General features: G+C 39.2%; 8 protein-coding genes across 15 annotated transcripts in view; 3 read left to right on the top strand and 5 right to left on the bottom strand.

Annotated features, from left to right (window-relative positions):
* Positions 1-2,820, bottom strand: part of slco1e1 (solute carrier organic anion transporter family, member 1E1) — a 7,790-nt gene extending 4,970 nt beyond the window's left edge. The window contains exons 1-8 of one of the 2 annotated variants that reach the window (XM_079454887.1): positions 2,757-2,820; positions 2,589-2,656; positions 1,315-1,434; positions 1,036-1,177; positions 565-697; positions 358-470; positions 133-279; positions 1-11 (exon numbers count right to left, since the gene is read on the bottom strand). The exon at positions 1-11 is cut by the window's left edge and continues 88 nt beyond it. In XM_079454887.1, the coding sequence (XP_079311013.1) occupies positions 1-11; positions 133-279; positions 358-470; positions 565-697; positions 1,036-1,177; positions 1,315-1,419 (651 nt within the window). In that variant the 5' untranslated portion in view covers positions 1,420-1,434; positions 2,589-2,656; positions 2,757-2,820. Of the gene's footprint in view, positions 12-132; positions 280-357; positions 471-564; positions 698-1,035; positions 1,178-1,314; positions 1,435-2,588 lie in introns of both variants that reach the window. The other variant, XM_079454888.1, reaches the window with a different exon arrangement.
* Positions 2,821-10,375: 7,555 nt separating this feature from the next.
* slco1d1 (solute carrier organic anion transporter family, member 1D1) lies at positions 10,376-21,175 on the bottom strand. Its single transcript, XM_079454889.1, has 15 exons — positions 20,950-21,175; positions 20,068-20,121; positions 18,881-19,022; positions 18,128-18,260; positions 17,488-17,612; positions 16,526-16,672; positions 16,071-16,169; positions 15,044-15,295; positions 14,803-14,967; positions 14,062-14,257; positions 13,810-13,975; positions 13,277-13,461; positions 12,174-12,238; positions 11,973-12,090; positions 10,376-11,726 (listed from the first exon to the last, which is right to left on the bottom strand). Exons 2-15 carry the CDS (start codon positions 20,113-20,115, stop codon positions 11,513-11,515), a joined length of 2,055 nt encoding a protein of 684 aa, XP_079311015.1. The 5' UTR covers positions 20,116-20,121; positions 20,950-21,175; the 3' UTR covers positions 10,376-11,512.
* A 1,133-nt stretch (positions 21,176-22,308) lies between these two features.
* Positions 22,309-28,813, bottom strand: LOC306892812 (intestinal mucin-like protein). Its single transcript, XM_079454119.1, has 13 exons — positions 28,581-28,813; positions 28,255-28,441; positions 27,875-28,082; positions 25,965-26,143; positions 25,450-25,519; positions 25,101-25,210; positions 24,849-24,880; positions 24,583-24,733; positions 24,446-24,483; positions 24,146-24,253; positions 23,981-24,020; positions 23,500-23,608; positions 22,309-22,880 (listed from the first exon to the last, which is right to left on the bottom strand). The coding sequence occupies exons 1-13, from the start codon at positions 28,755-28,757 to the stop codon at positions 22,718-22,720; spliced, it is 1,572 nt and encodes a 523-aa protein (XP_079310245.1). The 5' UTR covers positions 28,758-28,813; the 3' UTR covers positions 22,309-22,717.
* Positions 28,814-33,988: 5,175 nt separating this feature from the next.
* On the bottom strand, positions 33,989-41,743 carry LOC306893293 (mucin-19-like; the record flags this gene model as incomplete). Its single annotated transcript, XM_079455065.1, has 23 exons — positions 33,989-34,153; positions 34,304-34,546; positions 34,654-34,854; positions 35,417-35,515; positions 35,731-35,869; positions 36,126-36,280; positions 36,656-36,696; positions 36,886-37,011; positions 37,741-37,873; positions 37,964-38,058; positions 38,227-38,370; positions 38,492-38,623; positions 38,695-38,764; positions 39,082-39,159; positions 39,246-39,381; positions 39,463-39,583; positions 39,674-39,790; positions 39,864-40,056; positions 40,392-40,474; positions 40,560-40,623; positions 40,743-40,872; positions 41,070-41,295; positions 41,695-41,743. The coding sequence occupies 23 exons, from the start codon at positions 41,741-41,743 to the stop codon at positions 33,989-33,991; spliced, it is 2,940 nt and encodes a 979-aa protein (XP_079311191.1).
* A 6,130-nt stretch (positions 41,744-47,873) lies between these two features.
* slc2a13a (solute carrier family 2 member 13a) lies at positions 47,874-92,136 on the top strand. Its single transcript, XM_079454713.1, has 10 exons — positions 47,874-48,552; positions 56,522-56,681; positions 57,696-57,904; positions 75,401-75,509; positions 85,118-85,281; positions 85,531-85,651; positions 86,578-86,703; positions 89,021-89,139; positions 89,319-89,471; positions 90,194-92,136. Exons 1-10 carry the CDS (start codon positions 48,018-48,020, stop codon positions 90,418-90,420), a joined length of 1,923 nt encoding a protein of 640 aa, XP_079310839.1. The 5' UTR covers positions 47,874-48,017; the 3' UTR covers positions 90,421-92,136.
* A 3-nt stretch (positions 92,137-92,139) lies between these two features.
* On the bottom strand, positions 92,140-99,544 carry redic1 (regulator of DNA class I crossover intermediates 1). 3 transcript variants are annotated; one of them, XM_079454712.1, is made up of 9 exons: positions 99,280-99,544; positions 96,235-96,277; positions 95,991-96,132; positions 95,737-95,869; positions 95,589-95,655; positions 95,331-95,498; positions 93,213-93,335; positions 92,801-93,134; positions 92,140-92,434 (listed from the first exon to the last, which is right to left on the bottom strand). In XM_079454712.1, the coding sequence occupies exons 2-9, from the start codon at positions 96,265-96,267 to the stop codon at positions 92,376-92,378; spliced, it is 1,059 nt and encodes a 352-aa protein (XP_079310838.1). In that variant the 5' UTR covers positions 96,268-96,277; positions 99,280-99,544; the 3' UTR covers positions 92,140-92,375. The 3 variants fall into 3 exon arrangements, with proteins under 3 accessions (XP_079310838.1, XP_079310837.1, XP_079310836.1); XM_079454711.1 differs by lacking the exon at positions 99,280-99,544 and adding an exon at positions 96,354-96,758; XM_079454710.1 differs by lacking the exon at positions 99,280-99,544 and adding an exon at positions 96,354-96,758 and having other exon boundaries at positions 92,267-92,434; positions 92,801-93,335.
* On the top strand, positions 98,301-110,054 carry abcd2 (ATP-binding cassette, sub-family D (ALD), member 2). Its single transcript, XM_079454709.1, has 10 exons — positions 98,301-99,586; positions 99,966-100,146; positions 100,350-100,471; positions 104,086-104,251; positions 104,812-104,906; positions 106,072-106,217; positions 106,942-107,087; positions 108,039-108,123; positions 108,198-108,323; positions 108,689-110,054. The coding sequence occupies exons 1-10, from the start codon at positions 98,639-98,641 to the stop codon at positions 108,903-108,905; spliced, it is 2,232 nt and encodes a 743-aa protein (XP_079310835.1). The 5' UTR covers positions 98,301-98,638; the 3' UTR covers positions 108,906-110,054.
* Positions 110,055-110,728: 674 nt separating this feature from the next.
* Positions 110,729-143,425, top strand: LOC306893064 (kinesin-like protein KIF21A). 5 transcript variants are annotated; one of them, XM_079454554.1, is made up of 35 exons: positions 110,729-111,010; positions 121,389-121,611; positions 123,493-123,672; positions 124,038-124,187; positions 124,592-124,723; positions 125,423-125,590; positions 126,137-126,252; positions 126,333-126,528; positions 127,153-127,342; positions 127,475-127,538; positions 128,617-128,817; positions 129,533-129,580; positions 130,307-130,373; positions 131,022-131,127; positions 131,223-131,411; positions 131,661-131,860; positions 132,263-132,370; positions 132,460-132,528; positions 132,989-133,128; positions 133,272-133,416; positions 133,627-133,821; positions 133,896-133,997; positions 134,831-134,996; positions 135,092-135,112; positions 135,866-135,923; positions 136,281-136,335; positions 136,858-137,039; positions 137,154-137,276; positions 138,472-138,608; positions 138,830-139,004; positions 139,242-139,406; positions 139,723-139,840; positions 140,065-140,235; positions 142,132-142,331; positions 142,411-143,425. In XM_079454554.1, the coding sequence occupies exons 1-35, from the start codon at positions 110,967-110,969 to the stop codon at positions 142,466-142,468; spliced, it is 4,662 nt and encodes a 1,553-aa protein (XP_079310680.1). In that variant the 5' UTR covers positions 110,729-110,966; the 3' UTR covers positions 142,469-143,425. The 5 variants fall into 5 exon arrangements, with proteins under 5 accessions (XP_079310680.1, XP_079310683.1, XP_079310682.1 ...); XM_079454557.1 differs by lacking the exon at positions 129,533-129,580; XM_079454556.1 differs by lacking the exon at positions 135,092-135,112.
* The last annotated feature ends 754 nt before the right edge of the window (positions 143,426-144,179 follow it).

Here is a 144,179-nt window from a genome sequence, read left to right as displayed (position 1 = left end):
CTGAAGACAAGCTGTACATCAAGAAAATGTTTAATGTGATGTAGGGACGGTTTAAACCGTTTGACATTTTGGACGTCATAGGATCATTTGATAAAAAGAGCGAATATGCAAGAAATGGATGTAAACACTCACCAATGTAAAAGGCAGAATTTTCTGCTTTGGCGAAATCGTCAATGTAAGAGATGCCGAGAGGTGTGACTGGGGACTCTCCGATTCCTCTGAGAGCATTTCCCAAGAACACATAGATCCACATGCTTGACCCAGGGTCCTTTATACATTCTAGGGTTGAAATAGCCAACGTTCATGAACATGTTGCGCAAAATGTTTAGTTTTATTCTGCTTTAGTAAATCAGTTACCTGTTCCATTGTCATTTGAAGACGTGATGTAATCACTCTGAGACATGGGATTTTGACAAGAAGCTATACTTGTCTTATTGATAAAATCTTGTATTACTGTGTCATATTTGTACCTGTATGAGTCAAACGTGACAGAGTTAAATATTGTCATAAATTATACAGATTGTTCACTATAGAAACGATAACGTTTATGTGACAATTATGCACCGCCCCATGAAGAAATGTGGTAGTCCAGTAAGAGCTGATCCAATGGCCATAAGGAAGCAGGCAATCCCTATAAGCCGAGGTCTGTGCAGTGCCGCCCCAAAATGACTGACCAAGGCCATGAACAGCAAGTTACCTGCAGTGATAAATAAGAGAACAGTCGGTCAGTCACACCTATGAAGACAAACACACAAATTGTCAATTTATGTTGATAAAGCAACATTTCTAAGATATTGTCAATTAATATCCAGTCTTTGAAGTGAGTTGTTGGAGATTCAGTTTATTTAAGTGACGCGTTTCAGGGAGATATTGGTAAAGATTGAGATGGCTGAAAGCACACAGCTGTTTATTGTCTTTATTTTAAAAAAGCACAAGGTTTTGTTGTAAATTGGTGAAATAAGGTGATGCATTACCTCATGGTCCAAATCTCTACACAGTTGATTTACATACAGCCTTAAATGTATTAATACAAACCCATTTCGAAACCTCCATCGATGACGCCAACAACAGAACTGCCAAGATCAAATCTCCTCTCAATCTGTGTGATCGCACTCTTCATGTAGGCTCCACACAGAGTTTTGGAAAAGTAGGCAAAGGAAAGAGCAACGATGAAAATCTTGATAAAAAGTGAACAAGAAGGGGAACCAGCGAAAAAGGAGAATAGTGAATTGTAAATAGAAATAATGTCTTCCTCTTCGATCATAGAGGATGTTAAAATGAATAGCAAAAAATATTGCCAAATATATGGAATACCTTTAATTTGGAACAGCAGGGGTCCTTTGGGGTCTTTTTTTCTGGAATGCAAAGACCCTGGTGCATGGCCGTTTTACCACAGTCGTCTGCAGTTGGCTCTGCCATTTTCTAATGACAATCCTGTCAATAAATGTAAAAGCTTCTTTGACTTTTCTTCGATTTCTGGTCATTTTTTATGTTATTGTCTCTCTTTATTAATGGATGTTAAATAACTTTTTATACGTCCCTATAACAAAAGGTGATGCTTAGCAACATTATTAGGAACAGTTCCCCCCGAAATAAATGTATTCATAATCATTTATTTACTCTGTGTTGACTGTTTCTTTCGTGGAACACGAAATAAGATGTTTTGAGAAATGTGGTTTTATGTCCATATAATGTAAGTCAATTGGGGCCATTTGTAACAGAGGCAGGCGAGGTAGCGGATCCATATGCAGTGAGATTTATTAAACATAAAGACAAAGTACATGATAACAACAGAACAAAATAATCTAAAAGAATCCAACCGAAACACAGGGAAGAAGATCAAACATTCAACAACTCACACCAGACAAAGAACACCTGGGAGAAACAATTGACACGAAAAACTACAAAGGACTAAAAAACATGGCACAGGACGGGGAGTAACATAAAAGTCCAAAATAACAGGGGAACACAGAACAGATCGTGACACCACTGTTGTTAACAATTTTCAAAACACTTTTTGTGTTTTGCAGAAGGGCGAAAGTCACACGTTTTGAATAACACACCAATAAGTAAATAATAAAATGAACTTTAATGTCTTGGTAAACTAAACTCCCTTATAGAACCAATTACATCGGTCCCTACTTTAATGGTATACGGAGGAAAGAGCCACGCTTTACTATAACATGCATAACATACTCAAAATCTCCTTTTGTGTTTAGTTCGCTGTTGCACACAGAACATAAACTCTTAAAACAGTTGTTTTCGACCAGGGAGGTGCAGAGGAACTGCGACGGTTCCCCCGAACACCCACCTTTGGAACTCGATGGCGAACGCGCGGTGGAACTTGAAAGTGACGGAGGGCGATGTTCCATCCGAAGCTGCGCGCTTGAGCGACCATGCAAACTCATTGCAGGTCCTGCGAAGTGTTATTTAGGACTACGCACAAAAGCTTAATATCTACAAAGTAGCGCAAGTACGTCTCTCTCTCCCGATGAGTTCAGAGGCATGTATTTACATATATTCGTATTAAAAAAATAAATGTCAGATCAGTCAAGCAGTTCTAACTAAATGTGTTAAAACTGACCTACCTGAATTTCAAACTTTGCAGCAGGCAAAAATAAGCTTCGGTTTTACTGCCCCATCTTCACAATACTTGCTTAAGATGACAAAGCATTGTATGCGGAAAATAAGACAATAACACAAAATTTGCAAACAGAAGTTATACAGATACATACTGTCTTTAAAGAATAGCAAACCTTTTGAAACGGAAAGAGCCGTTCTGCCGTGTTTCATGTGTTACTTTGATAATCCTCTCAGATTAACCCTCCCCGTAGAAATGCCTGGAGACAGCTACACATCTAAGCGAGGTGAAAATAAATGTCTAGGGTTTCGAGAAAACAATGGGACCGAGAGAAGCGAATCGTGTCCCAAAGCGAGCTTCACCTGACACGGGACATTGGGAATATCCTACCCAATGGTCTTCTCTGCTTGGGTTTTACTCTCAAAGCCAGTCCACACAAAGGCAGCTCCGCATTTCTATTCCAGCAACGCTTCAGCTGAGAAGGACACCCACAGCCTGACACATGCTAGTGAAAGAGAATGTTTTTGTCCCAATAAAAGCTTTTATATACACGTTTTGATGTCAAAGTTGGTTATTATGTCATATATTAACCGCAGTTTTGGTAAATGTGTCAGGTCAGTTACCACAAACTTTGACTTTTGGACACAAAATGACAGTGAACTGTATAAATGAACTAATGGTGTCTAAAGTTGGTTTGATTGTAATTGTAAATTGTAATTATGCAGAATCGGCTGTTATTACTGAATTCTCGGACACAGCAGGTGACCCACACTGAGCCTGGTATGGGGAATGTCTTAATATATTTAACACAGCATGTGAGTTCTGACGACCATTTCTCCAAGCGGCTTTACCCCAACAGAACTGATGAGGATTAATATTGACCAACTGACACATTCTTGACCGTGAATTTCAGGAGAGATTTTCATCATTGACCCAAGATATTCTCGCAAAGATGAGTCATATTTACCCACCTTACGTTCAAGATACCACACATCCAACGGTGCATAATCGACATGGATTAAAATGAAGATTAAAAAGACTTAATTCGATTAACGGTCAACGAAGTTGAGCCACTTTTCCAACTGAAAGCGCCCACATAGCAGACGGACTCGGCCCGAATGTGGCCTCAGAGTGGCACTGCTGGCGCACAGCCGGCACTGGCATGCAACAGCCGAGTGTGGGCCATGTGCGGCAGTGATGGCACTGGATGCATGACGGCAGACAATAGTTGGGCCGAATGTGGATGGAGGTGTTGGGCCGATTGTTGATAGCAGGTCTGTGGCCCAGATCAGTCTAGCGACTGTAGGCCACATTTGACATTGTGTAATTCACAATTATTGCACAGTTACATTTATACATATTTTACAGTGTAAATTTTGACTATAGGTTACAGGCAGATTTGGTTAACCAGTTCTACTGAAATATCAAGTAAAACAGCACTCAACTTATCTGTCTATTCAAAGTGGCAGACTATTTTTTTAAGTAGCCTGGCCTTACAAAACCCTTGCACATGTTTTAGTCTATTTAATGCTAATTATGTTTGTAGGTTACATAGATCGTGGTTTTAATAGAAAAGTCTATTGGTTCATGATGGTATTTTAATGGAAACCTTAAGAATTTCTGTTATGGGGTACTATTGTTTTTCCAGCAGAGAATGAGCGTGCAGCAGTGTGTTAAGCTATATTTAAGGTTTTTGTAACAGAATAGGTTAATAATGTATCAGTGAAGTGAAATATTAATTTCATAATCAATTAATTCTAAAATGAGATAACAATATAAATAATGAGAAAACATTCAAATATGCTTTTTATTATGTTATCATATTTTATTCTACTTTTTAGTTTTATGGCTAAAATAAAAGGGTCAGCTGTGGCCTTGTGGTTAGAGCGTTGGACTTGTGATCAGAAGGTTTGAATCTCAGTGCCAGCAGGTCATGAGTGAAGTGTCCTTGAGCAAGGCACCTTACCCCTGATTGCTCTGCAGTAATGTGCCACTGTTAAAAAAAAGCTACTTGTAAGTCGTTTTGGATAAAAGCGTCTGATAAATGTAAATCTAATTTTGGAGCAAATATAGAAATGGCAAATATATAAGTATATTTGTGAAATAAACATAAAAATGAATAATAGACCCTCAAAAATATGTTTAATAACTTACATTTTTTACTTTGAATAACAAACATTGAACCAAAAAAATATGCTCACACAATGTAAACACAAACTGCAAGGTAAAAGGTCAACTGTTGTGTTGTGAAAGAAAAATAGAACAGGCAGCTCATGACCAAACCTTCAATTTACTGATACACATGTGTGACTTTTCAAATACAAACACCACAAACTGTCACAGGTGCTCGGTTTAGCTTAATGAAATGATAGTAGTCAGTCTTTCAGGGAACATCAAAGAGGTCAGTGTGCTGAACTGTAGGCCAACATCTGAGGTCTTGATATCTTCAGCTGGGTATCAGAGAAAAAAAAAGACCTGCAAGAAAAATCAAACAATTCGTTCTAAACACATTCTGAATCGGTTACAGTTATGTTTCCACGTGAGCCTGGTTCAACACGACCAATTACAATTAAAACTGTTCTCCTCTCTGAATTTTCAGCACTGTCCTATAACGGTGCTGAATCGTGCTAATGAATGCGCGGAGAGCCGTTATGGCTCAGTCTCTTGTTTTACCAAGGCAGCGCATGACACGTTTGTGTTTAAGTTCTTAAAATTTCTGTTATCAGTCCTGTGGTGGAAAATTAAACCATTTATGTACCGGCTGGTATGTATCGGCCCAGATTGGAACGATTAAGCAACAAGAACCATTCGGTGCGACGGTGGAAAAGTGCTCCGATAACACTTTACAATAAGGTGCTATTAGTTAACATTAGTAAATGCGTTAGCAAACATTAGCTAACAATGAACAATATAGTTTTTATACTTGTTGATGTTAGTTCATGTCAATACAGTTGTTCATGTTAGTTAATGGTGCATTAACTTATGTGAACAGTGACAATGTTTGATTTTAATAATGTATTAGTTAACGCTTAAATCAACATAAATTAATATTAATAAATGCTGTAGAAGTATTCTTCGTTGTTTGGTAATGCATTAACTAATTGTTCAAGAGGTCATTTAAGCCGGCGAAACGAATATTATTGTTTGCTTTAGATGTGCAATGTGTATACACGATTTAAGGTTAAAAAATGCAGTATTTTCCACAAACCCTGCATGGTTCTATCTCCACTTTGCTCCGCCTCTTTGAAACGCGCAGATATTTTAAATAGCTCATCACTCTGAAAAGTGAGGTGTGCTTTGATTGGCCAGTTCACTTGTGCGTATTGAATGGTCGAATACTGCAAGAGTGTGACAGAAACGTAACGACTCTTACCATATTCGGAACAACAGGTTCTGAAGCTGTTGTACCAGCGACGGTACAATGACATTTACAAGACCACCCACCTTACTTGCGTATAGATTTGAGCTGTTTTAGTCAAATCGTGTTACGAAGTGACGTAGATTCGCCGGGGTGTGGTTAAACGAGGCTTTCAGGCTGAGTTTCTAGATAAAATACAGATTTTGTTCCGACATTTACATTTTTGCAATTTTACGTGTCTAATACATGCATGGGCAACTTATAACACACTAAAGACAAAGAAAAATACGTATTTCCGCAAAATGACACCTTTATCAAATAGCACCTTATTGTAAAGTGTTACCAGTGCTTCTCATGTACTGAGGGGTGCTATTGGCAAGGGTTCCAGCTCTGACTGGGTCTCTGCTCCAGTGTGTTGGACGTGGCTTCCCTGCACCAGAACCCTCTGATAAAGGGGGATGTTCAGACACAACCTGTAACAATTAAAAATATGATTAGAACAATACTGTTTTATACATTCAATCACAGTCAGAAATCATGAGAGTTCAACAAAACTCAGAAATCATAAGAGTTCAACAAAACTCTGCAAAACACTGCCTGTGTTTATAACAGCCTGTTCATTTACAGTGAATATACAGTTAACATTCTCAAATGTTGTATTTACTAGTTTAATTAATGAACGCTTAAATAACTCTTTCAGATCTAGATATAACATACTGTTTACATCATTTGTATCTGTTCCATTTAAATTTGTTTTTATTTCATTGCAGACTCTTTGCTGCTTTTTAACAAATAAACGTTTTACTTACATTTATGTGCTCATGTGTTGTTCCAAGTTTCAGGTACAAACAAAAACCTGCCAAAATAGAGACAATGGTGAATAAGTATATGCTTCTCCCTTGCTTTAATTAAGTACGATTTGTAAGTACGAGAGCGCCTGGCCAGCGTACAGTGCACTTGCTTTTGGTTATAAACAACACTCATTTCATAACGCTTAACGTTAACAGCTTGTTTAGCAACAAGCGTTAGCGTTCTTGCTACAAACTGACCGAAATACCGTTAGCCTGTTGGAAACTAACAAGGATTGCCGTACAGGCCTTTTAAAAACAAGATCGTTCAATTGAGTCATTTTTTTCTATTTGCTGTAATACACCATCGCATCTACCTCGAGGAAAACAGTGGTGGTTTGGTCTTAAATTGTGTTTTACACTTTATCGATGCTGCATGTGGCCGTTTTAAACAACTAAAGACGTGTGCGATCATAACAATAAATTACAATATTATAATGCAAGAACGTTTTAAAACCCAAAACGGTATAAAACAACAAGTGGGTTCTTATTTTAAATTTGAATGTAATGAACTATGTAAACTCAAAACACATTGCTTACCTCAGACGATGGTTGATCGTTGGCGGTTGGCAATCAAATGCGCAGTCTCTGTGCCCGCGCAGAACTCCGACTCCTCCCACCAAGTCTGGATCAGTTCATCCATTGGCTGGTTAATTGTTTTGGCGCGGTTTACATGGTAACGACAGCTTCTCGCGTCATCTGATTGGTTGATGTGAGCTAGGTTCACGGGACAGTTTGGATTCGAAAGCTATATTCCCGCTCAGGATTCTTCTTCAACGGCTGTTTTTAGGTAAGTGTGGTTGGTGCTGTTGTTTTCAATTGTAACAATTGTCATAAATGAGCATTTCTATCAAATCATAACATAATCAGCCAGCATATGGGCATTTGTAACAACTGAATTCATTGATTTAATACGTTAAACCTTTGTTTTACTATATAGTTTGATAATGTATTACCAGTTTGTCGGGATTTTGTAGGCCCTATACAATTTAATCACGATAAATATTTATTTAAAAATGTATTCGCATGAAGGGACACATTCAATATTTTCTAAATGCACCTGATTATAAATATGTTTGTTAATTTAACAGCTCAATTGTCCGCAAGTTATATAAACGTGACACTATAATGTCCTTTATGTTTTAAGACAGCACGAATTTGGGACCCTTAAACACAACATTATTTTCTGGAATGGCTTAACTGTTAATGAAAATCAAGTACTGAGATAATGAGCTTTAAAGTTTGATTCCATCTCTATGACATGGGTTTATTTCGTCAATATTTAACATTTTCACAGAATGTTCTTTAAATTATGTAGGATTGTTTTATGTATAAAGGGTTAATAAAATATCTTTAGTTGAGTTAAAATATAGTTTAAAACACTCAATTTGCCGTCTATAATGATTTATAATAAAGAGTTGTTTTCTACAATTTCAAGGGAGATCAACCCTTTTTCATTTTTGAGCGGTATCTAAATATTAATGAAATATTAATATTGTTATGAATGTTAGTGACGATCTTTATTTTTCCCCTACAGAGGCGTGCTTGGCCTAGGCAAACTTCACAAAACTCCCCTGACGTAAAATTTAGGTATGGAGAACTGCCATTTTTTGGACCAATAAATATATAAAATTTATAACGTACATTTTAACAAAGAAAAAATGTTTATTCACAGATATCCATGTTGGCTTTGAAAGGCGGGACAGACACCAGAGACGCTGTGTGGAGAATGATGAGAGCACCGATCGCAAACTCTTTGGCCAAGAACTTGAATATGAGAGGGATTAATGGAAAGATGAGTTTTAAAAGCTTGCAGTTACGGTCCATAATTTTTGGTTAGTGTGCAGCATGAGTAGTGATCTGATTTATGTAATTAAAATTGCACATTAGAAAAACGAGGCTAAGCTTTTTTAAGGCTCATTGTCTATACATTTCAATAACCCTTTAAAATTGTTATTGTAAAACAACATGTGACCCTGCCTTTGAAGAAGTTGAACCCAGCAGAAGTTGTTTTCTACGTAAAATCATAACATAATGTACATAACATTATGTGAAAATATAATGTTGATACATTTAATATTGACTAAGGCCATGTCAAAGATCTAAATCATATTGAAATGAATGCCTGAAAACAAACTGATGCTCATTCTCTCAGAATTAGATTTCACAGAGGGGCACAAATTGTAATGGACATTTAAAATGTTAGTTGTCCATACTTTAAGGGTAACTCCACCCAAAAATTTAAATTATGTCTGAATTACTCACTCTCTAGTTGTTTCAAACATGTATAAATGTCTTTGTTCGGTTGAACACAAAAGAGAGATATTTTGGAATAATGTTAACAACCAACAGGTCTGAAGCATCATAGTGGGGAAAACATTTTAATCATTTTTTGGTTCTGTTGAACACAAAAGAAGATATTTCAACAGTTCTGTGGCACTTTTGACTACATTGACTACAAAATATCTCTCTGTGTGTTCAACCGAAAAAAGAAATGTATACATGCTTGGAACAACTAGAGGGTGATTAATACCTTTAATTTATTTCTTTAGATAAAATAATGCTGTTTATAGATGGTGTTCATTTTAGTTGTTATCTAAAAAGGTACATTAGGGATTGTGTAGGTATTTAAATAATACAAGTTGATGTGGTAAAAAAATGTCACACCTTTTATTGCGTGTACTTAATGTGCATTATCAGATATTTTATTTACACCATAGTTTCCACACTAAAAATTTTTTTTTGTATAACCATAACCTAATGGTACAGTGCAGGGATGAATGTTTGTATTTACTAATTATGTATGTCTTTCAGCTGCAGTGAGAAAAAAGATGCTCATATCCAGAGATGGTTTCAGCTTGCTCCGGATAGAGATGGAGGAAGAAGAGAACGGCTGAAGAGAAAGGAGACGATAAATAGCTGTGCCTCTCATTTAGAGCCTCAATAGCTTATGTACTTATGTACTTTCTCATTTCATGTGCACACATGCAGATATGTGTTATGTTGTTTATAAATTTTAATTTGGTCTCTCTTTGGTTTATAACGTTTTCATTTATTCTGTCTTTGGTTTAATTTTTCAAGTGTAAAGTTATTATTGTTCATTTCAAGTCTAAAAGTTTCCGTTTGACATAAAAATATATTTTTAAACAAATTTGTATTCAACACAATGAATGTGTTCACTTTAGATGTTAAATAAAAATGTTTATTAAAAAACATAATTCAGTTCTTGGAAGTTATTTGTTCACATGATTTTGGCCAATGTGGGCTGAGGTATGGCAAAATTGTGGGGTTTCTGGTTAAAGCTGGCATTGATCTGGTTTACTTTTGGCTATGATACGGCACCCAGAAATAAATCCTGCTCCGGCCCAGTTCAGGGCCACTTATGGCTTATTAATTGGCTGAGGCTCGGACCAGTTGCGGCCCATATCTGGTTGTGGTCTGTAATTTGGATCTGGGCCACCCTAGGGCCGTCATTCATTGTTGTATGTGGGCCGAGGGAAAAGGATTAGTGTGGGCTGGAGCTGGGCCAACACAAAATTGTTATGTGGGATTGCATGGTAAAAGCAATTTAACAACGACGAAATGATTAGTTTACGTTAATAACGTTATTTAAGACACTGTGTTACATGTACATTATTTACATAGACGTGAGACTTTATTCGACACAGAAAATGACAAACCAGTGCAATGTGTACAAAAAAGACAAAGCAAGACGATATATACGTAACCTGAATCTGTCGGGAGGATGAGTGAGGGTGAGTTGTCAGACAAACATTATTTTGATACATTTAGAAAAAAAGGTACAGGTGTGACATCACTATACATTACGTCCCTTTACTTGGGGTTACGGTTGTACGTCTCTGCGTCCAAATACGAACATTTACAGTACAGAAGACAAACCTAGCTTATTATTTGATTCACGATCATGTTAATAAATGTTACATTGCATTTTACCAACAGGTTCATCCTGTTCAATTTGATATATTCTGTAACATCCGCGCAAATTGTATGTACATGTTTTCAGAGAGGTAAAAAAATCACGGCTATGCGCAAGGTGAATATTGTAACAATACTTTCCGATGTACTTTTTACTTGATCCACAATGAAAACACAAAATAAGACTGTAGTCCGGCGTTTGCTGCATGAACACAAACACAAACAAAGACACACACGTGTGTAAACGCTTCTCAGTTTAGACACAGCGGCGCAGCGAATGCTATCCCATTTCGAAGGCTCTTTTAAATGCATCCTTCTTTCACTGGGTCATAGAACATCGTACAAATGGATTCAACAGAAGGCTCTGGTTTGTGAATGATGTTTTTAGGATGTTTTGTTTTGTTTGTATATTTGTTCTTTGTTTTGAATTTAGTAACACGTAAGTGCGAGAAATATATTTTGAGAGTTAAGAATTTCACAATAACCTGACACTATAATTACAATTCTATGTAACAATGGTCTGTAGAACTATACATCAAACTAAGACATGTTTTCTTTACACACAAACGTTGCATATAATATATGTTTTTTTCTATAATATAGGACTATTTGGTTTTGCTTGTATTGATACTTTGATACCTAAGACGTGAAATCTTAGTTCCTAGTCTTACACTAGGAACACATTAGTGAAGAAGTTTGCACGTCCACCATCTTAAATGCCTAATAATAAACAGACAAATGCATACAATTGGTCAAACTTGTCTTCCCAGATGTTTTGCAAGTGTAACTTCAGATAGTGGTCTCCTGGTCAGGATTTTCACTGCATTTGAGGCTAGCGGACGGGGCAGTTTCACCACCGTTGATGGCTGCAGCAGTGTCCTCCTGATTCAATTGGTTCTTTAGATCGAGTTTCTTTTGATAATGAGACAGTCTGTTGTACAGGACCCCCCAAAACAGGTAGGACAAAATGTACAGGCCATAAATAAGACCCAGGAAAGTATTTCTGTAGAACAAAAAATAGGAATACGTCTCATTAACCTTTTCTTTCATTTGCCCAAAATATTGTTGTTCTGTGTGATAGTCAATTATGACATAATGACTTCAAAAATCTAATTTCATAAATGCTTCCTAAAAGGCTTCCTTATGATGTAGGATCATAAGTCTTTTTCACAAGTAGAAAAGCGTTGGAGGGTGTTTTTGTCATAAGAGACATGTGTTTTCACAACCGCCCCAGTGTAATTTCACTGACCTGAAGGCAACCGAGTCATAAATGCGACACGCCCCTTGGCCTCCACATCGCTTTGAGCCCCATTTGAGACACGTCCGGTCAATCAGGGCTCCGAAATAAATGGGAGGAGGGATGCCACCTAGAAACATTTCTCATGTTAGCTTAACATTCTTCTGTTTTACAAGCTAGGGTTGAAAACAATTACAACACAAATCCTCTTACCCAAAGTCCGAACAATCAAAGTCTGTATACCAAGGGCCAAAGACTTTAGCTCTGGTTTTATTGATCTAAGAAAAAAAACAGGCATATTTATTTATTTTTATCATGATTATCTGTTCTGTTCCTAAAATTACATATTGGCATTTCCTGTTCTAAAAAATATGGTCCATTTATATTCTAACCCTAATTTTATATTTACACAAAGGAGCAGAAACGTGTGTGACACGTGACCTAGTATCTGGCGTGACTCACTCGTGCATATCGGCCTGGAAGAATTTTAGCCCAAGTACAGACCTTTAACTCGGAGCGAGTTTCTATTAGGATCAGGACTTTGACTTGGCCGGTCATTACATTCACATTAAGTTTACACTTTAATTTTTAAATAGAACAACTTATGTGCTTAAAGTCACCGTCCCACCTTTTCTTGAGATGCAGTTCCTGCCATTTTTTTAAAATGCTGAATTTATTTGATCATTTACGTTATTATATAAATGACCAAGCGTGGCCGTTGGGTCTTGTCTAGAACCGTGGTTCTTAAATGGGGGGCCCCAATGTAGAACCAGGGCGCAACAGATTTTGTGCCATTTTATGAAATATATAAATCGATTTTCACGCTATCGAGCATCAGAAAAATAAGACCGCCAAGAAAAAGAATTGATATTCCGACATTGTATAACTGAATATGTTTATCATTCAAATTCTAATTTTATGATTATTTGGCTTTATTTGCGGGGCACAAAGTGATGCACTTCACACAAAGGGGGCTTCCAACTAAAAAGATCGAGATGCTAAAGTATAACGGTCTGATTTTAGTTTTTATATTCTCATACACAATTCCCATAGATACGTTTGTGCTATTCCATAATTTTTGTATGAGCACACTGTTATATTTTTATATAAAAATAACAAGTGCAATAAAATGATATGTATAAAATCGAATGTCCGCCAAGTGGCGCCAAAGGCAAGTTCATCTCTTAGGGATAATGCTCTCTCTATATATGATGTAATATGCACATCAAACTTTTTTTGAAAGAATGTATCCATATATTTTGTACAGTATATATGTTATAGATATATGTAGTTGCACTGTTGTGTACATGCAATACCTGAGCAGAATAATGTAGCTTGGCGTGGCCCCGCAAGCAGAGACAAAGGCGCCTACAACTGTCACCGCCATGTAGATTTTAAACATGAAGTCACAGTCTGCCTTGCGAGGGCATTGGCCCAGCACTGCCGACATGTTTGTGTAGGTAATAGGCAATTCTCCAATACATGTGCAGTTGTGGAAAACCTGCAAAGAGTGAGATCAAAGAGAGTTGAGAGTTTTTCAAAGAAAAATAAACAATTAAAGGCTGAAGAATGCATGAAATCTTTAAGGTTTTTGGGGGGTTAAATTATGAAATACTATGAAACACTTTATATGGGTCAGATATTTCTATCATGGCACCTTTCCACGGTAACGTTCTTTGCATTGTGTCAGCATGAGCGGGAACATTTTTATAAAACACACAGAAATTTCTTTAAGTAGAATCAACTTTTCTTTTTGCTAAATACATAAAAAATGACCTTATGGTCAGTGTCATGTCTACACATATGGCATCACTTCAGCAATACCATCACCTGCACAAATCAGTCTTACCATGTTCTTGCCAAACCCGGTGGAGGTCTGGCACCCAGCGAGGCAGGGGGAGGCGTAGGTCATGCCATTGGAGGTGCAGATGGGATCCCAGTGCTTGAGAGAGCAGGAGCAACCGGTGTTACACTGAGAGATCAGAGAATTCTGCTGGTATGTCACCTGTGGAGTGCTGTCACAAATACGTCATCGCGTCCATTAAAGTTGCCAGAGAGTGATAAACACGTGGCATTTTGGTAAGATTTCTGATATAGTTACCCCTGATAAGACACGGTAAGTCCAGCCACTTGTGCGTTATCACACTGCAGGAAATATTGTACAAGCAGAGAACAAAACGCACAGACGGAGGCAGCAATGGCCATTTTCGCCGCACCAAAAACATTTATCTTGAACCTCTTCATTACAAACCCTCCTGTGATAATTCCCAAGGCAACAGCCGGTAGATTCATAATGCCTGGTAGGACAAAAGAGGATTTTTGACAGTTTAGGATTGATATTACAAGCCGATTTCTTAAGGTAGGGAACTACAAGGTGCTTCTTAGAAGTCTCCCAAAACATGGTAACAATGTCGACATTTTGAGATGGTCCCAACTGACCAATATATTTAATATAACGTTCATGTGTTTGGAAAATGTAGGCATGAATACATAATGAAAAGTGATATATTGGTTATGTTAAGAACACACATTTAGGTTTTTACACAGATAACGAGAGCAAGGCTACCTTTTCAGACAGAAAGGAATTGGAAATCACAGTAACGCTTTACAATAAGGTTGCATTTGTTAAGTATAGTAAATGCATCAACTAACATTAACCCTAACAATGGACGATATGTTTTTTTTACGTGAATTATTTCTTGTTAATGTATGTTGAAGTATTGTTTACCGTTATTTCATGTTAGCTAAGGCATTAATGAATTGTTAACTAATAGAACCCTATCCTAAAGTGTTACCGAAATCACTATTCAACAGACAGACACTAACATAAATGCAATCCCACCTATCAGAAAGATGGCTCTTGATGCCGATTGGCCGTAGATCTGCTCCATGAACTTTGGCTTAAACGTGATCATTCCGATAAAACCATTTACTTGCACAAAAGAGGTGCACATGAGAAGGATGTAAATGGAGTTGCTGAAGAGTATCTTCAATGACGGCAGGAAATCTAGAAAATATCAAGAACTTAGTCGACAGAATCACGAAAACATATACCGTATATCTCATAAAAAGAACTCAAATACCTTTAGCCAAATCCCGCATGGAGACCTCGGCTGGTTTGGAGGTCTGTTTGTTGTTGTCGGGAATGAAGGTGTCCTGCTCACCCTCCTGGGCGTTTGATTTCTTCTCCGCTTCACTCTCACCTTGCTTCGGAAGAGACTTGGGAAGGAACCAGAAGGGAATTCCAGCTAGAAGCATGACCGCACCAGTTATCAGAAACCCAAGCCACCAGGCGCCAACCCAACGGGAGTCTTTATAGTTGATAGTGATGGTATCTAAAGTCAAAATAAACACGGACACAGGGTTGACTCAAGTCAGTCTTAAAACTGTATGAATGTCACTGTTCAACGCAATAAATTACAAACCACATTTGGATTACGTCAAAGTAATCTTTTGTTGATGTACTGTATGTAAGTGTAGTTTATGACATCGTGGACATGTCTGACTACCATGACGCGTCACAATATGTGAGCATTTGAAACCGCACAAAACTTTTGTGTAATTGTGTCACTGAGGACTCTGTACGTCTTCCAGTTAGCAGTTACATAGACGGCGAGGTCATTTTTACCTAAGCTGAAAACGTGTCACACATGCTTTATCACAAAGCCCCGTCATTCATTAAACCACATAAAATCATGTTTTCAGCGACTGCAGATCTCATATGACAAGATCCATGGCTGCAGGCTTTTGGGAAAACAGAGGGTTATCACAGAGTTAACCTTCAAATGCAATTCGTACAAATGGCCTGGTAAATCGATGAGGCTCAAGGACCAATACTGAACTTTTGCACAATTTTGGTTAAGCAACTATGACAGGACAAATTTCCATGTATCAGATTTATGCAAGGAAACTTTATGTAAGGAACGTGAGATGTCGGTCATGTCGTCCATTTTAATTTCCACTGGAAAGTTCGAACTGTAAATAGAAACAACGAGAACTGCAAGCACTTTCAACCGTCTTCAATAAACGCCAGGAGTGCTCATATTGAGTATAAAAGCACCCGGATGCAAAAGCTTGAGGCTTTTGTAATAGTGCGATGAAAAGGTTTACCTGAATCCACGGATCCTATGTCCACATAAAGCTTGGCACAGAACGAACCCAGCATAAATCCAAACATGGGCCCTATAATTCCCACAGTCTGTATGCAAGCTGAAATAAAAAGTGAAAGACATTGAGAAATCACAGAAAACCTACCCATAACAAAAGAAAGGAACAAGTAAATGAATTGTATTTTCGATTAAAATTGCACACGGCTATGTGACCGATCGAATGCATTCACGTAAATGGAGGCAAATAGTAAACAAAAGCGTTTGATGATGTCATTTGATTCACAAGCTGTGCTTAAATATTCATGTCACCTCGATGGCCATTGCCGTGCGCTATATAATTATTATCCAAGATTATAAATGAATCTAAAGAAAGTCTTAAGGGGTTACAATGTAACTACCGGGATGTTCATAGGCAGAATTGCTGATGTAGTATTGGACGCACGTCATCAAACGTACCCAAGTAAAAAGCAGTGTTTTCCTCTTTTGAGAAGTCATCTAGGTAGGACAACCCAAGAGGCATGACAGGGGTCTCCCCGATCCCACGAAGCATGTTCCCGAGAAAGACATAGATCCACAAGGATGAGCCGGCTGCCTTCTCACACTCTGCAAGACAACAACACACATGAGTCTAGAGCAGACGAACGAAAGTAAATCTCCTTGCGAGACAAAACAAACGTATCGATTGCATTTACTGTAGGCTTTCCAGAGGAACGTGTTTCTCAAAGGAGAAGCCCGATTTAGTGTGCAATGCATTGTGGTTGGGAAAATCATATTACAAGCCAAACATTTTTCGATATTTGTTGTCGCAGCTTCAGTTTCCCAGGATTTCTAACGGCGATTTGCATGAGTGGTGAGAAAAATCATCTTTGCACATGTCAAACTGAGATTTATAAGCGTTGCAGTTTAGTCATTTTTAAAAGACAAAACTTAAATGACCATATGTATACTGTTACATGTTTTTTGGGGGATTATGAAAGAAATTATTGACTAAAATTCTGCAACTAAGCATTTTTTAAGGCAAGTAGTAATTTAAGATGTATTGTTTGTATTGTTTGTAATATAACAGATCCCCATCTTTCAATCTGGAATTTGCATATTTTTGAGTTTACTGTGGACAGGCTAAATGAACAATACAGAAACGCTCTAAAAGTAAATGCAAAAAAGTTTCTTTTGCTTCAAAACCTGTTAAATTGGAAAAAATCCTTTTAAATTCTTAGAAGATTTAAGCAATTTTTGTTAAGTACATTTGTAAAGTATCCATTTGAACGAATTGCTATACATCCAATGGATTTCATGACTTTAATGTTTTCATTGTCCAAAAAATAATACATCTTAATGGTGTAAAAATAAGTTTCATTTTCCTGTAGCATCTGTATTGTGGTATTATCAAAGGTCTGTCCCATCGTCACGTGTCTCACCTGCTTGTTTCTCTGCCATGGAAGATTCATCATCTTGAGTAAGGGTGCCATTGGCTAAGCAAGGTAGGGCGCTCTCTGTCCCGTTGGAGGAGGTGGAATGTGAAATAGTTGTCTCATATTCATACCTGTGAGCAACACAACGGTCATCTTATTTGTTAGTGAATTCTGAAATAAACGTACAAAACGCAGTGAAGGTATTGTTTATTGTTAGTTAATGTCAGCTAATCTATCTAGATACAACATTATTGTAAAGGGTTACCACGTATTTTTTTAATCATTTTCACAAAGGTCACAGTCATGGTGCGTTTCAGGCCCCATAGGCAATACAAATCTAAAAAAGAACCTCAAAGAGATCTCATTTATGCCTATTATATAATATCTACTGTCTACTGTCTTTATTTTGTGTTCTTTTCTGTATCCACATAAGAAAATACATTTAGATAACTGATAACTCCATTAGGCTATGATAGTAGATATTTTTCTCTGGGGCCTATATCTCTACCCCAGAATCTGATTGACACGAAAGAAGGTCTAAGACCACAGAGAATGTGGTCCGGGAACACATCCCACCCCCGAGTGGTCATTGAGTAGTATTTCAGAAAATGGCCGGGCATTGAAAAACATGTCAGCGTTAACTCACGGTCCTTGGAAGAAATGTGGCGTGGCCGTTATAAAGGATCCCACAGCCATGATTAAACATCCAATTCCTATAAGTCGAGGTCTGTGAAGCCTGGCACCGAAGTAACTGACAAAAGCTATCACAAGCAGATTCCCTGGAAAAAAAGTTGTAAAGAAATATATCAAAATGGACTTTGCCCCGGGAAGTATTTGGACCTAAAATGACATTGTAATGACTGTTGTTATTTGTAAACAAAACTCATTTAGAGGCGACAACATATCAAACCACATGCGTTGATTTGAAAGAAACCACATCGCTGCAAAACATGACATTCTTACTAAGCATTTTGTCTTTTTTTGTAAAAATATTGAATAGTAAGAAAAGTGACCGAAGATATTTACTTTGACCTTTTTTTTCTCAAGTACCTTATTCAAGTTTATTTTTCTCACCCCGTTGACAGATGTATTTGCTTGTTGTACCATAAACTTACTACATTCTCATATTTTTCTCCTTTAAAAAGAGATTAGACATCTTTGGTCACCTTTCTTGTCAAGAAAGTGCATCTTGAGTGAAGAATGTCTAGATGGCGGTACTACAAAACGAGACAAAAAGACTTTGTCAGAATGTCAAATTTTGCAGCGGAAACCTCGGAAGTATGAAACTGAAAATATACATCATATTGCATCATTCCTTTACGAAGATGTTGAAATACTTTGGGGGCTTTGTTCATATTCCTGTACGTTCGGGCCTTAAACAAGTTATTTGATTTCTTACCAATTTCAAAACTTCCATCAATGACCCCTATCAGAGAGCTGGGAATGTCAAAGCGTCTCTCGATCTGTGTGATGGAGCTCTTCATGTAGCTGCCCTGAAATGCTTTGGCAAAGAACACAAAGGACATGGCAAGCAGAAACATCTGAGGGGGACACACACAAAGCATTTTGTAGACCTTTTGAGCGACCAAAATCCATTCTTTAAATATCAATACTCAGCTACAAGTACATAGAAGATGCTGGCAGGACATTGTATTCAGTTACTATAGTGTTTGAGGTTGGTCAAAAGAGCCCAAATTGATTTATTTTCTATTTCGTATTATGTATGTTGCATTAATATGTGGTATGAATCATTTAAATAGTAACAGTAATAGCCTTAAACTAAAAAGTACCTTTGTTTTTCGGTGTGGCACCAAGGTTAGATTTAAGATGGCTGTGCCGTGGATTACCATATAAACAATACATTCTAATTGTAAGATTATGTGTTTATTAACATAACATGGTATCAAATTATTAATCTAACTACTATTATTGAACTAGCGAATCAACTTTAATAATATATAATAATCTACGCTATATAAGATGAACAATTACAGAGTTAAAGTTTATAGTCTGGGTCAGAAGTCACACATTTAGTTGGTTAAAGTTCAACTTTGACATCTGCCCAAACAGTGACCTCACAGAAGACCAAGAACAATGTTTAGTGTAGTATTGCTGCGAGTAAAGGTTTCCACAGTCTGTTTTACTTTCATAGCCTTTTTGGCTAAAACTAAGTTACGTTAGAACTTTTCTAAAACCGAATTTCAATTTTATTAGCCATTGTTGCCTTAAACCAATCGTAAAACAGTGTAACCGTTGCTTTAATTCAATTTGGGTAAATGGGATTAGTCAATTGCCCTGTCACATTAACAATGAACATGTTAAACCAATGTGTGACATTTACAAAGTGTTTACATACTGTTATTTGACACAATTGATCTGTTTTATCGTTCCGAGCTTCTATGAAAAATGTTGACTGAAATGTGCACTTTTAAATAAATGAAATGCACAACTTTCACCCCCGAATACCGTTGGGCTCCTGGAAACAAGATCTCATCAGGCAGAAAAGGTGGACATGATCTACAGATGGGATTAAATGTTAACAGCTCTTTGATCACGAAGGATCAACAGAAAGCATTGCAGCGTTACCTTTAGTTTGGAGCAGCATGGCTCCCGTGCCTTCTTTTCCACGCTCATGATGCCCTGGAACCAAAGAAAACAAAGGAAAGATGATTGAAAAGTGCAGAACGTCCCAACGTCAGGATCATGTCCAGCATCACACTATTGTCCAGCAAACTGCATTTTCACAGGTCCATTGTTCACGGGAATAAGAAAACATCATATGAGGGGAAAAGACCCCTGAGGGGGGAGCTGAGAGGGTTTCAGAAATTGCACCACATTTCCTGCGAGAGGAAGGGTGTTTAGAAAAGTTTTAGAATCGTGGACAAACATCATCAAACCAATCTAAACAATGAAATGTGCGGTAAGGGAATGTTTTTAACATGCTTTGATGATCTTTCAGAAGGAAAAGAGGTTTTAGGGAGAGCTGGGGCTAGTTGTCACATGGGAGGGATGTCACAAGAGCTGCATCCCAGTAGGTAAGAGGCACAAAAGGTAATTGCTTTAGGTTTAGTATGTTGGCTTCAAACACCAGTCAAAACAGTCAAATTCTATTTCATTTAAAGTCGAATTTTAACTTAGCAAAGTATTGTATAAGCAACCAAAGATTGTGGGTTTCAATCGCAAGGAAAGACACATACCAGTGCTGATAAAAATGTGCACCTCGAGTGCACTTCACTGTCAAATTCATAATGTATGTATTGTGTTTTACATGTAAATTATCTCTGCAAAAAATCTCTACGGTTTACAACATTTCTGTTTTGCTCAAGTCTACAATAGGCACTTCCCATTGTGACAACTCACCCCACAGTGTATGCATACGATGTCCTGTTTGTTAGAAACCAACCGATAAAAAAAGAATTTTAGACGACGAGATTCATACAGTGCAATATGAAGAGAGCTCAAATGTACCTGTGCTGTTGTCTGCTCCCGTCGGAATGGATGGAAGACGAAGGGACTTTGCTCACAGGTAATGCCCTATCATTCAATGTGATAACATCTCAACTAATCAGTAACCAAACAGTCATGACCATTCGCTGATCATGTCACAGATCATTTCTCTGCTGGGGATTCACAATGTTAAAGACGACACAACAGACAAATAAACATGCTCTAACACAGTGGCATAACAGTGTGTGCTTTGGACAAACAGAGACGAGCTCCACAGTGAAAGGTGGCTCGCGGGAGACCGTCGCTAAAAAAACAAAGTGCGGTTCATTGAACTGCGAGGGCTTTCAATGTAATGCCTTTACTGTGAATCACCTTTTACTCCAGTTCAAATACTCAAAATATACAATTGCGAAACAACTGGCATGTGCGATCCAGCATATGCGGTACAGATCTGATGCCTGGAATGTATCTTCGCAAGTAATCTTTCCTAAATGAACATTTCCAATAAAGTACTATTGAATTAATGCTACACAAAAATCCTACTTATAATCGTACAAATAATAATTATTCGTAAAACCATAATGTAATATTAATAATAAAATGAACAGATCTCTAAATAAAGCATAAGTTACTATTAACCTGTAATAAACTGATATTTGAAAGAATGATGAGATTTCACTTCTTTATATTTATATATATATATATATATATATTGAGTTAGTGAGCATTATAGCTGTTTGCACATAAACAACAAAAAAATAAGATATTTTCGTTCGCTTCTGAAGACGTTGGGACTACAGCAAACTTTTAACTGGGTTAGCGACATCATGAATCCCCAAATGCACATTGACCCTGCCCCCAGGAACACGGATAGGCTGATGGGCGGGACTTCTCAACACACGCTCTACTTGGTAGCCCAATCACAAAAGACCGGCTCAGCTTGACCAATCGGAGCATTTCAGAAGGAGGGACCACCTTGAACCAAGAACAGTCTGTTTTCTGAGAATGGACGTGATGGTGTGAAACACAGGTGAAATATGTCATATATAAAACTTTTTTTGTCGAATCGAAACACGAACGCACATTTTTTTACACAGGCAATAACTTCTGATAAAGGGAAAATTCGCAAAATAGGACCCCTTTAAAATAACAAATGTTCAGGATCCTGTTCTATGCAGTAGATCGCCAATTAAATGGCCTTATCTATGAAACTGCCCATGACCATTGCTTTGATTCTTGGCTCGATGAAAGCAAGATGTTCTGCGGAACGTTCCCAAATCCTACTGGGATATCACGATTCGTTAAGTTTGGTGCTATTTGTGAAAAAGGGTCACGCCACGTTCACGCTACAAACTAACTTTATGTTTAACCCATGTTGTTATGCTTCTCGTGTATCACGTCACTTTATTAAATGATTATTACGAATCCATAAAATGGATTACAGTAGGCTTAAAGGCATTAATACATGAAGTAAGGTTACATCACAGATTCGATTTTCAAACAAGGATACAGGATTGGCATGAAAAAAACGATTTTGGCACAATGGCTAACAAGCAATAAAGTTACTTTCTTTTAGCACAAAATGTTCAAAAGCACAACAGAAATGTAAATGACAAAAATGTGTTGATCGCTTAATAAGAAAGAAAAGAACAGAGAGAGCCAACTAAATTATACAACGCATCAGTAGGAATTTATGAATCATGCATTAACACTGAAACATAATCATTTAATCACATGTAACCTTAACATCTTTTTTGCATTTGCATATTTTCTCACACTCTGTGTCACATTACAATTCAGATGTGCATTCGCAGCCCATGACATGTCTGTATGTGAAGTGTGTGGGGGGTCCTCTGTTGCATGTCACTGTGATATTCCTCATCTCATAAGCGCTTTCCTTGCACCATTGGCACCTCTTTACAACCTGCAATGTCCCGTTGGATTGAACCCATCTGTAACACGACGTAAAGAAGGCCACATAACTAACAGCATTCGAGATAAGACACGGTTTGTATTTAGATTAAACTCAGGGAAAAGAACCCTCCTTAAAAAAACGAAATTCAATTTGTATAACGAAGATATTACGAAAAGCATTTCAGGTCAGACTTACATAAACGTACTCGGACGTTACATAAATGTGAGGCACGTTCTTAAATATATATACTGTATGTGTCATTTTGTCTTACACAGATTATATTGGTATGCACAAAAATGTGTGTAAATAAATACAAACATTTTAAAAGAAAAATGATTAGTCAGCAATGGGTTAATAAGATACATGATCATTTAAAACCTTTATACGAACATTTGAACATTTTTACCACTCGCGATGTTCTAACAATGACCCTATAGTGGCCAACGTGCTTTTTTCCAGAGAAACTATTTGGTGGTGCTGGCTCCAAATTTGACTTTAGTTTATCAGTTAAAGACATACGCGTGTATCAGATATACACCTTAATAGCCTGTAGCTAATGATGTGTCCAGGGGTCTCGTTTTGAGTTTTCCCGACCAGGCAAAGATGAATATGTATACGTTGCAGTGTAAATACAAATCTGATGAAAATCGACTTGCCTGTTTTGTGATTCGCATCGGCCTTCACAGCTGGGCAGCACGACCTCCCGCGTGCAGTTAGCAACTGTGACGTTCACATGGGTCAGTCTGGCAGCACATGTTGTGTTACCTATGACGCCCAGAAGAAAACCGCATGGACATGGTCTTATTTTATAGAGGCGATGTTCAAAATGAAGAACAGAAATCTGGACATTTGCTGGTTTTAAAAGCATGTGATGACCGGTTGTACCGGTTCCTGTACTGTATTTTTACCGTGTCACTTATTTAGTACGCTTTTCCAGGTCTTACTTAAAACCTAAAAACGAATCCTTTTAAACCACTTCTAAACAAATTACCTTAATATAATAAGTACTAAAGGGATAGGAATCTATATTAATAATGGCTTCACTGAAACGTCGCTGGTGTACAGTTGCGGTCATAAATACTGTAGATGTATCAATAGACCACCAACTAGAGAAATACAATTTCAGAATAAACTCACATGAATAGCAGCAATGATGCTTGTCCCATATGCGCAAGTCCTGGAAAACACACATGACGCATTACAATACTTTATATACATTAGCTGCTTATTATACGCAGCTGTATAAAGACTTCTGCATTGTTGTGTGATATAGATTTTCTTTGTCGTGCCGATCTGAGTTACCTCTGCACAGGTCTGCTGTGGACAAACAGCTCTCTCAATCTCCGTTCCTTTTTGGCTACAGCTGAAAGACTCACATGGACGCAGGGGGTCTGTCCAACGGTCACCCACCTAAACCCACAGAAAACACAAATCTTACAAATACCTCCACACTCCTGTTTAAACGTCTATGGAAGATCGGCTCGAATAATGTACAGTAGCTCGAATCTGATTGGACAAGAAGCATTCCTAGTGTGTTGATATTCAGAACGACGAAAGCCCTGTTGTGCGTAGCACATACTGTATGTGAATTATTTCCCTTACCTTGTAAGTGTATCCATTGTATTCGCAAGACTTCTCAACTGTAATATAGCAAAAGACGCTCAGAATCTACTTTGCGTCGGGATGATAAATAAATAAACTTTAAGAAGAAACTTTTAGATGTGAAGTTTAAACATTACCACAGATCAGATTGTTACAGCAGTCGGAAACAAGGCGGGAGTAGGAACTGCACACGGGAGGCTCTGTTGGAGGCTTGGGAAGGCACTCTTCGGTTTTGGTCTGGTTATTACATGTGCATATGTGACAGTTTGATTCCCATACGGCCCCAGGCTATTAAACAGAGAGAAGAAAGTACAGTAAATGAAAAGTCACATGTATGCATGCGTGTGCATTGGATTTGTGTCGGGACATCGAATGATTATGGCATGCCCTTTTGAAATCTTACCTGCATAGGCTTGCCGAATGGCCCTTTGCACTCTGAAAAAAAGGAGATTTAAATTGTCGACATTTGGAATATGAGATTGAGATCCTATTTGTGTATTGTCCCTGACATATTCGATACAAGTGTATTTCTTTTCTATACAGTTATAACCAACGATAATATACAAGCATAGTATTAGGCACAAGATAAGTGAAATAAGTTTTGTATTAGACCTATATGGCTGAATTTGGTGGGTAGGTAAAGGAAGTCACTCACTTGTGCATTCAGGTACACATATTTGCTTGTGTTTCTCAGCTTGAATCTGGCCGTCCGGACAAAAGCAGCCTGAACTCATGCCAACCAGTGATGTTGCGGGAACGGGAATACTGAGGAGACAGTGAAGCGATGAGCCCACATACATATGACCCTAGTCCCATTATTCTAAGCAAAAATCTGTTTTAAGAGCTGAAGGTAAAAGAATACCAACAGAACGACAGTTAGCACAGAAGTAACTCAATATTTCCGATTGAAAGGTGAAACACAACTTGTTTGCATGGTTTGCACTGTGGGAAATGTTGGAATAGGTTCTATATCTTGAATAGGTTGAATAGGAAAACATTCTCACCCGCCTTCACAGATGTACTTTGAAGACTGTCGACACTCATCATATATCATTCCTTCAGGACAGCTGACCGCTAAAACACAGTTAAATATTACTCAAAGAGAGCAACACTTTGAAAGTCTAGCGACTTCAAAAGATCTGGTCTTCTACCAGACTGCTACAAAAATCGAATAGAAGATACATTTTAGACAATCATCTTATCAGTTTGCGAAACACCCAAATACTCTAAAGGACTTCATTCACATTACACGAACAATTTCAGTGATAAACCATTGTAAGACTTAAATATAGCGACAGAGTGACGGGGTCAGTGGCATCTATAGTAAGATGCAACGGTACGTGGGTCAGGTGTCTCGTCATCCATTAAGTAGCAAGTGAAGTTTGGCCTTTGTTGTTTAATCTTTACTTTTTTAGTTGACAGGCAATTCAATGAAATGCTGATCAACAGGTCTAAACAGCCATCTTTGACTGTAGTTTTTGGCTGCACCAAAGACTTCTACACTGAAGGCTTCTCTTACCGCAAGTGCCATTGGTGAGATATCTCCAGTCAACACAAAAACCAATCTGCTTGCACGCTGATGCTGCGTACTCCAGAGAAGAACAGGCACCAACAATAGTTTTCGATGAACAATGGTCGAACCTGCAGTTCTGCTCAACCCTTACAAGGTCAATCCTTTTACTGCATTCTGCAAACACACTGCAAACAAGGTGCACAAGGTGCAATAATGATTTAACATCATTATAAGGAGAAGGCAAACAGACTACATGTACAAAAAGCAATTTTTGCAACTTTACCAGTCAAGCCAAAAATGAGCAGTGTAGTTGGTGGGTCAATGTTTATCTTATTCAAGTGAACTGTACCTTATGGTTTTTCTGGGGTTTAGGTTGAAGAGCGTATGAGCAATGAGAAGTTAATAGGTTTGGACATTTTATGGAAAGCTATTTACATACATCAACGTGTCTTCCCTGAAAATCAAACCCATGATAACAAGGTTGCTATTTGCAATGAACTTCCAATGAAGCCAAAGGGGCATTTGATCTACAGTAGATTTTTGACAATATAGCCCTAGAGATGCCCACTGACTTCCCTGGAGAGCAAACTTGGGAGCTGAATAAGACGATGCAAGACGTCGTTTATGCATTTTGGCCATTCTTTTACACAACAAGTAATTGAAAACAATAATCTTAGGGGCCGTTTACATGAGACCGTTTTCAATTGAAAGCGCAAAACAATTTATGCGACTTAGCTGTCCATTTACACGAAATTTGCTGCTCAATAGTTTGTTAACGCTAGATACTTCACCAGTGCTATAACCACCAGCGTAGACTAATGGTTTATCTACAGCAAAATCTTAAAACTCATTCACTGCAACGAAGCGATTTTGGATCAGACCCGGGAGGACGAGTAGATGGTGGGACAACTTTGTCGATGGCGTTGTTGACGAGCTTTAATGGAAGGAAAACTTTCGAATCTCCAAACTATTCGCCATCTTGTTTGTTTGTTTGTATATGTGCGCACACTTCTCTTCCATATAAATGAGGAGAAATGCAGCGCTCTGTATTGTATGTTCTCTAGAGCGACGGAAGTCCGCCTTCCAATAAACCATCAATCAATCGTCAGGAACTTTTTTCTTTACAAAGTGATGTTGCAAACTACTGGCGTTGCATGCGTAATACATCGTTTTAGTCATTTTTGCTGATCTGTGTAAATGTGGATGTTTTGATAATGTTGTCATATGTACGTGAAACTTTTCGAAAACCAAAAGAAAAACGCAGCTTTCCAGCTCAGTGGTAAGAGCATTGCGTTAACAATGCAAGGTTGTGGGTTCGATCCCAGGGGATTGCAAATACCAATGTAAAAATATTGGATTTTATGGATTTTTGCACTGATGACATCATAAGGAGCCTGCACCAGAGTACAGAAGTTAGCGCAATGTACGGTCCATATTCCACAATGTCTCGATCATAAATGAAGAAATGTTATCACGAGCCTTTTTATAACATTACCACCTAAAACAAAACTTATGAGAAAACTTGAAAATACATTAGCGTAACTAAAATGTCAGACACTATCTGGTTTATTTGATATATGTTTGACATGCATTGCATTTTTTTGTTTTCTGTGAGTCCCGTTCGTTTGCTAAGAGAAGGGCGTGGTTTATGACCTATACAGCAACCAGCCAGCAGGGGGCGATCAAATTGCTTTGGCAAAGTGTTCAGGACGCGTGCGATATGCCTGGTTTATTAAAGCAACTTAATTTATTCGTTTTTATTGCTCCGAAGGAGACTGTGTATGTGTGTATAAAATTGACATGACCAACTACTGGCCTACCGTGATTTTAGTCATTTTAAGTACATCGGTGTGAACTTGCGAAGGAAAAACTTTTCTGTTTAAGTACATTTGGAGAAACATGCAACAGTTGCTTACTTATGGTGAAGGAGGTCACATATTGGGGCGCTGCATGGAGGTTGAGGTTGCTTTGTTGTGGGAACTATACAAGGAACATTTCTCAGTGGAGATTTGCAGTAGGGTTTCGTGGGGTCTTCCACCACCCAGTCGTATGCAGTCTTATCACAGCAGCTATCATCTTCAACTGTGCCATTTCTGCGTATACACGACTGCCCACCACAAACACCTGCATTCAAAGCAAATGGAAAAACAGTGCCCAGAGTCAATCATACCCATAGCACAAAACATTTTGTCATTGACTTTATCGTTGGTTATTATTATTTGATCATTTAACTCAGTATATGGTAATCCTGCATCATTCATGCATGATATCTAATGCAGTCATTGCAATGACATACCACACTGTCCTTGAGTGTTGTTGAGAAAGTGCTCTCCTGCCAGGTTGATCAACAGAGTGTTAAATGGTGTAAGAGAAACATAAGAGCGAATAAGTTTGATGTAGACGTAGACTTTTGAACCACTGCTTTCAAACTTGAAGATGTCATTTTCATATGGTGGTTTAATATTCTCTTGATTCAAAGTAGACTGTAAAAATAAACATAAACAGATCAGAATCGATTTTTTCCCCAAATAATGGTGTATCCTGGAAATGTCCCCAATACACCACTTAATGTCATCATACTTCGAGAAAATACTTTTTCGTTCAGAAGTTCTTTAGGCTTACCTCCACAGCAAACTCTTCTGTAACCATAAGCGTGACCACGTCATTCCAGTACTTTAATGTGATGCCCTTGGAACAGGAAGCATTGATGTCTGGATCGCAAAAGTAGTTGTCTACAGTAATGCTTAAATTGTGAAGCAGTACGTTTTCCTCCACTAGAGTGTAGGTGCAGTTATCCATGAAGTCAAAAGCGACGTCTTGGAAGGAACTGTAGTGAGGGTCTCCATAAAGCTCACACTGGCCTGTGTAGTTAAACAACAGGAAGTGAAAAAAAGTTTTAGTTTGCATCAATGGCAAAAATATTGAATTTCAAATATATCAAAAACAGTTCAAGACATTGCCATATGCTAAGATGGTAGGCCCGATTAAACAACTTAAAGGCACAAGATGGCGCCGGTGAGCTTTTGGGACACCAGAGTATTTTCCGGTCATATAACACTGTACACTGTATGTTTTTAGACTTAAAAGAAGAAAGTAATGTATAAGCAATACGAAAAATCCTGTTTACATTGCTGAGCACTTCGTTAAGCCAAATCAAGTCGATACGACTGAAAAATTGTCTCGACTCGAGCGCTCCAAAAGCTCAATGGCGCCTTCTTGTGCAAACAGCCCTTTCACCCAAATATGAAAATTCTGCCATTTCAAGCCATTTTCATTTTAATATTAATTTATTAAAACACAAATTAAGATATTCTGAAGAAACTTGGTAACCGAACTGCGCCAGCACCCATTCGCTTCAATTGTATGGGACCCAAAACCAATGCAAGTAAATAGGTGCCGGTTAACAACAGGTTTGAAATGGCAAGAAGGTGAATAAATGAAAAGATTTTTCAAGTTTTGGGAAAACCATCATCTTAAGATACCTTCAAGAACCTTTATGTTCTATATTTTTGCCATAAACATCCCGAAAATCGCTCAGTTTTGAAAACGATCTATTGTATTAAATGCACCCATCGATATTTTCATTCGTTTTGTGTTTGTGTGTTCTATAGGAAGAAGATCATACAGACATGAGGCTGCATAAATTGTGAAGAAAATTCAGTGACTTGACCACACTTTGCAGTCATGAAATCAGGATGGCTGAAAACAGAGATCATAACATACAAGCGTGTTCATGATCGACCAAGGTACTTACAATCACACTGCCAGCTCTCACAGCAAGTGTCTTTATCCTTGACCAGACTCTTCTTGTCGCCAGGGCAATCGGTCCTGTCCACTAATGGTAGACAGGTAATGGGTTTTACCTCAATCACTCCAGCCTTACAGACTTTATCAGCACAATTCTCTCTCCATGCGGCACCGTTTGGCCAGCTTTGGTTCAGCAGCACATCTCGGCAGTCTGTTTTGAAAAAAGATTAAGCATAAAATACAGCGTAAGCGTTACACTACCGAAAGAAATACAACAAAATTCCTCTCCAGCTACTCGCAGACTCAACATTTCAAACTTACACAAACAGCTGTGCATCCCACTCTTAAAAATACAAGGTGATAAAAGGTTCTTCGCAGCGATGCCATAGAAACATTTTTTTGTTTCCACAAAGAACGAAAGTAAGTTCCTCTAAAAAACATATCTTTCCTACCTTTCTATAATCCGAAGAACCTTTTTCGCCACAAAGAACCTGAATGTTAAAGGTTCTTTATGAAAGCATTTAGACAAAAAAAGGTTCTTCTATGGCAGAGTGAAGCACTTTTATTTTGAAGTGTACAAACTAATATTTACGCCATTCTGTACCCACATAGAAACATGCACCCTCCTTGTTTGACCACTTTCGTTTCACTTTCAACTTTGTGACCATGCACGTTTACATTTTTGTTGGCTGGTTAGTGTGTATGACACCACATTCGATTTGTAAAGTACTGTATCATCCAGAAGATGGTTTAAAATATCAAGCTTTGATATCCTCCAACTAGAAATCATAATCTGAGGTTATTTGCCATCTTCGAGATATTTGAGATGAATAAATTTTTCCTGTTGGATAGAATTTTTTTTAGAAAACATTTTTGTTATTTGTTTTTTTAAGGCTGTTAAATGTCTTCACCCCCTGTATTGTTTGCAACTAAAGTGTTAAGCTTTCATTGGTTTATACAGTAAATACTCACCCTTTTGTTTTAAATACTTTCCCAATGTTTTCCCCAAATATTTTGGTTGTTTATTTAATTGATTTTTATACATTAATACCAGAGAGTGAGAGATAACACATGGTTGCTAATGCTGTAGATCTTGAAAAGGTTAAGCAAAGGAGGTTTGGGAAAGGTAGGGGCGCTGATACCTGGTGACATAGTCGTACTAATCTCTTGCCGTCTTGAAGTACCGCTGGAGATTGTAGGGCCTGTAATAACTATAAAATCTACAGGCAAAATGATAACAATTACATACTGTACATGGAACTTTATTATTTATTTATATGGTAACATTATTGTTATATACTAATGGGTAAACACATGAACACTGTAAAAATAAATCCGTAAAAAAATGAAATTTTCTATCAGCGGGAAGTGACATAAATATACCGTAAAATAACAGTCTTCCTGTAAAATTACAGGATAAAAGAATACGTAATTAATTGTAACGCCACCAGTTTTCCTTGAAAATGTTCTGACTTTTTCTGTAATTTTATAGTTTTGATAGTATTTAAAAAATAAACTGTCAGTCAAATTACACGCTTTCCAAGTTTTTCTGTAATATTGACAGTTTTGTACATACAAATTCTGTAATTACATGTTTGTTTTACAGTGTAAATTCCTAAAAATCTTAAAATATGTCACCTGAAAAAGTAAGTTTATACCTGTTGTGGTTACTGTTGACACTGGAGTGGTCGTAACTATTACAGTTGTTGGTTGAGTTGTGCTGTATTTCTTTGTAGTTGTGGAGGGTTCAGTAGATTTTTCTAAAGTTGTTGATTGTGTGATAGTTGTAGTTGGTGGTAACATGGTTGTGTATTTTTCTGTGGTAGCATTTGGTCGTTGAGTTGCGGTTGTGTGTTCCACTGTTGTTGGTTGTGTTGTGGTTGTGTATTTCATTGAAGTATAAGATGCTGTGGTCGGTGTTGGTGGTTGTGTTGTGTATTTTGTTGTGGTTGTTGGTTCTTCTGGAGTTGTAAACCATTCTGTTGTCTCCTCAGTTGCTGAGGTTGTGTGTTCTGTTGTGGTTTCAGAGGTTGGTGTTTGTGTAGTGGTTGTCTGTTTCATAGGAGTTGAATATGTTTTGGTTGTTATTACTGAGGTTGGTGTTTCTGTTGTAGTTGTTTGTTTTGCTGGAGTTGTATACAATTCTGTTGTATCCTCAGTTGTTGAAGTTGTGAATTCTGTTGTCCTCTCAGACGTTGGTGGTCGTGTTCTGGTTGTGTGGTCATTTGGAGTTGAATATGTTCTGGTTGTTATGACGGAGGTTGGTGTTTCTGTTGTAGTTGTTTGTTTTACTGGAGTTGTATACAACTCTGTTGTATCCTCAGTTGTTGAAGTTGTGAACTCAGTTGTCCCTTCAGAAGTTGGTGGTTGTGTTGTAGTTGTGTGTTCCTTTGGAGTTGAATGTGATTTAGTTGTAGTTTCTAAAGACGATGGTTCTGTTGTGGTTTGGTGTCCTTCTGGAGTTGTATACAATTGTGTTGTCCTCTCAGTTGTTGTGGTGGTGTATTTTGTCGTCTCAGGTGATATCGGTTGTGTTGTAGTTGTCTGTTCCAATGGAGTTGAATATGATTCAGTTGTAGTTTCTGCTGAAGTTGTATAGAATTCTGTTGTCCGTTCCATTGCTGTGGTTGTGGGTTTTGTTGTTCTCTCAGAGGTTGATGGTTGTGTTGTGGTTGTGTGTTTCAATGGAGTTGAATGTGATCCAGTTGTAGTTTCTGCTGGAGTTGTATACAATTGTGTTGTCCTCTCAGTTGTTGTGGTGGTGTATTTTGTCCTCTCAGGTGATATCGGTTGTGTTGTAGTTGTCTGTTCCAATGTAGTTGTATATGATTCAGTTGTAGTTTCTGCTGAAGTTGTATACAATTCTGTTGTCCGTTCCATTGCTGTGGTTGTGGGTTTTGTTGTTCTCTCAGAGGTTGGTGGTTGTGTTGTGGTTGTGTGTTTCAATGGAGTTGAATGCGATTCAGTTGTAGTTTCTCCTGAAGTTGTATACAATTCTGTTGTCCGTTCCATTGCTGTGGTTGTGGGTTTTGTTGTTCTCTCAGAGGTTGATGGTTGTGTTGTGGTTGTCTGTTCCAATGGAGTTGAATATGATTCAGTTGTAGTTTCTGCTGAAGTTGTATACAATTCTGTTGTCCGTTCCATTGCTGTGGTTGTGGGTTTTGTTGTTCTCTCAGAGGTTGGTGGTTGTGTTGTGGTTGTGTGTTTCAATGGAGTTGAATGTGATTCAGTTGTAGTTTCTGCTGAAGTTGTATACAATTCTGTTGTCCGTTCCATTGCTGTGGTTGTGGGTTTTGTTGTTCTCTCAGAGGTTGGTGGTTCTGTTGTGGTTGTCTGCTCTTCTGTGGTTGTATAAAGTTCTGTTGTCCTCTCAGTTGTGGTTGTGTATTCTGTTGTCCTCCCAGAGGTTAGCGGTTGTGTTGTGGTTGTGTGTTCTACTGGAGTTGTATATAATTGTGTTGTCCTCACTGGCGTATGTGTAATTATTTTATTTGATGGTGTCCTCCCAGTTGTTGGGGGTTGTGTTGTTTTGCTTGTAGGTGTATGTAACTGTGTTGTGCCCACAGTAGTAACTCGATTAGTTGTCAAAATTATGCTTGTAGGTGTTACTGTAGATGTTGGTGTGCAATGGATGTTTCCTTCGAGGCATTTGCTGGAAAAAATAATGGTAAGTAGTATTGTTGGATTTATTTTCAGCATCAAGAAAATGATCTACCCAGTGTCTTACCAGCACATATCTGGACTGCACACTTCCTCTTGAGGAGTCCACACTTTATTCATGGAGTTACAAGTGCAGTTGTCCAATGTGGAGCATCTACCCGTATTCTCATCATGATATGGTGACTCAGCAGGGCACCTTGGATAACAACCTGGCAAAAAAGGTAAAGCATCATTACATATGCAGATTAATATATTAAATAACAGTACAGTTTGGGCATTGGGCAATGAATGAAATACTTATTTAAAGTGGCCTTCAAAAATCCTTATATTACAGTACATGATTACAGCAACATTGAGGAAGGGGAAAAGAGAGAATTACCTTCAAGCTTTCCTGTAAAGTGGTTGTTAGTTCCGCAGGTCTTAACTTGACCGCAGGAATTGTAATGCCAGGTGTACTGGTCCTCTTCGTTGTAATAATCACAATAGACCGCTGTGGAGATACTAACATTATAATCACTTGGCTAACCCAGTAATATTTCTAGTACGCAAATACCAGGAAATAAACCTTCTGGAATTTCTCAAGTGTTTCTGCAATACGATACAATAATTAAAATACGAAGCAATTACGTACGACACAAATCCGGGGTTCTCCAGTTTATGCAGATGTCCTTTGCACTGCAGGCCTCTGCGTAAGCCGCAACAGCCGTACAGAAGCCGAGAAACTTTCCCTCAAACTCACAAGAGCACGACTCCATCACACAGGCCTGGTAGTAAGGTTCTGGATCCACCTATTGATCAAAGGAACGCCACAATTACCTTGAATGCAGGGGTAAACATTTTATATATAGAAATGTGTTTGTCAGTGACCCAATATTAACTACTGAACATTCACCCATACATTAGAAACTATTGTGCTAAATGAACACATTTCAATGTACCTTCAGGTGGCAAACGTTGAAGGTGTCAGATCTCAGAATCATGCAGCGTCTTTGGGCCCAGGCTGCACAGTAGGAGTGCCGCTCACAAGGAAACATTTCGGTAGTCACGTCCGAGCATGGCGGGGCTGCCGTCTTCCAGCTGTTGCCAAATTCCATGACACTGAAAACCTCAGAGGAGGTTCTTGCCAGAAGGTCGTTTGTCACCTTTCCATCAAAGTTCCCACAAAGACCAGACACTCTGCCCTTGTAAACAGATGAGAAAAAACGACTTGTTCTGTTGACGTTAGGGAAAATATGTCTAACCTCACAGTCATAGATTTTATATCAATCTTATAGAAATCTCTCCTTACTCTCCACTGAGACTCCAGCTGGATTGTGACCCTGGTGTGTTTGTCCCAGATCACGGTCAGGCCCCGTGTGGGTACTGAGATGATGATGTACAGACCCACAATGTGGATGGAGTACAAGGGCTCTGTCAGCATGCTCTTGGTCCCCCCTGACAGATATGTCTCGGTGACCTTCATGTCACTTAGCAGAAGAGACACTACACCCTGTCAAAGAGAAAAAAGCATGTTCTGCCTCATCTCTATAAGGTATCAAATAGGTCAAACAATTGCAACTGCTATAGAGACTGTGAGAATTGTCCTGAAAATGGTCAACACTTACAAATAAATACTGTGGTGGTACCACGGTACATAGTTCAGTATCAGATACATTGACAGATAACAATGATTGTTAAAGGTATACTCCACCGCAAAAGGTCAAGACGAGACATAGTCAACAAATACTGTGATCATATTATAAAGCTGTTTGAATGTTTCATAAGACTTACAGTAAATACCATATTTATCAGACAAAACAATAGATGATATCAACACATTATAAGGTTTATTAAGCCAGTAATAGATTTTGAATGCCTTAAATATATAATATATAATTCAATAACCACGTAGTCTTTATAGAAAATTGCCAACATTTTCCGTTTAAATAATACAATCATTTCTTTACCACTTGTCTTGGTTTCATACACAACGTTTGGAATTTGAAATACAAAGTGCAATAAACTGTATGTACATATATATATATATATAATATACAGAGATGATCGGTTACCCATAGCTCCACTTTGATGGTGCGAGAACACGTCAGCGACTCGTCGCAGCACGGAACACTCTCAGTTTGGATCGTAAACTGTCTGTCTCCACTAGCATCCTTACACACAGACAGATCAAAATGTGAAGGTTGAACAATGTCAGATTTTCGCCCAAAATTGCATTTAGCATTTGCAGAATTTACAAAAATACTTTGCATGAACTAAATGAACTATTGAGATAGCAAAGTAGGTTTTCATTCATGTATAATGTCTAAACTCCACTCAGCTACTTTTTAAAAAGCTCATTTGTTGCATACATGTAAGGACAACGCACCTTTAATAGTGTGTACTGACAGTGACCATCAAACCGGTACCATTTGGAGTCAAATGTGCGGTACTGCCCATTCCCAAAAACTTCACACACTCCTGAACATGGCTGGTCGATACAAGACCACTCACCTCCTCTACAGGTGCTGTGAGACATAAAATACAAGTTTTAAAAACTCGGGCAACCAGGATTTCACGGCCATAATAAACATTATGACCAAGAAGGGGGGAATGAAGGATCACGGGTGTGTATTTTCTGAAAGGTCTCTTTTTGGCCCAAGAGAGCAGACATGCATCTTTCCTTTGTTTCCAATCAATGAAGAAAATCATACTTGGAGTTCATGACACGACGGCTCTTTTTAAAAATGAGCCAAAGTAAGGATTCCAGAGTCCAAGTCTTACCATATTTTACAGTTTGTCTCCACACTCTGCCCAGTTTCGTACACCGTTCCACTGAATTCACAGGTGCAGTTCTCATGAGTCACACAAACACCATTATGATCCTCAAAAAAGCCTTCTGGGCAATAACAGCCACTGATACAGGTGACATCTTCATTCTGGGGACACAGGTTCACACTCTTTTGAAACTGTTCTAGACAGAAAAATACTGGACTACGCCAATGGTCATGCCCCCGTTTTGAACATAACAAAACAATGCTTACAATTGGCTTGGTCAAGCTTTCACAGGTTCTGTGAGCCGTGTTCACGGATATTTGAGAGCAATGCACACAAATCTTCCCCACTTGGCAATCTAGAAAAGAAGGATCGAATGCATATATTGCAATGCATAAGTAGTTTTCCATCTTCCATCCAAGATAAAAGAAACACCGAATCCATTGCATCTTGGATCTTAAAAATCCATATTTCATTTTTATACCTTTCAATATAAAATGGTCATATGACAACAATTTTTGAAAAGTAAATTTAGTTACCACACTCTTCAGGACATCGAAGTTTTCCATTTTCACACATGCTGGAACACAAATGAATATTGTCTGTACATTACTGGAACATAAAAGTGTCATTTCTTTTATTGATCTTTACCATTGGCGTCCACCAATAGCCACTGGACCTGGTGGTACGACACCCCCCGGGTGGTAACAGCTGCACAGGGGGCGAGGGTTGCAGGTGTGTCGGTTGCTGAGGTGAGTGTCTGGCGTACATCCACATCCCTCCACAGGGTCATCCACCACCTCACAGGAAAGATCAGGGCCCGAGAGGGAACGGCAGGTGTGGTTACAGGCCTGGGTGGCGTATCCGAATATCAGGTTGCCCTCACACAAAGCCGCTGAAACCCAAATAGTTGCGACATAACTTGTTTTCTGTCATGAGAGGTGAGAGTGCAAATGTGTGTGTGTTTGCTAAAGGGTTATGGTGCTTTTTGAAGACTCCTAATTTAAGCTTGAAACAAGCTGCCAACCATCCTTAAAGTCCCAGTGAAATCTGAGAATGCACTTCCGCACTGGAATGACTATCCATCTTAAATGCAAAAAATCAGACGGCTTGGGCGGAGCATCCGTTAACTCCTCCCCTTCAACTGTCAGTCTGCTGCCAGTTCTAAGAAATCTAAATTAATTTGAAGTAAAAAATGCAAGCCACGCCCACTAATTCTCCTTAGAAATGCGTCAAAATACGGAAGTAAAAACGATCACAACATCCGGTTCACAGAGACTTTAACCTAAAACGATTCTGATATTCCTCTTAAAGCATTGTCACTATGTTCCTTCAAAAACACATTACCAGAAATACTACGCCTGTTAACATTATCTCGGAACTCATTATTTATCACCCATGATGCAATTTTGTAACTTTTGTAATGGGACAGAAACGGTTCACATGATACACGCTTTAGAAACTGAGTGAAGCGAGTGGACCATTTGGGTGCTTCTAAGCTGTTGTTCATATGGTTCATAACACTTCATACATATACCGTACAATTGGCATACTGCTTTTAGATAAGTAGGCTTATTGGCGCAAGAACTTGCACACTATGGTAAGCATGGCTGTTGTGACTTACGGCAGTTTGTTGCCGATCTCCAGTCCTGAACAGTGATTCCTTGAGTCCCGCAGGCTTTGGCATAGTTGCTAAAAGAGACACATATACACTCCCGCAATGATGCTGAGCACTGACATGTTCTCTGTATGCAAGCCTGAGAAGAAACAAACATAGATTAATAACAAGAAAGCAAGAATACATTTTAAACGTCACAAATTTGTCTAGGGATATACAGTATCCTTGCCTTGACAAAAGATGAAACAGGTACATAGTCATGACACACAGCAAACACTCCATTGGGATCTGTCAGCTGGGCACAACTCTCTTCGGCAAATATCTCTGCAAATCCAAGAGAAAGAAAGAAAGTTAAAGGCCTGAAAGTCTAGTTTACCAGACAATTTTTTCTTCTTTAAAATGTAATCCACCTATTAAAATGAAATAGTTAAAATAAAGTAATTCTAAAACTCAAAAATAAATCCAGATTGTGAATATTCTATGGTAATTTACCATTGTCAGTGTTGATGCATCCAGGTATCGGGATACAACTATCCATTGACCAGGATTGCGCAAAAAGTTGAACCGAATTTTCTATGATACCACTGAACGTCGTAAAGTCGTCACTTGTGTCATTATTATGGGTTCCACAAAGTCCTACAACAAAAACATTTGATTTCATACCAACATTCCATATTGACCTCTATGCCTTATTCACTTTTGATGAAGACGTACGTTGACCTTAAGATTAGTTTACACGAAGATGTTTTGTGTGTACCTCTTGATGTTTCTGTTGCCGGCAAATACAGATATATTTGAATCTCTGGAGAAACCCGAACTTGCATTTTTAGGCCAAATGAAGTCTGAACTTGAATGAACATTGAAGACTGCCAGAAGACCGTGGCATGTTCTAAACAAATGCATACAAAGCAAATCAATTATGTGAAGCTTATACTGTGCGTTGCAATTTGGAAAACCTACCAGTGTGCGACAGGTCGCTGATTTCTATGTTGTTCAGTTGCACATTGTTTGCGGAGAAGGTATATCTTTCCTGGAAAGAAGACATCATTAGTCATTTTTGAGAAGAATATCTGGGTGGAATTAAAACTTTCGTGAAAATAATTTATTAACATTATTAACACCTGAAACTAAAAACCAATAAACGTATTTTAAAGATGTTTTCATGACAGCGGTCTTATAATGTTTAAGCGTGCATAGTAAATGTGTTTGTTATTTTAATAAAGTGTGAGATCTAGTTAAAAAATAATAGGTGCCCTAATAAAGACATCGATAATGACTCAATCGTACTATAAAGGTGTGCAAATGTGCCGCAAAAGGAAATAAATGCAAGGTTAAAAATCAACCAACCTGATTGATATTAAGATACGCCTTTTCTATGGCAACAGCTTGCCCAGAAAACTGAATGTTCAACGTCCAGTTAAGACCCTGAGTGAGAGCACCGAAAATGAATCATTTCACTATTTCAGGAGCATTTAATAAGATAACATGTAATAAAAATGATATTCAGTTACCCTTGCAGCCACATAGGTACATCTGTCTAGTAGAGAATAAGGTTTGCCATCGAATGTGGTTATTAACTGACCCTCGATGATGCACTTGGATGGACATGTGTTTGCAGAGCATACCCATTTGCTTCTCACACAAGTACTAGAGAGAAAAAACCGTTTATTTCGAGAGTGAGGTTGAGTAAATCCCCACGTTTTATACAATGTTGCACTTAGTTCTCACCATGTCTGGCACTTGGTGGTGCGATTCTGCCCCGGCGCGTATATTGTCTTGGCATGCACACATGGACAATCCTCCAACTTAATGGAATGGTAGGTGTCGACGCGATCATTCACAACCTTCCCTGAGAATTAACAAAATATAATATTATACACATATTATAAATCACTTTATTTCTACCTTTTGGTTTAAGTATTAGGTCTTTAGGACCAACCCTGAGGAGGCTGGCAGGTGCTGGTGTTTTCCCGGTGAGGCTGTGGATTGGTGCAAGTTGGTGGAAAAGCAGGACCCATTTCCATGTAGCGCAGGTCTCCAGGGCAAAGTGGTTGGGCTGAAAAAGGAATTCTTAGTATTTCGAACATGTTTGCGTAGATCAATATTTTGTAATAAACAATATTTCTTACAGCATGTGCTCGGTTTCCTCCATTTGGACCATAGATCACTGGAGTTTCCGCACATGATCGAAAGCTCTTTAAAGAATGAGCAGTTTGCTTCTTTATGCTGCGAGCCGTGCATGTTCTTAAAGCACAAGGTCTTGTACATGTTATGTTTAGTGGCGAGACATTCACGGGCATGGGACAAAACCTCTGTACAAATCTGAAAATAAATGAAAGAGTTTAGTAAATGCTAAATGTATTGAAAGTTCTTCAAATGTGGAAACGCTTAAATGAAGAATGTACTTCGTATGTTTCCGTATATTTAAAACATTTATAACAATTCAGGAGACCACAAGTGTGGATTTCGAGGCAGGTTCGATGCTTCTTTTGGGACCATTTGGGTCAGTACAAAGAAGAATATATGCAAATTAGCTGGCCAAATTGTGTCTGAAAATGTTCTCTGCATTTCTGCTTTATTTGACATTGCTAATCGACAGTTATTATAGAAAGCATTGGCATTTATATTTATATTTGTTCAGTGATGCAGAAACTCACTTTGTTTGTTGTTGCAACCGAATCTTGAGTCAGGCATTGCCCATCCGAGAGAACGTTGTCAGATATCAACCCCTGCATCGTTTCTGGTAAACATAAAAAACACATTTCAAGCATTGAGACTGTTTACACCGAACCGTGAAGTGGGTTTTGACGGCTGGTTTTCAATACCTGAACTGTTCTGGTGGCCGCAAAGTCCACTCATACCTTCTACTAAATCCTTGTCCAGTTTCACCTATAATAAACATAGATTATGTTCCTTCTAAATGTACGGCCACAAAAATGCATATACGGTATCGATAATGCATAAAGTAAAAGTATTGAACCAAACAAAACCATTGGTTGCCAGCTCACCCATAGAGAACTGATGCCATCCTTAATATCGTACCAGGTTACAGACAACGGCAAAACTTTGCTTTGGAGTCTGGTGTAGATTCCATAACGATAGACATGCTGATACGTATGGTCGTATGGAAGTGAAATTCTGAGAAAAAAATGTGTTTTTATTCGATTCAAATGTCGTCCACGTACAGGTATTTGCCTACACATTGCCAAATGTGCCCCATGGTGAGGTCAGGATGTGATTTTCTTAGTTAACCCTAAAAAACATTGCACACTTTCTTCTCCGTCGCACCGTTGAGAACATTACGTAAGATGCGAGTAGCCACACAAGTTTCATACCTGCTTCCCTCCACTGTAAGTGTGTTATTGTGCATAATGGTCACAACTTTATTCACAATAATCTCCACCCGGTTCATGAGGCCATTCTGGCCCCGCTGAACGATGATGTGACAGTCCACTCCGGCATGTGCGAAGTGTGTGAGAGTTATAGAACACGTAGACTTCAGGTGAAACACAGTTTTGTTGAAGGTCTCAAAGACTCCGCTGCCGTACGTCTTACACACATCTGTGAAAATTACCCCAAAATTTAAAAAAGTAGCGGGTCACAAAACAGGTAGCGGGTCAGTAAGATGAACAACTTTTAAATCAATAAAATTGAAATATTGGCATGGAGATTAAATCAAGCAGTGCCTTACTTTGAGAAAGCACCGAGTGGATATTGCCTGCAAAAAAAAAGAATTCATCTTGTGTAAAACATGTAATTTACATATTAAAATGAACCTTTAAGACTCCTACATGCAACAATTAAACCCAAACCTTTTAAATAATTGATATTTAATTACTTATACAAAATATTGTATTTTAAATCGTAATAGAATAAAAGTTGAATTCATACTAATGATTTCTTATAAAAACATATATTTATCAGTACTTTTATTTAAAATAAAGAGAGAAACATACTAACCCGAGAGTACTAGAACGAATCCTAAAAATATGGCCTTCGGAAGAGCCATGCCGACCAATTAATGTGCTCACGGGAGCACAAATGTATAAGGACTTCAGAATTTCATCTTCGCAGCCTTTTTATGATGAGACCCGTTTCGCTAATTTGAATAAAATGAGGAAATAGAGCCCGGATTAAACATTGACTATTCACATGAACAAAAAAGGGAGTTTGGTACACGCAAGTGAACAAAGAGCTTTCATTTAATCTTACTCCTGCGAAAGTAATGGAAATACCTTTATTTTAAGCTGCTTTGTTATTTACAGGTAAGAATCTCAGCCTCTTTTTAACGTTGTTCCTGGTTCCCCTGAACTCTGAGGTTCGATTTCAGGACCAGGAATGCTATAAGCTCATAGAGGGGAATATGATCTGAACAAGAAGCACGTAACTTTGTCACCGTTACATCAAGCTCGTGTTTTTCAGTGATTAAACTGGAATTTAAATGTATTCAGACCCTGGAAAAAGTCATATAAAATACACAGCCCTGCTCCTACCTGAAGTAGTGGCACACATTATGGTTTAAACAATGGTCCATTTATAATAAGTAAAATATTAAATCCTTCTCTTCCAGGATGAAGCCGAAACAACACATTCTTAAATATTTCAAGCACTAGAAAGATCCTCATTGCAACATGACCAATGAACTAAAACCGGGGTCAATATTAGAGAAATATTACCTAGAACGTGTCAAAGCCACAGGATGTTCTTTACCTTTTCTGCCCAGCCGAAAAAAAGGCATTATAGAACCCTGTCCATTGATGCGCAAGGCATTATTAAAATGATGGTTCGTAAGGTATTTGAATGGAAACCACTAGAATTTAAGTATGTAATGGTTTGTGATTTTTAGAAATCTAGAAATGGTATATCTCAAATAAACGACTTCACAGTGTTTCAACTATGGATCACAAATGTGCATTGAAAATTGCCAGCCGATAAAACCTGCGCTTTAGGGATTGTATACATATGCCGTGCATCTAAGGCTAAATGAAACTCTTAACAGGCAATATTTTATGAACATTTGTGGATTTAGCGGCTAAGACATATCTATCTAAACCAACGTACAGTGCATTGACTGTAAGATAGATTCAAGGGGTTGGACAAAATAATATGCGAGAAATATGTTCTTTAATAAGGTGTTGGACCACTCAAAGGATTCATACATTTACATTTAGTCATTTAGCAGACGCTTTTATCCAAAGCGAATTCAGGGAGCAATAAGCGACATACTCATACAAGTTTTGAATAGTAGAACATCTTGGAAAACATTGAAACACCAAACGCTCAAAGTGATAAGGTTACAGATGCTTCTGACTCCCATGACCAGGAAATTTCACATGTCACCTATTTCACCAGTTTCTTGTACCACTGCTGAGAACAATGTGTTCCGGCACAAGATTTTCTGAACTTGCAAATTGGAGAATATATAGTAACACACTATATATATTTTGGTTATATTGTTTTGTCCAATGTGTTTATCTAAACGCCATTGCTTGTAACATTAAATGATTAACAAAGACTTTCTAAATTAACAATTCAGTGGCTTTTAGAAGCTTTTAGGTTTCTGTTTATTTTCAGCAGGTGGCACGGTGTCTATTCTCCAAGACGTTGGCTTATCCAATGTAAAGTAACGTTTTTCCGAATCCACCATCAGTCTCTGATCATCCTATGTGTGGTCTGGCATATCGAATGTCTGGTGTTCTTCTCATGAACGTTGACGTCTGTTGTAAATTAACATTTGAATTAGCCTATGTGATTCTCTATCTTTCGATTGTTTCTTGTCAAACATCCTAACATTACTCTTACTTTTAACCATCAGACAGAAGCCCCAGCAACAGAAAATGTTGATTTAAGAATCCGTCTTGCAGTATTTACAAAGTACTGCTTTACAAACCATCTCGTGTAGATCTTTACTAAGTGAAATCAGGTGTCGGATGGGCCGATTCATTGTGAATTGCTGCACCTTTTCCAAAGAACTGTACATGGTAACAATGAGATTTGTTAACCCTTTTAATGCCTTAATACAATAATAATGATTCTTTTTAGACAAAAGCTAGATTAGCCACTGAACAAATGAAGATGTTGGATTGTTGAATGAAGTCTATTTCAGGACACCAACTTAAATGGCAGCGAAACATAACCGGGAACTCAATAAAATGCAACATCTGATCGATAAAATCCTCCTATGGGAACCAACTAGATGCAATACAAACTGAACTTAGTATTATCACACTTTGTGCATACATGAACAGAACTAAGGTCAGATCAGATAGACAGCTCATGGATATAGCCACAGCCATGTTGTACAGAATGAAATAGACTGGATTGACATTGAAATGTTGCGGGAAGATTTAAAATGCCAGCAAACCACTCACAGGTGTCAGATAACTTTAGTAAAGATGTTTTAGAAGCTCATTTTCTTTCCGGTTTTGTGCGAAGTTAAAAATCAACTTCATTAATAACCGTTGTTACAAAATTGCTCAGTAAAAGATGTCAGTACCGCTTCTGGGCAACGGTGTAGGATGTTCAGTGCTTATTTTGTAACCAACACTTTCATGTACAGTATGTCTAGAGAAATGGACCAAGTGTGAAAGTCTGGTGTAAACGTACTACAATTGGCCAAAACGAATATTTAAAGACAAAAGAAACTGGTCAGCCCTTGAATGCAGTCCGTTGTGTGTAAAACTGGACAACCATGTTGAGTACTCTGTGGCATGTGCTGCACTTTTTTGTTTCACCTCATTTATAATGTTTGAAAATGTGTCAAACATACAATGCTTATAACATAATAACAAACAACACGATAACACATTTGTAATATCCATATCTTAAATGCATGGTTTGCACGTGTGTACACTATGTTGGTGTGTAGCGGTTTGGCGTCAGGGCACGTCACAATGACGTTGAGTTCTACATTTGCCTCCGCTCTCATCACTGTTACCGAAGGCCCCTTTGGCAAAAATGTAATCAAACGTAACGTGTACATGCAATTTTTCTTCATTTATAATCGAATAATAATATTACATCTGCCAAAATGTATCAATGTTAATTGTTTCATTATGATAATTTAATTCTTATCTTATGTATTATAGTGTTATTTCACCCACAAATGAGATTGATTTCTGTCCAAATACAAAAATAAATCCGTGAAAAAACGGAAAAAGTACAGACATTGTACCGCAATTAATAACGGAAAACTCTGTTTTAATGGTATACCTATAGTAGAAAAGTGGACATTTTGTGTTTTTAATGGTATACCTACAATACAAAAGCGGACAATTTCACAAATTTAATGGTATATATCTTTAAAAAAAACTGAAAAATTACTTGCAAGCTTACCGACTTCCGACAAAATAAAAAAACATACTGTTAGAGGTCTTACTTAAGCAAACAACTTCATTGCAAATTGGCTTAAAGTTGAACTTTAGATGCATGTGTAAGGACAAGTGGGCAAATAACAAATACATTTCAATAAACCAAATTAACTGCAAGATAGAAAGAAAACTGGCAACATCTTCAACAGTCAACTTTGAGATGCCATGTAATTCCAGACCTAACCAGGACTGAACCACTGAAAAGGCATCCAAATGAAAAATTTTGAAACACTTAACCTTCAATCATTAGTCTGGTTTCTTCTTTCTCTCCATAACTGTCACCTATATGGCTGTAAAACAAAACATCACTAATAATACAAACTATCATTTAACCTACAACTGTGATTACTTGCATGTCAATGGTTCACAATGAAAGATTTTAATTTTTTGTCATTTCAAAACTGTATGAGTTTCCTTCTTCTGTAGAAGACGAAAGGAGATATTCTGAACAATGTTGGTAACAGAACAGTCTGAGTGGCAGGTGAATGGGTGCCACCACTGTTCGTTCACCAACGTTGTTCAGAATATCTTCCTTTGTCTTCTACAGAAGAAAGAAAGTCATACATGTACATTTATGCATTTGGCAGCCACTTTTATCCAAAGCGACTTGCATTGCATTAGGCTACACATTTGCTTCTAAGTATGTGTAATCCCTGGGTTCATACCCGTGACATTGGCATTGCTAGCGCCTTGCTCTTACCACTGAGCCACAAGGTGAGTAAATGATGGCAGAATTTTCATTGTTGGGTGAACATTGTTTAAGATTTTACTAAATAAAGTGTAGGTACTTTTGAGAACAATACTTGGAACAATATGGGTGGCAAAAGAGAAGCAGTGAAAACGTCGCTTAATTACCTTTATATCTTTCAAGAATTCTAAAAGTCATTCAGGTCTGACAGGGATCGAAGGAGTTTAGGTGTACTGTACTTCTTGGTGCCCACTTTCTGGATTTATTCCCACCAGGCTCCTGTTGTAAACACAATCAAAATGTATAACCTTACTTCGCTTGGAAAAAATGTATACAATTTAAAATGTAAGAGATGCAGAAAGTGTGTTTGAGTGTTAGAGATGCGTGTGTGCGTGTGTGAGAGAGAGAGTGTATAATATGCAGAAAGTGCTTGTGTGCGAGATTGTGCCGGTCTCAGAGCTTTCCTGTAGCTCAGTGGTTAGCGCATGGCATTAGCAATGCCAAGGTCATGGGTTCGATCCCAAGGGATTGCACATACTTAGAAGCAAATGTATAAGACAATGCAATGTAAGTCACTTTGGATAAAAGCGTCTGCCAAATTCATAAATGTAAATGTAGCCATTAAGTCTTCAATGCTGATCATATCTCTTCGGTCTTTTGGTAGTGGTCTCCTACCATAAGTAAGATAAGAAAGAAACATAATAAGCCAATAAAACATTTGAAATCATTATTTCGAGTACAATTGTTGGCAAGTAGCTGTCTAATAGACAGATTTCTTTCTGCTGCCATGTTGAAATCGAAAACGAGGCAGAGGTGGGAAGGAAACCGGAGGTTGGTTGAGAACTCCAGGTCGGTTGTGCAGTCTATCTGTGTTTCCGTTTTTTTACCAACCTCTGCCTCTCTTTCGATTTCAGCATGGCGGTGGCTTGAAATATATAAGCGGCAATACCATAACCTGTGGTTTTGGCATAAAAAACACACTCGCTCCCGCTTCGCGTCAATGTCTGATCATTCTGTCAGGATTTTTTTATAACCGTCTGGATGTATTTTAACCTTAGATGTGTTTATATTCCTCATATAGCATTACACGATGTCTACAATTCACATCAGTCCTATCAATATGCAAACAGAAACACAGACGAACAGATGTTACGTTTAAAATGGCGATAATTTGAAATGCACTATGATAACTGTCAACCAAACTATACAATATCACTAACTTACCTTTCAATGCGAGCTCTTGTTGGTTGTATTGTTCGGAGAAAAAAGTGATTTTATATTTCATTAAATAATGAACATACCTTTTACGCACAGCACGGAGCTGAAGGTAACCGATGTCTGTCACACATTGCAGATGGGACGTCACTTCCACCAAGCAGATTAAAAATACTGACAAATAATCTTTAACAAATAGCATATTCACTGATGAGGAGAAGGCAAAAACAAGTAAAAAACAATAAGTATTACAAATAATAACTCGTAGTTCAGTTTGTCCCTGAAAAAACATCTGTTCTTGTTAACAATATCCAACAAAATTCATTGTTTTACATTACATGGCCGGTCCGTAAAAATTATAATAAAGCAGTCATTTAACTGGAAATGTAAGCGATGCAGAAAGTGTAACCCACACGAAATAACGAACGTAAGTAATAAAGAGCGTTTAATGGCTTGAACCCGGCATTTAACGCTCTTTATTACTCGCGGCAAAAGTTCGTTATTTTCGTGTGAGTGACGGGATCTGACAAATATGTTCAACATTCGTGGAAGACGAGATTGACTCGAGTGCGCGAGTTTGCATTGACTTTGTATGTAATTCACTCGAGTAAAACGCTTAATTCGCATTTGGTGTGAACCCAGTGTAACGTCTGTGCACGGAATATGCGACTTGTTAGACTTGATTCGGTGCCGCAAGACCCGACAGGCGGATGACATCAAAGTACCGCGAGAGTTACGTCTAACGTCTTCAGGCGCAAAAAGCGTACATGCGTTATATAGTCTGTACACGGTGCGTCTAAAGAGATATTTGCCCGAACGGCTTTCCATACACCGTCTCATCCTTCAGACTTCAGACACCGAGCCGTGGGATAACTTATGAGGAGTCAACCTGTGCGGACCGCTTATAAAATCTCACCAACAACACCCGAAAAAACATCGAGTTGGACTCACTTTTCCTGTCGATCACCTTTGACTCCTTGTGGACATTTTATTCTTGCGGTTTTTCACTTATGTCCCGCAAATCTAGCGATGATGACTATAATCTACGTAGTATGAGCAACCTGATGGGCGAGAGGAGAAAGCGAGTAACGGATGATGGAGAACGGAGTCTCATCAAGGCTCCGTCCAGCGCCAGCATCAGCAGCACCGCGCACACACCCGCCGCGCCCACCGAGGACCAGGAGCGGGCGGCGCGCAAACAGTTCCAGCAGGATGAAACGCCGAGCTTCGTCTACGTCCTGGCCGTGTTCTCCGCGATCGGAGGCTTTTTGTTCGGCTATGACACGGGGGTGGTCTCCGGAGCGATGCTTTCGCTTAAGAGGGACATGAACATCACTGCCCTGTGGCAGGAGCTGCTCGTGTCCGGGACCGTGGCCGCGGCGGCGGTGTCCGCGCTGCTCGGGGGGTGTCTCAACGGGCTGTTCGGGCGGCGGGTGTGCATCCTTTTGGCCAGCTTCATCTTCTCCGTCGGGGGAATAGTGTTGGGATCCGCTCCGAATAAAGAAGCACTGCTGGTTGGACGGCTCGTAGTGGGAGTTGGGCTTGGTAAGTACCGTGAGATGCGCCTGGTCCACAAGTTTAGATTGCTTGTGACATCAGGAAAGTACAATTTTAAACTTCATCCAAAAATGAAAATTTTGTCATCATTTAGGCTACACAGAGAAAGATATTTGGATGAATGCTTTTAACCAGACAGATTTTGACCCCCCCCCCATTGACTACCATTGTATTTTTTCCTACAATGGGAGTCAGTGGGAGGCAAGATATGTTTGGTTACAAGCACTCTTCCAAATATATTTCTCTGTGTTCATCAGAACAAAGAAATCTGATACAGATTTGGATCTCGATGGTGAGTAAATGATGACATGATTTTCATTTTAGGGTGAAGTATAAATAAATCCAGTTATGGTGCTCAATTTTATTAACAATTAAACTCTCTTTATTGTCTCAAACATACTTTGAATCGAGATATTGATGTTTACATTGAGGAACATACTGTCCGGTGTCAAACGATTACAAATGGTGACTCCTGGAATGCATCTTATTGATTATATTATACTGATATTGATGATCTTATTGAATACACTGCCACAGTAAGATGCTTTAAAACGCTTTACGATAATGTTCACAATAGTTAACATGAACCAACATGCTTCCTTAGCACACCGTAAATAAAAATGTGAATTTTTGAGTTGTCTCGCTGATTGCTTTAACGTTAAGTTACGTTACGTATGATCATTTATGCAATGCTGTTTTTATCTTAGGTTATTTCACACCAATTCAACAGTTTCACAAGGATCTAACAAAGACATTTCTATGTATCATAGACTCTAATAAATACAAGTCTTTGCGACCTTTCCTTTAAACACTGTGAATTGTTATAGTGCTTTTATTCATTATGTTTAATATTAATTTAATTATACCGGACATGTCATTTGTTTAATATTAGAGCAGACTTACATTTTTAATTTGTAATTCTTTTGGAGAAATGTAAAATAATGACATACTTTGACATGAATGCATTTAACTATCTGTAGCATGTACAAAAGAGAAGTGGAAAAAGTATAGTACATATCTGTTTTCCCTAAAACATTTCATCAGAATTAACCGAGTAGATGGTTCAACACTTTTTTTGTGTCTAAATGTTAGTCAGCTCGATAATAGCCAAACTATCAGTAGTGTTAGACCTACTCTTTTAAATTGTCTTTACTCGCAGTCCCAAATAAAGCTTTTTATATGCTTTCTTTGCTGGGATTTATCGTATTTAACGAAAGTTTAATGTGATTTCATTATGCCTTATTCTAAAGGATTATAGGCAGACTTTACTTGAAAGAGTGTGTAGGCCGTAACGTGTGTATAAGATCACAGGCTTGGATAAGATTTCGTGCCTCATTGAAAATTCAGAACTATTTTCATCGAAGGCAATTACTGTAGATCAGAATCAAAAGGATTCACACGATTTGATTGGGTGGTAAGACAGAGCTCCGCTTGCTCCAAGTGGAATTTCTCATTAATGCTTGAACCACGAGGGCTTCCAAGAACGAGTCAAATGTCCCATGAGCGTTTTCAGAAAGCAATTTGGCTTATTGTGCAGGATGTCACGCCGTCATTAGGGAAGACAAGCTTTATATTGTCCGGTTTATGCGATCTTGGGAATCCCTTTTACCTTTCACCCAGGTTGGGCCACATAGCCACTTTAGCTGTTTTATAATATGTGCTGTGATATGCGATGATATTTATGTATGTTGTCTGAAATTTATTAGAGAAACTAGAATTTCACCAAAGTATAGATTTATTCTGTTCAATGCGTAATGCAGTTTTCGACGTTTGCGAGACGAAACGATCCCTGACATGCTCTCTAAGAAAACATTATGGCCATCCCTATTATCATTAAACTAACTGTATCTATTTATCTATATTCATCAGCTTTCGGATTTTAAACCGGGCAAACAATCAATGTACTTGTTTTTAGGCCTAGCCATTTAAGGACATCAAATATAAATGAGATTTTGATACCCACACAACATACAAGTACAACATTTTCTTCACAAATATCTTATAAATGCGTCTTCATTTCATTTTCACTTCATTTCAAGTACAATACTATTCACAGATTACCTCGTAACTTGCCTGTAATGTTACCTTCGCCTTTCCTTCAGAAAAAAGACAAAATGTCTGGTTCAAGCGGTCGAGCCCAATTATTTCGGAACTGACCTTTACGAGAACACCGTCTACGGCAAAACCGAGGTCAGTGGAACCCTAAAAGATGAATCCTATTTTTTCCAAGCCTATTATCCTGGTATCTATAGTCAGACAGTTCCCTCTAAAAGCCGAGTCAAGTCACAAACGCAGGGGTCAGACATTTAGGACGAAGTAAATTCCTCACCCTTCAGTCTGGGCACCGAGCTTTCTTCTAAATCCCAGATGGTGTTAACTAGCAGTTCAGTTGGCCTGATGACGTCTAAGCCAACGGTGTGATCTGAGAAGTTAAGCTGTCTCGACTGCTGTCTCCATGACTCCACAACCCTACTGCAGTGAAAGGCCATTAGAGGGTTGGCCTCTCGCGTCTCAGGGAACTCGGGTGGATGGGTTTTTGGCTTCAAGATACCGTCACTGATATTAAAGGACATCCACAGCCTTCATTCCCACTTTGTTTTTAGCGTGGAGTCTACCAGTAATGTATCTGTCCCCTGGATGCTGAAGAACAGTAAACCAAAGAAAAACCTCTTTGATATCGTCAATGGATATAAACAAGCTCACATCGTCTGCCTGACTGTTTCATTTTCTAGAGTTGAGCGTAAATATTGATGTTTAATATACTGTATTTCTCAGTCTTAAGACAGTGTATGTTGTGTCATTGAGAAGATACTTGATGCTCGTATTTGAAAGTGCCAAAATTTGGCTTAATTTTTATTGTGTTGTACATATTGACGCCGTCTGCAGTTGAATACATTTTTAGCAGACGCTTTTATCCAGCTGAACGCCATGCATCGCTGAATTTGAAATGATGTACTTAGCAACAGTGTCAACAGTTACTCAAGTGCATTGCACAAATTGCTTTGCTAATGGGAGGTACACAAAAAGCTAATGTTCACAAGAGAATGATTCATTAGAAATTCATTACAACAGTGCAGTGTTCGCTTTTTGAAAAACATAATAAGGAGAAAAACAAGTATTGTATGAAAGAGCAAAGCAAATAATTAACACTATATTCATAACATTTTTCATGATTCATATAAATAAACGGGTCAGAAGGGTGGAAAACAACAATAGTTAGCTGTACGATTTAAAATTTTTGCCAAATTCGTAAAAGTACTTTGAATGCACTGTAAAGTTACTTTTAAAAGAAAGCATGCACCAAATGCATAAACACGTAAATTGCGTTGAAACAATATGTGCCGGAAGTCCTTCACATGCATTAATAAGGAGTACTATTTATATTCCTGTTCCAAATTCATGTGAGTGAAGATAGTGCTTATGAAAATGTTGCCTATGTAGAAACTAAGCATGTTCTCTAGGTCATGGTTTTCAAACTGGGGGGCCCCAAGATGGATCCAGGGGGTCACGGATTTTGTGACATTTTATCAAATATAGACATTTATCAGCATTCAAACATCCGACAAATAAGATCCACCAACCAAAACAATAGATTTTCCAGCATTGTATAACTGAATATGTTTGTGGTTTAATTAGAATTATATGTTTAATATTATTAAAATAATCATATTTAACATAATAATTATTTATCAGGGGGGCCCAATGCACACTACGCAAAGGGGGCCCTGCAACATTTGTGAACCCATCAGCCTCCCTGTGTGAGATGCGGTTTTATTGCAAAAACACATAATCTGCTATTTTAAGCATTCAAAAAAAAGATGTTAAATGAACTGTATGCGTGCTTCAGACCCTTCGGTGCTTACGTAATAACAGGTGGCGTGTGTTTTCACCACATTACTGCAATCTGCTTCGAGCATGTCTCATTCAGATCGCCCTGCTGAAAAAATAACTTAAACAAGCTGGTTAGGCTGATCCGTTTTAGGGATTCTGGGAATTTTGTGACAACCTGCCTTACAAGCTAAACCAGCCAACCACAAGATGGTGAGGGTAGGAGACCATGTTAAATCAGCAAATCACGAAATTGTTTTTCTCCATAGTTTACGACCTGTTTATAACAACATATATATGTCTGGTAATTATATTATCCTCATAAACAACAACAAAAAAAGAAAATAATGCACAGCCTCCAAACAGCAATGTTGGATAAAGCATACGTATTCTATACGATAGAATATGTATACGTCACCCGTGTGAAGTCAAAGCGTAAATGAAACGCCAATAACAACTGTTGTCTCACGGTATTGAGCAACCTCCTTTCGAGGCAAGCAGTGAGGCGTTCCCATGGCAACAGGTACGGTGTCTGCCGGGCAACGAGAGCGACGGCAAGCGGTGAACTGGGGCTATTAATAGACTTTATAGGGAGCGGTGATGTCGTAGACCTTTTCAGATTAATGTGGCCGTGCACTTTTGGTTTGTCTTCTGTTATAAATATCGTGTAAACATTGATTCTGCCACATCACATTATAGGCTACTTATTGTATCTCCTTTCCCAATCCGAGTTATCAGGGAAACACATTTACGTATCCAAGTGGTTCCTGAAATCACTTGCTTTCTAAATTGTTTGCAATTGGTCAGGTGGTCCGTCCGTAGCATTGGGCTTTTCTTAAGCCCCATTTGATTGATGGGGAACATCGACAAACAAAGCATATTCACTACGCATGTGACATAGTCTTGTGTGTAGTTCTGTCGCTCTTTGAAAGCCCATATAGATAATGTCCTTCAGAGAACTCCTTCGGTGTAATAAACCTTTCAGTATTTGAGGATTTAATGTGTTGGTGACTCATTAAGCATTATTGGTAAACACTGTACACAAAATTATACACACACACACACAGACACAAGGAAACTAAACAAAAATAAATGGTTTATGTAGTCATTACTCCGCCATCCATTGTTTTCATAATTTGTCATCCCAAACCTCCCAAGACCTTTCTTCTTTTGTGAAATCTAAAAATATATTGAATATATGTTTAAAGTTCCCTGAGCTGAACAAAAGCTTTGTGATGAATAAAATTCACATTGTCATTTGTTAAAATATTTTTCTATGTCGTCTGAATCTTTGCTAATATTTGGTCCTAGACATGCCAGGTTGGACATAAATGATAAACGATTTCAACCGGTTTTATCACACAGGTTTTAAATTGGAAATATAATAATAATAATAATGTAATTACTGTAATGTTATTAATAATATGTGTAATAACACTGTTATAGACAAAGCCTTTCTTTTGTTGTACTGACGCTCATGAGGGCGAATGATGTAATGATGTTGTTCTGTGCTTACGTGTCCTTAGTATTCATTCTAACTCTATTTTCAAAGCAAAGGCTCTCTAATGACTAAATGTGAATAATTGCGTCGTAACTAACAGTGATAATATTGTTTTTGGTTATGTTCATGACTTCCACCACCCTTTTTATGTATGCCACATAAATATATGTTTTTATACTTACCTGGCAAACGCTCTTTTGATATGCAGTAACTCGTAAAGCAGAATCGACTAACATCGCAATGCTCTGTGTTGTTTTTCATTTGTAAGTCAAATGTAATGTTCTATGTTTACATTTGAAAGAACTTCATGCAGCCATCAGTAAACAACAGACTGCTCACCCGGAGGCTGCATTTATTGTTGCGGGAGATTTTAATCACTCAAACCTAAATTTCATCAGCATGTTTCCTGCCACACAAGAGGAAACAAAACTTTGGACCATGTCTACACAAACATGGCTAAAGCTTACACCGCAACCCCCCTCCCCCACCTGGGTCAATCTGATCACCTTTCTTTGTTCCTCACCCCAAGTACATTAATCTCATTAATCGTGTGATGCCATCAGTGAAGACCATCAAGGTGTGGCCTGAGGGGGCAGACTTTTCACTCCAGGAAAGGTTTCTACACACAGACTGGAGTATGTTTGCTTCTCAGGCCACCAGTGGCTCTCACACGGACATCAACAGTTACACCTCCTCTGTATTGGACTACATAAATTCCACCATTGATAGTGTCACAACCAAGAAGCAGATCACCACGTACCCTAATCAGAAGCCATGGATGAACAAGGAAGTGCGCCTCCTGTTGAAAGCACGTAACACTGCCTTCCGATCGGATGATGCACAGGCCTATAGTACTTCTAGGGCAAATCTGAAGAGGGGCATCAAAAAGGCCAAGCACTGCTATAAGCTGAAGCTAGAGGAGCATTTTTCAAATTCTGACCCTCGACGCCTGTGGCAGGGCTTCCAGGCCATCAGTGATTACAAACCCAACCACTCCACCCCCATAGCCACAGATGCCGTCTTCCTGAACGAGCTTAATGACTTTTATGCTCGCTTTGAGAGAGACAATAAGGAAACAGCTACCAAGCTCACACCCTCTGCTGACCACCCAATCATCACACTTAACTCCACTGATGTTCACAATGCACTAAGTCGGATCAACGCGCGCAAGGCTGCTGGCCCAGATGGCATCCCTGGTCGCGTACTCCGGGCATGTTCAGAGCAGCTCGGTGGGGTCTTCACGGACATCTTCAACCTGTCCCTCGCCCAAGCAGTGGTTCCAGAATTTTTTAAATCCACCTCCATTGTGCCCATCCCAAAACATTCTAACCCGACGTGCCTGAACGACTACTGCCCTGTAGCACTCACACCCATTGTCATGAAGTGCTTTGAGCGGCTGGTCCTGGCACACCTAAAGGACTCTCTACCACCCACACTGGACCCATACCAATTTGCCTATCGCAACAATAGGAGCACAGATGATGCAGTGTCCATGGCGCTGCACTCCGTGCTCACACATCTGGACAATAAGGACACTTATGCACGCATGCTGTTTGTAGACTTCAGCTCTGCTTTCAATACCCTCATCCCTTCCAAGCTCCTTAACACCTCCAAGACAAAGGAGATCATCATGGACTTCAGGCAGGCAAAAGGAGGCACACACGACCCCATCCACAACAATGGGATGGCTGTTGAACGTGTTTCCAGTTTTAAGTTCCTGGGGACTCATATTTCGAAGGACCTGTCCTGGACCACCAACACCTCATGCCTGGTCAAGAAGGCTCACCAGCGTCTCTTCTTTCTGAGGACATTGAAGAAGAACCAACTATCTTCAACTATCCTGGTGAACTTCTATCGCTGCTCGATAGAGATCATCCTGACCAACTGTGTCACAGTCTGGTACGGGATCTGTTCTGTTGCTGAGCGCAAGGCACTGCAGCGGGTGGTGAAAACAGCCCAGCGCATCACAGGGACTACACTTTCTGCCATTGAGGACATCCAGAAGAAACGCTGTCTGCGTCGAGCTCGCAGCATTCTCAAGGACTCCTCTCACCCAGCTCATAGACTGTCCTGCCTTCCGGTAGGCGCTTCCGGCATCAGTACTTCATGTATCTGCTCTACCGGACTGTTTACACACACACAGCATCATTCGCACTCTATACTGCTCACTTGCACACCAGGAATATTTAACTGAATGCTCATTTGCACTAATGGACCACTTCCATAACTGCACTAACCTATCTACTGCACTGTAATTCTATTAAATGCATCTACTCATCTATTGCACTGTAACTTCAATAACTGCATTAACTAATCTACTGCTCTGTAATCTTATCAACTGCATTAACTCATCTTCTGGACTGCAACCTATTAACTGCATTAACTCGTATACTGCACCGTAACTTTAATAACTGCATTAATTTCAACAACTGCATTAACTCACCTATTGCACTGCAACTTTATTAGCCAATGTCAATAATTTATGCATACCTAAGTCACTTGCACTATTTTAGTCAAAATTATAAACCTAAACTACATTTCGTTACACTGTACTTGTATATGTGTAATGACAATAAAGTTGAATCTAATCTAATCTAATCTAATGAATGAATGAATTCATCTGTTCAGGTATAGCCTCTATGACTGTTCCTGTGTACATCGCTGAAACATCCCCACCTCATCTTAGAGGACGACTGGTCACAATCAACACATTGTTCATCACAGCGGGCCAGTTCGTAGCCAGCCTTATAGACGGGGCCTTCAGCTACATGCATCATGGGGGCTGGAGGTATGTTCTACAGCTTCGCTGTCAACCCATAGGTGTTTATCAGGTTAGCACACAAAGTGTTTACACTGAGCACAGATTTTTAACGTCAGTGTTTCTTGAGACAGTAAGTAGATTAGGCATCCATGGCTATGATTATATATACAGCACAGTATTGTTTTCTGAGTTGTTTCTGTGCAATACAGCTTAAAGTATTTGTGTCTTTTACTTTTAACAAACACAATTTATGTTTAAAGATCATTAAAGTTCAACGGTCAAAATACGGTAGCACTGCGTCAATACAGTACATCATTGGTTTTCCACAAAATGTCACACAAAAACAAAGGATCTTACATGGAAACTATATTGCGTCGACCTAGTGCCATCTGAAATTTGTTATTTGTTCAGATTTTAAATAACCGTCCAATGCCAAGCTGTCTTCGGCTAAATGGAACTGGATGTTGAATGGATGAATCATACAATAAAAGATCCACTCTGTGGATTTGTCTACCTCAGTTTGATGCGAATGTCAACCCGACTGGAAGGAATCAGGCAGATCCTGTCTGCCGGCTGGCACGGAAAACCTTCAGAACAATACACAATAAACCAGACCAGCTGCCGAATATTGCCGTTCAACATATGGGAAAGAAAATCTAAAAAAGATCTACGGATGGGTTCTGTAATTGTTTTAAAACTAAATTAATTTTGAATTTTTTTGTCTTAAATCCTCGTCTTCAGTTTAAAGTAATTTGTTTTTATATAAACATTTAATAGAAGATGCAACCATGAAGATAAAGAAAAAATGATTGTTGAAATCATTTTTAAAGCAATTTTATCTTATAAATCTTATAAAAGATTAAATACTGAGAATCAATCGAAATCCATTTGTATTTGCTAATGTAGTTTTAGTTATATTTATAGACATCGATCTATAAACTTCCCTTTACTCGGGTAATTAGATGTGTAAACTGGTGCAATTGAATCTTTCAGCATTCAAAGAACAGTTTGAGATTAAAAAAGATTTTTTCATCTGTGTAGGTACATGTTGGGTCTGTCCGTGGTTCCCGCTATGATGCAGTTCCTAGGCTTTCTATTCTTACCGGAGAGCCCTCGCTGGCTCATCCAAAGGGGTCTTACCCAGAAGGCTAGGCGTGTGCTGAGCCAGATCCGAGGTAACCAGAACATAGACGAGGAGTATGATACCATCAAAAGCAGCATTGAAGAGGAGTTAAAGGACTGTGGAGAAGGTGAGAAAACAGTCTTTCACACTCAAGTAGCATGTACAAAAACATACACAGTTCACTGGTTTCATCAAATTATGGAAAGTGGTTGTTTGCAGTCTTGCAAGAACAACGCGACCAGATTACTTCTGAAGGACAGAATAGCAAAGCGAAAACCATACAGTAATCAGAAGTAGTAGCGGGGTGTTTTGCCAGATTCTGGTCCAAGGTGTTCTAAGTGTTTTGTACAAACACTGACGTCGTAAGGTGCTGTAAGGCATTTTGCCCATTCAGTCCTTTCACCAGGGGGCCCCCTCTCCCCTTATGGGTTGTGGACTCTCTCTCTCCCTTTATTACTTGGACCACCATTTTTCTCTACATTTCCCATGCCCGGACTCATCTACCATCCTTGCATTCACCTGTGTCTTGTTAATCTTGTTATCTTGTGTGTGTATATATACGATGCCCCGTGTTTCTTGTGTCAGTTGTTTATATTGTAATGTGTTTGCTGTTCACTGCCTTTGTTTTTATGGATGTTCTTTTTTTATTAAAACTGTTGCAATTGGATCCTACTAGACCCCCCTCATCATTACAGAATAACAGACCTACGAATAGATCCAGCAGAAGTATGGCCAGCAGGAGCTCGCCTGCTAATGTTGCGCCATGGCTGCCGCTCCCTAGAGGGTCATACCCATGACTTTTTGAACCTCTCTCATTATCTTCTACCGGTGCAGTCTTAATGATCCTCTAAAAACTCAGCTGGCCAGTTATGATCCTCAAGGGAGCTTTAAAATTTGGTGGAGCATGCCTTGTTACTGTGTGGTTCCCCCTTCGCCGTGGGAGAAGTCGATGAGGATGAGCACGTTCCCAAGATGGCCACCAGCCATGAGCCCGTTCCCAAGATGACCACCAGACCAGAGACTCCAGTCATTGTGGCCTCCATGTCATCCGGCCCTGCCTGCCACGCCCAGGCTTCCAACTCAGCCTGCACTTCCATGGCCACCATGCCAAGGCCCCCTTGCCCCTTATGGACTATGGACTCTCTCACTCCCCTCATCACTTGGACTGCCATCTACATTTCCCATAACACTTTGCACAGACTCCTCTACCATCATTCCATTCACCTGTGTATAATCTTGTGTGTGTATATATAGTGCCTGTGTTTCTTGTGTCAGTTGTCTGTAATTGTTTATATTGTAATGTGTTCGTTGTGCCTTGTTCTCTGCCTTTGTTTTCATGGATTTTTTTTATATTAAAAACTCTGGCATTTGGACAGGACCCCCCCATCATTACACATGTCCCATTTAGGTTAGGGGGAGGTGGTGGGGAAGCTGAAAAGACACTGGTTATAACCCACAAAACATGTTAAATTAATAGCAAAATTGAGAAGAAACATGTACACTGTCGGTATAAATGTGAAAAAAATGGAAAACAATCTTTCAACTAGTTCACATACATAATGGCACAAGGCTCAGTGCCTACTTTGAAGCAACCTTAACAAAAAAAATGGTTGCTTTGAGCAGCAAAATGATACATAGCACAATGACACCTCTCTCCCCCCAGGTTACAATTAGACTGGCCTAAATAACTTTTGCCAGCCTCACTAACAGAAAAACCCTACCAACTGTAGGGGTGACAAAATCTCTCAATGAACATATACCATTTATACAATAAAATCAATGAAGAAAATTATTCTAATGACATGTCCCATTATTGGTTGTTCAACTCTTTAAACAGCTTTGACAACAATTGATCACAACCTCATGCCTAAAGTTATATTACTTGGCCCCACATTGCAATATGGTATGACCCACAAGAACAAATAAGGACAACTTATCCCGCCCTCTCTTAACAGGAGGTACCAGTACAGGAAGTGGTAACTATGCCACGTGGTATGTAATATGACTAATTCACATAAACAATATGCTACAAAATAAATACAAATAAATCACATATAATCTCCAACTGGTCTCTGTGGTTTTTAATATTGCTTATAGGAACTATTGATTATATAAAATAGTCAGACATTAATCACTGACATGTGCACCTATCAGTGAACAACATACTTTATGTTAGCAGATGTACATTGGCTAGATTCTCATTTAATATAACAGCACAGTACCCTAATTCTTACCGAAACACAAATCAAAGAATAAACTATAAATCACAGAAACCAATAATAGCTAACATTCCAATAAATATTTAAGACTGCAAACAATAATGGCAAACCACCCTTCTGTTCGAATGGAAGCCCTTACTTCTCATAAAATTATGAGACCATTTTAATGGAATTTATTGTTTATTTGACATGAAATATAATGATTGGAACTAAATCTTGATAAACAGTTCAAGAGATTTCAGTCTCTTCACATTCAAATGTTATGAACTGTGTAGGAGAACCCAATTGCAGGCAGCGAAACGGGGATGAAGGGGTTAACAAATAGACTTTAATATATACAAAACCGAAAACAAAAGCCCACAATGGGGTAAAAGAACATACAAGAACCGAAGGAGGACTTAAACAGACTAGAACTAACACTCACAAAGACTAACTAATACAAAACACTAAGACTAGACTTGACTTACTATAGAAGGATTAATGGTACAAGGCAACAAGAACGGCATACAAGTACAGCAAGGTAACACGTACAACGAACCAGCACAAGACAATAGACAAGAGGGCATTAAATAGGGAGACTAACAAAGGAGATAACAATGGGCAGGTGTGGGTAATGTGACACAGGAGGAAAGCAATACTAGGAACGAGAGGGGCGGGGCCAAATGACGAGACAGGAGAGAACGCATATTATGCCCTGATTGACAATAATATGTTTCTCTCCACATAAAACACATGGGTCTGTCATGATTCTGCCCCTAGACCAGAAAATCAAGACAAGAGCAGGCAGAATCATGACATTCAAATGCATAACTACTACTTTTATAACTACTGCCTACATCACCGGTGCCAAAGGCAAGTTGGGGCTGTTTTCAGAGGCAAGTTGGGCTCAACACTGGGCTGTTGTTTTGTGTTAAGTTCCAACGTAATATTTCTGTTTCACGTACACGCAACAGAGTTGTCAAAACCATCTGCGTTTACATGGATCCGGGAAAGCGTCATAGCATCATGCAATGCCAGGATGTTGCACTGTAAACTAACAATACGTTCCTGTGCACAGATGCATACCCTATTTTAATCGAAGAAGTGCTTTTAATACACTTTGTCGGCATGTACTGTATGTGTGTTTATAGTTGTAGCGGGGCAGTAGATCTACTTTTTGCTGGAGAAATGGTCATAAGTATGTTATGCGGCACAAACATGAAACTGTGAAACAGAAAACCATAAAAGATTTAACGCTTAAAATATAAACGTCTCTCACAGAGTCACAGTTTGAGCAATGCCAATGCAATGTGAAGGCAAGTGGACCTTGAAAAGTGATTTGGTTATGCTATTCTATCAGTCATTTGGGGGGGGGTTCTGTACAGGGTTTCAGACTAGTCCTAGACTACAGTAAATGTTAGAGCTGTCTAAACTGAAAACAACTTGCATTGACATATCATAAAATACGCCATTGTTTTGTCTCAAAATGCACAAAAGAGTGTTTTTTGTAAAAATTTCCTAATGTAACTAAGGCCTAGTCCCGATATAAAATAATCCCTGAGCGGGAAACCACCCCATTATAGTGCATAAGAAAATGCCATGTTGCATTTTTATTCGACACAGTCAGAGTACCGCTGTTTATGTCAATGGAAATAGAATATGAAAATTATAAAGAAAAGACGTGCATGCATATCATGGCTGGGACCACAACTCATATGAATTTGCTTGTAAGGATCAAGTGTAACAGAAGATAAATTAGTGGCTATTTAATGGCACAGTGGGGCAATTGAATACTATGTTTTGTTGAACAGCATGTTACATTCTGATTCATTCAAATGAATGTAATCCAGCTGTAGGTGGAAGCAATTGCTGACCGTAGTACGCTGCAAACCCCCAACCAGCCCTTATAAAATCTCGTTCACAAATCACATGTCAAACACATTCTAACACACCTGAGTCTTAAGAACAGTGGTGGCCAATCTGTTTCATTTGTTGTAATTTCTAGTTTTTTGAATGCAATTTTTTCTGACTTTTGTGGGATTTGATTGTTTTTCCCACCTATGTAAAACATATGAGATTTATCCTATATATTTTATTTAACGAATCTATATGTATATTTGTGTTATATTACCTAGATTTAGCATTCATTTAGCTTTTAATTCGTGACCCAGTCAAAACAGATGTCGGCCCCAGCCATGTCATTGTGGATCAGCCATAAACCAATTGCCCTTGGGCATCATAAAAATGACAACTTTGACACAATAGACAAAACAAAGCCATGCTCACCTCTCAAATGTGCAAGGTCATTAGTTATGCGTTTCATGTCCTTGAATGGCATTGACTATTGCCAGAGGCACAATGATGAGCAGGGTTCAATCCCATGTATGCAAATGAGTTGTGATACTAGGACTACCAATGGGAGTACAGACAGTAACGCTAATGCTATCCAACCCAGTGCCTCGGAGATAACGTATTTTTCCTTATGCAAGTGAATTGTCCTGTGGAGTGGGAACTAGGGATTTCCTAAGCAAATTGTCACGGATCTCGGGGAGAGATCTCAGGGGAGAACCCAAATGCAGGCAGACACAGGGATGAAGGGGTTAATAAGGACTTTGATAAATAATAAAACAGGAACAAAACAAAAACCCATGAGGGGGTAACAAAACAGAGTACACAATAAACTGAGGACTAACACTTGACAAGAACTTCGACTACAAAAAACACCTAGACTAACAGAACACTGTTATTATAGTCTAGTCAGTGTCAGTGTCAGTCACTCCACGACATGGCATTAAGCAAAGCGCATGAACCAAGTACAACAAACCAGTGTTTCATTCACAAGAATTCATGGGGGGAACACAAGAGTCCAGGGGGGGAAGTCCAAATGGGGTTGGGACAGGGAGGGGCAGTTTTAGTCCCTGGACACGCTCGAGAGCGTGGGGTCCAGGGGGACTTAGCAGGGGTACCCTGGCCGGGCAGGACTTGACGCCGGCTGGAAGACCGGCAGGGCAGGACTTGGGGCCACCGGACTTGGCGGGACCACCGGACTCCGAGCCGCCCTCCGTTGCCTCTTCTTCTTAAGCCGAGCCACCCGCCTGGTGGCCGGCTGAAGGAACGACGTGAATGGGGCGGGCGGCTCGGGATTGGAGGCCTCGGACGAGTACCCCCAGGATTCCCGTCTCCCCCGCTTGCCAGTGAGACTGGGCGGTTGTGGAGAGACTGCAGAGGTTGGAGAGTGGTGCGTGGCGATGCCCACAACCCCGATCTGCAGAGGACCACACTCAGGTATCGCAACCAGCGGCGATGAGTCAAAGGTGTTCAATGAGGTCGCGGACTCCGAACAAGCTGTGGCAGTTAGCCACATGGCGTCGAAGTCCAACGGCCTCATTGCTCTCATCTCCGAGCGAGAGAGTGGCTCTCTGAGACCGGTGTTGAACAGCACCGCCAGCTCCCTCTCCCCGAAATAGACAAGTTCAGCAATGTCTAGGAATCTCTCCACATACTCATCCACAGTCTCACTTCCCTGGCGAAGGCTGCAGAGGCGATGGGCCAGCCTTGTGCGGTCAGTGTCCATGCTGCCTGCTGGGTTCAGATTTGGCTGGTTTGTTCTGTCACGGATCTCGGGGAGAGATCTCAGGGGAGAACCCAAATGCAGGCAGACACAGGGATGAAGGGGTTAACAAGGACTTTAATAAATAATAAAACAGGAACAAAACAAAAACCCACGAGGGGGTAACAAAACAGAGTACACAATAAACTGAGGACTAACACTTGACAAGAACTTCGACTACAAAAAACACCTAGACTAACCGAACACTGACACTGACACTGACACTGACACTGACACTGACACTGACACTGACACTGACACTGACACTGACACTGACACTGACACTGACACTGACACTGACACGACTATAATAACAGTCACTCCATGAAATGGCATTAAGCATAACGCATGAACCAAGTACAACAAACCAGCACAAGACAATAGACAAGAGGGCATTAAATAGGGAGACTAACAAAGGAGATAATGATGGGCAGGTGTGGGTAATGCGACACAGAAGGAAAGCTATACTAGAGAGGAGGGGGTGGGGCCAAATGACGAGACAGGAGAGAACGCATATTATGTCCTGATTGACCATAATATGTTCCTCTCCACATAAAACACGTGGGTCTGTCATGATTCTGCCCATAGACCAGAAAATCAAGACAAGAGAAGGCAGAATCATGACACAATTATTCGAAGATCTTGAGTAAACGCTTGGATGTACTTGCTGTGTTATTGCTAAACCAGAATTAAGTAATGAAAATGAAAAGTATAGATATTTGTAGATGTTTGTACATAGTTAACAAATGGTTTGGTTGTTTGGTATAAACCTTTTTTGTTGTCTTGTTGTTTAGAGGCTTTTGAAAAAATGGAAATTGTCTGTTTGCAAAAACCTTTTTCCTTAAATCATTTTGTCATGAAGGGAGTCTGGAATCAGTTTTAAAAAGCTTTATAATTAAAATCAAAACAGCGCACAGTTCTTTGTGACCCCGACTAGCGGTAGATAAAACGCATGGGGAAAACTCAAACCATCGTAGACTCATTCCGAGAGAACTTGACGCATGGGGGAAAGGATAATCCAAGGGGAGAGGACTTGACCTGTAGTAGACTAACTCTCCGATATGTTGAGATGTCACCAGCAGGAGATCCGGAGCGCCAAAGGGGAACTAGCCAGTGGGGAGAACTATAGCAAAGGTTAGGGGGACTGGGGAGTAGTGATGAGACTTGGGGGAGAGGGGATCACAAAACTAGGAATAGGAAAGGGCTAAGAAGAATGAAATACCGAAACTAAATTACGAACAAGGCTAGGACTACTGGCAGGCAGGGCACTGCAGGGTAGGGCAACAAGACTTGGGAGGCGGTGTAGGAGAAAATGGTCTGAGACAGTACAAGAGAAACACAGGGAATATAAAGGGAAGGCAATCAGAATAGCCACTAGGAACAGAAGAGGAGAGAGCGAAGACAATGACCATGAACAGGTGAAAATCAGAACACAAAAGAGGAACAGGAGAGGAGAAAGTGAAGACAATGACCAAACCCAGGTGTGAAGAATGAAACAATGATGAGATGATTAACAAGGTAGCGAGAGGGCGGGGTCACACCACAATGACAAGAAAGCACATGGCAGGCTGTCAACCAGGCCATGTGGTCGCACATCAGCACAAGGAAAGAACCAAGACACACCTTGGTCTATATTTTTAAGCAAGTTTCTTTCCGCCTTTTTAAATGTTAAAACTAATAAGAGTTATTTTGACAAACAATTTATGAAAAAGATGTTTGAAAACATATTGCAGCCAAGCTAGACTCCCGCAGTTGTGATAATGATCTAGATGAATTATTTAATAGTCAAATGCATTCGCTTGATTTTTGTTCCAGACAAATAATTTTCTGAGATTGATGTTAATTCTATTGTAATATAAGCTACACATAGGTATCTCCATGTGCTGTAATCATGCCTTGTTGCCCTGCTGTGCATACTGCGCTGTTCTGGTTTAGCTCATCATTTTGTTTGTTTTGAATGGATGTGGAACACCACGGCACTAATAGAAAAGGATAGGATAGATTCGTAGAGGATCAGATGTAATGAGAAATCGTCTGTGAAAATGAGGTGACACTGTTAAACATGCCATCTGTGATTGCGCCGACTGCGACAACTACACTTAAACATCCCACATAGACAGATAAAATGGGAATTACAGGTTTTCTTTGGTTTAAGAATAAACTATTCTGATATGGGGATATAGAGTATGATACCCCATAAGCCTTGCAGTTCCATATATCCCAAACTTGGGTCGTGCAAAATTCGGTTGTCGGCATCTTAATAGTATGTTGTTATATGGTTAAATGTCCTGAGGGCATTACTTGAAGGTTTACACAGTATGTGGTTGCACACCAGTAGGGCCGTCCCTAGACCGATAGACCCTTTTACCGGGGCATGTACGCGAACGGATGACGACATCCGACTGAGATACTGTAGGCTATAAAACATGACGAAACTAAAGTGCGTTTTGTACTTTAATCTTGTTCTGACTCGATCATCAATAGCCCCTGTAGATGGACAGCAGAATTTGTTCGTGCAAAGCAGGGAAATAGAAACTGATAATGCGTTTGAGGGAGGCGAGACTTTAAACTACTGTACATCCCCGGCAAGTCAGGTCTCAGACATTAGAGAAAAATGTCTGAGGAAAACCTTTGTCAAGTCTGTATAATTGCATTGTTGCTCTGAAAAACATGTCCTGTGTCCTTCAGAAAAAAAAGTAAGTTAATGAATAAAAGATCTGCATCCACTGAATAGGTTTTGATATACTGTATGTTTTCATTTGTTTCATTTCATCTGTTTTTATCAACAAAGTGACAACAAGAGTGTTGAGATGTGTGGTTTGTTTGGAACAGTTCAGTTGAGTTTTGTGTTGTGTTGTGTTGTGTTCCCACATTTCAAAACTCATGATATTAAGCTTGAGTTCCAACACCCACATTATCGTGTTTCATTTGAATGACTCTTATATTTCACGCCTAATGGTCAAAAACACTTTGATCTTTTTTAAATATAGAAAAAAATATTTCTGGTCCCATGTTGTGTAAATGCATAACACATTTATTTCATGAATGCGTCTTTGTTTTGTTATATCACAGTGATTGTACCCTAGGGCAAAAAACAACATTATCCTTTGATGAAAGCCTAATGTTAGAAGATTGTCGCTCTGGCTTTTAGTAATTGTATATTAATGAGACCAAATAACACAATGTACTGTAATCGTGCTTTTAGTAGGTCTGTGATGTTTGTCCGTCGTCCAATGTCCCTTCAACATGCTTAACTTTATATTAATATGCTCCCAGTTAAAATATGATTAGTCTACTGCCTGTGGCTGGCCGCTGTATTACTTTTTTTTGTTGCGTCTTTTGCTTGGATAATCTTTTAGTTTACGTTTCTCAAACGGGCATTCGCAATTACTGTATGACATATAAACACACACTCTGTCTTTGGCTTGCGCAGTGCCGGCCCGAGCCTCTTGGGGGCCCTAAGCAGAATTTGATTTGGGGGCCCCCCTCCCACCACGCGGAGTCACCATTTGCTTGAAGATTATTGACATAAATGTCATGCTATAATGTAACATTATAAATTTATATAGTGAGGTTATGTATTAATACAAAATAAATAATACAAAATCGATACTTAAATAAAATACTTTACTCTTAAACTTCTGAATACAAACTGTCACAAAACATGAGATAAATAATTTGCAATCTTAAAAATAAAACAAAAATAGACAAACATTAATATAATCAAAAATAGAATGTGTTGTGTTCATGAGAAATGTGCAATATTACTATTTGTGTATACTGTTTGTAAATAGTAACGCTTGCTGTTGTCACGTGATGAGACGTGACTTACGTACGTAATGACGCACGAAAGAAGAAGAAAGTTGAGTAAAGAAAGTTACGGATTCACTACTCTCGTGTTGCCTGGATTATTCTTAAATCATCTTTACAATACCACAGAATGTTACAAAAAAATTGATACTTAAATAATGAAAGCAAACATAAGAACAGCAAGCGGTTCAACAATGACAATTGTACAACAACGACCTCAAAATCGCATAACTGCAGCCTATAAATATGAGGATAGGCCTGCTACAACACTCGCCACCATATTAATAAAATTGAAGTCTATTTTCATCACAGAAGTCTCCCCACGGTATAGGTATATTTTCTAACGTTCACTTCAACACACACAGCAATGCTAGCTGGCATCGCTTTCACCGAGAAGGTTAAGTTCCCCTTCGGCTGTTTTCACCAACTTAAACTGATATATATATATATATAATCAATACGTGAACTACACCGAGATAAATGTATATTAATAATGCGAGACATTTTACTTTTGATGGCGGGGACGTTTACGTTAGCTCTGGTGATGGCTTATAAAAGATCATGGTACCTGAAGTGACGTGAGCAAACTTTGTGCTACCGCTAATCTTGCTCATTTTTCTCATTTTCTGTCCTTTTCTTCTTTCTCTTTTCGGCACCAGAGGATACATCCTTTTTTGTTACATGGCTTACCATTTATTACAGTGACGCACACTTGCGCACCGGCGCTAATTGTCAACACACGCGAGATGTCTATTGCGCATGACTCAAACGCTAGCAGACACAGCAGCAGTTGTCGGGAAATCTGAATTTTCTTGTCTTGAATTATTCATTTATTTATTCATTCATATTCATTCGTTCATTCATTTATATCCCTTGTTTAAGTTATTTAATTGTAAAAATAAATAAATAAAATAAACGATTGAGGGGCCCCCTGGTGGTCAGGGGGCCCCAAGCAGCCGCTTAGTTCGCTTATGCCTCGGGCCGGCCCTGGGCTTGCGAATACTGTCGCATTGATAATATCTTGCCAGATAAATTCCTCATTGCTAATTCTGTCATTTTGGTGACATTTGTGATTTATGATATTGCAAAGCTGAAAAACCCTCTCGAACAACGTCTTGCAAATCTTGAGTAATTCGATTTCTTTTTCAAATAAAGATCTAGGGATTACCTTGCCTATATTAGATTTATTCACGAAGAGTTTACGTATGATAGCTGATGTCGTCATTGGAAACTAAACACTGAATATTACTGAATGCTGAATGTAGATAAACTTACATTTAGAGAAAATACTGAAGTATTCTTCTGGAAAATAGATGTATAGACCATTTATCGTTTAAATTAACGTTATTTAACGTGAATATGTTTTCTTAAAAATGATGCTTGATGTCGTGTTGATTAGTTATTACAGTGTAGCTAATGCTCAACATTAATACTTAATTAATTATAATAATTAACAATAATCGTTCTAATATGTATAACTGTGATTTGTGAAATTGGGTACGGCATGACAATACACTGCACTCATTGAAGACTATACTGTTTGGTGGTCCTGCTTCATCATATCTCTCTTTAAAGAGAGAACGAAGCTTTATTCCCCTGCAGAATCCTTCTCAATATTCATTGAATATAAAATGAAAGTCAGAATACAGCAGTAGCTCCATTATAATCCAGGGTGCTGTTGGCTAACCTTTAAGATTTTTACCCAAAAAACATTGCTTCTACATAATTACAAAGGAAAGTGTTTTCAGGGCTTTGGGGATTTTTTGTGATGTAATCAGTACTATGCAAGAAGAATCTAGATTCTGTACAGATGAGGTTTTATGATGAGGAAGATAATGAATAATTGAAATGAAAGTAGCCAGTCTCCACGTGTGGTCAGGAGCAAAGGTTCTTTGTACTACGACATGTACACTTAAAGAGATCAGGCTTATGAGCAAATGAAGCGAGCTACGAGCAGTGCGTTGAAGATACGTCCCTCTGAATATATATAAATTTCATTTAACATCTTTCGGTTCGTCAAGAGAATTTTGAAGAAAGTGCACGTTGAATGTCTTCTAGTTCATTGGAGAAACGCTGAAGTGACAACACCTGGAAACCTGCAAATACATAAAAAATTACGGACGTAGTATTGAGAGGCCAAGTTCCTTATTCACAGACATTATATCTGAATGTATTCATTTGTAGACATTAGACTTGTTCGACTTCATGCTGCGTCGCAAGAACCGACAGGCGGACGACGTCACTTTACCGCGAGAGTGATTCAAAAGCGCATGGGGCAGTCGGCTTTCGACTCTCTCTCGCGGTAATGTGATGTCATCCACTTGTCGGTTCCTGAAGCGCCACATGAAGTCGAACGATATTAACTTCACCACCCATGTGACATCATCAGCTATATTACTGACCCAACGTAGTTACATTGTTATTTGGTAAACGTACCCCTGGGTTTTTGTGATGTAGGGACTTTTTGGCGGCTTGAATGATTTTGACATCGAGATCAAGAAATGCACTCCTTTGGTCGGTGCATTCAAAATTGAACTGATTGAGACATAGCCTATATCTAAAGGTGGATTAGTCAAAACATGATTTCGGACTTATCTCAGCCCTTGGTATTTTTCAGTATTGTAGTGAACAAATTGCATGTGAACTAAACCGCTAGAACTGACCCACAAACTAGGTCTACTTTTCTAGTTTAACTCTTTCCTCTTTCTGTTGGAAGCTTTTTACCACCACAGGATGCCATTCCCAAACAATATGCTTTTGTTCAGTGCATCGGGGATACCTTCGCCCTTCATACCAGCTAAATGTCACTGTCCATCAGGGAACATATAGTTCCCTCCTTTCAAAAGGAAAAGCAGCATAACCTTAAATGACAAAACCTGTGACTTGTCTGAATGATAAATATTTTAGGAATAACTGCTTGTTCACATTAGGAACGTAATTTCATTTTCCGAACTAGTCTCAAACCTGACATAGACATTTGACACATTGTAATGTGGTTGCAAATTCCATTTAGGCTAATGTACCCTAGCAGGTTGACTATAAATGGTGAAGACTTAAGGGTTGATCAGACAGAATGCGTTTTTTGATGTAAGACGCAACTCTTTTGAATTGTTTTCAGTTGTCAGGAACGTTTTGCGCGCTGCTTATGAGCGCCGGGCACCTCGCGTTTTGCCGCCTGCTGCGCCTCCCTTTTAGGCGGAGCACTCAGAGCACCTTGAGTTAAAAAAAGCGCCTGACGTCAGAAAAACGCCTGACGTCATGAATCATTTTTCCTACTGTCCAATCGAATGAAAGGAGGGTCCGATGTGGTTACTGAACTTTTCAGTTGCTTGAAACGGAGACTGCAATGATGGAGGAGAAACTTGTATTGGCTGACGAGGGTTTACCGAACAAGGTCAGAGGAAGAGCAAGCACTCTCTGCTTCTACCTTTTAAAAGTTTCTGATATGACAGTCAACAGCAACTTGAGCACCTGCGCTGTAATCCTTGACGGACAGGACAGCTGTTTCGATGGTTACCTAGCAATATAAAAACCTGCACCTTTCGAACATGAAAAGCGCGTTCTATATGATCGCCACCTGATACACAACTTATACACAGGTGTCATGTACTCTTTACAAGCATGAACAAGAACAACACTTTTCATATAAACCTATCCAAACTCAGAAAATCACAAGGTGGAAAGTAAAACATCCTCAAAATAGACGAAGAGGGAATTAAACGAGACACGGATGAACATAATTGGTAGCTATGGAAACTAATCATAACACAATACGTAACTAAGGAAACTGATGAGGAACTTATCAAGGTAATATTTGACTAAAGGACAGGAAACACAAGAGTGACCAGACAGACTCCAAACGTTCCAAATGCGATATTTCGCCCTTCGTAGTGAAAACAATCATGGTCGCCATGTTGAAAGGTCGTTCCGGCTCATAACTGGCCACTTCAAAGGGCCTTTTAGAATGAAGGATTTCGAGGATAAACTCTTAGGCAGTCATGGCATAATGGTTAGAGAGTCGGACTCGTGACCAGAAAGTTGCCAGTTCGATCCTCAGGGCCGGCAGGTAACGACTGAGGTGCCCTTGAGCAAGGCACCTTACCCCTACTTGCTCACTGGGCACTGCAGTGATAGCTGCCCACTGCTCGGGGTGTACGTGTGTTCACTACTCTCTGGATGGGTTAAATGCAGAGGTCACATTTCAGGTATGGTTCACCATAACTGACAAATAGGTCACTTTTTTTTTTAATAGACACTTTGCGCCCCCGTGAGTCTGCATTACGACCGAGCCTCCTTATGTGCACGGGATAATGATGCAGAAGGTAACTTCAAGAAATTTTCTTACAGCCTTCAACCCTTCGAAGGTCTCACACCGCATGGGGATGAGCCCTTTGGAATGGAACACAGGGAGGGAATTGAAATAAACTAACAATACTAAACTTCCTTAGTCATTTCTTAGACTGTCCGTTCAGACCTTTGCATTGGTAATATTAGTAAAGTTATGTGCTTGTTGGTCTAGTGTCTGTCCTTGGAGATGTTCCACCTTTTAGCACTGTCATGTTTGCGCCATCAAGTATGGTTAGTTAGCCCATGTTATATTAATAGCCTTTATCAAAAGTGAATTCACGAATTAAAATGTTTGGATTAACTAACTTGCTAACATACAATATCTTCTAAAACTCTCCTTTGCGAGATTTCTGGTTCTCATAAGTAATATCTGAGGAGACTCAAGCTAAAGTTTATTTTGCTTATAGCGTTCAGCACGTCTACATGTCAAGTCAACTTTATTTATATAACACTTTTTACAATTTTCATTGTTGTACGTGAAACATGTTGACTATGTACAACTAAAAGCAAAAAAGTAAACACACACTGAAAACAGACATGCACACAGGATCATACACACCCACATAAGACTCGCATAGAGCACAAAATACACACGCAAGCACACACACCCACACAGCATGGTTATCACAGAGAAGCACACAAAATAAAGGAGGGAGAAACACAGGTCAAATATTATACGGGCTATAAATTCCTATGTGTAATAATAATAAATTAACCAGAATGTTACATTTTGAAGTTATATTAATAAATACAAACACTTTCAATCGTAAAGCTGATGTCTACAACCCCACCCCGGTCAGGCAAACGGTGTAAAACAGTATGCAAACAGTGAAACATGCAGAAATGTATTCATTTTGTTTTTGCGTAGTCACTCGATTAAAACAATAAATCCTGGTTGTGGGTTTAATGTGGCTTTTTAGATCAATAGATCTGAAAGGTGCTTAAATTATTGTATTTCACAAACGTATAATCATCTCCTGAATAATAAACCGCATGCATGCACCCTGAGGTAGTCCACCACCAATGTCTACAGCATCTCTTCTTCAGAATGTATCGTAATCGCATCCTTATACAACCTGTAACCCACATGCAACACTTTGAACAAGATAAAGGAATGAAAGCTCTTCTCATTTGAATTGCATTCTTTTCTGCATATCATTTCAGGACATGATAATGAGGACTGTGTGTAGACTTTTAAAAGAGCCTGGCTGAGGTCTAAGAAACAAAGCTTGTAGACTAGGAGATGAGAGAAAGTGCGAGAGAAAGCTAGAGCGAGACCGTACTCTCGTCTCCTGGGTACGTCTGGCATCCTAGCAACCATTTCCCCAGGGCACTCTCTGAAAACTACCCAGCTGCCAGGGCAAATCTTTGTAGCTGGTTTGGTGAACTTAACCGGGATGCCTGGCAACCAGTTCACCTGATTCTTGGTCAGAAGCACATGAAAGAGACATCGGCTTGACTAAAGGCGATTTTTTCATTGTTTCTTGGTTGACACGGTGTTTATTAAAACCAGAACTTGCGTTCTTTGCTCATCCATTAGAGTGAATCAGAAGTGGTCAGTCAAGTTGTAAGTAACTTGTAGTCCAATTAATGTGGGCACATAAATGATTATAGATTTATGAATGATGTGGCTGGCAGCCTTCTTGTGGCTCCAGAGTAGTTGGCACATTGATCGGTCTGCCATCTTTGAATCGATTAAGATATATGGGAGCGATTTTGTCACCTGTTCTTTGGCAACACCATTATTTGTGGATTTATTTACTTGGTCAGCTGGTAGTTGTCTAATGTCTATACTGTATGCTTTGGCGTTTGCCGTTGAAAGATCCTAAATACGGTTTGGGAATCACTTTGCAGTGCCTTTTCAGTTAGCACAATAATGTAGCAAAGGTTAGTAGTAGATCAGCAATAAATATGGTAAATGTCCAGTTAAACAGGTTCAAACAGTAGATAGACGTTATATAGCCTTGCAGGTAAGTCAATTTTGCTAAGCTAAAGTATAATGAGAGCATGCAATAAGATATCCATTCTGTTCCAATATGTTGAAGCTCCTTCTAGCTATTTTTGAATACACATACAAACGTGAATGACCCATACAAATGAGTCCAATAATCCGTAAATCAGCCTAAGGCTTCCCTAAAACAGGTTCTCCAGCAACCTATCATTATTCTACAGCTTTTTTCAACATCCCTAGACAGGAACAACATTTTCGGCTCAAAGGGAAATAGTATTCTCATTAAATAAAATGGTTCATGCTGGTAAGCTATCCTCAGAGTTAACCACCACTTTAGTTCTACCATTTTACCGCTTCAGTTAATTTGTCTACTTTTGACATAAGTAAAGAGAAAAGGTTATCTCGCCAAGTGGTTTCCATGGAGATCAAGATTTAAAGCAATCAAAGCCAATTTAAATATGGCATAAAGTGCTCGATTCCAGGCCTACTTTAAATACACTTTAACCATTTTGTGCGTTTTTATGAATACATACATACATACTGTAATAGTAGAAGAAACCATCATAACGTTGTTGTAAACGTAGGTTGTTTGCGATCGTGTTTTTTACGAATGTTGGTTTATGTTGATTCAAGGGTGTTCTGGCTAGATGCTTACTGGCACAAATCATAATATTCCACCCACATGCCTCCATTTTATGTCTCAATTTCATTATTGGGGTAGGCCAGATGGCCTTGTCATGTTGTATCTATTACAATATTCACAACTACTACACTACTCACTCAAAGACACAAAGTTGTTCCTTGGAAGAGCCAAATCTGCCATTGATTACTGTTTGTGGGATATTTGTATAGATAGAATGGTTACTTCTCATGATCACTACTTCCATAAAAAATCCTCAGTACTGGAAACGATGTTTCTCCTATTACGTTAGTTACCGTGCTGTGATTCGATTAAAAGGACACACAGATTGCAGAAAGATTGCAGGTCTGAGTGGATGATCTCAACACCAAATTAGACTTGTTAAATGCAGTTCATAATCAGAATTTGGAGCAGTTATCAAATCTGCCAATGTCTCAGAGGAATAATCACTTTTCATAAAAATGCAATAAGTTTCTTTCGCAATCCAAGGCGTTTCCCAATTGGAGGCTAGTTTCAAAAAACTGTTTACGTAACCAAAGCCATCGATGATTGTGCAGTCTAATATATTTCTCATGAGCAAAAACAGAAACCCTCTCAGCACCAAGCAACCGTTCCCCTACATGTACGGATATAAGTCAAATAAGTCGTACATGCTGTAGTCCAATTCTATGTTGAGTGATAACATTCCACATTAAAGCCATACCGAATTATGTCTAATCGTAGAAGTAATAGAAATAGGTTAAGAACCTGCTGCTTTCAATTTGTTTAAAGGAAAATGCCTTGACATTGACGTACACTACTGGTGCACATGGGGCCTTTCCGATTTTGCCAATTGACAGTTCTCTGGTCAGCATCATTGTGGAAGTTTACAGTTAATGTAATGGTGGACCTGAAAACATCTCTCACTTTGCATAATGTCACTTTTGCTCTTTTTAGATAACCTAATACATAAAGTTTGACATAAATCTTGCTGATGTTTGTATTTATACTGGTGACTGTGATGGCGAGTGTGAGTCACTCGTTTATAAGGAAACTGGTTGTTTTGACGTTTGTTTTTGTGCTTACAGAGGGCCCGGTGATCTGGCGCATGTTGACCTACCCTCCGGCGCGTCGCGCTCTCATCGTGGGCTGCGGACTCCAGATGTTCCAACAGCTCTCCGGCATCAACACAGTCATGTAAGTCTCATTTAATCAAACTCAAGTAATTTTGGAAACGCAATTCCACAGGGCCAGTTGAATGAATGCTTCCTGATTTGAAGTAGGGTGAATTCAGATAGATTGGGACTTTAAGATGAGTCAAACACAGTCCCAATCATTTGGACTTCACCCTACTTTATATCTATATCTGAAGAGGCCACATTCTACACTTCTGCATCTTAAGTTTACTTTAACCTAGGTTTACCTACAATGTACTCTTTCAATACTACAGTACTAAGGCAGCATCTTAATTGAAATTTAACGTCAAAGATTATTTGAAATAAAAATCAAAAACTTATTTTAAATAAAGCTATTGTTTTCCTTTGTTTTCATGTTCCACAGTCTCCGTGATGCTTATATGTAAACAGACTTGCCAAGGTACCCATGAAATCAAAACGCGGAAGGCTTTCATAGACCTCAAAGCAAATCCAAATCCAAAGCTAAGTCCATTCACTTGGTGGCCATGTTTGCAACACCTCCGGGCGTCATAGCAAGACAAAAGGCAGATATTCCTAAAAATGCTGGCAAAATCATATTTACGATTCAATTAATAATGTTCCACAACTTTCTTAAATCCCTTTTTTTTTCGAGCAGCCATATTGAGCCTTGCATCCATCCCCATTCATTGTAAGGTCAGTGGTGCATCTTGTTAATACCTATTATCTTTGATATCTATAACGCTAACTACGCCAAGGTCGTGGGTTCGATGTCAGGGGGTTGCACATACTTAGAAAGAAATGTATAGGATAATGCTATCAATTCAGTTACTATGACAACGAATTGATGTAGGGAATGGTGCAACCATGGCAGTTTGACAAGTGTGAATGTGTTCGGTTGTGAAATGACGCAAGTAACAGCCACGTCAACCAATTTTTGTGTGAGAGATTTGTGTCTCTGATTTAAAATGTAGTCATTATTTATTCACTTTTACTGATGTACTTGTAATTCTTATTTTAGGCAACCTTTATAAATACTCTATTGCTGCTATAGTGCGGTTTTCCTTCTATGATGATTCTTCTGTTTGCTTCTTATGAGATGAACTAATTTTCAAGCATCGTAAACAATCTCGGAATGTGTGATGTTGCTAAGCAACCCCTCATGAGAAAATGAGGAGTGTTTATAGGAAGGAGAGGGGGAAATTGTGTGCGTGTGGACTTTTTTCTCAGCTGTCATTTTGGAAGATTACAGGTCTTGACAGATGGGTCCTGAAATGACATTCTTGATCCATCAAACACCTTCAGTTTAATCATTGTGTCTTTGTCAGTCCATCTATTCAGAGTAAGTGTAGACAGAGATCGTGGCAGCTAAAATTGACAGATACGCACAGACGCACATACTCAGAAACGCCAGAAAACCAGTACCAGTATCCCAATGGGGAGTACGATATTTATGCACAACTCTCTACTTCTCAGGCATAACAGCTCTGTCAGATGTCAATCCCCTGTACACAGAAAAGCTTGTCATTTAACATGTGGTCTGTCAAGCTCAACCTCTAGAAGAAGTATTATACAGTTAATGCTGCAAATACATTTTGTTGAGTTCTAAATATTGATTTGGTTCGGACATGCATGAACACAACTCTGAATCAAGCCGGTTTGTTTTGTTTTCTGGCATTGAGAAAGGACACATGTGACCTTTTTTAGTAAAAATACTGTATGTCTCTTCCATTATTAGTGTGTGGGCTTCCTTTTGCATAAATTATTTTGGTGTATATATGTATATTGGATAAATTATCTTGTTTTTCCAAAATTGGACAACGTTTTCCTTGTTTAGTGCCTTAACAACTCAAATGCTCTGTGAAGGATCAATGATTAAAAAGGTTGCTGTGTACCTTTGGAACAACATTATAGATGTGCAATATCATAAAGAATTAAATGCAGTCGTGGGGTAGCCAAATGTAACAGCCAGGTATCTGGTGGTTTGAGAGCGGATGAAATGAGTCCTCCCATTAAGATATACAAGATATACAAGATATACAAGAAAGGGATGATGGACCAAATAAAATAATATAGGTTTGTCAATATTTAATAAAAAAAATGGTACTGGGTACTAAGTACCAGGTATCTTAGTATGTGCATTGAAATGTAATCAGTATAACACTGGTGTTCCTATCACTGGAAAGAATGTCACCAAGTGTAACATGCACAGTAGAGGACCAAGAACAGTGCCCTGTGGTATACCCCGAGTAAGATGACTTGTCAAAGATTCACTTATAAAAGCAGTGCCTGAGATGTCTATAGAAAGTATGTGTATATGGCTAGTGCATGTATGTATGGAAATATGAGATGACAGAGTTGAATGCAGCGCTGTTTTTGAATTAGGATGGTGAAACAGCCAGAGTCATCACATAGGAGAGGTTTGTTCGGTAATTCTCAGTGATGCGGTTTCAGTGCTGTGGTTTGTGCAGAAACCAGACTGAATAGGATAAAACAGATTGTTAGATAACATGTACTTCCATAAGAATGTAATTGAAAGGCAGATTCAGGAGATATTAATCAAATTAATCAAAGCCAGCTAATCAAATATGACATAATAACGGAAATGGCAGATAAACAGTAATTTGAAACACGAGTTGCAGAGCTCATTAAAGCCAGAAATATGGTAAACAGGGAGGTGAATAAGCTTACAGGCGGTAAACAACAAGACAATATTGCAACATTGGAATGTGTGTCACTAGCTACTATAAATACTAATGTCTTCCAGGGCCGTTTTAATTGTTCCCAATTGCAACACGTAGCATTAATGAGATGAAGAAAAGGGATGTGGAAACTTTTTACAGCATTTCAACTTTGTACAGTTTAGTATCATTATACCAAAATATTCGACTGAAGAATGCAGTGAGTGACATAAAGCTTCATAGTAAATATTCATACGGAAAATTGTCATTTGATTGTCAAGGCTCTTCTGCGTCTTAATACATGGACAAGACAAGGACAATAGATTTCCCTTATCAGTGATAAGCAGCTGGATGCGAGGCCCGTGTAGGCTGAAATACTGGCCATGGTGCCGGTGTAATTAGGTTGCGCTAATGCTGCCTTCTAATCAGACACCGACAAGTCTGCTTTCCTGCAAACTGCTTCCTCTCCACTCACCTCATCCCCAACAAAACCATTATTTATATGCCTCAATTACTAATGAATGCTTTACGTACATGTTTTTTATTTTATTACAAAAGTGTTTCAACAAGTCACAAGGACTGTGAAGTGTTTGTGTGAATGTTGGAAGAGCGGTCTGGGCATCCTGTACAGTGTGTGTGCGTGGGTGGGTGAAACTGAGTCTCATCTGTGGCTGGATCAAATGATTAATCCCTGTTTCCAAAACAGGCCCAACAATCCGGAATCACTGTTTTTTAATGAAGACGGATGCTCATTTGAGTCATTAGTGAACACTACCGATCAGTTTGAGTTAGAAAGTGCCGGCCTGTTTCTGCTCCCGCTAGCATGCTGTGTCTTTTTATTAGGTTTGTGGTATGGACGGTGCTGGCAACACCAGTCTTCGGCTCTCCGTGGTTTTCACGATCAGCATGGAGTCGTGTGTGATTCATGTTTATCAGCCGCCAATCGGACCACAATCTGTTGGCCATCTGATGCATATTGCAAACAAAAATGGTTTTCCGAATACATCAAACTCTGATCTCCGTTTGGGGCATTCGAAAGGTTTGCAGGTTGAAGTGCAAAATCTATAAACGGTTCAATCACTTTTGTAAATATCATTTTATTATCTTCATCGTCTTATTAAAATATGACCTGCCATTTAGTTTGAAGTTAACGAAAAATGATATTCACTGTTTACTTCCGCAATCTTTTGCAATACATTCACCAAAATGATGTTGCGTTTCTATGAATATGTATATATTATTAGTATCTGACTTCCAATGTAACAAAACATATGGTCATACATCCAACAAAACAAGTAAAATGTCATCAAATCAGATCGACGGAAAATAGTCTAATACACTTTTTTTTTTAAAGTTAAGTATATTAGATGAAAACGTGTTTTCCAGATATTAAGTAAACAGATGAGACACTTTTGAAATGATATGTTCGTACAAATACGTGCTCTTTTTTACCAAATATTCGCAAGGTACTTTGGCGGACATGGCAGGGGTAATTGTAGCTGGATTATAACAAACATAATTCAATGTCAATGTCTTGAAAAATCATTCAAGTGCACTGAAACATCTGCGCCCTAAATAGTTCCACAATGCAATGCAAAAAAAAAATCTTCTCTTATCACGTCACATTATATGAAGCCTCTCACTTTAAGCAAACGCGGCAGGAGTATTGAAATAACACATTTTATGGCATAAACACCCATCGCAAGACAACATACATTCGTCTCTGCCTTAGTGCTAAATCCACAGCACCCTCCCCGCTCCCAACCTGTTGTCCATGATGTCCCTTCACTCCCGTTACATAACAGAGCTTATCATTGAGATGGATGGTGACTGAGTTTTAGCCAAACACACCACGATCTGTTATTCAATGAGTCAAGCTGCACGCTAAATCGCAGAAGGGCTTATTTTAGGGCTACTTCATGGGAGACAAAGATCCACCAAAAAGGAGGATCTCTCATACATTTGTAAGCCAGGGAAAGGAGAAAAGTGCGACCAGTTATAATAGACTTTTTCTGAAGATGAATAATCTAGGTTCAGGTTTCAGTCATCCTAATGCTTCTTCTGATACCTCACTGGATGCAATAAAACAAACGGCTGTTAAACCAACGTTTTGTCTCGGCGGAGTGTGGCGGCAATATGACCTTTTAGAAAACCTCATAACTTAAATATCAGCGTGAGGTGTGTGTACCTCTGTCTAGAGTGAACGAGGCCGTCTGTCGGCCAGCGGGAGTCTCTTACAAGAGAACATTGTGTCTGGTATACATCTGTGTGCGCTTTTATATCGCCAAAGTTGGAGGTTTTATTTCATCCTCGGGACACTGTGGACTTCTTAGAAAACGGATTTGAATTACTCAAAGGGATAGAAATGTTGTCATTTGTTTTCATCACAAAGTTGTTTCAAACGTGTACACGTTTCATTGAACACTTCCTTCTGTAGTCCTCATACCGTACTGTGTCTTTTTGGACCGGGTTGAATTTTGTAAGTTTTTATGCTAATTGTTTCATAGGACAACACTCTCAATAGATCAAAGAATATAATGCTTGTTATGGTATTCTGCAGGTACAATACAAGTTTTAAGCTGTCTGGCCTGTGGCTTCACATCTAGTCTAGACTTTCACCGCACCACTTTTTATCTCATCCAAAAATCCAATTATGCCCTCTAACCATATCGGAACCCCTCCGCCATCCTTCTCCGAACAACTGGCATCTCTGTTGTATATTAGAGTCCCATTGAGAAGCCTTGGGGTTATTTTGCCATGCAGGGTTATGTCTAAAGACTCTTCAAACAGTCTCTATTTTCAGATGGGGTACGTCTCACAGCTTGTCATAAATCCAGGACTTTTGCCATTTCACACTCATACCTGTTTTTGAGTTTTTCATGATCAGAAAGAGTTTATTCAACGTAGGCAGGTGGGCTGCGCAGATAACACATAGCCGTGAATTTTGAAGGTCAGCGTGTTCTGCTTTTCAAAGAGGAAAAAAACAACTTGCTGATGAAAAAACTTATATAAGCTATAAAAGTAAAGACAGAAGTTTCTATTTTGGTTGACCGGACAAGACAGCCGCGAAATTAATTGATCACGATTCTTCAAGTTATCAAGTTGACTTTTGAGATATCTGTAATGTATTCATTGTCACAGTTGAAAGGAACTTGTTTTTTATTTGTCTAATTTCTCACCAACAGGGTTATTAATGATTAACTAACAATCAAATAATTGTAATTTAATTGATTACATTTGCCTTTATAAAAATACCAATTTCCGTTCGTTTCAAAGCGAGAGTACAATTATAGATAAGTGAACAGCACAGAGTAAACCAGCTGTATTTTTAGTTTGAAACAGTATTGAATGATGCTCTGACTTACCAACTTATGAGGAGAATATATATATATATATACGTATATATAAGTAAAACATTATAGTTCATGTTTGTTTCACTATGTTTACTAGACTACTAGCTTTAGCATAGAAAATTAAATGATAAAACTTTAAAAAAGCCTGGATTCATTCAGTATTTTTCCTAATACATAGTTCTAAACATACAGTAGGCTTAGAACCTAATGATGTTGTCAATCATCATTAAGAACGAATACAAGTGGCAGTTTCCATGCCGCCCCCGTGTCAATTCTTCAGGCATCCCTCCCCCTCCCCATGTCCACCTGCTTTGCTCTTATTCTGTCTCTGTGCAGTTCTATTACGGGGGAGGCTTAAGTGTGGAGCTTGAGCCTGAACTGATATTTGGTGTAAGATGATATTCAAAACAAAATGACTTCGATCGGATCGATGTGATCTGAACATCCCTAGTTTATTTTATTCGTCAGCAAAATATCCTGGTTAATTCACAGTTAGATCAGTTCATGTTTGACATGTCCAGTGTCGACTCACTGACTCATTCAGCAAATTGCGCAATCCATCAAATCCCACAGTTTATGTCTATTTGCTCATATTGCAGCATTTGAAGGAGTTGAGTTGTTCCAAAGCACCACTGTCTTTAAAAAAAATATATATATACATTTCCAGTGTAGGTCATTTGTCTACAGTCCAAATATATCTCTGACCAACTGCTTGAAGCACAGTATTACATAAAAATAAAAATGTCATGCAATCATGGGGGATGGAACGACACTTCTAATTTGACCCTATAGTAAGTACTCATCAGTGTCTTCTTCTCTTGTCCTGACCTTCTGTGACACCTATTACCACGAGCGATACCTCCCACCTCTGTCATTATGCTATATTTCGATTAATTCTCTCCTTCTTTTTTATATCTCCTTGTGGCCACTATATGAGATTTTTGAAGGAGTAAGGACCCTTGTTGAGAATGACATTTTCATCAGACTTCAAACCTCAGGAATAAAGTGAGAAGGCATTAAGAGATTAATCCAAGGCACATTTTAACATATACGCAAGGGATTACTGGAGGAGAACATGACGTTTTTTTGATAGGCCTGGTATCACAGATCCAGGGGATAAGGCGATGGGTTCAATTTGCTAATGAAAGCAGAAACTAGTGAAATAGCTTAAAAGTGGTCCTATCTTCTATTTTAAATAAGGGGTAAATAAAATGTTCACCGACTCGCAGCTGAGACCTGTGTTGGCGGAACATCTACATTTAATTCCCAGCCTATGCTCAAACCATTATGACAGGAGGTTGTTTGTCCCTTTCCCCAAATATGCCCATAAGAGTTTGAATTGGTGCATCTACCGGCAGCAGGCGAAGCTATTAACCTACTGCTGTCATGAAAGCATTCTCACATCCATAACGCAACTTACAGTATTCCTCATAAACGGACACATTCAAATAAAAAAATGAAGTAACTATTTTCATGTTCTATAAAGAGGCATCCCGTCTCCATTCATTGGGTATTATTGCTTCGGGATTGTGGATTTTATTTCACAGAAATCTTACAAAGTGTGTCGTCTCCCAAAAACGCGTCTGTTTTTTGTCACATCCATGTTTATTTTCCTTTTTTAAATAGATCATTTTTTAAAAGACTGACATTATTTGATGTTTAGACTATATCAACAAGGGTTTAGTCAAATATAAACAGATGTTTCAATATATTCGTAACAAACTCATTCTATGAGCATTCTTATGTCACGTCCACAACGCAAAATGTCATGTCCATAACGTTGAAATTGCCGAGCCTACCTCGGTCGCATGTCGCCACCCTTGTGCGTATGCGTGAGGATTTTTCGCAAGATAACACACATACGTGCGCGAACATGGATTTCTGCGTGAAAGTACGGCACGAGTTTGTGTTTTCGGACTGGTTAAAATGGCGATTGCGTCGCTTTAACAAACGAGAGTTAGGTTACTACGCTGCACATAGATACATTTTTGTCGCTATTGTCAATGTAAATTATTACACTGACAAATAAACAAAATTGTTCAAACTGTAGTTAGAAATTTACAGCACAGCAGATTTATACTGGGACCGTGTCTGCACCGGACGTGACAGACGCGAATTGTCGTGTTGCGTCGATCCAGTATGGACACATTTTTTGCGCTCTATTGTCTTGTGCTGTGTCGTAGACACGTATGTATAATAGACACGGTGTGGGGCACGTGCCCCAGTAAAAGGGGTATAGCTACGCCCCTGGTCTATTAGTATCACATATGGAAAAGTATCGTAAACTATTTCTTTGAGAACCATGTTTATCTGGCAGTTTGCATGAGCACAAATGCTGTCTGTTTGAGAACTATTAAACTTTGTCTTTGGTTTTGGTTTGTTTTCAGACTTGAAATAAACAAAAACGGTACACTTTTCACACTATTTTCCCCCCAAAATTCTAGAAATGTCTGTAGCACGGGGATGAAGCGATGACGGGTGACTTCGTCTGGAACTTGGTTCGTCAGGACAGTAAAAGTCATAAAAGACATTTACATTTAGGCATTTGGCAGACGCTTTTATCCAAAGCGACATATATAGCATTATCCTATACATTTATACATAGGTGTCTGCAATCCCCTGGGACCTTGCATTGTTAAAGTAATGCTCTTACCACTGAGCTCGTTTTTAGTAACTGTTATATCAAACTGTTGTTTTGAGCTCAGTGTTATGCCAACACCTTATTATTTCTGCGTACGACTAACAATAACGAAATGTATAAATATGTGCAAATATCTTTTTGTGAGTACCGTCAATGGTAAAAAATATGTGATTTTCATATTCAGCATGTTACACAACAAGAAACGGTAAATTGTTGTATTGCGTATCGGGTTTTGACAGGTTAGCATGGTTCAGTTAAAGGAAATGCCCAAAATTTGATAGACACAACAAAAGAGTGGCATGATAGACACTACCACTGCTATGCCTATTTCACATTTGTTCATGAGACTCACCGTTTTGCCATAAGGTGTGTTGGAGTGCAAGAAGCTACGCTCCAGAGATCGATCAGCGTATGACAGAGTATCATGAGGGCGACCCGACAGCACTGCTCTCGAATCACTCTTGATACTTGGATAGATTGCTTTGTCGATGGATCTGTGCAGCGCAGCATGAAGTCGAGCACGTGTGTGATTTATACGGCAGTAAAAGAGAAACCGAGGATAATGTGGCACAATAAAGAGGGACATTACGGTGCTTAAATTTGTGAAATTCAATGGATTTAAAGAAACGTTTGCAATCATATAAGTTCACAACTGAACAAAATACATTTGTTCGGGACATTTCAATGCAAAACTATATGTATTTATATATATCACTGATCACTGTGACACAGCATAGGATCACGTGATCGTGTATCAACTCATTTTTATCGATGCACAATAAACAAAAATAAAATAGCACGCAGTATAGAATTTTCCCGTAGCACTTTGGATGCAATGGGACAAACGTTTCCCGATATGTAAATATTTGTTAGTAAAACAAACATCTCATTAAAATCTGAACGGTAGATTAAAAGCAGATGTTCTTAAACCCATATAACATGAATATTCAACTGATCTCCCTCCCTTTATCTGTAGGTATTATAGCGCAACTATTCTGCAGATGTCCGGAGTTCGAGATGACAAGTTGGCCATCTGGCTTGTGACTGTGACAGCGTTCACCAATTTCCTGTTTACCTTGCTGGGCGTTTGGTTGGTTGAGCGGGTGGGCAGACGCAGGCTTACTTTGGGGAGCATCTCTGGTAAGATATCGGCATACCCAAATAAACAAATGCGATACATATGTTATATGCTACCTCTACCTGATCCAAACCGTCCTTGTCCTGAAAACACACCTTTCTGTTAAAATCTACTTGAATCTACACTTGAGAACAAACAAGTGTTTGTACAATGCAATACAGTTTCCTGAGACACACTTAACTGTGCGACGCTGTTATATGTACTGCTATGTTTTGTAATATATCATGCAATATGCACTTTTTTACGTATAGGCACTGTTTTTAGTCTTTGCATCCTGGCTATCGGTTTCCTCCTGTCAGCCCAGCATTCTCCACCCGTCACACAACATCTGACAGACCCCACAACCCCCAACTCCAGCTGCACAGCTCATCTGTGAGTATGCATTAATGCACATTGTTATCTTCTACAGCTAGATCCCCGTCGCAAAAAAAGATATCAGGATACAGAAAATAAACAAGTGGTGACTTGTCGATAAGATTTGCTCTTATTTGATCGGCGCAAATCAGTCCAAAGAAGAAAGTTTCTTTGTCATCTTCCCTAACAGAGTAATAACGGGGCTGAAAACAATGTTAACCGAAAGATTCACATTGTACATGAACATACTGTTTTACGGTCAGTAATATATAAAAAAAATGGTTTTTTTTATACGAACACATATATTTTATGTATCGAGTTATTATGTCAACCACTCACTCAACAAACGGATCAAGCGAGGAAACGTCCTGACGCTCTGAAGGTTGTTAACACTGTTAGTCTCCCTCTGTCACCCATATACGTAAGCTAGTTTTTTTTTGAAACCGTTAAACCATATGCATAGCAATGTTTCATAGAATAATGTAAATAAAATGATATTTAGGCTATGTAAAGCCCTATATAACGGCTTAGAACTCGGCTCAGCCAATCATAATCTAGCACCAGAACAGACCGTTTTATAATAATAATGTTTATGGCGCTATGAGGTAGACAATGCAGAGAACCAACTTAATGCAAATGACTATGAAATTGTACCACATCTATATGTAAATTAACTTTGTTATCATTGGCCGGTGCTACACAATGTTGTTCATTAGGACTAACTAATTAAACACTAATAAGTGTTTATAGGTAAAGTCGACACCCATCATAATGAGGCTGTGGTTTGGATGTTGAGGTATTTATTGAGCATCTGTTTCAATAAATGGTCTGGAATTGAGGTTGTGAATGTTAGATTATCTCTAAAAAATTATGTTTTAAGGTCCGCCCATTCGCGTAAGAACTTTTAACGAATTGTCAGCATTTTCTGGCAACGTGTGTTTCAGGTCATGCGAACCCTGTATGTTGGATCCTAGCTGTGGTTACTGTTATCAGGAAAACAGCACTGCTGTGTTCGCCTCCTCCTGTGTGCCAGTCAATCCGGCCTCGACTGAGAGAGCAGCGTGGGGCAGGTGAGTCACCACTGATGCAAAGACCACCTTATTTAGGGGGTTTTATTAGTTTTATACAGGTCCGTAGCCAGCCAGTTGAAAGGGGAGGTTCTTTTTTTTTCAAAAAGTGGACCTTTTTGCAGTTTTCTCCTTTTGTATTTAATTATGAGGTTCAAATACTTCATTTTGGTGACCTTTTATGCACTAATTTCTGCTGGATTAGCTTGTCTTCTGGTATCTTAACCAGCACGCTTTTGGTTGCACCTAAAATATTTATTGCATTGTTGTCAAATTGCTTCCTCATGTAACACTTTTGTCAGTCCATACACAGTTCATAAGTTTAAAGACCACACTAACAACAGAATAGATTTAATGAACTTTGCTGAAATATTAATAATAATTCTTCTCATCATCATTTCTTGACTCTCTGTCAATGCCTCTCTGCTATGTTTTATTATTATAACGCTACGTTTATATGTCTATTATATTGTAGACCAGGGTTTCCCAAACTTTTTTCTGCAAGGGCCACATAATTCTCCCTGTCTTTAATGGGGGGCCGGGTCGGTTTGTAACAGAAAATTACATGGGCCGAAGGTACTTCTTGAATTTGTCACGAAACAGGTGAGAGAAGAACCCAAGCACAGGCAGCAATAAGGGGTAACACGGATTTTAATACAGTAAAACAGAAAACCCACGCGGTGGTAAAATCCAGGGGATAACAAAGACAGCAAAAAAACAGGAACGAAAAACTCACGGAGGGTAACAGAACAGGGTGCTAACGCTGGGACACAGCGTAGGGACAAATCCTCAATAGAGCAGTTACACAGCGCAAACAGTTACCATGAGGTACGAGAAACAAACGAGCACAGTACAGAGAATACAAGGGAATTAAATAGGGAGACGAACAAAGGAGATAACGATGGGCAGGTGTGGGTAATGCGACACAGGAGGATTGCTATACTAGAAACGAGAGGGGCGGGGCCAAATGACGAGACAGGAGAGAACGCATATTATGTCCTAATTGACAATATGTTTCTCTCCACATAAAACACGTGGGTCTGTCATGATTCTGCCTTTAGACCAGAAAATCAAGACAAGAGAAGGCAGAATCATGACAGAATTATTGTGGAGATTTAATTATGATTTGAAATGTATTTATTATGCCTCCTAATGGTATAATAGTTTATTAATAGTTAATAGTTTAGTGCTACTCAAATTCAAAACATATTTTCATATGCATATTAATTAACCTTTCTCTTTCCCAACCACTTGGCCATTTTGTCGTCTCTTTGAAATGTCCCGATGGTTCGCGTGTCAGTTCTATCGCAATGGTACGTTATGAATTTAACAAATTATTAGGCTATGTGAGTAACTTCGAGAAATTTGGGTCTGAAAGCCAATATTCTGACAATATCCCTACTAGAGCAAGCTCCTGATTGGTTAACGCTGCGCGAATTTTCGCCAAAGTTCAGATTTTTCAACTCGCGCGAATCACGCGAACGCTCAATTCGCGTCATTCGCGCCATTCGCGCAAATCGCGCCGCAAGTAGGTCATCGCATCTTTGCATTGCCTTAACATGTAAATCACTCGCGCTTAACGCTGCATTCGCGTTTGGTGTGAACACACTATAAGGCATTGTTCAGAGGGTCGGTTCCAATCTGTGGGCGGGCCACATTCATATACTATATATATATATATATAACCCCTCCCCCCGCATCATTCAGAGGCGATGCTTCTTCACGTTGCTTTGAGAAGTGTATTGCGAGAACTCTCTCTGTCTGCGCACGCACACACACGCGTCCTGCAATAATAATCATATTTATTTGAAACAGCAACCCAGAAATTTGTCACAAGCATTGATTAAAACAATGATGACAATAATCACATAAAAATATGTAAGTCACTTTGGATAAAAGCGTCTGCCAAATGACTTAATGTAAATGAAAAAAAACCCGACTTAAATTCTGGACCTTTGGCGCAGTGAGGGGGGGTTCGTTCGAACCACCCGAACCCCCCCTGCCTACGGGCTTGTTATACTACAAATCCAAATGACTGAAAATAGCATCGTTCAGATTGAATTCATCGGCGGGCTGTTAAAGGGACAGTTTATCCAAAACTCTTATTTTCTTTTTAAAACGATTCACTCTACACTAAAGTGAACAGGGATGGACAAGAACACACAAGGCGATGCAAAATCTTGATGTCTACCGCACGGTACCCTTGAACGGACAAAGTGCTTTACAGATCGCGATTCGTTTTCTTTAGCCATCACACAAAGCCACATAAAATTGTCATAGCAACTTAAATTCACCCCCACTACTTTATTTCGTCCAACAGGTGCTCTAACTCAACACATGCTGTGGACAGTGGCATATGGGCTTATAACTTTTGTCCGACCTCTTACTCGTGGGTCGTGCTACTGGGACTGGTGCTCTATATTGCATTCTTCGCACCGGGTAAGATGGTCAAGTCACTGGGTCAAACTTTGGTATAAATGTCAAGTGCTACGTCATTTCCGTTAACAATGGACCTGAGAATTGAATACTTTTTAGTTTAGCCATAATGCTTTATTTACACGTTAAGGTCCAGCAACAGATGCCAACTTGCAAACAATGTTTTTGGTACCTCCTGACAGGAATGGGACCAATGCCCTGGACAGTCAATTCTGAGATTTACCCTCTGTGGGCCAGAAGCACGGGCAATGCTTGTTCAGCCGGGGTGAACTGGACCTTTAATGTACTGGTGTCTCTGACGTTCCTCCACATGGCCCGGTATCTGACTTACTACGGTAATGCTTTAATTAGTGGAGCGACATCAACCATGAACATGACCTTTATGTCAGCTGATACCGTATTTGATCTCACAACTTCAAGAGTATGTACTATGCATGAAGGTGTTTTAGAACTAATTATGTCTCTGTGACGCGGTATTATTTTCCCCTTAAGGTCAACACAAAATGGCCTGTGGATGTCACGACTGAACAGCTCTATTGGATAATGTTAACAGACAACCATGGGCTATTTATACCTAAAGCGATATCCAAAAATAAAACTCTGTCATCATTTACTCGAGACTCGCCCTATTGTCTTTTCAAACCTGCATGACTTTCTTTCTTCCGCAGAACACAGAAGAAGGTATTTTGAAGAATGTTGTTATTCGGCCCCCATACGCTTGCATTGGTTTTGTGTCCACAAAGTAGAAGTGCATGGGTCCAGTGCTGTTCGGTTACCAACTTTCTTCACAATATGTTCTTTTGTGTTCTGCGAAGGAAAGAAAGGTTTGAAGAGTAAATAATGACAGAATTTCAATTTTTGGGTGAACTATCACTTTAAGGTCAGCTACTCACTTCTGTAGGATTGAATGAACTCCCAGTAAATATATAATGCTGGCATTTTTCTCATTAAATATCCTTTTACCTGGAAACAAAGGGTGATGGATTACTTAATCTATATAATAACATATCTTACCATTTCGCATGTATTTACACTTCTTTTCTCCGCTGTTTTTCAGGTGCCTTTTTCCTCTATTCGAGTTTGGCCCTGATTGGTTTCTTTTTTATTTACGGCTGTCTCCCCGAGACTAAGGGCCGACGGCTAGAGGAGATCGAGTCGTTGTTTGAGAACCAGCTGTGCTCGTGCGGTATCTCAGATTCCGACGAGGATCGGCAGGTGGAATACATCAGGGTTAAAGGGTCAAACTACCACCTATCGGACAACGATGCATCAGACGTTGAATGACGGGCGGAAGTGGATAAGAAGGTATCGATTGAACAGCCTCACTTAACCCTGATGTCGAGTCCGCCCACTGTACCGGTCAGGTTGAGTCTCTCTCATCCGGACGCCCATCGCGATGGCAAGAACAGGGTTGCAGAGCACACATAAACAAATACACACAGTGCCAGGCCAGTTGTTATAACGTTGTCGGTGTTTTTGCGCTGTACCTGGCACATTGCTCTAGTGTTAGATGAATACCCTCTGCTTTTTCATTTTAAGTGACATATATCAGTAATATGCAGAAGGATATTGCTTGTTTTATTTAAAAAATCGCATTCTTGATCCTATTGCTTAACACATTATCCCCTGATCATCAACAACAACAACAACAATACGATAACAGAAAAGGTCCTCATTCAAATATTTGCAAATATTGAAACTTGGAAGAATTGTAGCATACCACGTTGCTTGTTTGTAATATGTGATCCGTCTGATTCAAAGTCTTTTATTTTGTAATTTAAGACTTATAACCTTTATAACTCGTTGGACCTGCATAAGCTGTATAGTAGGATCCACTAAAAAGTCTTATGTAGCTTTCTGCAGTTTCCTGTGATAGTGTTGTGTGGCCTTACAACATATTTATACACCTCTTGGTTCAATCGTTTTTGGATTCATTTTCAAGGTTTATGATTTTTTTATTTGAATTTGTCTTCCTTATAGCCTAGTGTACAAAAGCCATCGCATTGGTCTTGTCCATATAGGACAACTGTTTTGACAAGTACTATAATATCCGATGTTCTGGTGTGCATCTATGTGAGTATCCAAATAGAGAAAAACGTATCAACACGTGCCAAACTGAAAATCTCTGTGTTGTGGCTTTAGCTTTATCAAAACCAAGTTGATAGCTATCGTGCAAACGTATGGATTGAAGGTTTCAGTCTGTTCGGTGATACGCAATTGTGCACATTATAGTATTTGTGTATTGTGAGTTTTGTTGTGTTGTCATTTAATATTCTTTATCGGAAGAATTGTTAGAAAGAAGCACAAATCAACAATTATATCTGTTCGGGTTTTAGAGAAATAATTCACACAAAAATGAAAATTCTGCCAATATCTACACACTGTGCATTCGGGTCATTCTAAACCTGTAGGACTTTGTTTCATCGTTGTAACACAAAACCAGGTATTTAATCCGAGCATCAGTAACATTTTTCTGCCGAATTGGATCTTAAAGTTCATAGCACTTACGAGATCCGGGCAGTACCTTTGTTTGACTGTCACACATAAGTAAAAAACAGGTTATGAGTGACGTAATGTGTAAATGATAATAGAATTTTCTTGTTTTGTGGTGAAATATTCCTGGAATTTAACCAAACCTCCAAAACAAAAGGTTTTTGTTCAACTAGGTCAAAGAAAAGTGAATAAGTTCCTGAATGTCTTTGATGTCATTTACAGGTTTATTAAGGCCTTTTCATATGTAGCAGATGTATTTGAACTTTTGAATGTATTTGGGAGGTGGTCCAACATGGACGGCCCTTCGTCGCTACCAACACATCTAATGTTTTGAAATGTAAATGCAGTGTTTTTACCATTGATAAAAACTAGTGAGGAGAACTGTTGTGTTTGATAACTGTTGCTGTAAATGTTGGCTAGATTTATATTCTATAAAACTAAATATATAAACTTTGAAAACTTGAATATGTACTTGGAGATAATAATAAAGAAATACAAATACCTGACATTGCTTTCCTACGATTCAGTTTTTAATCCAACGTTTATTGAACAAAGCGAACACAAAGAAGAAACAAAATCAGCTTTTAGTTCTTGTGGTCTCTTCCAAGTGTTTAATCCTTTTTTCATTTAGCTCTAATGTCAGCAAATTCTTTCTCAGTTTCCCCGGAGACACAATTCGCAGCTTTCTCCGCTTTCACAGATTCTCCTGCACCCTTGACAGGGTTTCGTGTCACACTTTCCACCCGTTAGTCTTCGCACCTCTCTATATTTACTCTGCATTCCATCAGCTGCCCTACTTTCAGTTCTGGAGTAAACAAAGGATGTAAAAATGTGTCTGATCAGACGCCAACGTATTAACATTTTAGATAACAAAAGCAATTCGCAATTATTTTTTATTTATTTCTTGCCCCTCATGTTGCAAAGTAAACTGTACAGTGACAAGGGCCCAAAATACATCAAATAAATGAAAGTATATATTAATATATAATAAAATGAAATGATATCAGTATTATAAATAGACTGAAATTCATTAAAAGCTCCTTTGATGTAGTAAATGTTTTCCTTGACTCTATGAGGGTGAGAAAATAATAACAGAATTTCATTTCATTCCACTCATTTTCGTTGAGAAATCAAATATGGTTTCATAATAGATAAGTTACTGTATGTATACCTAAGCCTTTGCGTAAGGGATGTCTCAGTATTGGTGTTTTTTTCATGCTGGTCTGTCGGTGAGATTTGCGTGAAGATAACCCTTTTGCCAGTTTTGGTTGTGTCTTGGCCTGCACTTTTGCTGCTGATGCACCTGCCGGCACTTCGTTGAAATGAACAGACTGCCGCCTAGTGGTGTGGACGCCGGTTGAGTTGATGGAGTCTGTATGAACAAGCGAGCACTGCACTGAAGCATCACAGCAGGAAATGTGGGAAACAGCTGCCGTTTGCGTCCCCGCATCCTGCATTATTGGGGCATCTTCCTCCGCATTCCCATCATGTGTTTGTTTTTTAATCTGCAGATGAGAAAGAAGAAATGTGTCTTGTATTTCTGTATCTTGTACCTCGTTTTGAAAACCCCAGTTAGATTTCACCTTTTGCTTGCAGGGTGATGCTTGCGAAGGTGCTGATGTTGAATCGTTCACTGATAGGAAACGGTGGTTTTTGATGAGAGCATCTTGGGTGTGTAGGACTTGTTCATTTGAACAGGCATATTCCTGCGACAAAATAAAAGAATCTTATAAGGGATAGTTCACCGTTATCATTTACTCGCTCTCTTGTCATTTCAGACCTGTATGGCTTTCTTGCGCAGATTACAGAAGAAGACATTATTCAGAATGGTCAATGCACAAAGCAATGAAAGTCATAGAGTCAATGGACACCGACGTTTTTCCGCTACCAACATTCTTCAAAATATCTTCTTTTGTGTTCTGCGGAAGAAAGTAAGTCACGTACAAGTTTTAAATGACAAGAGGGCGAGTAAATGATGGCAGAAACTATTCGTTTTACGTATGACCAAAAGGAGGCAGCATATACCAACGCAGGAATGCGATGGAGAAAAAGGTGAGACATTTTATCACACAGGAAAATCAGTACGGATGCGTTGTCACTCCAGAATTGTGCCTTTAAACGTTTTTGGATACATTTTGGTACCATTTTGAACACTTTTGTTAGGGCATAGAGCGAGAAAGCCTTTGGACAGGAATTATCAATGCACCCAAGTGGAACTTTTTACAATTTTAAAGTATAATAACATTCGTATAAATATATAGTAATGCTATGAAATATTTCATTTGATTGGAAACGTTTTGATCTGTTTCTGATGGTATTGACAAACAGAGATCATTTTCTCAGTTTTTCATACATTTAATAAAGTATATTTAACCTGTATATCGTTTTGTAGTGGGTTATAATGAAACGTCATAGTTTAAAATATCATCGTGTCAAGAAACGATTCAACCTTCCAAACTAAATGTTCTTTATACCCGTGTTAGGAAGTGTCCATTGCAGTCCGTGTTTTGTGATCCATCACTGTTTCTTGAAAGAAAACGACAATACAATCACAATACGACGAGCTTCAAAAAACATCTATTTACAATAAATCAAAGCACTGACTTTATTCTCATGGAGGAAGAAAGTGACGTTTCCAAAAAGATGTTCTCAGCGTGAGGACTTTCTATTAGCAATAAAAGTGGAAAACTTAGTAAGGAGTTCATTAACTGAACGGATTGCTTGTGATGAGCCTTATCTCGACCTTTATGATCTCTGTCACTGAAATCGATAAACAGTGGCTCCTCCTGTTGTTCGCTGCTCTTTAAGGGGCTGGTTGGATACAAAACCGAGTGTGTCGACTCATCTGCTGCGCCTGTGCTGTTTCAGGTGATAATAACAATGTTATGCACAGGTCAGTAGTTCAAATATACGGAGATATCGACGGCCTATAGCATGCCTAATCTCTTTTATTGCTGGACATTGGAATATGATAATAACGGTTCACCCACTTTGGTAATGTGATTCCAAACTGAGTTTCAGCCACTGGGCTGTTCTGCAAGACATGTGCTTCCTTTGCTACATCTGTCCATGGATTAACTGGTTTTATCCGCTGAGAGAATGGCACAAACTGAATGAAACAACATTTCCAGTCAGTGGTTTCGGTAAAAATCGGATTATGTATAAAGTAACCTTGAAATAACCTAATGCGGTATGTACAGACAACAGTTATACCCACATCATGTGATGGAACTTTCTTACATAATTCGTTAAACCACTTTAAACGTTATACTCGTTATCATGGAGACATAAAAGTTGAACAAACGAACTTGGCCTTCCTTACATTCTAATGACGTCATGTGCACAATATTCTCAATAACTGTTTCTAAATGTTTATATTATTTGTTCAAAACATAGTAACTTTCTGTGACATGATTTCGACCAGCATGCCAATGCACAACTCGCTGCCGAATGCGAGGGTGTTGTGGATGGCGGACAGGGTGTTGCTCATGCTTACAGGCCCGAAAAGAGCCGTTTCAAATCTCTGTAAAATGGGTCCCTAAATATGGGCCTTTTTTCATTATACGTCTAGAGGATTCTAGTTCAGGTATGATCGTGCCTCCTTAAAAAGCTTTATGATCCATTTCTCTGGCACAAATGCGCCGTTATTTTGTTTACTTTTTAAAATATGTCACAAGTTTAAAGCCGAGTTAACAGCGTACCTTTATACCGTCGGGGTTCTCCTGAGATGGCAAGGATGAAGACGCATGTGATGCAGGTCTGGACTGAACACTAAACGGATCTGGCAGGGAGCTTGCGGTGTTCAGGATGTGAGGTTGGTTTTCCAAGCCGCTTACGTCAGAGAGGTTCGATTCAAGCAAGGGTGAAAGCTAAAGCAAGAGCGGAATAAAAAGATGTAATATAACGCTCGGAGATCGCTCAACTAAATACGGCACATTTGAAGCATTGGTCAAACTTACCGGCTTAAACTTGAATTCTTTAGCAATCTGATGTTTTCTGACTTTGAAGCCAGTTGTATCAACAGCACTGTCAAAAGCAAGACCCGTGATTTACCATTCATAATGGACTTAGCAGGAAGCAAACATGTAGATGGAATAACACGCTTACGTCATCATATACTGTGGCTGACTCGTAACCAGGTTCAGTTCGGACGGAGAACACGGGCTCATGGGTAACTCGAAGGGCTCATCGAATGCTTTCTTGGACTTTTTCGCATTAAAGAAATTCATTTTAGGTTTGCCTGAAAGTCAAAGTGTAACACACGACCTTAACATGTATTAAACGATGTTTTAAGGCTATTGAAGATGAATGAACATGTTAACACTTGTGTATTTAGCGTAAATGTAGAGATGCTGAGGTACCCGTGTGAGTTTTCTTTGATGCTATCTGATTGACAATGAATAATGTCAGCAGGTCCATATTTCCAGTGTTGTTTCCATCGGGTGATGCCTGCGGGTCAACATGTTTGCACTTTGCCTTCATCCTTTGTTTTTGAAAGAACGCCTAGAAGTTAAAAAGAGAAATCAGACAGACAGAATAACACACATGTACACGTTACCCGTACAATTCAACTCATTTACAACATTTGGAGACTGAACACACTACCCTTTGTTTCATGGTGTCTTCTTTGTTCTTCATAAACCTGCTCCTGTAACTTAAGAATATCGGTTTGTGTAATGAAGTCTGTTTATAATGCGTTTTAAGTTATCTTGTGCGTTACTCACCGCGATCCTCCGACCCAGTTCATGTTGCGCAGTCTGAGGCGATTTAAATAAAACGACGCGTTTTCCTTCTCTACAGAAACTAAATGACAGCGCAACAGTGTATTTGGTAAGGAGAACGGCGGAAATAAACGAGAAATGGGAATATTAACCGAAAGTAATTACTACATATTAATACGCATTCGTACAGACAACAACAAGCAGCTATAGGATACAGGCGGCTAAAGTCTGCGCGAGGTTGCAACGTCACAAACGATTTATTTAACTTGTTAAATTAAATAATAAGAAAACATTCATTGTCGTGGCCAAAAAAAGCCTATTGTTTTATATTAAACTATATTTATCTATTCATTTTGTGATCTGATCCTTACACGGTTACCTGACTAAACAATTATTCATTTTAATATTAGATTAGATTAGATTCAACTTTATTGTCATTACACATATACAAGTACACGTACAGTGAACGAAATGTAGTTTAGGTCTAACCAGAAGTGCAGTTAGCAAGTGCAGGATATACAGTTAGAATAAATACAGAATGATATTATACAGTGGGCATCGACTATGAAAATACTATACAGTAGGTATGTTCTACGAAAATATGACAGTATGTACAATGAACAATATATACAGATGACTATATACTATGAACATTAATGTACAGGTGGCTATGAACAGATAATTAACAATAATGCAAGTGACTTAAGTGTTCATAAATTATAGACATTAGCTATTAAAGTAGCAGTGCAATAGATGAGTTAATGCAGTTGTTGAAGTTACAGTGCAGTGCATGAGTTATGCAGCTATTAAAGGTACGGTGCAGTATATGAGTTAATGCAGTTAATAAGGTTACAGTGCAGTAGATGAGTTAATGCAGTTAATAGAGTTACAGTGCAGTAGATGAGTTAATGCAGTTGTTGAAGTTACAGTACAGTGCATGAGTTATGCAGCTATTAAAGGTACGGTGCAGTAGATGAGTTAATGCAGTTAATAAGGTTACAGTGCAGTAGATGAGTTAATGCAGTTAATAAGGTTACAGTGCAGTAGATGAGTTAATGCAGTTAATAAGGTTACAGTGCAGTAGATGAGTTAATGCAGTTAATAGAGTTACAGTGCAGTACATGAGTTAATGCAGTTGTTGAAGTTACAGTACAGTGCATGAGTTATGCAGCTATTAAAGGTACGGTGCAGTATATGAGTTAATGCAGTTAATAGAGTTACAGTGCAGTATATGAGTTAATGCAGTTGTTGAAGTTACAGTGCAGTGCATGAGTTATGCAGCTATTAAAGGTACGGTGCAGTATATGAGTTAATGCAGTTAATAAGGTTACAGTGCAGTAGATGAGTTAATGCAGTTAATAAGGTTACAGTGCAGTAGATGAGTTAATGCAGTTAATAAGGTTACAGTGCAGTAGATGAGTTAATGCAGTTAATAGAGTTACAGTGCAGTATATGAGTTAATGCAGTTAATAGAGTTACAGTGCAGTATATGAGTTAATGCAGTTGTTGAAGTTACAGTGCAGTGCATGAGTTATGCAGCTATTAAAGGTACGGTGCAGTATATGAGTTAATGCAGTTAATAAGGTTACAGTGCAGTAGATGAGTAGAAGCAGTTAATAAGGTTACAGTGCAGTAGATGAGTTAATGCAGTTAATGGGAGGGAGGGGGAGAGAGAGAGAGGGGTAGGTAGGGATGGATGGATGGATGGATGGATAGGTAGGTAGGTAGGTAGGTAGGTATGTTTAAGTTATGCCATTAAAACAGCGACATCTGCTGACGGACACAACGCTTCGTTGTCACATGAACATGTCACCTGAAGATAATGAGGAAATTACGTCGCTAACTTTGCCAAGTGCATTCCATACATAACGGCATGTTAATGCCCTGTTCACTCCAAAGTCTAAACTCCAAGGGCTCTTCCCTTCAAAGGGAGTAGGCCATAGGAACGATGACTTCATTTGGAATTTTCCCCGTGACAGCTCGCGACGGTTCGGTACGGACACGCGGACCGTTACAACCCGCAATCGATCGCTAGATAGATAAATACGCTATAAACGCCTCAAGTGCAGCGACCAATCAGCAGAGCATACGACGGGGGCGTGGCGGCCTGTGAGGAGGAAACCCGGACTGACGGAAACGCAGCTAGCGAGCGGCGCTGTTTCAATTTCACAAAGCCATGAAGTTTTCTGTTCACGTCGCCTTCTTGATGCATCGAATGACCTTATGGAACTAGTCCGGGATACACTAAAGATCGCAAAACATCCGTTTTTCAAACGCCAGGACAAAAAATGAGCATCATCCTCCATGCGACATCTAAAGTAAGATGGAATCGGAGCACTGCGGCGAAACGAGCGGTGTTCCTGGCGGCCGCTGCGTACGGGGCGAAGACGCTTTACCCCATCATCTGCAAACACATACATCGACGCAAAACACAAAACAACAAGCCGCCCGCGGACCCGCAAGAAAATGGATCGATATCCTCAACGCGCAAATCGGCACCGGAGACTATTTCGGGTCTGAATAAATCGCCCGGCGTCAATGCGGAATTCTTCAAGCAGGTTCTCGAGCTGGTTAAAATCGTATTTCCGAGGTTCTTAACCAAGGAACTGGCTTTGCTCTGTTTGCATTCACTGGCTCTGGTTTCAAGGACGTTTCTGTCTATTTACGTGGCCGGTTTGGATGGCAAAATAGTGAAAACGATCGTAGAGAAGCAGCCGCGGAGCTTCGCCATCAAACTCATGAAATGGCTCCTGATCGCCATCCCGGCGACGTTCGTGAACAGCGCGATCCGTTATCTGGAGTGCAAGCTCGCACTTGCTTTCCGCACGCGTCTTGTCGATCACGCCTATAAAACATACTTCGCCGACCAGACCTACTATAGGGTCAGTAACATGGACGGGAGACTGGCGAACCCCGACCAGTCGCTCACCGAAGATGTGATGATGTTCTCGCAGTCCCTCGCGCATCTGTACTCCAACCTCACCAAACCGATCCTGGATGTGGTCCTCACTTCGTATACGTTGATACAGACTGCGAGATCCCGCGGGGCGAACGCGACCGGACCGACCGTTCTGGCCGGTCTCGTGGTGTTCGTGACGGCGAAGGTTCTGCGTGCCTGCTCGCCGAGGTTCGGTAAGCTGGTGGCGGAAGAGGCGCACAGGAAGGGATACCTGCGGTATGTGCACTCCAGGATTATAGCCAACGCAGAAGAGATTGCCTTTTATAGGGGACACAAGGTGAGCATTCGACCATAACAACCATAGGTGTTTCTGGAGCTCAATTGACGTATAGATATGATCATACAAATGATATCCAAAGAATCATAGCAGATAGGTTATCTTTCTACGGATGATATTTATGGGGTGGATACCTATACGTTGTTAATAGATTTATGTATACTTTAAATATGACGTGATTGTGCAAAGGTTGCAGACCCTAACATATATGCAAGAAATAGAAAATTGTTTACTATCGACAATATGGGGCGCGCAAGATAGATAGATTTCATTTTAAATTCAGTCGAACCTGTCCGTGTTCCTGCCGATAACAAGGCATTTGCTGTTTGAATGATCGGCCTCCTTTGGCTCCCGTCATGCATCATTTTGTCCGTGGCAGGTGGAGATGAGGCAGCTGCAGAAATGTTACAGCGCCCTGGCAGAGCAGATGAATCTCATCCTGTCCAAACGTCTGTGGTACATCATGGTCGAACAGTTTCTCATGAAGTACGTCTGGAGTGGATGTGGTCTGGTCATGGTCGCTGTGCCCATTATCACCGCCACCGGCTTCGCCGACAACGGTACGGTAATTCTGTATGCCATCTCATAAAGATAATTCACGTACTTCAGATGGCTCTAAAGCTGCCAGGTCTCTGATAAACGTCATTCTTTTATCGATTGTCGGACGGATGGGTATTTCAAATGACAATTCAAGTACCGGCATTCCTGCACTATTCCGCAATTTGCTCACGACGTGTTGTTTCATATCTGTGTGTTTCTAAAGAGCTGGCTGATGGTCAGACACAAGTGTTGGTGAGCGAGAGAACGGAGGCCTTCACAACTGCACGCAATCTGCTGGCTTCAGGAGCCGATGCCATTGAAAGGATTATGTGCTCTTATAAAGAGGTAAAAGGCACATTCCTCTTTTTTTGGAAAATGCATGATCATCATTTGTTATAGTCCGATTCTGATTAATCTTCGTTATGGTTGTTCTTGATATGATCACCGCTGAACATTAGAATATGAAGAAATATGTATAACACCATAATATACATTATATAACATTATATCATATGTGTAACAAAGACCCAGAGGTCTTTGGATAAGGCTGTAGTGTTTGCTTGTACTTGTAAAAGAGCTGAATCGTGGATGCATGCGTCACATCACCCCGGGAACTAAAATCGTGAAGGATGTGATGTCACAGCCCACTGCGCAAAGACACGTCTAAACGAAGTCTTTTGTACGTCATTTTTGCACGTCCAATTTAGGTTGCCCGCAGGTGCGGACTGTGACGCCAGATGACGTCTTTTTTTCAACGTCTACTGAACGTCCAGTATTGACGTACACAGGACCTCTATATATGGTCTAGATATAGTCCAAATGTGGTTGTTGTGGGGGGTTTTTCAACATAAAATTCAAACTTATTTTAGAGGCATAAACGAAGCTACAGTAAGTTAACTGGTACAAGAAACAGGTCCTCCACCTTCTTGAAACATATGACTAGTCATACACAGAGGTTTACAAAAAAAAAACAATTCAATCACCACTCATTTATTTTAATCTTTATTTAACTGGGACTGATAAAGACGCCTTTAAAAAGACGTCCGTTTTAAGACTATATTTGGTCGAGGTAAAGTCGTGGTATTTTTTAGACTTGAATTAAGCATAAATTCATTATTTCATCATACATTATTATCATTTTAAAGTAAGACAACTGACAAAAAAGTAAGCAACAACAAAACATTTATTATTATTACATACAAATAATTGTAAATCGATTATAAACCAAAATAAATACAACCACCAGATCATCAGGGGCATGTTTAAGGTCTCACACGGCTTTGGTTATCGTGTGTTCGGCGGCCTTGCTGTCCCACAGACTGCATCTGTAATGACAAAGATACACTTGTGTTGTTTTCACTGCATAAAAGTAATTAGAGAAGAAATGTCTTTATCCTCTGTTTCAGGTAAAAGTAAGCTGCGACTTCCGTCAACTCACAATATAAGCTGTTTGGTTACTTTCCTGTTTTGTTATTTTGTGGAACACAGTCTCGTATTTTAAATAAATAGAGAAATTGAAACAATTAATGCCGTTTTGACTTCACTATCTTCTGCATCTTTTAGGCATAAATAAACTGGGGAGCAGCAGTGTTAGTGTCGATTTTTAGTTAGGCTAATTAAACCATGCGAAACAGACTGAGAAAAATGCAGGATTAGTTCACCACTTGAAAATCACTGAAAAATAGAGAAGAGAGTTTATTTCTTAATTAATTTGTACTATTATTATTACTTTTGTACATAATATGTTATTTGTTTAGTTGTGGGCTCATGTTTTAGAATGAATTTAAATATTCATTGTGTATTCATGTGTGCGCGCGATGGTCAGTCACCATGGTCACAGACCCTAGCTTCGCCGTCTCGGCATGCGCGCAAGAACTTTTTAATATTATATATTTTTTATTTTGGGATATTTTATTGTACATTTATACGATTACACATTGTGATATACTACCAAATGACCGAAAAAGTAAACGCATTAAAAAATGAATCTGCGCTGCAGCTCCACGAGTTCATGAAACTACGTCATTGCGCATTGCATTTTGGGAAGATTCCGCCATGAATTCTACGTATACTAGCAGTACACAATAAGAATAACAACGGGACTTACAAAGATCAGATGTTAAGTTCCATACAGAGAACATATTAAAGATAAATAACATTTGCGGTACTTATAGCAAATATTAAAGCAATCCAACGATACGCAAATAAATTAGCTGGTGATATAGTGGACATTAACTTGCCATCGCTTTGTTTAAATATATCTTTATATTTATGTAACATTATCTGTTACAATATGTGTAAAAACATTGTAAGCAACAAATCGACCTTTTAAAAAGATAAAACGATTCCGCGTCTACTTTTGGTCTAAATTTGGACCCAATTTAGACGGAGCAAAAAACGAAAAAAAAATTTGACATCCATTGACAAAAAAATAGCAATTTTGACGTCGATTTTTGGGCTTAACTTGCGCCAAATTTAGACGGACCAAAAAAAGACCACATTTTGACGTCGATATTTGGGCTAAAAGACGGCATGGACGGGCCGACTTGATTTAGCCCCAAAAAAGACGTCAAAATTACGTCTGGTGCTGGGTGGGAGATTAGTGACAGCTAGCAATCTTTGCATAGGCTAGTGATCAATGTTGGTATCAGACTCACTTCCTTTTGACTGAGCCTGTTGGGCAACTTAATCCACCATCTGATGAACAGAGACACCATGCAGCAGATGTAGTATGACATACAGGATGATATGGAGTAAATACTGTAAATGGGCTGAACTACTTTATGACATGCTCAGAGGTTGCTTGGGCATTTGTAGATGGTTGCAATGTGGTTTCTATGTGGTTGCTAGGGTGCTGCTCTGCATGGAATGAAGGTGGTTTAATGGTTCAAAATAGGTCACACCATGTCTCTTCTGGTTCTTCCTTCAATATAGGGTGGCGAGCAGGGCGGGACGAGAGCAGTGAGGGAACGGCACGAGACCGGTTCACGCGCAGCTGATGCCTGTAATCACTTACGTCACCGGCCTCGTGCCGTTACCTCACGGCTCTCGTCCCGCCCAGCTCGCCACAATAAATCCATGGGATTTTTCTGTCTGTTTTATCGAGTGAGCACTCCTCTCCTCTGCAAGTCAGTTTCAAATGCAATTCATGACAAGTCATTTGCCAAATCATTAAGATGAAACCCTTATGGTTGAACTCTTCAGCCAGAGTTGGAACAACATGGGACAGTTGCAACATGGCTTATTCCTCCGGTCAGGAGCGAGCTAGAGAGATGATGCTCATACTGCATATGCTCAGTTAGCCCCTTCCTCCTTCTGGAAAAATGTAGACATTTGTGACCTCTCCTTTTAGCCAAACCAAATTTAAATATGAAAAATTGAAATGCTCAGATCTTACCGTCTAATTATTTTGTGTGAACCATTTACATGATTGTATTTATATACATTTATACAGTCTCCCCTAATAGTAATCCTAGACTTGGTAAACATCATTGAACATTTTCTATTTTTAACATTGCAAAGCAAATTAGAAAAACTAACAAAATGCAGATCTCATACTTAATAGATCATTCTGTAACAGTGTTAGTCTTTTTCTGTTGACCCCATTGAGTTCCCAAAGTCTCTTGCTGAGCCTCTTGGGATGTGGTGTGTCTGCTTAAACAAAGAAAAACACTTGGTTAACAGTGCCTAACACACGCTTTGAATCAGATTAGGAATTCTGACCCATGCAGAAGAAAGGATTGATATGGTTAACGTCAAACAGGGGGTTTGTCATTGGTTGATTAGCATTTTTGATGCAGGCTCCTAGTTTCAAGATGTAGAATCTTCAGGTTACATGTTTACATAAGTACTCCACATGCTTGGCTGGCCACTGACCTTGAATCTAAAAGCAAGCTATGTTATCTGATTCTAGATCTTGTTTTTGGGTCATACCAACCTTTAATGTTTTCTTTGTATAGGTCACAGAGTTGGCAGGTTACACAGCACGGGTACACAACATGTTCCTGGTGTTCGATGAAGTCCAGAGAGGAATATACAAACGTTCATCTGCTGCCACGACTGCGGGGGAGATCATAAGCGGAAACCAACCTGAGATGCACATCGATGGTCCTTTGGAGATCAAAGGTATTGGAAATGTAGACTGCTTTGTGCACACTGTCTTATTCACATACCTTAGACGATATATAAGTATAGCCCATTAAGACACATTCTTACATTCTTCGGCTCCAAACCCAAATCGGCTAACAATCTTTTCAAATACTGTATATTTTACCAAATGGTTTTGGTACTCTTTTTCTCAAAGAGAGGAGAAAGGAAGCTGATGAGCTTTACAATTAACAATAAAGTACCATGTCGGTCATCTGTATAATTTGTACGCTATTCCAGGATGGTTAGATGTGTTACAGAAGGTGTGAGATCAATGACCATCAGTACCAAGAAATGCGACAACCAATGAAAACTGAGAAAGATAGTATTTTTGAGAACCACAGATAAGACCATTTTCAGTAAATACCACGAAATTGTGGACATTATAAAGTTCACAAAAGTTCAAAGCTCACAAGAAAATGCATGCAATGACCTATTGGCCACAATACTAGTTTAGTGTGACATAATACAGTGTTCATAAAATATTCTAGATTCCAAAATGTTGCCTGATAAACGTATTGTTTCTGTGCCCTCGACAGGCAAAGTAATAGACGTGGATAAAGGTATTGTTTGTGAAAATGTGCCTATAATCACTCCGAGCGGGGACGTGGTTGTATCCAGCCTAAACTTCAAAGTGAGTAGAACAACAATATAACAAACTTTTACATTTACACATAAACACACAAAAAAAATTCATTGCAGTATTGATTATACTTCCCCACACAGAACTGACATAACCTGGTGCTACTAAGCTTTTATTAGTGATCTTGCTAATGCAAGCATATATTACTGTGAATGAAACAGCCAATCTCATATTAATCTTGAATACATATAAAGTAGTATTGCATATTTCGTAACTTCGAAGACTTGATCACATTTATAAAAGACAGATACAGCTGTACAATTATTTCAGAAAACGGCGACCTCCGAAGGCGTCCTTTGGGGTGGAACTAAAGCACGAGCACACAATACATAATCACGTTTTCCCTTCATAACTGATGATTCGCTATAAGTTTGCGTTGTTTACATTACGCACGTATGCGCGGATTTGCGTGGGCATGCTATTTCTACCTCTCTCGTTGGTTGACGCGTGGGCGTGCTATTTCTCTCGGGAGAATTGTCCAATTGGGACTAAGAAAAGTTGTTACGTAAGGGAATTTAAACATCCCGAAACCTATACGAATGCTGGGGGAGGTTATCGAGCAAGTTGACCATGTCAAGAAGCCTGCACTTTTAACATCTTAAAGAAGTCAGAATGCAAGAAACACCGTTGAACCAACCCAGTAAGGTCAGGGATTTGAACAAATTTCGGCTCAAACTGTAACTCATCCTACCCAGTTTGCTTCAAATCTTGTAACTTGTTGTGAACAGGTGAGCTTTCTCAAGGGATTATATGTGTCACATAGATTTACACAAGAATGTTTGGATGATAGCATTTCCACATTTCTCAACTGTTTTACATTTACAAAATCTTGTTAGCTTTACACTTACATTTAAATCATGAAGGGGAGGTTTCCCGGACAGGGATTATCTTAAAACAGGACTAGGCCTTGGTTAAATTTGGATATTTCAGTTGTTTTTGAAGACATACTCTAAATAGAAGCATTACTGGTGTGCATCTTGAGACAAAACAATGGAACTGATATATTTTAAGATATGCCAGTGCAAGTTGTTTTCGATCAAGGCACCGCTTACATTTAATTTAGTCTGAGACTAGGTTTAAGCCTTGTCCGGGAATCCGCCTCTAAATTTTCAAGACCTATTTGGTGTGATTGGATGTACCTGGGTCTTGTTAACAGGTAGAGGAACAGATGCATTTGCTAATAACAGGGCCAAATGGATGTGGGAAAAGCTCTCTCTTCCGGATCCTCAGTGGCCTTTGGCCCGTGTACGGGGGCCTTCTTCACAAGCCTTCACCTGAGCACATGTTCTACATACCACAGAGGTATGTGCAACAGTAATTATTCGTAGGAACGTGACACAAATCAGTTAAGACACAAATAAAAAGCTGTATTTTCATTCACCGTCTTGGATGAATATTTTCACTGAGCCTTTTGGGACTGACTTGTTGGCGAGTAATAGATGTTTTTCGAAACAAAGAGTCTTAGTTCCTTTGGAAACTACTTTCGTGTAGGAAGAATCTATATCATGATGGCTTACAATGGTGTCTACTTTGCAGATGTTGCGCCCTCAGTATTTGACCTGTGCAGAAGACCTGTAACCAGAGAGAGAGACAACGTAACTAAAGCTCTATAAACTGCTGAGTGACCGAAACTAGAGTCCTCAGTAGTGAAATATTTACAGTTTTCCGCAGGTGCAAGCGCAGCCAGTGCTCGGGAAGGCGGTTAATATTTTATACTCGGGTTGATGGGAGAGAAATGGGAAGACACCAGATCACACATGATCTTTGAAGCTGTTCCCTGTTGGTTGAATTATCACTGGGATTTTGTGCACAAGCTAACAAAATGGTTTGGTTATTTTCGCAGCAAAACTGTGAAGTGATAACTCGAGAGAAACATTTGAATTGTATTGTCTTTTAGGTCACAATTCATTTTCAATGAGTTATGTGCGGACTAGATGCTCTGTACCAGAGAAATTTCCCCCCACAGTCTGACCCTGTAAATATAGCACATGCATCATTTTTGTAAACGTGTTATTCATATTCCCAGGCCATATATGTCCATCGGAACGTTACGGGACCAGGTCATCTACCCTGACTCTCTGGACGACCTGCATGAAAAGGGTTACAGAGACAAAGACCTGGAAGTTATTTTGGACATTGTCAATCTAAACCCTATTGTTACTCGGGAGGGAGGTGCGTATGCATAATTCTTGCCTGGCAATTAACAACGTTCCCACATTGTCACATCTCTTCTTGGTTCACGTAGTGAATGCCATCAATTATTTTACATAAATGTCTCAGAATAACACAATCCGAGGTACAAAGACAGGATCCATACACAGATAAAAAAAATTACAAATCCAGACATGAAAGGTGATCCAAAACAAAAGAATAATCGCACATCACCATGATTTTGAACGGCGTGAACAAGGACCAGCTAGAGACGACAACAAACACAAGGATAAATACTTATACACATGATAATGATTAGGGGAAACACGAACAACATGAAGGAACTACAAAGGCCATCGACATGACTACAAAAGGAAGTGACAACATAACACTGCAACTTTCAAAATTAAAGACCTAAAAACTAACAGAACGCAAACCTTTTAACTATGAAGGAGCATCAAAACATATTACTTGCAGAGTGCACTCTCTTTAAAAGTGTGCTAGGAGTAGACGGAGTAATGCTTAGGTACCTTTTATATCGTTCATGGCAGCAATGTTCTTTAAGTAATGTAGAACAGTATTATAACTTGACATACATCCAGCTGTAATGGAGTCAAGTTTTTATTTGAAGAGCCTAGCTCACAATAGTGGAGTGATGGTGTACAGTCCCTCGAGCATCCGCAACCTACAGCAGCAATCGCAACCAGTCTGCATAATGGAACATTGTTCAGTGCAAATTTGCTGGGAAATGTCTAATTTGCATAATTCACGTAGTTTGTTAAACACTCAATAATTATAATGCGTGCAAATAAACATCAACATCAAATTCGAGCTACTATATCTGAATATTGTGTTACTCAGAGAAACAAAGTTGATTCCTACATACAGCATGTGTGAACACCTTTTCAATCTTCTGACCTTTGAACCGGAAGCCTCCAAGCAATAACCTTTTCTTCTGGGGTACATTTTCAGGCTGGGATGCTGAGATGGACTGGAAAGATGTTCTTTCAGGAGGAGAGAAGCAGCGTATGGGCATGGCACGCATGTTTTACCACAAGTAAGACATCTTCATTTATTTGTTTGTCCATATTTACCGGTACATTACGCTGAAAGCTTTTAACCTCTCTTTAGGCCCAAGTATGCACTGCTGGATGAGTGCACCAGTGCTGTCAGCATTGATGTAGAGGGTAAAATATTTCAAGCTGCAAAGGATGCTGGGATCTCTCTGCTGTCCATTACTCATAGACCCTCTCTATGGTGAGAAACGTAACACTTTTTCGAATAAATAAAAATGAGGGGAACCCTGCTTGAAGGGAATGTGTTTCATAGTCTTTGAAATAATATTTACAAATATATTATAAACTTTCCGATGGCCCCAAAGTGTATTTCATGTTTTTTTGCAATATCTTACAAAATGTGTATCGCAAAAGAACACATTATAGACAAATTATGAAAGGTTTAAAATCAACATACTATTTAAAAAGAAGACAAAACACCTTGCAACACTTTCTGGTTGTCATGTTTGTAAAACACGCATTCGTTTTACGCTGCTGGGACAAAATTTTAAAATACACTAAATTCACATATGGAACAACTGGCTAAAAGGTCATTTCTGCCCACAGGAAGTATCACACGCACCTGCTGCAGTTTGACGGAGAGGGTGGCTGGAGGTTCGAGCAGCTGGATACAGCCACACGGCTCTCTCTGACGGAGGAGAAACAGCGCTTAGAATCTCAACTCGCAGGCATCCCTAAGATGCAGCTCAGACTGAATGAACTATGTAAGATCTTGGGTGAAGATTCAGTCCAAAAGACAACAGAACAAAAGGATGAGGAGTGAGAAATGTGCTTTATATTCAGGAATGCACAAGTTTTTGTACTTAAGTTTTAACATTGATTTTAACATACGGAATGTATACATTTTTCTCTATAATGAAGCAAGTTTAATTGTAAAAACCTCTCAAATCTAACTTAATGTTGCTTTGTTGTTTTGCTTATTTTGCTTAGTTTAAGCACTTTATCCAAGCTCGTTTAAACTTTTCATGTTTATGTTGACAAAGACGTGATGCATTTTTTTCTTGAATTGCTTCGGTTAGGTACTTTCAAGTATTACAACTCTCAAGTCATTTTGATGGCTTTCCTCCTATTGTTTTATTAATAATTATGTCTAGTTTTTTATAAATACCCTGAACAACTGACCTGTGGTAAAACCAATACGACAATATTTTATACACACAGATAATCCACGGAACAATTGCTTACGCAATTGGCGACCGAAAGAGATAAAGGTCATTGTTTGTGCTCTTCTGAACAAATACCGTATGTTCTGTATTTGTTTCTTTGTTCTAATGTGTCGTCTTAGGTTGTATCATTTGTTTGTTTGGCAATGTATTGCACAAATTTGTCTTTTTTTCAGACTGATATACTGTGAAATCTGTCTAACATCGCTGTGATGTGGTTGTGCTCAGTTCATTGTATTTTTAGCGTCTTCATTTCAATGCTTAGGTAAAACATTTGCAGTGTTCATTTTTTACCAGCGTAGAATCGATCTTGTGTTTGGCAAGCTGTGATGACCAGCAAGATACCATATATTTAATTTGCAAGCAGATAAAATAATAGCTACAAGATGCGTCACCGACCACTTTCAGATTTGAATTGGACTGGCATGGCTGCTCTTAGACTACTAAAAAGGATGCGCTTAAACAGACCACATACATTTGAGAAAATATGATGATTTTTGGGTGTAAGGTCTTTCATTTGGGGGGACGCTTTAGTTAAGATAAACCCAAGGAGAAATTGTACCTAATGTACAAAAATGCGACATTGAATAAGCCGTGAACAGAAACAATTAACTTTTACTTGTTTGATTAACCCGACGCCTGTCAGGTTATGTTTTGTACTTTTAATTATATATGGATGACACTTGACTATCACATATGTAAACAATCAATAACACGAAAAACCTGTAATAAAAATAACAGAGCCAAATAAATAGTTTGTCTGTCTGCTTACTCAAAATATAGATAAGCTGTCAAAGGTCTGCGTTGGATATATTGAGTCTCGATATATTGTGTGCAGTAACTGCACGTTGTCCAGGTGGAGGTGCTCAACATGACATTACAAGTTTTGCATTGTGCTGCGGTCAAAGCATGTAGGAGAAATAACAAAGATTTTAAATAAGCATGCCTACATAGGAATACACACGTAATGCAATACGCATGCATGTAAATATATAAGATAGATTATTATTTCGTATAATATAAGCATTTATCCGTATTTTTCTTTCATTATTTAATGTCAAATCAACGTTTTAAGTCAGATCTATATAGCGCTTTTGACAATTTTCAAAACTATAAGCAAAACATATAAGGTTATGCAAGTCAAAACACAGGTCAAATATCAAAATTCCTATATGCAGTGTTCATGAAATAAAACTATAAAATTCTAGCAGCCCCCCCCCCCCCGGCCAGGCAAACGGTGCAGCATCTCCACAAGGCAAAATCAAATAATTAGATTTGTAGAGTCATAGTTAAGTTATAGCCACCAATGAGATAAATAAGCTCACAGTAACATGCGAAAAATAATCATAATAATAATAATAATCCGCGATTTGGTGTCTTTGTTGTGTTGTTGTAGGGAGGAGGCGTGGCCTAACGTGCATTTGGGTGACGTAGCGCTCCGGGGGAGAGTCTCTCCTCAGGTCACGCAACGCGCGTGTGCTCGAGCAGTCAGTCATCGAACACGACTGCACCGATCGCGACATGTTTTCTCTTTTATCGTTTAATGTGCAGGATTACCGGATCCTCGCGCGTCGTAATGGCTGAATAGATCCGCTGCGTGTATCCGCTGCTCAAGCCGACCGAGAAGAGGAAAAGCATCTATATTTCTCCCGAACGGGACCATGTCCGCGGGACAGGACGAGAGCTCAGTGCGCGTGGCTGTCAGGTATATAATCTATATTTGTTATATTCGCCGGACACGCGTCTGTCTGACGATGCCCCGTATGGGCCCGCCTCTAATGTACCTGCTATAATAACATCATCATAGGGCCCAATGACAACATCACCGCAAGCTCATTGTGTTTATACACATTGTGGTTATATAAGGTTCTTTTACGGCTTTTAGGTTGTGCGATTATATAAACCTTGCCCTTATATTGTATAAAGCAGAACGTGTTAGTGTAGTGTTGCTATGGTAAACAAATGATGTTATGTGTGATGCATATATTACATCTATATATTGTATATAGCTTAAAAGTGTTGTATTTGACCATATGTTAATATCGATAGACAAAGCCATATTATATTATAGTATGTATAGTGTATATATATATATTATATACTCAAGTTATTATTTGAAACTCTAGATTGTCATTTCAACTCCATATTCAATTCAATTTAAACAACACATCTTTAATGCCATTTAAACGTCTGATCCGTGTGTATACTGGGTGAATATATCATTTGGTTGCATATCAATTCAGGACTTTATTAAAGGCGTCCTCTTGCGATGGGACTGAAAGGTTATGCAGAATGCGTCGTATAAGGCTTTTTAACGTGGTATAAGGCTCCATCGAAAACAAAGGCTTTCTATACGCTCAAGTTTCATTGTTCCGATAAGTCTTGGGATCTCTGGTTACTGACAGACTTTGACCTGCAGCTCAGTTTGCTTAAAGTCTGGACTTTATGTCGTTCACTCCGCCTCGTATTCGTCTGCCACACATCTACGAAGACATCCTGCTCGCCTATAAGAGCTTGTCAAAGATTGAAGGGAAGGAGGTACATCCCCGAGGCACCTGTATGATACGGGAATGACAAAATTAGAACTGTATATGAAGTGCTTAGTGACGTTTATTACAAGCAATGTAGGCGCATAAAAAGGTATATGGGAATCCTACGTTGTATACGTGATGTTTACAGGAAATAGGTCAAGTTGGCCGAGTAGGTCTTCACGTACCGGTCCGTAGTTTGGTTTGATATTTTTACTCGGTAGCATGTAAGTGCAGATCACATGAGCACGCGCGCTAATCTGTCCCACTGTATAAACATGACTTTTCAGGGGCGTGTACAAAGGTACCAGTTGTGTTCTTAAAAGTACAGTCATGCATGCTCAACACTTGTTCTTCCACTAAGAAGCGCTCGGTCTCCAAAACAGCCAACTGGACTTTTACATTGGCGACCTTTCGGCATTCAAATCAATGGAGTTGTCTGGCATAGTGCAAACTCCAGCAAATGTGCACCCTAAGAACTTGCTCGCGTTGACGTATCTCACACATTATCACACGGACAACAACAACACCCCCACTGGGTTTCAAAGCACGGACACCACAATGTTTGTTTAAGCTTGAATTGTACTTCGAAATCGCTTTGCGTAACGTCTTCAAATTCCAAGTATCAGCGTTGGTCCGGTTCGGCACCTAGAGACAGTGGGAGTCTTTATTTTCGTATGAAATGAGTCGATGATGACAAAACCTAAACCCACAAATCTGCTTTAACAATGCATACGGTGCAAATCTATCATTTTTATTCTTCTTCATTTAGTTATAGTGTAAACAGTGACGGTGTTTCTGCTGTGGAAATAGACGAGATTTAGGAAACTTCTTCCACATTTGAGTTTATCCAGGTTGAAATGACTTGTTGGTACAGTACCAGTCTCTACCCGTCACATTGTTGCCTTTCAAGAGCACTTCATTTGTATTGTGTTCAAATCACACTTGAATTCATTCAACTGTTGTGTTCTTAGCTCTTCAAATAGTGTTCTGATGCTTGGATGCTTCTCTTTGCGAAAACTCTGATAGTGGAGAATTCTGTCATGTCATATGTCTGATGATTAGTTGACAGTCTTAAACCTGGAACAAGGCTATTAGACAGTTTACAGCAGGGGTCTTCAACTACTTTTCTCTGAGAGACATTTTTCACCATATCTTCATTTCTTCTGTTGCAATGTTGCAGTGTTCGGAGATGTGGCGTAGTCAGGACGTGCATTTCTTAAAGCACACCGTTCTTAAAGTCTCTCCACTTATTTGAAATGTTAAGGAGGGCCAGGTAAAGATCATTGGCGGGCCACATTTGGGCCATAATTGAATTTACAGCATAATTGAATAAACCACTACTCATGGGCCAAACAACAGGGTGCTTTGTCTTGTTATCCTCAAATCAACTTTTTTGGAGTGGTACTTGCCCATGCAAAAGTCTTTGCCACAATTGTCAGGGCACTGTCATGCTGTTGCTAAGTGCTAAGTCTTTTGAGTGGTCCTGGAGTAGCATGTTTAGATGGTTTTTTAGGGGGTCCGTGGTGGTGTTGGTTGCTGGCCCTGTGTGATGATACGATGGTCTGAAGGTGTTGCTCAGGTCAATTTAAAAGTCTATGGGTTTTTTTGTTTGTTTACCTTTATATCCTCAACTAAATCTAATCACTTATAGTTGTAACGCTAAAACAGTACGTTTAAGTATTCATGTTCATTTTCAAGTTCATGGCACAGAAATTTTGGAACTTCTTAACCATTTAACAGTAACAGTATTGCTTGGCTTAGCCAAACATTTTTAACCATTTTGAAACCAAAGGTATCGCTTTCTATAGGAAAGCAGTTAGACATTTTTGTTTGTGTACTTGTCAGGTCATTGCACTTGAGTTTTGCAATTGACACTCTAGGGGGGTATAAAAAAACAGCCAGGCAGACGCCGCACCCGTGAGTTTTCTTTTCTGTATATAGTTTATTGAAAGACCTTTAGAAATGTTATGGTTCTAAGCTTATAAGACGTTATCAATGGTACAGTCTATTCAGTATTACTTGCATGCTTGAGTAAGCCATTAATAATTGAAGCAAGGCTTTGGGCCTAACAACAGACTGCTTTGTCAAATTACTCTCCGAGTCAGTTGAATTGGTCCAGGGTTTATATTGAACATGATACAAGCATCATTGTTTGGTTTTGCCATTAGTTTGTTAGTGGTTCACATTTTTGACCCATTTTCTATTTACAATGTTTACTCTGAAGGGCAATTGGGCAAACATTTGTTATTGAGTAACTCAATTGAACTGAATTCTTATGCCCCTTTCGAAGAAACACTCCACTTGATCATAATTTCAAGTCATGCTTCTTGTTTCGCCCGACCATTTTATAGTTCTTCTACAATTCTGCTGTGCTTATTGTTATGGTAACATTTATTTTCATGTAGCATCAATGTTTTTGCTGTATATTTAGCTCATACGATATATTGGTATATTGCAAATAAACAAAAACTGGTAAAATGTTCACATATTTAAAAAAAAATGTCCGTTTACTCGAGCATGTGATTTGACTAGGACCGCCTAAATGTATACGCAAGTAAGGTGGGCCTACCTGTCAGTACAATAGGTTTGGGACCCGATGTTCCAAATATGGTAAAAGGCGTTACACCAGCAGACAGTGGACCTCAAGTTTACCATTTTGATAGGCCGATTGGGGACGGGTGGGGCTCGCAACCCCTCCATACCTTCAAAGTTGGGAACGGCAGAAAAAGTTGGCGTCATCGGGAGTTTTTTGCTTGCTTTTAAAACATTAATATAACAACGATTATGATCAATGAAATGAGGGAAGCATGAATCGTTATTACGAATAAAACGAGAAATCGCTTCACGTAAAAAGTATTTACTGTATCCTTATTACAATAACCATGGACAGAATTATGGTTACTGTTTTTGTCATTTACCCTTGCTAGACCGCAATTATGAAAAGGTGCTTTCTTCTAAAAACTTAAATCTACGTAATGGGTGAAAATGGGTGTTAATTGAAAAACGTAGACTTGTCTTTATGATAGTTAAAGTCAAATAATGTAACTGACTAAAGAAGTGTGATGACTAACTTCTAAGACTTACAGTACAACTGAACTGTATATTAAGTCGACATAAACGTAACAACTGTCTTAATTGCATGTCTTATTGTGAACTCATTTAAATATAATAACCAACGATGTAACGACTTTTTAACGGTTTTAACCACTCCCTTTCTTACCAGGCATCATGAACAGTCCTTTCATGAGGCACTTCATTTCTGGTGATAAGAGTCCCGCCCTACATTTTGATGATTCATATTTTGTTCAGATCGGATCTTTACACCCAAACAAAGTTGTCACTATTTGATATTTCAGAGTAAATCCTCTTGACAGCCGTATTTAGCTGCAATATGTACATGGTCATTGTGTGGCCGATTGGAATGGTTATGGAGTTTTGAACAACAGTGGGCTGACTACATTAAAATCAAGAGTTCTACCTTCTGTCTTTGCTTTAAGGTTTGCTCATGGCTATTTATGATGGAGTTAAATAGAAACAACCCTGAGAGCCATCTGTCATGTTAATTCATGATTCAGCACACTCTCGTGCACAAAGGGTTGGGTGGTTTCGTGTAGATGATGGCATTAGTGGATGTCTTTAGATTGATGGGTTTTTGTTTCCTTGCACACATGAGATGTCTGTTTATAGAGTTATGCGTGGATCTGTATTTACTCTGCATTATTCTTGAGATATAGTGATATTAAATATACATAGACTGGCATAAAAATCAAAGAGCCGCTAGATGAATGCATTGTTATTTATTATGCGTTGGTATTAGAAAGCGTTCAGGCTTGAATGCCAAATTCGCTGATGTGTACAGATGATGTGTACGAACAGACATAGTTCAAAAAGTGACATCATGACATGTTGATTTTTTTATACACTGTGACAGCAATCACTCATAAAGCAAACAGATTCTTTCCATTTTTAAAATGTTTGGTTATGATCTCATATTATCATGCGTCCGTGTTTTTATTATTGGTCATTTATTTTTCCCCGCTTGACCCATGGGGTGGCAGTTGAACACCATATGTGTCCATCCTGTCCGTGACCTCACATGTGTGCCGCGAGACCTTTGATCCAGGAAGTGGTTATCAGGCTGTCAACCAGTGTGGACGCTTCCTGTATTTGTGCAACTCAAACATAATTATTTCACACTTTCTGGTAATGCACAGCTGATTCTGCGAAAATGCCCCCATCATTCCTTATACTCGAGAGACATTTTCATCCTGTTAGGACAAACGCTTTCACTTTGGATATTAAAGCCACAATATGTAAATTTGAACCGCTAGATGGCGCACTTTCAAAATGACAACAAAAAGCGAAGCTAACGGACGTTGTGTAGGAGAGTGGAATTATGGGTCATGACGTTTTCACCATCCAGAGGCGTATGGAGATCGCTCATCATGTTCACGTAATGAATGAATTGTAGTCGTAATGAATTAGCTTGCTAGAAACGTGGAATGTAATGCTACTTATGCTATATGCTTCCACAACTGCGTGTCGCCGTAGCGTCTCCAACCGGAAACTGAGGGTCGTGCTGTCATGATTCACAGAGGAAGAACCCAATTGCAGGCAGACACGGATGGTGACGGGGTTAACAGAGATTTTAATATAAACACGGCAAAACAAACATCCACGATGGGAAAAAACTCTAACAAAACTTGATACAAAAACTGAAAACAAATACTTCCCACAAGGGGGGCAAAAATAAACAACCAGGAATAAAACAAGGAACTAGGAAACATACACACAATCCAACAGGAACCAGGGAACTAGGAAACAGGTACACAGGCAAGACAAGACTTAGGTACAGGAACAGCATACGAGTCTAACGAACGAGCACAAGAAAATAGACAAGAGGGCATTTTATAGGGAGACTAACAAAGGAGATAACAATGGGCAGGTGTGGGTACTGAAACACTCAGGGAAGGTTAACGAGACAAAAGGGCGGGAAACACTGACGAGACACGAGAAAGCACATGGCAAGTTAGAATCAAAACAAAGCCATGTCTTTCTCACACAAAACCTAAGGCTATGCCATGACTCCGCTGCAAGACCAAGAATAAACATGACATGATGGCGGAATCATGACACGTGCGGAGCACCGGATATTAAGTCACTGATATACGACAAATACAAGGGAGACAAGGGACGGGCCATTATTTAAAATAGGAATTTCTGTAGATTTGGACATTCTTGGTTACATCTGGCATAACGTAAGTCCACAACTGCATTAAATACATCACACTGTGCAAGTGATTTTTGGATATTTCGCAACAAAATTCTTCCATATTGTGGCTTTAATAGGCTCTATGTTACAACGTGTAAGAAAATAGGCTTGTTTGTACCTGTTCTTTAAAGTTAATTTGCAAGAGAACATCTATTAGTAGAAGAAAGGGAGGGTTGGTATGACAAATCCTGTTTCATCATATAAGTAATTCAATTTCATGGCAACGGTTATATACATTGGAATAATATTAGATAGCCGCTGTTTGATTTTCTGTGCGATTCGCATCAGAAGGTCTGTAAACGGTCTGAGGGTGTGTCTGTGGGTTTGTCTGCAACAAGGCTAGACAAAGGTAGGAGTTCATACACTGTGTATAGGGGAAAAATCCATAATTCCTAATTATTATAATTACAGTGAAATAACAGTCGTTGCCTTTGTCAGTCAGTGGCTTTAAACAGGTAGGACTTAAAAAACGGGTGTTGCTGTCTGCAGATTTTGATAATATTTTGTTACTGGATATCTGTTACTCAAATTTGCTATTTTACAACGAGTTATAAAACCAATTATTTCATAACAATATGACCTTATCCATTATCAATGCAATTGTGATACAGAATGAGACGCCAGCCTCCGCCCGCTTTAGGCTTCAGACCTGCTGTTCACAAACCTAAGGGTGACATCCATGGTTTTGTTAGTCTACGTTCCTAAAAACCTTAAACATTTCCGTTCATATTATTACTTTTCATTCCTATCATAGATTTTTCTTTGATTATTGATATAAGGTTGTCAAACATTTTATCGTGACTAATAACATCCTTAATAAAAGTCACATTATTATAATTAACATAAGTTAATAACACAGTTAACATAATGTATGTCAGCGTTCTGTGCATATTTATTTTGTATTTATGAACACATACACATGTATAAATATTTAGGAAAAATTTACATGTATTTTTTCATATTTACCAATAATTTCAATGATATAATTGTTTATTAATCTTTTGATTTTTCTCAAATATATGCATCTATGTGTATGTTTTTATAAATACAATATATGCACAGTACTCATTTATTATGACATTATAATACAATAATGTAAATACAAACTTTTTTCTGGATGCCATAAATCTTGCCCTATTTATAACAATAAATTCATTTAAAAGAGGCAAATAATGACTTTTTCTGTTATCTGTTGTTTTCAAGTGTAACTTCATTAAAGTAGAATCTATACATTAAACAGTTTATAATGTTCAGTCTCCCGTTGACCTGCCAACAGAAACGATGACTCGCTGGAAGAAATGAAAAAACTGGAAACTGAAGGGTGTCCTCACGTTTGTTGTTTTCGGGAACATTATGACAGTTCAATTCGGTATCAAAGAAAGTCGCAAACAAGGAGTAAGTATCATTGTGAGCAAAAAGCATAGGCTTGCAGGAGTCAGTACTTGTTCATTTGCATAAGTCTGCTTTATTGGAATTGCAATTTACTTTCCATTACACGGTTATTTACGGTCACCAGTTCTTGCATCACTCTGTGTCATTATGTGGTCATCTGAGAAGTTTAGAGAGGTCAAATGATCATTAGCAGACCAACTGGACCCTTTTGCCTTTGGAGAATGGCCAGATGACCTGCAGAGCACAGTCATACCCGGTTCAGTCATGGCTTTTTCTGGGAATCGGTGAAGCTGTGGAGACTTTGTCATTGTAATCGCAGTAATGAGGCCTGTGGCTTGACGTTAACAAGATCAGTCACATGATCAAGGCCTGTCAGAAGCCGATGTGCATTTCGTGTGTTTTAAACCGTGTGTGACCTTCTCTGCTATTTGTTTTTCGTCCACCTTTGCTGGTCGACTTAAAGTTAATTCCCCGGTCATGAACGTTAAAGGCGAATTACGCTTGTTAAGACAAAGTCGGGCCGAGTACCAAAACAACCTTGCAGCCAATCAGCGGTAAGGTCCACGTGACGGACATTGGTCGAGCCGAGCGCTGACGAAAGCGAAAGATGGGGTGGGGTGTGTTTGTTTTGGTGATTTGAACATGAACAACGGCTAAGAGAAATCGGACATCCCGGTTACATCGCATGATTCTCCTTACTGCGCAAACACACTTGTGTGTCTTGTCTTGCGATGGGACATCTCCGATGTCTCCAAAGTCAAGGGTCAAGACTGTCACCCTTGGCCTTATGCGTGCCTGCGCATTCTGCGCAGTTCATAGGGAACGCGTATTTCCAAAATCAACCATATTACGATGACAACCTTAGTCCATCGTAAAATCGCTTGTGGGCATTTAAATGGGTATCGTAAATGTTATTTCGCTCCAGTTAACCCTTAACCGCCGATGATGTCATCAAAAAGAGACCATACAACGACCCTGCCTCGGTGACTGTGTAATTATACATATTGTAAAAGATATTACGAGACATTTACAAGAGTGCGATACACTCCCATTTCCTCGGTGTTCACAAAACACTTCTGCACAAGGAGTTCACATTAGGCCCAACGTTTATTTGAAACCAACACGTAACACTAAAATTGCAAGCATTGCAATTGCAAAGCATTACATGTAACGCTCAAAATGCGAACGTGTAAGTTTGCATGCGCGAGATCTGTTCGCTGGTTCACATAAAGGATGTCCAGTGTTGGACATCTTGGATGAACGTCAGTTTAAGCCGTTCAAAGTCTGAACAAACGCTCTACTGACCAAGAAGAGAATGAACACCATCATAACAAACCAGATTTTAGCAAAAAATGTCACCGCTGTGTCTGTGAAACACTATAAAGACAGCACATAAGTCACATTTAGTTGACAGACTTTGGACCAAATTTTCATTTCATGAAAGTACAGCGCTGTTACGAATCTGACTGTGAACCATAATAACCCTACTGTAAAGTTCACTCGACTCTTTCCTTACAAAATAATCCTTTAATATTGAAATATGTTAAACGTACTAGGCAAAGCAGAGGTCATATAGATGAAAGGTTTAATAACGAAAACAGAAAATGGGAGTAAATGAATCCCAGGGCGTGACTGTTTACCTATCGGGTTGCCAGAGTTTCCTCTCTCTCACAGAGGGCCTCTGTTCATAAATGGAGTGTGTGTGTGGCATCATGCTGAATTTCCATACACAAACAGCAGTCACGATCCTCTTAAAGGGACGTTTACTCTACGTCACATGTTCGGACACAAATGACCATACTTCCATACCTCCTCTTTGCAAAAAAGACAATATTCTGTATGGAAGCTGCATTTTTTGTGTCTGTAGTTTCGGAGGCTTTGGATGCACAACACTTGAGACTGCGGTACAAAGGGCTGTCGCAACGTCAGATAACTGCAATTGTTGCACATCTTTGGAAACAACAGTATGTGCTGCATTTTACATCCACTGTCCTTGATCTGCACTCAATGTTACAGTAAAATGACATTTCTCCATCACTTGAGCCGTATTAGCTTTGTATTCTTTGTTGTTCAGTTTCCAGACTTTCCAGAGGGTCTTGCATCTACTTGCATTGAATAGATTAATTGTCATTAATAGTTATAATGTCAAAGCCTTAAAACAGACAATTAATCGGCATAACCGCAATTATTTCATAGACAATTAATCGGCATAATCGCAATTATTTAATAGACAATTAATCGGCATAAATCGCAATTATCTAATAGACAATCAATCGGCATAAATCGCAATTATTCAATAGACAATTAATCGTCAGTCAAATTTCATAATCGTTTCAGACAGCCCTAGCGATGAATGATGGCCCAAAAATCTAAATTCTGTCATCGTTTACTCTTGTTACAATGTGAGTAAATGGATACCCCTTTGTGTTCTATGGAAGAAAGAAAGTCATACAGGTTTGAAATGACAAGAGGGCAAGTAAATGATGACAGAGTGTTCATTATTGGGTGAACTATCCCTTTAAGGGTTTGATTTGATTTACTGTACATAAATCAGCTCTTCAGCACTGCTTGTTTTGCATGATTTATGGTGCGTTTTGAAAGGACCAAAGTGTAACTGAGTTTAGGCAAATGTAAAAGCCAAATGAAGAACGTTTAAAACTAAATAAAACCAAACCTAACCAAATCAAAATGTAAACGAATATGTTTAAGATTTGAAAATAAAAGAAATAGAAACGAATCCGGAAGTGCCTTTGGACTGTTGTTTACGTCTTCCAAAGTGGTCTATATGTTGATTTAACTAAGTGATATGCCAACACTCAACTGTACCAACCAAACATAAAACGCATGAATCAGTTAAAGGTTTTCTTTAAATGCTCTCTGTTTTTCAGGATCCGTCCACAGTTGGCAAAGGAAAAGATAGAAGGATGCCACATCTGTACCTTTTTGACCCCCGGGGAGCCCCAGGTGGTCCTGGGAAAGGACAAAGCCTTCACATTTGACTATGTGTTTGATATGGACTCGCAGCAGGAGGAGATCTACCGCAACTGCACCGAGAAACTTATCGAAGGATGCTTTGAAGGATATAATGCCACTATCTTTGCATATGGACAGGTGAGGTTAAAGCACTAAAGCGTTGTGGTGACATCTTCTAGAAGTCGACATTAAAATCGACAGATTACATTTTGCCTAATAACACTTTTTAATTGTGGTTTAAAATCACTGTGAAAAACCTTCACCCGTATGCTTTGAGGTTTTCATTAAAACAATTATAAATTTGAGAGAAAAGCGGCTTCATCACCATAACTATAAACCGTTTCATCGGATGTGCGCGCCGGGACTGCAGCGAACTTCCGGTCTGTCTAATAACATAACTATTTATATTTGATTTCATTTTATGTTATTATTTACTGTATAATAATTGTACTAAATAAACGATTTGTTGGATTTTGTTGTATGTTCATTTTATTAAATAAACAATTTGTTGAAAGGGTCCTGTAGTTTGGTCGCATTTAAAGAAACTGCATTGACATCTAGCGGTTGACCTTGGTATGGCAGTCTAAATTCAAAATATTGGAGAGACAAGTTTAGCCAAGTAGACGCTTCTCATCGGTTTCTTTTGCTTGTTATCAGAAATAATCTACAGGCACTCTTGTGTTTGTGAATGTGTACTGGAAGTCAAGGGAAGTCTACGAACGCACACATGCGCAATAAAGTTCGTTTATGTTGTCACTTTGAAACAGTCTAGAGAGACCAACAGTAATGTTAGAACTGATTTTGTCCTTTGGATTTACGATAAAACGCTACTCAAAATGTACATTTATCCAAAGTGACTACAAATAAAAAGAGGCCAATACAAAGAAAGCCTTAACAAAATGTAAGTGTACACGTTTAAAGTAAACACAACATTATCATACTACTTTGCACCAAATACAGTAAACAGTGTTTTTAATTTGTGTTACGATATGTCGATATAGTACGTCAAATACAGTAATGGTGTAAAATCGTATTTCAAAGAACAAGAAAAATCATGTTTAGCATTCCCGGACGGCTCAAAAGAAATCGAATGACTTTAACTTCATCTCAAATGTGTTACTTTTGGCAAGACGATTAACTATGTAAGTTTTCAAAATGTCTATTCACTGTCGTGACAACAAACACCTGGTTAGTGTTTATTTTACTGTTCGCTGCATGGTTCACAGGGCTAAGCTGCCTTTAGCTGTGATAATGTGGAACGTGCTACACATCAAGAAAAGCAAATAAGCCATGAAGCTTCTGTCAAAACCTGATCGACGGACACGTCCTGACAAGAAGCTGCGGGCCTTTTCATCAGACTAATGGATTACCAAGAGCCAAGCCCCTAAATCATAATACAATTTATATTTTGTCTTTTGATTTGTGAGAACGTTCCCTCTTGAGAACCCCAAACGTCTCATCCGTATTGCTCTGGCTATTTGTTCATTCTCCTGCTGTTGTTTAGGCTCTTCCTGTCAGCGTCTCTTTCACAGGGTGACGTGTGGACCGGCCTCTCCGTGTCATTCCTCTCTGTGTCTATAGCAACGGGGACCCCGAACCCCTTTTGTCTGTGGTCACCCCCCTCGGCTAGCCATGCTAACAGAAAACGTCTCTGCTTTGCATTTTTCACATGGCCATGAGTAAAATTGTTATGTTTCTTTAAAGATGTTGGGTAACAATGCATGGAAAAGGACTACGTGTATACGAATCAAATTAAATAGTCAAATTTAAGTGAATGTATATTTCATGTTACGCGCATTTTGTTTTTCTTAAAGGACTATGTCTACAGGACACATCTATCTTGACGTTTTAAAGCATTTTTTCATGTTTTCGTTGTTGTTCATTGTCTACATTGATTCTTTCCCAAAACATAACAATGGTTGGGGATTGTTTGGAGAAACTGACTTGAAAAACCCAATTTAGTTTTTATTTCTTTACACACTTCAATTTGTAATCCATTGACGTCCTTTATCTTTACAGACCGGTTCTGGGAAGACGCACACCATGGGCACAGGTTTTGATGTGAACGGTGATGTAGAGTTGGGAATAATCCCACGGGCGGTCAGTCACCTCTTCAGGGGCATCGAAGAGCGCAGGCAGGGCGCGACCGGACAGGGACGTCCCGCGCCTGAGTTTAAGATCAACGCCCAATTCTTAGAGGTAAAGCAACAAGCGCTGGTTTCTCAGTCATTCTTGTTTAATCTGAGCTCGGGAAACCACCTTTAGTGTTCCAGAGCCATGTGGCTCCTGATGAGTGACAGGCCTGGTATTTTTGGCCTTAATGGAAGTCGAGATGTTGTGTTATCTGTTCATATCAGCGCAGAGGTTTACATGTATACATTGACAATGCAGTTAGAGCTGCTGTCATGCCGGTAGCGGTGTTGACAGCGTGCCACAAATAGCACACGCTTGTTTTAACATTGGCAGAGATGGGAGATTTTCACGCAAGCCTCTACTTGGCTAATAAATTACACAAACCGCCGGCATGCGTTCAGCGGTCTAAGGTGGGACGTTTTGTTTCGTAGTTGTACAATGAAGAAGTCCTGGACCTGTTTGATTCCACCCGTGATGTGGAGGCCCGGAAGCAGAAATCCAACATTAAGATTCACGAGGACGCCAACGGAGGGATTTACACCGTGGGAGTCACAACACGTACCGTTAGCTCTGAAGCCGAGGTAAACATTTACAAACAGATATTGTTTTTTATGCAAATTCAAATGTCTGTGAGTTTATTTTGTCATTATTTTTATGTTATCAGTTCACATTAGTGCCGTCGCGATGAATCGATTCCAAAATAAACAAATATTTACATATATATGAATATTTATGTTTAAATATAATGTACGTTACGTTTAAATATGAATACACATTACTCATGTTTCTTAAATATATACATGTTTGGATTTATATATACAAATATGAATACACACCACACACAGATATATTATATAAACACAAAGCACTAGTTTACATATATTATTAAGTAATCCAAAAATATTATCACATCTTTTCTTAGTTTGTCTGTTTATAGGGTTATAAATAAGACCCCGTCACAAATTCATCTCTCTGTCTTTTGCAGATGATGCAGTGTCTCAGACTCGGTGCTCTATCTCGCACCACTGCCAGCACTCAGATGAACGTTCAGAGCTCGCGCTCGCATGCCATCTTCACCATCCACCTGTGCCAAGTTCGCGTCTGTGCCTCGGACAATGTGAGTGACGCCACCCAGCTGGAAAACGTTCTCCCTGCCGTTTCATACCGATCACAAAAACACGGATCGGTGAAGGACGCCAAATAATAATATGCTTTTAAATCTTTTGTTTCTGAACAAATGTTTGCGTGGTTGTAGCAAAGAAAAAGGAAATTGAAACGTTATCAGATAGTATGGCACTGTGGTTTACGTACCAATACATTTCTAGGGATGTTACAATATTATCGATACCGTGTTATCGCAATAGCAAAATTGTCTCAATATCATCGTGGTCACATGACTGTACGAGACGATAGGTCTTCCGGTTCTAACATAGAGAATGTTAGAAAAAATGATAGATGTTACCTTTTATTATTTGATTTTATAAAAGTTTTTTTTTTGGTCCATTGTCCTATGTCAAACTATAACTATGACGTCTAAGCTATGATGATAAAGGATGAATGATGCGGATAAAGGGGCATCCTATATGGCACTTTTCCAAGTCATCATTTGTCATTTTAAATCTTGTAATAAATACTTTACCGTGGATTCTATACCAAGGTATTACCGTACAGTGGAATTTTGATATAGTTACATCCCTAATAAATGCATTTTTACACTTGGGTATTCAGGTTTTTACCGTTGCATCAAGTTAAAAGCAAGCTGATCGGTCTTCCATCAGTGAGCTTTTCATGAGGTTGTTTTCCTTTCATTTTACAGGACACGGAGACGGATAACAGGCTGGCGAACGGATCCTCAGACATGAACGAGTTCGAGACGCTCACGGCCAAATTCCACTTTGTTGATTTAGCCGGCTCCGAGCGCCTGAAAAGAACGGGGGCCACCGGGGACAGGGCCAAGGAGGGCATCTCTATCAACTGCGGACTGGTAAGAGAAGAACTTTTCTTGTTTGTTTGTACATAAAATGTATTCGAACGTGAATGTTCAGATGCATTGAACGGTAAGTTTTGACGAACGTCTTTTTTTTTTCGTTCTTGTCATTTTTTGTCACGATATTTGATTAAACAGGTGGAAAATCCGATTTTATCGTTTTGTTATAGACTGTTTTAGCGGTAAAGTGTAAAGTGAGTTTCATATCAAATAAATCGTCATATTATAACCAAACACAGAACAAGGACTATTCATTTCTTCAGGGCTGATTTTTTTTGTGTACTTTGTACACTTTTTAAACTTTTTAAGGTATAATACTTACTTTTTGTCAAGTAGAATCAAATCATTAAAACGCGTAATGCTTTGAGCTACAAGGTATGTTCCAAGAGGCAAAATGTGAGAATGCCACTCCATATTACATACATGTACAGTATGTGCACCTGTATCTAGTAATACTGCCACCTGGCGGTTATTAATACAGAAAATTCCTTATGGATGTGAGACATTTTAATGTCTAATAATTCGGTTTCTTTTGTATTTCAGTTAGCTCTGGGCAATGTGATCAGCGCTTTGGGTGACCGGAGCAAACGTTCCACACACGTCCCTTACCGCGACGCCAAACTCACCCGCCTGCTTCAAGACTCCTTGGGAGGAAACAGGTGTGCACCCGTACATTATTTTCATTTCTTTTGAGACATTTTAATGTTGCCAAACATTTCCTGTCACATGCGACTTCCAGTCAGACGGTGATGATCGCCTGCATCAGCCCGTCAGACAGAGACTTCATGGAGACCCTGAACACGCTGAAGTATGCAAATCGCGCCCGCAACATCAAGAACACTGTGATGGTCAACCAGGACCGGGCCAGTCAGCAGATCAGCGCCTTGAGAGCGGAGATCGCCCGCTTGCAAATGGAGCTGATGGAGTACAAGACGGTTTGTTTTGGGATATTTCGATTTTGTGTCGTCGAACGTACAGTACATACAGCCGCAGTATTCCAAATTTCCAGATGTATCGTGGCCATTCAAGTCTATTGTCTGTTGAATTTCAACCAAAGTAATTCTCAGAAATGACATAAAGTCATGCAACAGCTATGTGAAAGACTGACACCTTGACAAGACATGAAATCTGTAATAAAAAGGCTATCATATTATTTTTTACTTTAACTAAATACAATAAACAATATTTGTATGGTTAAAAGTGAACATTAACTTATTTTCTTTGCCGTATTTGAGGACAGAAAAAATACGGAGCATCTTTTCTGTTGTTTGGTCCTGTTTCTCCAGTTTGATTTTCTGAAAAAATATTTGAAAGAAATGTTATTGGTAGTTCGCAGAATGAAACAAAAACGATAACTATACTGTAAACAGATTTTAACATTTTGAAATGGTCTCTTAATTTTTCCTCGGCTGAACATACATTAAACAGTTCCCAAAATTGAATGAAGGCATCTAAAGTAAAATATTTACACTTTCGGAAATCCAAATCATCCCAAGGTTATATTTCCGTCTAATGCAAAAGATGTATGTTAAGATGCTCAAATGTCATACATTTCTCAGGGGAAGCGTATGGTTGGCGAGGATGGATTGGAAAGCATAAATGACATGGTTCATGAGAACGCAATGTTGCAGACAGAAAACAACAACCTGCGGGTGCGAGTGAAAGCCATGCAGGAAACCATCGATGCCCAGCGAGCCAGACTGACCCAGCTACTGAGCGACCAGGCCAACCAGACCCTGGCCAGAGCAGGTGGGATTTTCAAAATACGACCTCTTTGGTTCATCTGATCTCTCAAGGGAGGATTACAGCAGAACAATGATTCTGCTCGTTTTACATACTCTACCTCGTGTCTGTATGTGAATGTGCTGAACTTTTCCACAGGCGAGGGCAATGAAGAGATCGGAAACATGATCCAAAATTACATCAAAGAGATCGAGGAGCTCAGGTAATGCACGCAAACCTATTTTGATTTGAAAGTAGTAAATAAAAGACTTGAGCATGCCATTAGGCGTGTAACGATTCGCCGTGAGCCATTGGAAAATCGATTATAATATGTGACGATTCAAGTCAGTTGAGATGTCAAATGAATCGCAATGCATGTTTTGAACTGCAGGGGCTGCTGTGTTTGCAAACGTGCAAAACGTGGATACGCTGATCTTTCTTAAAGTCCCTGTGAAACGGAAATTGCGCTCATTCTTACTTTCGTATTCTGACGCATTTCCGATTTCAAAGGATAACATTTGTGTGCGTGGTTTACGTTTTTTAACTGTGAGTTAATTGGGTGTATAAAAACAGCCGTTGCATTTCGACATGAAACTAGCTGCAGGCTGTTGAAGGGGAGGAGTTAACAGATGCTCCGCCCAAGCCGTCTAATTTACGTCATTTGAGATGGATCGTCATATCAGAACGGAAGTGCTTTTTTAGATTTTACCTGAAGATTGTGAGGGCACATGAACTTTAAAAAGAAAATGACCCACATTGATAAGCTAGTTACTATAAACGATGCAATATTTCATGAAGTGTAAAAAATCCAAGAAAAGCACAGACAAGTCTTATTATGTTAAAGAGACTTTTGTATTATACATTTTTTACTTGATTTGGAATTTGTTTAAAAAATCACAGTTTCGTTTTGTTATTTGACATAAAACATATTTTAATTTTTCAAAGAAACGTTCAGCACTTGAGAAATAATAAAACGGCAGTTGTTTACGTCTAACTCATTTTGTGAAAAGAAATCGCGAATAAATGTTATCGTGTGATCGGTGTCGGGAATCGCATCGTAAGATGAGTGAATCTTTACATTCCTACTTTGGGGAACAACAAACTCTTTCGCAACAAACGACTAATATAACTAAAACATCCTAATTTACTACGTGAATTCAAATTATAATTGAAAATATTAAAATACACAGCAGTATTGACATAACTATTCATTCTTTTATTGGAAAGTTATTGAAGTAGTAGGGCCTCTACTTTTCTCTGGCTTCTTGGGTGTAATGTACATGTGCTTGTATTTTCTTTAGAGCGAAGCTTCTGGAGAGTGAATCTGTGAATGAAAGCTTAAGGAAAAACCTGTCGCGCGCCTCCACGCGCTCTCCGTTCTACACTGGCTCCGCCATCTCTCCCGCCCTCCTTGCACCCGAAAAAGAGGCAGCAGATATCATTGAAATCGCAAAGAAAGACCTGCAGAAACTGAAGAAGAAAGAGAAGAAGAAAAAGAAGAGGTAAGATGCCGACGTTGATGCTCAGTTGTTGAGAAACAACGTCTTATTTTTCCCGGCGCAAATCGGATTATTTACGATGCTGACGTAACGTCAATGCGTCATCACAGGCTTGTGAAAAAGGTCAATAGGTTACCATATTCTCCTCTTTACCTTTTCCACCTACATCATATATCCAAGTATACTTTCTACACTATCACACTTTTGCACCATTTTATTACTTATTATTTTACTTCGTAAAGTTTTGACGATCATTTTCCGCCCTCTCTTTGAGCCAAATATATATCAACCGACTAGCTGAGATTAGTTAAAGGTATAGTTTACCGTAAAAATGTTATGATTTACTCACCGTCATGCTTTGATTTTACGGACACGCATATAATTTGTGTTTTTATAGACGTTATATAGGCTACAGGTTTAAAATGACATGACTGTGAATATATCATTTTCTAGTCTTCCTAAAAACATAATGCAAACAACTGTCAACCCGAATATTACAGTGCAGACCAGAAGACGAGAGGGTGGAATGGCACTTTGGTTCAGACCAAACTATCAAACCGCATTACAGTAGGCCTAAACTGTACCTAAAACAAAGTACTAGTATTGGCAACGCGACAGATAAAATATAGCTTGTGCCTCACATGTTCTGTCTGCCGTCATCATTGGGACTGTGGTTTTTCTCATCCTCACTCTCCAATCCAACCCTTCACTACTGAAGACTCCAGCAGATGGATGAAGTTTCTCACGAGGATCTTGAGACAGTCAGGTTGGAAAAAGTCGATAAATGCCGTTTTCCACTAACCGTAGTCACAATGCCACGGAAGAGCCGTTCCATTGTTCTTTCCTTATCTTTTTCTCATTTAACACCACCAACGATTCACTAAACCGTGAATTAATGACTTTAGTTTCATCACACTAGACTCATCAAATTTCTTTGTTTTCTGCATTTCTTACAACTTCGCTGGGAAGGAACTTTGGCAGCTGCTAGTACATCAGTAATGAAAGTCGTGAGCAGTAGTGAGCTTGCTTTGGTTTTACAGCAAAATATTTGAGTGATTTATAACACTTTACAAGGTTCTTTCATTCAGTTATGCATTAGTTAACATGAACTACAGTAACGTTTGATTATTAGTTAACACCGTACAGTACAGTTGTTTATTGCTCTTCTATGTTGGTTCATTGTGAATTAACTAATATAAATATCTATTATTGAATTCTGAAATGAACATTAACTAAGAAGACTTTTGTAAAGTGTTACAGATGTAAACTTAATTTAATCGGGAACGAATTGTGGGTCAATTCAATCAGGTTTTCCCGTTTGTGCGTTTTAAGGATCCTATGAAAGTTTAGGAATTTGACTATATATCACTGAGGTGGATCAGAAGTTGTTTATGAAGACAACTTTCAGTTCATCGAGTCTCGAACCAAAGGGTTCCCTGTGTTCAGATGTGTCGGTCTTAAATTTGTGAATATATCTGGTCATGTCATTCAGTGTCATAAAGGAGGAGGGTCCGGATAATGAGGAGCCCTCAGAGAGAGCCAATGAGGAACCAGAGGCGGTATGTCAACTCCAATATGTCAAACTAAAAGGATCATTTAGAGTACATTTAAAAAATCAGTTGTTAGATGGTTCACAGCGAATGTCTTAGAATGTTTGTATTATGAACATAGATTGGATTAGCGTTTGTATAGCACACAGGTCTGTCTATCAGGGTTAAATGGTTCGAATGTGAAATGTTAGTATACACATAAATAAGAGAATAAGGTTCGTGTCAAAGGTTTTAGGACACAAAGACAATGATAAACTCGTCAAAATTGCAAATTCGCATAATGTTCCCTTTTACCTACAGATATGTGCTGTTGAGGTTCATTATTATTACAATTAATTACGGTGTTAAGTCTGTTAAATTATGCGATACATCGCGGGCCGTAATCTAAAACGTTTTTTCAAATAATGAGAAACATTTTCTCTTGTGTCCTAAAACCTTTGACCAGTACTTTGTATAATGCCGAGGCGAAAATGCTCATTTACTTATTACATAGTCATTACCTAGTCGTTACATATTTATTATTACCTGCAGTATACTGTTCCTCAGAAGTCTTGCGATCCAATTCACCACATTTATGGGCATAGATCAAATGGATGTGGTAACTGTGAAAGTAAGCCAGACATTGGTGTTAATGGTAAAGCACTGTATCAACCGCAGGATGCGAGTGATCACGATGAAGCCGAGGAGGCAGATGGAGACGAAGAGGAGGATGAGATGGAGGTGGAGAGCTCTGATGAGTCAGACTCTGAGCTGGAGGAAAAGGGTAATGCTTTAAGAAACCCAAGTAAACCAAGTCGTCCGCTGTTGCCCGTCTGGTGACCGAATCTGTGTTTTCTAATTTCGCGAATGTGTTGACAGAGGACTTCCAGGCGGACCTGGCCAACATCACGTGTGAGATTGCCATCAAGCAGCGACTGATCGACGAGCTTGAGAACAGTCAGAGGCGCCTGCACACGCTCAAACAACAGTACGAACAGAAACTCATGATGCTGCAGAGCAAAATCAAAGACACGCAGCTGGAGAGGGACCGCGTGCTACACAACATGGGTACAACATGCACACCAGACACTCATCATTACCAAAACATTGGATTGATTTTATTGTAAAAGCATTTAGGCAGTCTTGGCCTACTGGTCAAAAACTCTTAAACAAAAGCATCAATAGGCAAGCATTCCTATCTGTTTACCTGTACCGCCCTCTTGTGGTGTTGTTTGGAAACAGCTCGACTGGAACGGTGATAAAAAGCTTTGGCCTTTCGATCACAAAGGCACTTTTTAAGTCAATGTTTTGATACAGGCTCCGTGGAGTCGTGTACGGAAGAGAAAGCAAAAAAGATCAAGTCCGAATACGAGAAGAAACTGAACTCCATGAATAAGGAGATGCAGAAACTACAGTCGGCGCAGAAGGAGCACGCCCGCCTGCTGAAGAACCAATCACAGTACGAGAAACAGCTGAGGAAACTGCAGCAGGAAGTGACCGAGATGAAGAAAACCAAAGTATGTTTGCGCGCGCCTAGTTTTATCATTGCATATTTAGTCACGTATGTGTCCCACACTGGTTGTGCGAAGACGTCACAGCTGGAATCATGTGCGTTGTTTAGGTGCCATGTGCAATTTACCTTTCAATTTTATCTTCTATATAACTATTTATTATATTTTATAATATAGCGCTTTTCACAATGCAAAGCAAAACTGTTTTACAGAATCGAATCTTTGCACCAAAACAGGAAGAAAACAATTAAACCACCAAGCATCGTCATAACAACTGTATGGCGACACACCAGAAAAACACTCGCTAAAATGTCTTCACGCGTCACTTTTTAACATACAGGGAACTTCCCATACAACGTGCTGTTTAGTCATGATTTTATGATGTCATGTTGACTCTGTTGCCTTAAGGTGGGTCTGATGAAACAGATGAAAGAGCAACAGGAGAGGAACCGAGCCACAGAAACCCGCCGGAACCGAGAGATCGCCACACTTAAGAAAGACCAGCGCAAACAGGAGGTAAAACCTTGCCACAGCTCAGGGGGATTATGGGATATGCTCCGACTAGCACTTTAACCACTTCTCTTTCTGGAATTGTGCTGTTTTAGCACCAGATGAGGCAGCTTGAGGCACAAAAGAGACAACAGGATCTTATCCTGCGCAGGAGGACAGACGAGGTGACCAAATGTATTATTAAAGAGTATATATTTTGCAATTCATAAGGTCCTACTTTGGTTTACGGAGTGTCCAACAACAAGTTTACGTACATACACGGTGTAAAAACACTTACATTTTCTTTTAAAGGAGGAAAAAGCGTCTTTTTACGCATTTATACACAAGGACATTGTAAATAGTTCCTCATTAATACAAATTGTACCGTGTGAAGCTCTATTGATCTTAAAAATCACTCGATTGCCTGTATAAACATTTATGAGTTCTTCTGCACAAAAGAGGATATTTTGAAGAATGTCACCCAAAAGTTGGGGTACCCATTCACTCGCACGTGTCAATGGGTGCCGCCATTGTTCTTCAAAATCTCTTCTTTCGTGCTAGCGGAAGAATGAAAGTCATACAGCTGTAAAAAAATAACGGTCGGTTAACACCATCAACTAATGTCCGATCTATTCCCCGCATCAGATAACCGCTTTGAGGCGACAGGTGCGACCCACATCAGGCAAGGTGACCCGTAAGATCAGTTTACCAGAGCCTTTGCAGGAGTCCTCACCTCGCACGCCTCGACCACAGACCGCAGGGGCCACCGCAGCCAATGGAACAAGGTAACGCGTGATGCATTGCACGTTGGGAACTCCTTTGACGCCGACTCCTCAGATTTCTTGAACACTCAAAGTATTAACCTTAAAAAACACTTTTGATGTTCATTTGAGCAGCTAGTCTGAAGCTAGCGCCATTTATTTTGCAGAAAATACCTGATGAGAACAGGAGGTGTATACTTTGCTAGGTCGGCACGGGCTAAATGGCAGTCATTGGAGCGTCGTATTAGTGACATCATCATGCAGAGGCTGACCATCTCTAACATGGAGACGGATATGAATCGCCTGCTGAAGGTGACCGTTGATATTTAAAAGGCCCTCATTGAAATAAAAAACTTTGCTGACCAATGACTGGGATATTATTTGTTTTAACATTGTTAAATGCTTGATCCTGATTGGTTACAGATGTTTAAAGATACAGATGTTTATTTTTTCCTACTGAACATGTAAAGTCGGTAACACGCCGCTAATACGAAAGTCAACATTTCAATTCTGTGTCCACAGCAACGCGAAGAGCTGACCAAGCGCAAAGAGAAGGTGATGAGAAAGAGGGATAAGATCGTAAGTGAGGACACGGATGCCGACAGAACCGTCCTCTCTCTCGCCGAAGAGATTGAGTCGCTGACTGCTAACATAGACTACATCAATGACAGCATCGCCGACTGCCAAGCCAACATCATGCAGATGGAAGAGGCCAAGGTGTGTAGAGATAACAGGCAATACATCGAAATAAATCATCCGTGTAATAATGTGCTGTGTATCGGTCAATATAGGAGGAAGGAGATACAATGGATGTTTCTGCTGTGATCAGCTCATGCACACTATCTGAGGCACGCGTACTGCTCGACCACTTCCTGTCAATGGCCATCAATAAGGTACCGCGTAAGAGATCAATCCATTTTCTTCACGAAAACATATTTCCATACATTTACAATATGGCGACTGTCAGTATCGGCCAACATATGACCGTTTAAGCATAATACTAATCCATCCAATATCATAAAACCTCTTTGATTGGATTGGGTCTTTTAATATGGAAAAACATAGTAGTACCAATGTTTAAATAAAGTATGCCCTTATACAGTATGTGGTATTGTAAATAAAGCACAATTTATTTAACATCATACAATTATTTTAATATATTTTATTACACGGAATGCTTGATTCTGATTGGCCGATCGCGACATTTGCAAGCGAGTTTACTCCCAGATAACAACCTCTCAAAACGATAACACGCGCTTACCCGGACGCAAAACGTTTTGGCCAACTTAATATAAATATTTACATATCTGACACGTATTTACGAATGATTAACCAAATTGAGACATTTCGTCTCTTACCTTAAAACCGGAAGTAAACGTCTTTTCCTCGGCATTCGGAGCCAATCAAATATTTTCAACATTTCCAACATTTTCTCACGTGGCAAGTAGCCGTGTGATAAGCGGGATAACTTACAAACAGCCGGTGTAATCGTGAAATAAGCCCCTTCAGGACGATACAAGACAACAACCGGCCGTTCCCGTACATTATCCCTTACATATTAAGGTATATTATATTATACATAACAAGATTTGATGTGTCATCAGGATTTGATCGGATCGTGAAATGCTGATATTCTCGTCTTCACATGGTGTTGAAAAGATCTTTTTCAAGTAAGACCGGGATTGCAAATACAATTTTGTGCTCTATCGTTCGTAACTTCTCTCAGGGCTTACAAGCTGCGCAGAAAGAGTCCCAGATCAAAGTGATGGAGGGCCGCTTGAAACAGACGGAGATCAACAGCGCCACTCAGAACCAGCTGCTCTTCCACATGCTGAAAGAGAAAGCCGAACTCAACCCTGAGCTGGACGCTCTGCTCGGAAACGCTCTCCAAGGTCCGACATGCACGCGTGTTCAGCGTGGTTTTGGCTCGTTCTTTTGACGTTCGATCTTAATTTGCTTTTGTCTTTTGTTGCCTGAATTCAAACAGAACTAGGTAACATGCCGTCGGGTAAGTAAAGACGAGAGCTGTGCATGCGTCTCCCGTAGACTAACCGCAGACCGTAACCGTAGCGTAGCGCTGCATGGTTCTTGACTAAACTCACCTGCGGACTTCACTCTTTACAGCACAACTCAAGTACTGAACGTAGAAACACGACAGGAAGCTTTCGATGTAGACCCGTGACTTGTGTTTGTTAGTGTGTGATATTATGTCCAGTGTTATTGAATAGACATTCAGTTTATTATTAGCAATATTATAGCGGTGTGCTTGCAACCTGACGCCGTGCAAGATTGATGTCGAGTTCCATAATGTGTCACAACTGACAAGTTCACGATGCAAATACGGTTTAGCCTTTCTAGCACATTCGTATCCTTTTTACAGTTAACTCCTCGTGTGACAAACATGCCGTCGGATTGTTCATACGCAGACGTTTTCTCACCCTACAAACCGTACACGTGACCTCTCCTGGTCTCCATTTTTAGATTTGCAAACGGGACGTATTTACTGTACTTCAGAAATCCACAGTTTGTCTCTACACCCCATGCATCTTCAGACGGTCGGTGGAAACGCGTCTGCAAGCCCTGAGGCTTTTTCCCACCGCGCAACGCTCTCTTCTAGTTCTTTTGAATTCAGGGTCGAAATCGCAACACCATGACGCATGTCACCCGAATAACACGGTTTACCGAGATTAACAAGTGACGAAAGAGAGCGCTTTCTAATGCCGAAGTGTGTTTGTGTTCATGTGTGATTCTGTTCATTCAGAGAACGGCGATGACAGTAGCAGCGATGAATCATCTCAGACTCCGACCGCAGAGAACAGGCTAGTCTGAAAACAAACCACACCCAATTGATGGTTGAAAAACATTTTTGCGTTATAAAATTATTTACATTTTTAATATGTGTTTAATATAAGATATTTGGAAGAATGCTTGTAACCGAACAGTTCTTGGCCACCATTGACCACCGTAGTAAAAGAACGGTGGTCAAATGTGTCCCAGAACTATTTGCGTCCTGCAATCCTTGTTTTTTGGGTCAGCTGTTCCTTTAAATCTGTTTTTTTCTGTTATTAAATATTATAAATGACACGTAATCTTTTCTATTAATTAATTTTCTTCCTTGTTTTTTCTTTCTTTTATATGATATTTATTTACTTTGGCTCATTTATTTTCTCTTCTAGTTCTTTGGCTTCAGATCTCATGAAGCTTTGTGGCGTAAACAAAGCCAGGAGTAAGGTAAAACAAACACGATGCTACACGTTACCCCATGAATTCACGAGTTTTGCCACTTTTAGTAAGTGCGTGTTAGTTTTGAGCGCGTCTGAAAAATAAGGAAAAGAACTCAAATGTACACATTTACGACTGTTTCTGATATGCACGTACGCCAAATACAGAAATAACATCCGCTTACATGTTTAGCCAAAGAGATGCTCGATCGAAGACGTGCTTCTCATGCCAGTCACTATGAACGGCCAACAGGAAATCTTTGTTTGTCCTAACCAGAACTCGACTCGACCTGCTTCAGATCTGAAGCTAGAAAAACCTTCATTTGTAAACCAGTCCACAGGTCTTTAAAGCAGAGTCTGTTTTGTATAACCCTTACTATCGGCCAATCTTCTATAACCTTAATTTCTAAGGCTTTATTGTGATATTTTCTACCTTTGCCTACCACAGTATTCACAGTTATAATAATATAAACGGATTTAATAAAACATAAGTTGAGCACGTATTCTTCTTTTAAATGTATAATGGATTCAGGCTCGTAGAAGAACAACGACTCAAATGGAGCTGTTGTACGCCAACACTGGAGACCCTGATGTCCCACCGGAGGATTTCTCTGCCCCTCTGCTTCCTGTAGTGGGTCCGGTAGGTCATAAGGACCCTGCAGCCCACTTTAAAGACAGAGATGCAATAACCTTAACATCCAAAACAAATGCTGCGTAAGTCTTTCGGTTGTGCCATAAAAAGATGGACACAAAAGGATTCTTAATGTTTACACTTGTCCTCAGCAAAATACTGACTGTCGATTTTAATTCAGAGTTGCTTTTTTATAGCTCCAGTGCCAGATCTCCTACGGCAACAGAAAGGAGGTCTCTGGATCGTTCACCCGCCGCCCGCAGGAGAGCTCAGGAGAAAAGCCAAAACCCTGCAGACAAAACCAGAGCCCCGGACAAACCGTAAGAATTCATTTTCATATTGGTCACTCGATGCTAAATTCTAAACAAAAAGTTGGAATTTATTACTTAAGTTGAAGCCCCAAGCATGACATGGCAGTGCACAACTCACACCGCAAAGTTTGTGCTAAAACGTGAATGATATTTAAACTTGTCTACTTGTTTCAACTTGATATTTAAACTTAAAGAATCACACGTTTAGTACAGCAGGGACTTGCGTGAACTATAATGTAGAAACTATATCCACAGACAGACCAGAATATCTACAGGATTAGGGCTGAGCGCTCTTTAGACTTGGACCAGAAAATAACCACATAACAACATTTAAGCATCAATAAATGCATAACACGCTCCAGCACAGGTGTTTAGAATTTAAACTGTACAACCAGTTAAGATGTACCGTCATTCGTCTGTTGTAATGATAATCCAGGAAGGAGACGGGAACCGGCGAACGTTTAACGAAACTTTAATTAAATAAACAAACTATAAACACGGATACAAAAGGCCATAAAACATAAACACAAACTTAACGCATGTCCGGGCCCGGTCCTCTCTCGTCAACAGTCCTGTCGCTCGTCCTTTTAAGCTCCCGATCTCCTCCGTGAGATATGCTGGACCGGTGCGCGCACAGCTGATTCCAACTATCACTCACGCCACCAGCCCCGCCTCACGGCTCTCGTCCCACCTTCCTCACCACATCTGTATATTATTCGTTCTTGGCATTTGCATTCTTTGTGAAAAAACAGCAATGGAAACAAACGCGATTTTAAGGAGAGTGCTGCAGTGTCTGTTGGCTTCTCGATTGATTCTTTTGAGAGTTACCAGCAGTCTCCCTGCCATCCGGCTACCCAGGAAATGGGTCAATGGCCAATCTGCATCGCACCGTGGGCACATGGGTGACGCTAATTTAGGCTTCCTGTAATGAAAATACAGTGTGAACAATCGTGTATTCAGCACAAAGGACAAAATAAAACGAGTCCCGTTTGTCACCTGTTTATTTTGCCCACGCTGACGAACTCGAATCATCTTTAATGTTCTTAATTCGGTATCAAATATGAATGTATGCAAATATTTTGATGAAGCAGTCAACACATTATGCAAATAATTAAACGTGTTAGCTGTTTTTATTAGCTGCCATTCTTTTTGCTTGATTCATTTGGACGGTGCATCAGTGTTGTGTGTGTGTCTTTGAATCCAGAAGCGCATTAAACCCAGTTCAAGCAGCCCGGTCCAGTCGAGCGGCCAAACTACAGTGCGCGCACGTGGCTGAGGGTCATACTAAAGCCCTGTTGTGTGTGGACTCGACGGATGATCTTCTCTTCACTGGTTCAAAGGGTCAGACATTCAACTTCATGACATTGTAACAGCGCTGCACCATGATCCGATAAATTCTGTATCTACGATAAAGCCATTACTGAAGCAAAAGATTTGACCCAGAATGAGATCTTATTGATCAACTTAGTATGGCGATTCTATACGGTTTTAGTACCGGATATACTGTACTGTACATGTATTTGTGCTCTATTCACTTTCATTTAAACTAGATTTTATTTTAGATCGCACGTGTAAAGTGTGGAACCTAGTTACGGGTCAGGAGATCATGTCTCTTGGAGATCACCCTAGCAGTGTCGTGTCAGTCCGATACAGTTCCAGCCTGGTTTTCAGCGTCTCCACCGCCTACATCAAAGTGTGGGACATCCGGGACTCTGCCAAATGCATCCGCACCCTCGCGTGAGTGATGACTGGAACACACAACAAGAAAAACTAGACGTCACACACTTGCAGACTCTTTGAAAGTGTCAGATAGAAACACACTTACTGATCAAATCTGGCTAAAAGTCTTGTCGTGTATATTAGCATTTATTCTGCTGGCGTTCCAGTTACTAAGGCCTAATGTTCTCTGGTGTTTTCGAACCGTTCTCGACGATTGTAGTTGCTCACTCGTAGCCCTCAATCTCTGTCCTTTAGTTCATCCGGACAGGTGTCTCAAGGTGACACGTGTGCTCCTACCAGCAGCAGTTCTGTTGGCATACCACCGGGAGAAAACCAGATCAACCAGATCGCCTTGAATCCCTCTGGAACGTTCCTGTATGCCGCATCGGGCAACACCGTCAGAATGTGGGACTTACGGAGGTACTATGACTCGTCAAAATGCGTTTCAAGGTCTTTTCATTGACTATCACTGACCCAACGAAAACGTTTCGATATGATATTTTTAAGTTTCATGCATGCTTGTGTTATTTACAGTATGTTTACAAAAGTCGACACATTAAAATGACAGTCGAATTACTGTCGTGTCCCACCAAGTTTAGCCAAATAGCGCCTCCTGTGGCAATAGCGGGAACGCCATGCCCTTTGATGTGTTTCGGAAGACAATGCAAAAATATTTCCACTAAAGGCCATTGAGTCTCCGTTTATACGTGTTCATGCTATTAAATTCTGTCTTCAGGTTTGTTTCCACTGGCAAGCTGACGGGACACCTGGGAATGGTAATGTGCCTTACTGTAGACCAGATGGGAAAGGGTCAAGATATGGTCGTCACCGGCTCAAAAGATCATACTGTAAAAGTACGTTCAGACATTCTGAAACACTGTTTGCGGACTAACACAGATGCCTCTTGGGTCTTAAATGTGAATGCTCATTTTCATCTTTCGCAGCTCATTTGTGGTTGCCTGAACACAAATAATAGTTTAAACCATTAATACGGCTCCAATGTGCAACGTGGAACATTAAACGCAGTGCGAATGAACGTGCTTTTGGACTTTCTCGAGTCATTTCGTTTGTGTTGCAGATTTTTGATGTGGTGGAAGGTGCTCAGGGGAGCATCGGTGCCACACACTACTTTGATCCGGCCCATCAGGACGGCCTGGAGGCTCTGGCAATACAAAGCGATTCTCTGTTTTCCGCTGCCAGGGACTGCTGCATTAAGAAATGGGATTTGACCGGCAAACAGCTGCAAGGGGTAAGAACTTAGGGAAGGAAAGGTATCTCTGCTTAACGATTGCAAACACAAATGTCTGTGCAGCATTTTTGCCAACAAGGAGGATTTTCTTAAAGAAACAGTTCACCCAAAAATGAAAATCTATTTACTCACTCAAGACCTTTATACATTTCTTTGTTCTGTTGAACGCGAAAGAAGATATTTAGAACAACGTTTTGGAAAGATAGCAAATATTCGCCAGACAAAATCACGTGCGTTGTGTCTCTCGGCTATGGATACACGCGGCTGGACCTTGGGGATAATCTGAGCTGTACCCGATTAGAATATCATATGGTGTATTTTGGACGGGAGCGGGTCTTTGGACGTGATATCTTCTTCTGTGCTTTGCGGAAAAATGATGACAGAATGTAAATATTTCGGTGAACCATCACTTTAACATTGTACAGCAAAATGATGCTTCTTTGTGGGTTAGGCCGTCGAAGAATATATTCCGTTAGATTTATCAAAGCTCATCCGATGGATGGAAAATACTTCGTTCTATACCATTTTATCTCAAACCGTTATAAAGAAAAAATAAGTGTCTTTTGCTTACAATCTCCTATTGGATTTATTTTGAAATATTACAATTCAGCGTGTGACATTTTACTAAAAACGATTAAGAAATGAGTCTTAGTGGAAGCATTTAAAGTGCAGGATGACACGTCGTCTGTAAATCTTTACTGCGTAGATGCTAACTCGCACCGATCGGTAAACTCCTACACAGTTTTTGCAGTTCTTTTTGCGAGATAAACTTACATTTATACCTTCAATAATGTTGAGGCCGTGTTCACACTTGACTTCTTTTTTTACGTTAAAGGAAGTTGACAACGGTGCTTTTTTATAAACAGAAAGCGATCACTTTTAAAACCACAATACGAATTTCTTGCTAGAAATGCAATCCGAAGTTATTGAAAGTGAAAATTCTCATTTATGAATGAGCTATGCCCCAACGGCCATTTCGGTTTCCATTTTATCATTTCAAGCTTGAGCCTTCTCGACCAATCACGTTCCTCGCATCACATTTAGGCATTTGGCATTTAGTCTGTACTTTTCATCGCAAGTTACAGTTAAAAAGCGAAATAAAAAATGACAACATGCACTTTAAAATAACAGAGTCTGCTCCTATTTTGTGCAATCCGTGATACAGCCCAGTGGTACAGTTAGATGGTGTGTGTAACATATCACCGTAGCATTATATTTGTTTTAGAGTTAAACTGTCCATTATGCCTAATGGCAAATCAGACGTTTGCGTGGGTCTAACTTGAAAGATGAACACTTGGAAATAATTACATTCACAAATAGATTCCAATTAGTTTCATAATGCGGACATGAAGATGCACTTTATTTATAATATAACTAATGAAACCAAACTAATGAAGTTATTTATGTAAGCATTTATGTCTGCTTCAATATGATGTATATTTTGTGCTTAACGCCAACACGACGAACCTGAAATGAATCAACATTTTCGAACAATCCAGCATTGTGTGTATTTCCGTTTCATGGCGTCGAGAAAATCTTGCATTAATATATTGCATCTTAATACGGCATACTGTTTTTATTTTGTTTTATTTATTCATCTGTTACTATTATTATTTTTAATACTAATTCAAACGTATGCAACAATGAAAAGCGCTACATAAAACACCTCCACTTGCCATGACATATAGTAACCATTTGCATTACCAATATTTTACTAGACACATCATGCATTAATGCACACTTATCGTACTAAATTCTTTCAATCAAAGCTGTGACTGTTACATCAGGTAATTCGCAATGATCAAACACGAACAACCGTTTTGGCATGAACCGAATCTCTATGCTAGCTTATGTAAGCTAATGCGTTCACGGCGTGTGTGTTTTTCCGTCATTCAGCAGGTAGATCGGGCTCATTCGGATCTGGTCAGCGGTCTGGCCGTAGTGCCGGGCTCCAACGCTCTTATGAGCAGTTGCAGGGGCGGACTTCTCAAGTTCTGGCACTCGGACAAGCTCAGAGCCCTGGGAGAAATAAGGGCTCATGACAGCGCCATCAATGACATCTGCACTAACAGCAGTCACCTCTTCACCGTCTCTGAGTGAGTGTCACAGTTCTTTCACGAGAAAAGTATGCTTTTGTAAGAAGTTCAAATGTAATATTCTCCCTCTTTCTTTTAGCGACCGGACGGTAAAGATCTGGCAGGTCAAAGGATCTTTAGAGGAGGGCGTTCAGTGACCGAATCGTGGATGGACTAGAAGATCACAGTGAACGTTTTAGCTCCTCCGTGACCCAGATGCTCCGGAGATCTTCCTGCTGTACATTTTCTAAAGTGCCCTGTTTATATTTATATGCATTTATATAGATGTTGCTGACTGTCATAGGAGATATCGTAGGTCAATGTGCGTGTTTGTTTAAGTGGAACGGTCCTAAAGCTGGGCTTTGGGCATCACACACGAGCAGTCCATTCGAGAAGCACGTGTGTTTGTAAATGTCTGGACTGGACCGAGGTCTGTTATTTTTTCCATGTTTGTTGACCAAAGTTACTTCATTGTTAGGATCTCTACACTGGAACTATGACGTGTCACACATCTTGACGCAAATCGTAGTATCGTAGTCTTAACTGCTCGAATGGTACAAAGATATTTTCACCGGCGTCCTCTTTTTACAATGCCCGAACCTGTACACCTGTTTTTCTGCTTTAAACCTTCGGGTAAGCTGTACAGTTTCTTCTGTCGTCCCGTAGTTGTTATGAATGTCAGATGCGGTTGTAAATAAACTTCATCCGTCAAAATGATGACAGGCTTGTTCTTGTTGCATTCCGAGTTGAAGACAGTTGGGTTGTTCTGAGAAGCGCACTACAGCTGAGCATCTATAGGGGGCAGTGCATACACAATGTACAGATCGTTTTATATATCCAGACACAATTTAGAGTATCTTACCGTTCTTTTTTCCATTTTGGAAAAACAGTAACTCATCTTAACTATAGAATAAAAAACAAGGGTGGAAACGAGACGATACTTCATACCTGGAATGTTTTAACGTCTCAGTTGCCCTTTGTAAAAATGAACTCCTCGGCTCTCATTGTCTGCATTATTTGCTCCAAGTAACTCATTCATATCCATATGTTTTGTTTTGAAAATGTATATGACACATGTAAATAAAATCTTTCAAATCAAGTGACCATCGAACCTTAGAACGGATCAGTATATGACCCCGTGCAGTCTACGGTGAGTTCTCTTGAGTTTCTTTGCTTTCTCTGAACCAAACTAAACATTTCTTGACATTGTTTTGAGTCATTATTAAGGGCAAAATACCAAATACACTACTAAGCAATGGAACGTACAAAAGAGAGGTTTACTCGTGACCCAAACAACAAAAGAAAAGGATTTTAAAACTGAAAAAGTGTATTTATACACATTGGAATATAGAGATGTGATAGTAAAGCACAGTAGTTACACAAACACCTACGAAAAGAAACCCTTTGACTCGAAGCCTAAGGAATGACATGCAAACTACATTTCATTTGTAAGATTTGTTAATAATGGCAGTATAAATATATCAAAAAAATGTCTTGCGTTGTCAAGTAAAAGTACAGATGGCGAACGGTCCTATTTGAAAGATAAACACTAAGGACGCATTACTTTGAAATAATTATCCTCACAAATGTAGTCAAACTATTTTCATATTCTACACAAACAAGCTCTCTATAAATAAATATGAAAGCCAGTGTCTGTTTTATCCAAGCATTTATGTTCATTTCAGACGTCTTTTCAACTTACAGCCAGCATGACGAAAGACTCGTTGCTATTGTGTTTTGATATGTTGGAAAATATTTATTTATAGCCATATTAATGGATTATCGTACATACTGTAACGTCTATTTAAATGATTATTTCATCTCAGATGCTGAACATCCATACAATGTTTTCAAATTTAAAGTATCATC

The sequence above is a fragment of the Barbatula barbatula genome (genome assembly GCF_947034865.1).
Source record: "Barbatula barbatula genome assembly, chromosome: 4".
Lineage (NCBI taxonomy): Eukaryota > Metazoa > Chordata > Actinopteri > Cypriniformes > Nemacheilidae > Barbatula > Barbatula barbatula.
The sequence above is the reverse complement of the archived record's forward strand: the minus strand, read 5'-3'. Positions and strand labels throughout refer to the sequence as shown.

Bases quoted from the DNA above. Each gene is read 5' to 3' on its own strand.
- slc2a13a (XM_079454713.1), top strand. From the start codon at position 48,018: ATGTCCCGCAAATCTAGCGATGATGACTATAATCTACGTAGTATGAGC. The intron at 85,282-85,530 runs GTAAGATATCGG...TTTTACGTATAG, and splicing joins TACTTTGGGGAGCATCTCTG to GCACTGTTTTTAGTCTTTGC. The intron at 89,140-89,318 runs GTAAGATGGTCA...ACCTCCTGACAG, and splicing joins TATTGCATTCTTCGCACCGG to GAATGGGACCAATGCCCTGG.
- redic1 (XM_079454710.1), bottom strand. From the start codon at position 96,376: ATGAACTGGGTCGGAGGATCGCG. The intron at 96,278-96,353 runs GTGAGTAACGCA...CTTAAGTTACAG, and splicing joins AACTGGGTCGGAGGATCGCG to GAGCAGGTTTATGAAGAACA. The intron at 95,870-95,990 runs GTACCTCAGCAT...TTTGACTTTCAG, and splicing joins ATCAAAGAAAACTCACACGG to GCAAACCTAAAATGAATTTC.
- abcd2 (XM_079454709.1), top strand. From the start codon at position 98,639: ATGAGCATCATCCTCCATGCGACATCTAAAGTAAGATGGAATCGGAGC. The intron at 104,907-106,071 runs GTGAGTAGAACA...TCTTGTTAACAG, and splicing joins TATCCAGCCTAAACTTCAAA to GTAGAGGAACAGATGCATTT. The intron at 108,324-108,688 runs GTGAGAAACGTA...TTCTGCCCACAG, and splicing joins ACTCATAGACCCTCTCTATG to GAAGTATCACACGCACCTGC.
- LOC306893064 (XM_079454554.1), top strand. From the start codon at position 110,967: ATGTCCGCGGGACAGGACGAGAGCTCAGTGCGCGTGGCTGTCAG. The intron at 134,997-135,091 runs GTCCGACATGCA...GAATTCAAACAG, and splicing joins GCTCGGAAACGCTCTCCAAG to AACTAGGTAACATGCCGTCG. The intron at 137,277-138,471 runs GTAAGAATTCAT...CTTTGAATCCAG, and splicing joins ACCAGAGCCCCGGACAAACC to AAGCGCATTAAACCCAGTTC.
- LOC306892812 (XM_079454119.1), bottom strand. From the start codon at position 28,757: ATGGATAACTGCACCTACACTCTAGTGGAGGAAAACGTACTGCTTCAC. The intron at 24,734-24,848 runs GTAAGATTTCAA...TCTGTTTAATAG, and splicing joins CATTCGGCAAGCCTATGCAG to CCTGGGGCCGTATGGGAATC. The intron at 23,609-23,980 runs GTGAGTTTATTC...TGGGCGTCATAG, and splicing joins GCATCATTGCTGCTATTCAT to GTAACACAACATGTGCTGCC.
- slco1d1 (XM_079454889.1), bottom strand. From the start codon at position 20,115: ATGAGCGTGGAAAAGAAGGCACGGGAGCCATGCTGCTCCAAACTAAAG. The intron at 16,673-17,487 runs GTGAGACACGTG...GTTGTCTTGCAG, and splicing joins CATGGCAGAGAAACAAGCAG to AGTGTGAGAAGGCAGCCGGC. The intron at 12,091-12,173 runs GTAAGAGGATTT...AAATGTTTCTAG, and splicing joins TTTGATTGTTCGGACTTTGG to GTGGCATCCCTCCTCCCATT.